We start from the raw sequence: 144,179 nt of genomic DNA on the forward strand, positions 1-144,179 counted from the left end.
AGGCTTTCCCCACTTGAGGTGAGTACCCCCCGGGGGAACTTTTTTTAGTTACAGGCTTTCTTTAAGACTATAACTATTAGGAACATCCGTTTGTCAGCTCCACTGAGGGACACAGTGGCATGTATAATTCAGTTTATTGTGCATTATGTGCTTCAGTAGCTTAGCTTAGGAGCTCTGGGCCCCAGTGCGAGTTTTACCTTGGGCCCCCTCAAGCGCTCTATACATGACGATTGATATGGAGTCTAAAACCTACCATTGATTGACAGCTGCAGTGTCAGAGACAAGACATAGCAATGGAAGATGCAGAGGCTCAGACCGTACCCAGGCCCTTGGGCCAGTGAGACCTTCCTTCAACAGCAGTATGAGCTCCTTCAAACACATTGGTCCTTTTTATCATCAGTATTTTTCCTTTATATTAAAAATTTAAAATAAGAAATAAATTACTTTCAAGTGATTTCTGTAAAGGGAGGGAGCAGGCATGTACAGGCAGCAGTCCTCATGCTCACTGCTTCCCCCGTTGCTTCAAAATTGCCCCTGTACATCATGCACTACTGTGCAAGCTCTGGCTCCGCAGTGCGCACCTTAGATCACGCTCCAATTGCTGTGAGTGCTCTGCGCACTACTAGTCGTTACATAGTGCACATGTGCAGAGCATTCCTGGCTACGGAAGCATGATCAAGGGTGCACAATGCGTGGCCAGCACTTGCACAGTAGTGTGGGACCTTGCCAACCTGACAGTACGTACGGGCAGGGCCGGTTCTCTCATGAAGCAAGGTGAAACATTTGCATCAGGCGCAGAGATTATGGGGCAGCATGTTTGTATTGTGTTTACACTAATAACATGCAGCCATGGTAGGAGGAGAAGCGAGAGGAGAGTGAGGCGAAGAGGTCATTATCAGGGAAAAGCAGCTTGTTGTGCTTTGGGAGGAGTCTCACAGTGAGTGAGGAGGGGGAGGCAGGAGAGCAGCAGTGTTTCATTTGACTTGCACAGCAGAAGGGAGGAGGTGGCACCGCTGTCCTGACTGAGGAGGAATCGAGTGGTTGAGAGTGAGCAGCTTGTTTGTCACAGACTCACAGCCAACCAGTGTGCTACCGTATTGTGTTGAGCTGCAGCATGTCATGTGAGTAAGTCTTCTTGCGCACTACATGCGATTCCAATTTTTTTATACGATACGATTTTTGATTCCGATTAAAAAACATAGCAGCATGCAGTACTTTTTTTAATCTGAATAAAAAATTGGATAGTATAAAAAATTGGAATCACATATAGTGTGCAAGAGGCCTAAATTGTCGGCTGCTGTGTGATCGTTCCAAATCGGGAGGCACATCCTCACAAGTTTGCCTCAGGCAGCAAAGCCGACCCTGTGTACGGGGGTATTTATGAAGCAACAGAGGGGTACGGTGAAGGGGGAGGGGGGCACGGTGGGCTTGAGAAATGGGATGACTGAGAGGGCCTTGAAGAACCGCATCCTTGAGCATATGTGCAATATTGTGAATGGGGATATGGATACAACTTTGGGCAGACACTATGCCATAAAACATGGTAGTAGACTGCAAGGCACACTGTTTAAAGGTATTTATAAATTGAACATGTCAAGGCGGCGAGGGGATGTGACCAATGAATTATTGTGTAAAGAGGGGATGTGGAGCTTTCGACTTCAAACTCTGAATCCTTATGGGTTGAACAGTGATTTTAATTTGAAGTCATATTTGAAAAAGCAAATCTATACTAGAAGGTAATAGAGATATAATTGAATGTGTCTAATTGTAGTTAGTGACAGGTGGGTGACTGTAGAAGCCCCTGAACGAATGATGTTAATGGCAATTGTGATGTATATGTCCTGTTCAAAGTGGAGTTGATATACATATCTCAGACACCTCATCTATGAAAGTTTGTCTCCCCTTGTCCTGTCCCCAGACACTATAGTGTAATATATTGTGGTGTGCGATGATGTCAGTATGCCAAAATATATAAAAAACCAGATGGCCTGACTGAAAAGAACTATAGTGTTACAAAGTCGTTATTATGAAGTGAAGTTGACTATTGCTTAGCTTAGAGCACATAAGTACAATGGAGAAGCATTGAGACATTCTGGTAGTCCGCATTATCGTCATGGAACTGTTTGTATACTAGTAACAGTTGCTGGGTAGGAGGCGGAGAGAGGAAAGGAACGCCGTATAAAAGAATGAAAGAGTACGCCCAGTTTCACATCCTGACGAATCGCCTGTGAGGGGCGGGAAACGCGTCGATGGGCAAAGTCTAGTGTGCCACGTATACGTCACATCCATGCTAACGGATGACACCGTCTCTGGAGCCCTAGACGCACTACTCCGGCGTGCCGCCATTACAGACTGCGGCCTAGAGTCGCGGAAGTATAGCCGGGACTGCCTTCCAGGCATAGCACCAAGACACCGCTCTGGCGAGGTATCTATAACCTCTGCCGTCTGATGAGTAGAGCGGGGATTGTCTGAGCACGCGTTTATCACCGCTTGGACGGCTGCACTGTCTTCTTACCATATGGGACACTGCCTAGTACAATCATCAAGTGGGTACCCACACAGCATGCTGCAACGGAGGTGGTAAGAGTGACTTTTTTGATCAGAAGCACTTGTCTATCCCTGTGGAGATCACTGTGTATCCAAAGCTAGTGAACATTGCTGCCGTGCAGGTGGACTAATTGCCCCCTATGGGGAGTATATTTCCAAGCATCAATACTCTGCATTAGAATTGAGCAACGCTTTGGAGTGTGTGGGCGCCATTGTATGGATGTGCGGATGGACGCATGATGCCGGCTTAGATTAGATAGGTTGCTATCAAGACCAGAGCATCTTTCTGTGGCACTTAGACACACCGCAAGTTTTTACTGGTTATTTTATGAGGCTGATTTTTGCATGCAATCAAGCTATGGATTTAGTCAATTGTGTATTTGTATAATAAACTACTACTATCTGATTTATACATCTTGAACCCTAGCCAACCTTCTTTTTATGTGTACACTATTTAAAGGGTGATGTATAGCAGTACAATGCTTATTCAGGAGTAGTGTGGTAGGCATATTATGCTCATCTGCGTAGCCACCATGTTCTGGGGATAGCATTTTTTATTTTTGGCTTGAGAACTGCTGCCTGTACATGCCTGATCCTTCTATTTGTAGAAATTACCTTGCCTCGGGTATCCTTTAACCACTAGCCACGTTTGCGGCAGTATATCTACGCACCCAGGAAGATTGTTCCCGTCACAGGAGAGTAAATATATACAATACAATAACATTTCTATAGCGCTTTTCTCCCATAGGACTCAAAGCCGCTTGGGCCACTTGCTTCCACACGTGTTCTTGCCGTTAGATCGTTAGTGGGGAGATTAATGAATGGAACGCAGTTCCCATTCATTGATCTAAGTCCCTGTGTCAATGATCGCCGGCATCAATAAGATGCCTGCGTTCATTGTAACAACCTGAATTACCCAGGCACACATTACTTCCTGTTTGCGTACTATTACGTGGCAGGAAGAAAATGTGTGAGGACATCTTATGGCCAAATAGTAAAATTACACCTACGTACTGTACAATTGTTTCAATAAAAAGACCTACTTATAATTTAAAATTAACTCCTAAGCTCCCACTGTCCAATAAACACCCAAATAAAAGTTTTGCATAAAAAAAAAAAAATGCAATAAAAAAATATATAACTAATTACCTTAGGGACTGAACTTTTTAATATATGTTTGTCAAGAGAGTATATTACTGTTATTTTTGAAAATATGGGCTTGTAAATAGTGATGGACTCAAAACTGAAAAAACGCACCCTAATTTTCAAATAAAATATTGGCGCCATACATTGTGATAGGGACATCATTTAAATGGTGTAATAACCAGGACAAATGGGCAAATAAAATATGCACGTTTTAATTATGGTAGCATGTATTATTTTAAAACTATAATGGCTGAAAACTGAGAAATAATTGATTTTTTTCAATTTTTTTTTAATTATTTCTGTAAAATGCATTTAGGCTCGGTTCACATCTGCGTTTTTTTGCGGATGCGGCCATCTGGATCCTGGAAAACGGTCCGTTTTTATAGCCAGTGTGCTGTAAAACGCCTGTTTTCCATAGGTTCCTATTGTGCTGCAAAACCTTCCGTTCCGCTGAGCGAAATGGTCCGGAAAATTGGGTACTGCTGCATTTTTTTGTCCATTCAGCGGAATGGACTACGGAACCATTCGTGGTCCGTTGTGTTGAATGGACCATGGAACGGACCACGAATGGTTCCTTTTTTTTCGCCCGTGTGCGGGTTTTAAATATGCCCGCCGACCGCTTGGACAATTAATGTCTATGAGAAGGTTCATATCAGCACGCTGTCCGTTCAGTAAAGCGGTACGTGAACCATTTCTGAGGTGATTTCACCTCAATGGAAAGTAAAGGAGCAACGCAAAACGCTCACAAAATCGCTTTGTGTAGCGACCGCGTTCGCATTTTTAAGAATAAATACATTGTATTTATTATTTTACGGGTCAAAGAGTTCACTTCCTGACTTGCGTCGGGGAGTGAATTACAAATCCACTCGGAAAAAAACGCTTAGAAAACCGCTAAGCAGGGGCGTAGCAATGGGGTTGCATAGCTCCCAACTGTCCCTCTTTTGGAGGGAAAGTCCCTCTTTGGGAGCCCTGTCCCTCTTTCCTCCTCATTTGTCCTTCTTTCCTGACTTTGTCCCTCTTTCTATGTGTATATATATATATATATATATATATATATATATATATATATATATATATATATATATGTATGTATATATTTCTATACTAAAAAAATGTGTTAGATTGACGCTAAACTTTATTCCCAACCTTTAAATTGATATAATACTACTTTTAAAATGTTAATATGAAGGAAAATTAACCAGCATAGAAAGGACCAGTGTGGTTTGAATTATAAAACAACATATTTTTCTTATGACATCTTTATGGTATGCGTGACTAGGGTGGTGATGGGGGTGTGGCCAGGGGTGTGGCAGGAATGTGGATTAAATGTCCCTTGTTGTTGCAGAGGTTGCGACCTCATCGGGGCCCTTGGGCCAGAGGGGCCCTCCCTCAACTACAGTATTTGCTCTCTATTGGTCTTGTGCTCATAATAATAACTTCTATAGATACTTTGAATAGTGGTAATCATTAACAAACCGTCCCCCATCCCCTTCTTGACACTGTAGTTGCCATTGGCAGGCTTTGGTGCTCCGTATCAATTATTATGTATGGAGTGCTTGGGGGGCCCCATTATAAAACTTGCATCGGGGCCCACAGCTCCTTAGCTACGCCACTGCCGCTAAGCACAAAAAACGAATCGCCCACCCAAGCGCCGGGAATCGGAAAAAAAGACGCCTCAAAAACAGCCCAACGCGGACGGACACGCGAGCCAAACGCAATGTGAACAAGGCCTCTAAGAAAGCCTAATTGTGGCGAAATAAACGAGACACAGATCATTGTGCTGTGATAAATAGTGATAAAGTTAATGGTGAATGAATTGGAGGAGCGCTGAAAGGTGAAAATTGCGCTGGGTCAGAAGGGGAAAAAAACCTCAGTGGTGAAGTGGTTAAAAGATGCAAATAAAGTTTGGAGTCACTGTCAATGAAATTCATTCAGATGCAAATAAAGTTTGGAGTCACTGTCAATGAAATTCATTCAGATGCAAATAAAGTTTGGAGTCACTGTCAATGAAATTCATTCAGATGCAAATAAAGTTTGGAGTCACTGTCAATGAAATTCAATTTTTCAGTAGTTTTTTTCTACCAAGCTCCGTAAAATACACATATTTATATAGATCTTTAAATCAGACCTGAAAGAGGAATACATGAGGAGGAAAGAGGGACAGAGTGATTGGGTTCCAAATGATGTACAATTGGGAGCTATGTTTATATATACGAAATTATTTATTTGATTACATAGATTACAGTATATGGATACGACATGCAGGCTAGTTGCTAGGAGACGGCCGCCGTGGACGGTGCGCGATGATGTAAACAGGTTGTACGCAGTGACATACTGAGCTGTACGCGGTGACGCGGCACGCAGCGGGAGGGCCCGGTAGTGTGTGGGAAGTGGATAGATAGAGGCTGCCGCTGTGTCTCCTCCCGCCAGTCCCGACACTCGCCGCCATGTCCGACAAGGAGCTTATGTGGGCCCTGAAGTGTGGAGACCTGGATGCCGTGAAGGAGCTTATCTCCGCGGTGAGAATTACCGAGAGACCGCATGAGTGGGAGGGAAGGGCTGTCACTGTGCCTGGAGGAGGGGAGGCTGAGCTGTCACCAAGCCTGAACTGGGGGGGGGGGGGGAATTATGTGCATGTAGGAGGGGAGGCTGTGCTGTCACTGTGCATGTAGGAGGGGAGGCTGTGCTGTCACTGTGCCTGAAGGAGGGGAGGCTGTGCTGTCACTGTGCCTGAAGGAGGGGAGGCTGTGCTGTCACTGTGCCTGAAGGAGGGGAGGCTGTGCTGTCACTGTGCCTGAAGGAGGGGAGGCTGTGCTGTCACTGTGCCTGAAGGAGGGGAGGCTGTGCTGTCACTGTGCCTGAAGGAGGGGAGGCTGTGCTGTCACTGTGCCTAAACTAGGGGGGGATTCTGTGCCTGGAGGAGGGGAGGCTGAGCTGTCACTGTGCCTAAACTAGGGGGGATTCTGTGCCTGGAGGAGGGGAGGCTGAGCTGTCCCTGTGCCTGGAGGAGGGGAGGCTGAGCTGTCCCTGTGTCTGAACTGGGGGGGGGGGGGGGATTCAGAGGCTAGAGGAGGGGAGGCTGAGCTGTCCCTGGAGGAGGGGAGGCTGAGCAGTCATTGACCCCAAGGGGAAAACTGCAGTTGACACTGTGTCTGGAGGAGGAGGGGGTACTGTTTGGGGGACTGCTGTCGAGTCTGGTGGAGAAGAAGCAGGGATGAGGAGGGACTGCTGTCACTGTGCTTGGGAGGAAGGGGGGGGGGTATTTCTGTCACTGCCTGGAGGAGGGATGAGTGACTGCTGCCACTGTATGAAGGGTGAGGGACTACTGTCACTGTGTCTGGACAAGGCATCAGAGACTGTTGTCAATGTGCCTCAGGGGGCAAATGTCACTGTGCATGAAGGAGGAGGGATAAGGGACTGCTGTCGCTGCAACTGAGAGGACTGCTGTCACAACCAGGAGGAGGGATAAGAAACTGCTTTTATTTGGGTGGGGGGGGGGGACTGCTGTCACTGTATCTGGATGGGCAGGACTACCGTTACTGTGGCTTAGGAGAAGACCACTGTGTGAGGGGCGGAGGTGTTGCTACTGTCACTGTGCCTAGAGGAGTAGGGATGAGGGACTGCTGTATCTACCTGGAGGAGTAGGGATGAGGGACTGCTGTCACTGTGCCTGGAGGAGTAGGGATGAGGGACTGCTGTCACTGTGCCTGGAGGAGTAGGGATGAGGGACTGCTGTCACTGTGCCTAGAGGAGTAGGGATGAGGGACTGCTGTATCCTCCTGGAGGAGTAGGGATCAGGGACTGCTGTCACTGTGCCTGGAGGAGTAGGGATGAGGGACTGCTGTCACTGTGCCTGGAGGAGTAGGGCTGAGGGACTGCTGTCACTGTGCCTAGAGGAGTAGGGATGAGGGACTGCTGTATCCTCCTGGAGGAGTAGGGATCAGGGACTGCTGTCACTGTGCCTGGAGGAGTAGGGATGAGGGACTGCTGTCACTGTGCCTGGAGGAGTAGGGCTGAGGGACTGCTGTCACTGTGCCTGGAGGAGTAGGGCTGAGGGACTGCTGTCACTGTGCCTGGAGGAGTAGGGATGAGGGACTGCTGTCACTGTGCCTGGAGGAGTAGGGATGAGGGACTGCTGTCACTGTGCCTGGAGGAGTAGGGATGAGGGACTGCTGTCACTGTGCCTGGAGGAGTAGGGATGAGGGACTGCTGTCACTGTGCCTGGAGGAGTAGGGCTGAGGGACTGCTCTCACTGTGCCTAGAGGAGTAGGGATGAGGGACTGCTTTCACTGTGCCTAGAGGAGTAGGGATGAGGGACTGCTTTCACTGTGCCTAGAGGAGTAGGGCTGAGGGACTGCTGTCACTGTGCCTGGAGGAGTAGGTGGGACTGCTGTCACGGCCTGTAGGTGTATGGGATTAGGGACTATGGTCATTGTAACTGGAGGAGTAGGGAGGAGGGACTGTCATCACTGTTCCTGAAGGAAGAGGAATGAGGCACTGCTTCCACTGTGTCCAGTGACGGTTGGGTGGAGGTGACTACTGCCTCTGTGCCTGGAGGAGGAGGGATGAGGGCCTGCCTGTAACTGCCCATTTGTATGTTGCAATACAATGAGGAACCCCATAATGTTTCTGTTGGGGCTCCAATCTCTATACTGCTGCTTCTCCCCTGCAGTAGACCAGACAGGTGGCAGTAGATCGGATGCCTAAGGCCCAGTGCACACCAAAACCGCTAGCAGATCGTCAAAACGCTAGCGGTTTTGGGAGCAGGGAGCCGATATTTGCCGGGTGCACACCGAGCGGATTTTGTATGCGATCCGCCGGCCGCATCCGCGTGGCTAATGTATCTCTATGGGCTGGTGCACACCGGCGGTTTGAGGTTTTAAGCAAACCGCAAACGTGCAGCAAGAGGCATGTTTGCAGCTTGCTAAAAACCTCAAACCGCCGGTGTGCACCAGCCCATAGAGATATATTAGCCACGCGGATTTTCAAGCGGATGCGGCCGACGGATCCGCCCAGTGTGCACTGGGCCTCAGAGTGCATATGTAAGTGAGGTGAGGGTCTGCACCATATCCTGAGCGTATACACTGTGAATGCTCCTTGTGAACCCAGCCTAACAGAAAAGGAGAGATAGGCATGTCAGAGCTTGTTTCCAGTCTTTAGATTATTGCAGGTGTTGAAATGATGTATCAGTGTCTCCTGCACCATGCAGCAAGGTAGAAGTTTCTGGATAGTGTCATAGCAACAGTACTCCAAAAATTTGAGAGCACAGTTGCCAAGGTGGTAAGGAGTAGCAATTTGAACGTGTCACTTTTAGAAATTGTTAGCTTGCTATAATGTACATTTTAAGTTGTTCAACACCCATCTTTGTTCATGGCGGTTTTGTAACAAATAAAAAAAAAAAAAAAAAAAAAAAAAACCTTTAAGAGCTTGTGGAGATTTTTTTATTTTTTTTTATTTTTTTAAGGCCCCTAAAATTTGTTTTTTGGGTTTTTTACTCATCGTTGCACCAGATCAGGCATGAGATTTGTATAGACAGAATTGCTGGGGTTTGATGTTCGTGACACAATTTTTGGTAGTATATATTTATAGTTTGCGGTGGGTGTGCTGTACAGCTTAATAAAAGAATTGCCACCTTAGATAATTATATACTTAAAAAACAAAGCAGAACTTGTCAGTAGCCTACTCGTAATGTCATTCTTATTTATGACGTTAAGTCATTTCCCTCTGCTCATATAAGTTAGCCAAGTGCAGAGCAGGTGAACTGCCAAAAGGTGCTTCCTATTTAAATTGTACCCAAGGCGAAGCTCGGGTACAAAATCAAATACTTGCCTAATAAGATGGAACCTTCTAGATCCTAAATAAGCTTCCCATGGGGTCCCCTGGTCCCTCATTGCTGTTCGTGGGCCCTCCAAAGATTACCGATAAGGGATTGTCCGTAATCTTATCCGGGTTGCGCATGGTCGTGGCTAAGCTTGCGCAGTAAGCCGGACACCTTGTGCAAGAGTCACTCCATGCTTCTGCAAAGGTGCAGCGATCAGGGCTGTGGAATCAAGGAGTCAGAGTTGGAGCAATTTTGGTACTTGGAGGTGGTGGTTTCATAAACTAAGGAATCGGTGTTGGAGTCAGATGATTTTTGTACCGACTCCACAGCCCTGGCGTCTGAGCCAAACTCGTGCATGTGTTGTAGGAATACACTCATTCTTGGAAGCACATGAGTAGGTCTGAAGAGCTGTTTGACTGAGCAGGTCAGACAGCTCTTCCAAAGCAGGCTCCATTCAGGCTTTGATCCTCCTCTTTCTAGGGCAGGTCCTTTTTCCCCTACCCTGTTGGCACAGCATTGAAGTACCAGCTTCCAACATGGATTCCATTCCCACCACTTCCAGAACTGCAGTATAGTAACATTTGGCAGTGGCTTTGATTGACAGGCCACCACCCACTTTTTAATACAGTGACGGAAAAAATGGGACAGATGTCACGCACTACCGGATGGGGACTCTTGTCTTGCTGGGGAACAAGGGACCTCCATCAGATGCAGAGGAAATGAACATCTCCTTCCGCCCAATTGTTTTTGTTCCAAAATAGACCTTTTTTTTAACCTGAGCTTTCTGGACTGATATTTGGCATTAAGGCTAGTTACACACCGGGACGTTGCGTTATAGTGGACGTTATGGTCGCATAACGTCCCCTAACGCAACGCCTGCCGGTGTTGGTAGGGGACGTTGAGAGAGCCGCGTTAAGCGCCTCTTTCCGCATTAGGGCAGTGATATTGACGCTGATTGGCCGGCGGGACCATGTGATGCGGAAAGTGAAACACTCCGCATCACGTGGTACCGCCAGCCAATCAGCGGCCACCAATGCAGTGCATATTGAGTAGCCATGTGCGCGGCTACGTAGCGGCCTCTCCCCGCCTCCTTTCCGCCCCAACACTGAGCATGTGCAAACAGTCTAACGCGGCTTAAGCCGCTGGAACGCTATAGTATGCTGCACGTTCTGAACGTGCAGCGTTACATGTAACGCAACGTGGGCAGTGTGAACAGCCCCATTGACTTTGTATTGCTGTGTGTTGGGGAGCGTTACAGGCTGCACTAATGTGCGCCTGTAACGTCCCTGTGTGGAAGCAGCCTAAAGGAATACTATCAATACCCGAGTTTTCTAAAATGACAATGTACAAATAATGTCTAAGTAGCTGTGTAAACATTTTCCTACTTTTCATGTTAAATATCAGAGGCAAAAGCTGTAATTTATTGAGGGTGGGATTTAGCTATATTGGGACAAATCAATTGCAGAAGGGGTGTCTGCTTCAATGCACAGCCAGAGTTGCATATCAGACCACAGAAAGCAAATATCAAACATATCTAACTCTGAAAGCAAAAACAGTATGAAAAGCTGTGACAGTTACATTTCCTCTGCTCTCTTCAGACACTTCAGTCAGAAACACAGGACACATGAGCTGCAGCTGTTGGTAGCTCTCTCTCTGTCACACACAGAGGTACACATAGGCCTCAATTCACTAAGCTTATCTCCTGTCTTTAATAACTCTTCTAGAGTTGTTACCATGGTGATAAGGCATGTAGTATTCAGGAAACATTTTACCTCAGGCAAACCTAAAGTGAACTCTTCTGTCTTTAAGTTAACTCTTCAATCCTTAAAATAACTCCAGAGTTAAAGACAGGCTGTTTATTAACTACAGAGGAGGTAAATTAACTACAGAGGAGGTAAAATAACTACAGAGGAGGTAACTTAAGGAATGAAGAGATAAGATAACTCTCTCTTATGTGGAGGTAATTTTTTTTTTCTCTTGCCTTATTATCTCCATCATGATCTTAGTGAATTGAGGCCATTGAGTTAACTGATCAAGTGTGAGGGGAATTTCTCCTCTCCTCATGGCTCAGTCTGCCATCAGACTCCAACTCCGACTCCAGGTACCCAAAATTGCTCCGACTCCTTAGTCTAATACTTACCAGGGATATGGATTTGGTATAAAACTCATCCGACTCCTCAGATTATAAAACAACCGACTCCGACTCCAGGTACCCAACATTGCCCCGACTCCAACTCCCACTCCACAGCCCTGCCAGAACCATTCAGATCACAATCTGTGATTTATACTTTTTAACATGTACCTGAAGGGACATATGACATGAGATAAACATAGATACATATAATACTGGCCCTAGTAAAGCTAGACGATTTTTAACCACCTATACGGCAGATTCGGTCATTGTGAATCTGACAGAAATCTGTAACAAATGCTGCCTGGTCAATTTCCATCTGAAATCGATGTTGATTGCGCAGGACAGACATTTTTTTTGCTTGCTTAGTAACGGCTTAGGAAAACGTCCCTGATGGCGTTCCATATGGCGATGACTGACGCAGAGTGCTGTTCTCACCTGTCCCACTGGCAGCTATCCTCCCGTGTCCGGTGGTTTACTTCATGCCACGGAACTCCTCCTCCCTGTGTTATCTTCCTGGGCATGTGACACCAGCTGAAGTTCAAACACTAGAGATCTGTCACAGAGTGCAGACCCTCCAAAGATTACTGACTGTAATCTGATTGGGGCCCCACTCCACATCAAGCACGTGCGCAGGAAACCAGACGAGTGGCTCCATGCTACTTTGCAGGTTCGGCCATGTTCACGTGGCTGCAGAGCGGAGGAACAACTGGAGGGTCTACAAGCAGCATCGGGGGATTGGAGGGATGTGAGGAAAGCCTCATTAGGAACCAGAAGTTTCCCTTTCCTTAAGTGACTGTGTTTTTGAACCTGACCTTTGCCTTGGGTTCTCTTTAGAGGGAGCCTGAGGTGAAAGACATTTGGAGGCTTGCATAGTTATTTCCTTTTATACAATGCACATTGCCTGACTGTCCTGCTGCGCCACTGCCTCTTACTTTTAGCCATAGACACTGAACAAGCATGCAGATCTGAGTTTTTTTTGACTGAAGTCTGACTGGATTAGCTGCATGCTGGCCTCAGATGTGTGATTCAGATTCTACTGAAGCCAGAAAGAACAGCAGGACTGCCAGGCTGCTGGTATTGTTTAAAAGGAAGTAAATATGGCAGCGTCCATTTGTCTCTCAATTTGAGTTATTTTTAAGTGGCGTTGAAACATCTCTGTGAAATGAGAATGTGATTAAATTAGGAATGAAGAGTTGGGACTTAGGCTGCATTTCCACTTGTGCGGTGCGAATCACCGCGGTAAAAATTTGCATTCGGATGCGAATTTCGCATGCGGGTCTATGCGAATTTTCATGCGAATTCGCATGGATGACGATGTATGCGAATTTAACCATGGCAGTGCTGGTGTGCTTTTCCATTGTTTCAATGCGAATTCACATGAAAATTCGCATGAAAATTTGCATTCCCAAACCTTATACGAATTTCCTATTAAATACATTGTATGCGATTCGCAGAGCGGTATGCGAATTCTGATGGCTCTGCCATGCAAATTTTTTCTGCACAGAAAAACGCAAAGGAATCCTGACAAGTGGAAACAGTCCCATTCACTTGTATTGCTATGCGAATTTGCATGCGAAAAAACGCATGCAAATTCGCGATAGTGGAAATGGGCCCTAAGCCGAACCTCAGTAGGCAAGACTGGAAAGTTAGGTTTGTAGAGCAAGCTTCATGGGATAAGGAGGTTTCAGAGAGTGGGGACTGCCCTAGAGAAGTCTTGGAGCCATGTATGGAACAAGCAAAGATTTTGCCAACTTGAGGCTAATTTGATTTATCGAGCAGGCAGAGGTTTTGACTAGTCAATGAATAATTTGCACATTTTAAATGGTGAAAACGGATCAGCTTCAGAAACTTTGATTTATGTATACCAGCTTCTGCCCCACGGATGGGGCTAATGCACATAATATAATTTTATTGTGTTCTTTGTTGGTTATGAGTGAGAGAAGCCATTAGTAAGTCATTGGTGACTTGACTAATATAACTAGTCAAATGAAGCAGAAATGTAAATATCGCTTGTTCCTTTTTCCACTTCTTGTTTGAGAGATGTCATCAAAGATTCATTAGTCCTGGTGTTAGTTTGTTTTCAGCCACCTGCTGAGCACGTATGGTAATATTCAGGAAGGCATCTTTGCATCCCATTAGATGTGTGTGACTGCTGGATTCTGCATGCTTCTAGCTGCCTGTGGTCATCTGCATTTTTACAGCCAGAAGGATCTAGGAACACGTTTGTGCTGTAATGCACATGAATTGTTGGATACATTGAAGGCTTGCTTCCTAGTAGAAGTTTTAGCTAAGCAAGACTTTATTTTTTTTTTTTTTGTAATTGACCAAGAGTTTATTGAAGTATTGACAATACAGAATCCAACAAATATTGACAATCCAAAATAGTTTAACGGGGAGGCTAGAATACAATACTGGAGCATCATGTGAGGAGTCCTACACAAAAGTGCAGAAGAAAAAGGGCAACTGAAGATAGTCAAACTAATCAGCTCTGACGGAGTACCGATATATCTATATATTAGGGTTATCTAGCCTTATGTGCCAAATTTTGTTAAATTTCAAGAAAAAACATGTCTTTGTTACAGCTGATACAAATCCTGCGATAAATCTGCAGTGTCTACTTCCTGCTTTCATGGAAGCAGACATAGGGATAACATCCTGTGTTTAAAAAATAGCTGCTTTGCTGTGGCAGAGGAGATTCCTGAGCTGACACAGCTAAGAGATCAAATTAGAGTGGCGATTAGTCACAGATGAGGTGGGAATGAAAGTCCCTTCAGAGTGGGGTGTGAAAAGATAAAAGCCTTTGGACTATCTAGAGCAGGCAGGGGCAAACTTGGCCCTCCAGCTGTTGAGGAACTACAAGTCCCACTAAGCATTGCAGGAGTCTGACAGCCACAGTCATGACTCATAAAGGCAAATGCATTGTGGGATTTGTAGTTCCTTAACAGCTGGAGGGCCATGTTTGCCCATGCCTGATCTAGAGGCTTCCCACTACAGAGGCAAGTATCTAATCTTTATTTCTAAAAATCGATTGATTAAACTTTAAGGACACTTGAGTTAAAAATAGTGTCCTCTTTTACTTACCTGGGGCTTCCTCCAGCCCCTGTAGTTTTGTAGGTCTCTTGCTGTCCTCCTGGTCCTCTTCCTTTAGGACCGATGTGCTGCCCAATAAAGTGTGCAACTTAGTTAAGTGACACTACTGTGTATGCGCTGGACTGGAAGCGCCTCCTTCTGTGGCTGGGAGTATTTTGCGCATGTGCGGTTACAAGTCTTAATGCATGCGCAGAACGCTCCCGGCAATGGGCGTGTGATCAAGGAGGCATGCCGTCATGCCAGCGCTTGCACAGTGTTGGGTCCACACCTGGTCGCACAGTGAATCAAGGAAGAGGCACTGGAATGCGCCCCAGGTAAGTAAAAGGGGACACTTAATTTTCATCTCAGGAATCCTCTGAGCTTTGTGTACACCTGCAGTACAGGCCAGGTATTGTCAGCAGACACATCTGCTGTCATCTGATCACATTTACGAACAACAATGCAGGAGTATCGTAGAGGCACTCTAAGACTGTCATTTGATCTCTAAAACCCATATAAAGGCTTAACTTTTATCGGATGTTTTAAGAGACCAAGGCACCAATGACAGTTTATGTGCAATGCGTTGCAATGAAATATCTGGCATATGTGTTGGATTTCTACAAATACTGGGGACAGCAGCAAACCACTATCATCTGACATTCTGATGTCTCTTGACTTTCTAGTCATTTGTCGTTCTCTTGGACAGTCTTTGGGCATGGACTTTCCTAAATGACTAACTTTGGTGAGATTGTTTGCATCAGATTAGTTTTATGGAAAGGGAGTGTCTGTCAGCGTCTGAACTAGCGAACTCGTAGAGAAGCATCAATCAGATGAGTTTGCAAGGCTCTTACTGGCTTAAATCACTACTTTGCTTTAGCCTATACAGCAGACAGAAATGACCCATGACCAGCAAAGCAGAGTCTTATAAATTTGATCAGACTACTGCTTATCCATGCAATCTTCTACGCATGAGGAACTCTATTCAGAACTTCCTGTGCTGTTGGTGCTTTCCAGGAAAAAGCTGGTTCTTCAGAGGTTGCAACTCTAGTGCTTGTCTCCAATCCTATTGAAGAGGTTTATGACCTTAGCATATCATAGGAAACCTAGCTAAAGGGCTAGTGATAGGGCAGTTCTTCAGATGTGGTCGCTAACTGGTTGTATTATAAAAAATTCTCAAGGGTGCTGCACACAACTACAATTTTACTAACCTTTTCGAAAACCTCACTGGTATGACCCTGGCAAGAATTAAAACATCTACTGTTAAGACAACTGTAGTGAGAGGTCCATATTTATTTCATTTTAAGCAATACCAGCTTCTTGGCTATCCTGCTGATTATCTGCCTCTAATGCTAGGTACACACTGAGATTTTCTGGCAGAATTACTGTCAGATCGATTGTTTCCAACATGTCCAATCGGATTTCTGATCGATTTCCAATAGAAGTTAACGGGAAACAGTCGGAAAAATGATCGGAAATCGATCGGAAATCAGATCGGATGTTTAAAATAATAGATCTGACAGTAAATAACGGGTAACTATACAGGAAAGGGGGGGGGGGGGAGATAGGAGACCGTGTCATGCTGCTTGCTGGGGGCACTAGAGGGGGTAATGGCACGGTCACACTTATTGTTGGGTGGGAAGCATGCTCATGCTTGTGGTGGGGAGGAGCATGGTTATGCTTGTTTTTGTGGGTTTCTGATTGTCCATCTATGCTGTTGGGAAAGGTGGCTGGTTGTGGTGGTAGTGTCTTGGCATGGCCATGCTTGTTATTGTGAGGAACACGTATGACCATGCCTGTTGTCCCTGTTTGTTATGAGGATCACAGGGCCATACTTGTGGTGTGTGTGTGGGAGGGGGGGGGGGGGGGAAACCCATCATTGTTTCCTTTCCAACCTACAATGGGCAATCTTTATTTCAATTATTCAGTTGGCAAGCCCCAGCTAAGTTTGCTAGATTACTTGGTTATTACACTGTTCTTCTGCCTTGGAGAACTTCAGTTGATAAGGTCTTATGGCAACTTTTTGGAACTCAGTGCATTGGCCAAGTTTTTTTTATGAACAAGGTATGCAAGTGATAACCTCATAGTGGAGCTGAACTGATGTGATGGTTACGGAAGCAGAACTTTACTCTCACTTGGACATCGATCATCCGGTTAGAATGCTGGAAAATCACTGTGCAAATGCCATCTTCCAGTGCTGCTAAGTGCTTGTAACCTTAAAGAGTAGCTCCGGTAAAAATAACAGAGCCCCAGGCGTAGGCTTAAATACTTACCTGATCCATTGTCATTGGGTCACAGGTGATGCTCCTCCCCCCCCCCCCTTCCCCTTAGGAAACCAGTCGTGGCCATGTTTCCATAGTCTACCGAATTTCTTTGGGATCCTCTGCCTACATTGCCATGGCCTGTCTCTAGCTTGGTAGCCACCAATAAGGCAGCGGCTGCTGAGCTGGCGCGGTGCCACGGCAATGCAGATGGGGAGGGCTACATCTCCGATGTGGGAGGAGCCATCATCTGCTTGGAGGGATGATGCCAGAACAGGTAAGTATTTAGTGAACGTGGAAGGCGGCCACCGGGAGATTTCGGCACAAGGGAATGCCGATAAATGGCTTACCCTGCTCCTGCACAGCTGCACAAGTCCCGGAGACGTTAAATACCATTTCCCCTCCAGACCGCCATGTATAGTGGGGGAAAGACTTAATTCTGCTTCCAGCTATTGCTGGCGGCCGAATTAATGTTCTTGTAGTTATTTGTGCTCCATCATCTGGCAGCGCCCAATTCAGTCACTGAGCGCTGCTATAGCTGTAATTCCTATTATGGTCTATGGTGGCGCCCAAATCTCCTGCGCTATTTTTACACCACTGTAGTATTTTACCCTAAAACCCCTGCCCAAACCTACCTTAAGACAGCCTGTTATGACAGGCTCTGTCTTTTTTTTTTTTTTTTTTTTTTTTTTACCTGAGGTCATCTAGTTAACCCTTTCCTTGCTTCAGTCAGTCACACAGTCTGAGCTTCAGCTAAAGTAGCAATTCCATTTTTCTAGTCCTCCTTCCTCACAGCTGTGCGCTGCAGTGAACAGGAGAGTGGTTGCCATAGGCAACACATACAGATCTTTCGTCAGACAGGATAGGGCGTCATTGACCACTGTGGCCAGTTTTGCAATGGTTACATTCATGATGGTTTCTAGGAAAGCATTTTGGCGCGAGCATGAGAAGAACTCGTTTGCTCTGCCTCCTTATACACGAATGTGGCTTCTGTATGAAATGTTCCCTATTCCTTGCTCTTGATGGTGTTCTATAACCGATTGCTCCGGTGACTCTCCACATAATGCTTAAATCTGTATACTCAGAGTACCCGGGGCATCGCCATGCTTTATTTAGCTAATCTCATTCATTTATGGATGACAGCCTGCGTGTGATGCTGGGTGCGTTCGGTGGCTGCGCTTCAGGCAGCTGTAAAATTACCTCTGATGGAGAGATCGGCCCAGCAGAGCGATAATCAGCTACTAGTACAAGTAGTACAAGTACAGGGAACAGCTAGTTTCTATCAGGTACTGTGTGTGCTGTAACTATATATTGTATGCTGCAGAAAAATGGGGTACAGACTCTACATCACCAGTATATGTAAAGCCCCCACTCCAGCCAGTAGTGCTGTCCTATCCTCTCCTGCACTCAGTTGCAGAGCCTGGTTTTGATTGTAGAAGCTGTTGATTATTTGATGTAACACTTTGAGTACTTAGTCAATAGTGTAGACATAGGCCACTTCTGCACAACAGAAAATTCAGTCTGTATAGCAGGATAATGCAATCCAAGCAGCAGCAGCCCTCCCATGATACTAAATCCTTGTTTCTAGTTATGTGCTTCAAGACAGGATTTCTACCTGTGAAAGCCTAAGGGCCCGTTTCCACTAGCACGAATTTGCATGCATGTTCGGCATGCAGATTCGCATAACCAATACAAGTCAATGGGCCTGTTTGCACTAGCAAAAAAATCTGCACAGCAGAGGCATCAGAATTCGCACACCGCAAGCATAGTGTGCGATTCGCATGTTATGTAAATAGGAAAATTGCATGCGTTTTCGCCACGCAAATTTTCCATGCAAATTCACATACGCTGGAAGGAGAGCAAGATTCTCTCTCAGCGTGCAGGGAGTCGGGAGAGTGGCCAGGGGGAGACAGCTGCCCAATGGCAGCTGTGGAAAGTCTGCAGGGAACGCCCCCTAGTGGGCGTTTTGAGCAGGAAATCCCTCTCCTTTTCCCTCTATTTATTCTCGCAAATTTTGGTGGGTGATAGGGAGTGGTGGGGGGACAGATCACAAAGTGTGGGGGACACAGAGGCATGTCATGAGGCAGAAAACGTGCCTCTGTGCGTGTTCTCTTTAAAGTGAACCTGAGGTGAAAATAAACTGATGAGATAAATAAATGTAGTTATCCTCCTACTCCTTTTTTTAATTTTTTTTAAGATATCCCATGGTGTTGATTTATATTCAAACATTTACAACGTAAATTGAATGTTTTCTGGTCACTGCTCAGTGGCAGCCTATTAAGTTTTCCTGAGTGAAAATACTTGAAATACAGGCTTTTTTTTTTTTTTTTTAAATCTCTCACTGCACTAAGAAGTTGAATTCTGCTAGGAAAACTTTTATGGTTGTAATTAGCTCATCAGTGAGGTTTACTATATTTCATGGTACCAGCAAGACAGAAGCAGTCACTTCCATGTCTGAATATTAACTCTTTCAGGCAGCCAAATAAAATAAGTAAAGTGTGTGTGTGTGTGTGTGTGTGTGTGTGTGTGTGTGTGTGTGTGTGTGTGTGTGTGTGTGTGTGTGTGTGTGTGTGTGTGTGTGTGTGTGTGTGTGTGTGTGTGTGTGTGTGTGTGTGTGTGTGTGTGTGTGTGTGTGTGTGTGTGTGTGTGTGTGTGTGTGTGTGGCGCGCGGCCACAAAACATCTCTTAACCACCTTGTCTGTAATGACGAGCTCAGTTCGTCCATTACTGCCGCGGTGGATTTCTCAGGCCCTGCTGGGCCGATTTTCACAATCCTCCCCCCCCCCTTTTTTTTTTTTTTTTTTTTTTTTTTTTAAACACGCAGGTAGCACTTTGCTAGCTGCGTGTTGGACGCGATCGCTGCCGATCCGCCACTACCCGACACGTAACAGGTTAGCATCAGGCTCCAAACTGTCACACAAAGGATTGTTTCTTGAACCCTGCCAGGTGACAGTAATCACGTGTGTACAAAGCTTTAGGCCGGTTTCACACTGTAAATTGGCGTTAGTGGTGCAGCACGCCCACCACACTGCCAAAAAACAGGCCTATGGGGGAACACTGCGTTATTCCCCATCTGGCCGAGCAGGAAGTGACTCATGCTTGCGGTCACTTCCTGCTTTGGGGTATGCAGAAGTGCACGTAAGCGTATTTCAAAACTACCCTTCCACGCATGTGCGCCGCGACGTTGCATCGTCAACTGTTTTAAAATCCCCAGTACGGCAATGTGCCGCACCACGCCAGTGTGAAAGGGCCCTTAGGCCTCGTTCACACTATACTCCCTGCCGTGCGTATTTCAGGAGCGCGTATGGTGTGTGATATCACATCAGAAGTGCATAGAGAGCACTTCTGACATTCAGACTATGCGCAGCAGTGCGATGCGCTATCGCACACATTTCTTCTAAAGCGCATCGCTGATCCCATTCACTGTGATGAATAGGATCAGAAGCGCAACGCGGATGGCGTGCGATCGAGTGCGCTTGCGTCCCGACAACACAGCCATACGCGTTGCCTAATGTGAGCTGTTTTTGCTCCCTTGGACTAACAGGAGGAGCCCTTGGAGACCTGTTTTCTGTGATTTGTCACATTTCAACTCCCCTTCTCTTTTTTTCTGCAGCAGGCTTGTAATCATCCCTAATCTATCTGTGATCAGCTATCTGCATGTTCAGGCTAATCTAGTCATCAATAGGAAGGAAAAGGATTAGAGAAGTCAGTCATGCTGATCTGCAGACAACAGTTCAGATACAAGATCCAGGCTACAGTGTTCTCCTCAGAAGCTTGTTTAGCAGAGTTGGGTGAAGCTCTAGCTTGGTGCTTGATTAACAGGGGCTGCAGATTGGAGTCATGCACGATTGATGGCTGGGTTTTTGTTCTGCATTGAGCAGCAGGTGCCCAATCATTATTGGTTCAGATTTTTACTGAGCTGTGATCAATTATCGAGTGGCGCAATGCAGTAGGTCAGCAATTGTATATAGTATATGGTTAGCTTTAACCACACCTGACCCAAAGCTACCTGAGGTAAGCACAGAGGTATGGTTCATGTTGGATCCACATACCGCTGGTTGTTTTCCCTTCCTCTTCTCATCACTGCCGGCCCTCAACAGGAAGTCTTTACAATGATATTTTTAGGGCGCCTTCAGTGTATTGAGTTCTCTTGTATAGGTTATCTTTTCCTCTTCCCACCAACATTGTGGTTCTTTTCACTACAGAATTGTGCAGTACAGCTTGTCAAAATCCTGGTCTCTTTCTTCTATTCTTCCACCCTTTTCCACAAAGTATAGTGTTTCCTTACCAGTTCAGTTCTTGTGGACTGTGCATAAAATGTAATTTAAGCAGAGGAAAGTATTGTAAACAGGAAGTAGCTATATCCCCTGATAAGCGGATTTACTTTCTGCACAGGTGTTTTAGCAGTGGTAAAGGATTCCTTAGCCTAGTGATCTGCAAACTTGGCTCTCGAGCTGTTAAAGGGGAACTTCAGCCTAAACAAACATACTGTTATTAAGTTACATTAGTTATGTTAATTAGAATAGATAGGTAATATAAACTTTTACCCACCCTGTTTTAAAAGAACAGGCAAATGTTTGTGATTTCATGAGGGCTGCCATCTTTGTCATGGGGCAACCATATTTTTGGTTGAAAGGAGGTGACAAGGAGCAGGAGACACAGTTCCAACTGTCCTGTGTCCTGATAACCCCTCCCAGCTGCACACGCTAGGCTTCAAATGTCAAATTCAAAATGTAAAAAAAAAAAAAAAAAAAAAAAAAAAATTGCACCAAAACAGCAGAACGAGAATATCAGAAATCCCATTCATGCTTTGCACAGGATAAGGGGAAAACTGCCCGGGCAGTTTTCTTCTGTGCAGCTAAAAAATGAGGCTTGTATAAGAGAAACAAAGTTTTGATGCTGTGAAACTGTTAAAGAAACACCAAGCCTTTTCAGTGCTGCTGAGTCGATTTTTAGTCTGGAGGTTCACTTTAAGGAACTACAAGTCCCACAATGCATTTGCCTTTCTGAATCATGACTGTGGCTGTCAGACTCCTGCAATGCATTGTGGGACTTGTAGTTCCTTAAGGGCCCATTCACACTTAAAAGCGCAAAACGCCAGCGATTTTTGCCGGCGTTTTCCATGAGTGATTTTTCCGCGATTTCATGGGTGATTTGCAGCGATTTGCGCAAATCGCCCAAGTAAGAACGGGCCCATAGAGTTTTATTACACTAGCACTTTCAAAACTGCTAGCATTTGAGCGTTTTGCCAAAATCGGCGGCAAAACGCTCAAGTGTGAATGGGGCCTTACAGCTGGAGAGCCAAGTTTGCAGATCGCTGCCTTAGCCCAAGAGAAATTTTAAAAACGGGGAGCAGGCATGTGGTGGGCTCTCCTCATGCCCCACCCCCCCCTTCTCCGTTACTCTGTACCGACCCTCTGAAGCTACTTTCTGGTTGGGAGGGTCTGCAAAGGCTGCACAGGCGCTGCCCGGCAATGCACGTCTTTGATTATACGCCCCTGGCTGGGAGCATTCTGCGCATCAGTTACGTAGTGTGCTTGCAGACTCTCCATCAAGGCCGTGCGTGTCCAGGCAGCAGGGTCTTCACTGACCCTCCTGACCAGGAAGTAGCTTCGGAGGGGCAGTACAGAGGAACTAGGGGAGGGGTGGGCATGAGGAGAGCCCACCACACGTGCCTTCTTCCCTGTTTTAAAATTTCCTTTTGGGCTACGGTATCCGTTTAAGCTGGACATCTGTGTAATTAGACCTGAAGTGAAAGGTATAGTTCAAAGTCCTTCCTTGAGAAATCTTTCACCACAGTGACTGAGCAGCAGCAGCTACTCTTTCCCCTCAGCTGCTGGAGCGCTCGCCGCTCTGTGAAGCAACATTTTCCAAGAATAGATGTAATAATCCTTCTTACGCTCTCATGTGAGTGCATGCAACCAGCTCTCCTCGCATGAATAATGATCTTTATGTTCTAACGTTGCACAGGCGTTACACTTTCAAATCCAAGTTAGAGCAGGATTCATTCATTCATTTATTTATTTTTGTTCTTTTCAAAAGTAATTGTAAGGATAAAGTAGCGTTAATGTGGCAGTCCTCTCGTTTGCTTGTACTTCAGTATTGTGCCCTGGAAGAATGCCAGGATGTTGAGGTTGTTGGCAAGGCTGCTGTTGACACTAATCCTCTGGATGGTTCTAAAGTGGGATTCTGGAATGTTTTTCTGATCTGATACCTTCACTCATTAGGCAGAGTGTAGTCCTTCATTATTAAGCATTATTGTAAATGCCACATTTTGTAATGAAGGTTTCACAGTCCGATGACCCCAAGTGGGCTGCAGTGTCTTGTTTAGTCGAGTTGCTCTGGAAGCCTAGCAAAAACTTCTGTTGGGCCTTAAAAGCACCAGGGACATCCATAATACATAATGTGTTTTACTGTCCACATTTTGATTTCAGGGAATTTTATATAGTAAATAGAAAACGGTTTCAGGCATTTTCCATCTTACTGCCTCTGACTGAAGCCAATCCTGATATAATTTTCTCCTTTTACTTATTTTTTCCCACTCTTAGAAACTGCACTGTCATATCTAGTTTGCTTTGTAAAGACGTGAGCACAGCGTAGATCATATTTCAGCAGCTTCACACTACACTGCCCTCAGTCAATCAGTGAGGAGCAGGAATGTCGGAATGGACATGACAAGCTTCCTTCTCATTGGCAGTGTACCAAATAGAGCCAGGTTGACTTAGATGAGATTTATTACAGCAGAAACATTTGGATTGGAGCGCTTGCAATGCAGTGTCAGGTTGCAGGCTGCATAATAAACACAGAGCAGTGGGTACATGAAATTTGATTTTGTGGCTGATAATCCCCCTTTAAGGTTCACACACTCACACACACACACGCATCAATATTTTTCTTATTAGATTCCCTGCAGATTCAGTAACTGTGATACAATCAGATGGGAATAGATTCCTTTATATGTTCAGTTCGATCAACTTTTTTTTTTTTTTTTTTTTGACTAAAAATCCAAAGTATCGCTCGGACAGGATGGAAACTACGTCGATTGGGGGGGCGGTGCAGGAGTGGTGATCAATTAAGGCCGTGTGCACCATTGATTGTGTGTGTGTGTATCAATTCCTTTGTGTTGGGGAATCAGAGTTGAGGAGTAGGCCACGAGGTCCCTTATGCGTCCTCCTGGCTCCTCTCCTGCTCCCGCTGGTGGCTCGGTTAATCGGCAGCTTCATCCTAAAGTCATCTGTGCGAGTCCCCACCGGCCGACTATGCATCATCATGCCCGCCGGAGTGAGAGTTCTGCGAATGTGCGGTTCTCTAAGACTGAACCATGCATGTACTGGACTCTCACGTCGGCCGGCGTGATGACGCGTAGCATGCGCGGTGGGGACTCGCACTGCTGACATCAGGCTTAAGTCGCCGATTAACGAAGCTGCTAGCGGGATCAAGAGCTTTGCCGAGGGACTTCGTGGCCTACTGGAGGGCTGGAGGAAGCCCAGGGTAAGTGCAAATTTTGTTTTAAAAGGAGCTCAGGGCCCCTTTAATTTGAGAGCTCTAAAAACTGTACATGAAATAAACCAGAAACATTTCAATAATGAAGTCAATGAATGCTGTGTGAATGAAGCTGAGAACTTTTGACCTCCTTTATAAAAATCTTTAGTATCTTAAACAATAACAGAACGGTGATTTTTGCAGCACAAACGTACTGTAGCACTAACCAAACATGAAGGGTGTCAACTCTGTGCCCTAGACTGGTCTTCCTCAGTGTTTGTGAGAATGACTTTTGTCTCCCCTAAAATGTTTGTCTCCTGTTTGTCGCAGTTCTGCTTGTTATGTTCTATGGAGGACGGGTCAAGACTGAAAGGTTATTTTTGTTGGTCATCTTGTTATCAATCATTACCTATTGCTAAATGACATTGTTGGACATCTGTACGGACATTAGATATTCAACCAAGATCATCACAAACGATGGTGTGAGTCAAGTCGAGAGATTGTGTGTACATTGCTTAAAGGGAACCTTAACTGAACGGGGGGTAAAGAGTTTCACTTACCTGCCCCCTGCAGCAGTCCTTGCAGTAGGGAATGCGACCAATAATACACATGGCGGCAGGCCGACTGGTGAGTCGTTAAAAACGAAACTAAGTGACAGCGGGGGACCAGAGGATTCCAGAGCGGCGCCGAGGGCACAGGACTGCTGCAGGGGGCTGGTAATAGCCACAGGTAAGTGAAACTCTTTACCCCCCCCCCCCCCCCCGTTCTGTTAAGGTTCCCTTTAACAGTCCTGTTTTGTGAGCATTAAGTCACCTTTATAGCGTGATGATACTGATACAAGCAGCTACATAGCTGTGGATACACACCCCAAGAGACCCTGAGGCACCCTGACTCTAACTGCAGACCTGTGGTATGCCCCTGCTTTTATCTGTCAGTAAAATGCACCACACCCCTGTTACCGATGTAGTATGTGTGTGTGGTACGGTCACCAAATTAAGCATAGATAAGAGATTAAGTTGTGTTCACTTATCCGAATGGTTATGTGTGCTAGAAGCGCGTCAGAATATAATACTTCAAGCAAAACAGTAAATTGCTTAAAGGGATACTGTAGGGGGGTCGGGGGAAAATGAGCTGAACATACCCGGGGCTTCTAATGGTCCTCCACAGACATCCTGTGCCTGCGCAGCCACTCACCGATGCTCCGGCCCCGCCTCCAGTTCACTTCTGGAATTTCTGACTTTAAAGTCAGAAAACCCCTGCGCCTGCGTTGCCGTGTCCTCGCTCCCGCTGATGTCACCAGGAGTGTACTGCGCAGACACAGACCATACTGGGCCTGCGCTGTGCGCTCTTGATGACATCAGCGGGATCGAGGACACAGCAACGCAGGCGCAGTGGTTTTCTGACTTTAAAGTCAGAAATTCCAGAAGTGAACTGGAGGCGGGGCCGGAGCATCAGTGAGTGGCTGCGCGGGCACAGGATGTCTGTGGGGGACCATTAGAAACCCCGGGTAAGTTCAACTCATTTTCCCCCGACCCCCCCCCCCCTACAGTATTCCTTTAAAGGGAACCAGAGATGAAGCACCCTCATGTATTTTACCATATAGATCAGTGGGAACATTAGAGAAAACACGTAACATGCTTTCTGTTTCATTCTGCACTGCACAGCTTGTTTCTTATCAGACCTGATACAATCCCCGACTGAGCATTGTCTGGCTTTGCTCAGGAATATTTATAGCTCAGTCTGTGTTCTCTCATGTCTTTTCAAGTCCAAGTGGAGATTTTCCCATACTGTGCCTGCGCAGATCGTTCCTGGCTACAGGAAAGTGTACTAGGATACGCTTGGCCAGGGCACAATGGAGAACGACTTACAAGTCAACCTACATTACAGGGAAAAAAGTGAGTCGCAGGGGGCTGGCAGAAGCACCAGGTAAGTTAGACTTTATTTTTTTTTTTTATTTGTAGCAATTTACAGTTCCGCTTTAATACATTTGCTCTGGTTTCTGCATTCTTGAGGAATTTTAATTCATGCCAGATGAGCATGATGGTAGCATTCTTTACCTCCTCCTCCAGAATTCCCGGATTCCTGTAAAGCTGAATGCTCACCTGGGGCCCCTGGAAGATGGATCGGAAACCTCACAACGGCGCCTCCCAACGGGCAAGGATTCCCCGATCACTCATTGGGCAAAAAAAAAATCGACAGTCAGATAAATCATGCAGAAAGTCACCTTTTTGCATGATTTTTGTTTTTTTTGGGTTAAAAGGAGGTGACGGAGCATGAGGCACAGTTCCAACTGTCCTGTGACCTGATCAGTGTGAAATCCATTGAAATGCAGCGTTGCACTATTTGATCCAATGCAACGCTATGGTCCATCGATCTGCTGGCTGCAGCCGATCGACCTAGATTTTCCGTCAGGACCGATCGAGTAAATCAATAAAATTCGGCCAGAAAAAGATTGATTGTTCAAGCGATCATGGTGTCTGCTGCATCAATTTCTAGTCCATCAGAGTGGTAGAATCAGCTGTATATTGATGGCAGAAATTGATGTGTAGTTAAAGAGGAACTCCAGTGAAAATGTAATAATAAAAGTGCTTCATTTTTACAATAATTATGTATAAATTATTTAGTCAGGGTTTGCCCATTGTAAAATCTTTTCTCTCCCAGATTTACATTCCGAAATTTATCACATGGTGACCTTTTTACTGCTGGCAGGTGATGTCAGTGGAAGGACATGCTGCTTGCTTTTTTGGCAGTTAGAAACAGCTGTAAACAGTAAAACAGCTGTTATTTCCCACAATGCAATGAGGTTTGCAGACAGGAAACTGCCAGGACCATGGTCCTCACAGTTTCCTGTGGGAGTGGTTTCACCACAATATCAGCCATACAGAGCCCCCTGATGATCTGTTTGTGAAAAGGAATAGATTTCTCATGTAATAGGGGTTATCAACTACTGATTGGGATGAAGTTCAATTCTTGGTCACGGTTTCTCTTTAAGGGTGATGTGCAGGTACTCTGAAGGATAATGCGAGGATTCTTTCTCTATTACATTACTTCATGCACAATCTGAACCAGGTTTACAGGTGATGGACAACTCTGCGATCAGTGTGCACAACATTATCAGTGGATTCACAACAGCTGTTACTGCTATTACTGTATATATACCAGTAAGTTACTTATGACTATTATCTGCGAAATAGAACATTTTATCATATTCTATTTTATAGTAATTACAGTTTAAATTCATTAGGAGTCTGACTCGGTGCATTTTCTCCGACTCAGGTACCTAGAAAATTGCTCCCACTCTGTGGAGTTCGTGCAGGAGCAAGGTGAGCTATTTTTCAGCTTCACCCTGTGCCGAAATGGCCTGCACTGATAATATATGGACTCGCCTGCAAGTGGGTATCATAAATTATGTGCAACTCTTTCTACACTTTTTTTACTTTTTTTACTTTTTTTTATTTAAAAAGCCTGCAGGAATGAACCCAATAATTATTTGTTCTCACCATAAGGAGTCACGAGAGAAAGACACACAAAAGTGAATCTTCTAAGCAGGAAAGAAAGTTACACTAGAGGGTAGAAAATGAGGAACAAGAAGTGTTAGAGGCAGGAAGAGTTTATGAAGGTCCCTTAAACACATCGCTGGTGAAATGCCAGGAAATGTCCATTGTAACCAGATGAGAGAATGTGGTTTTTAGTTGTTGTGTGTGGTTTAGGCTGGGAGGAGGCGAGAGGAAGGATGTCTCAGAGCAACTACTGCACAAAGGCACAGAGGACTAGTGATCACTAGTCCTCAGTAGATCACAGAGGCACAGTGATCTACTGAGCGTGCACAGACTGGTGCTGCTGCTTCGGACATTACATCTCATTTCTGCTCATTTAAACTGCTTTTGCAGAAATACATTTTTTTGTTGTTGTGTGAATACTTCATCCTGCTACCAGCTACTGAATCTGAGATAAGTGCTTTGAATCCTATGGGAGAAGAGCGCAATAGAAATGTTATTGTTATTGTTAGGACTCTACTGCCTAGCAGCATGGGACAGCTGTCAAGAAGTATAGTTTAGTGAAAGCAAACTGTGTATGAAGTTATAGGTAAATGGCTTGTGCTCTCCTCTTGCATAGGCCTACTTGTGTTCTTAGTGTGGGTTTGCACTGATCCAGTTGCCTACTGTTTAGTTTGGTTTAACTGCAGAAAGTCAGGCAGCAAGACCACTCATACCTCCTATGGCTGGATAGTGTACTGGTTAAGGGCTCTGCGTCTGACATAGGAGACCCGGGTTCAAATCTCAGCTCTACCTGTTCATTAAAGGGAACCTTAACTGAGAGGGATATTGATGTTTCCTTTTAAACAATACCAATTGCTTGTCAGTCCTGCTGATCTCTTTGGCTGCTGTAGTGGCTGAATCACACACCTGGAACAAACATAGATAATCCAGTCTCACTTCAGTCAGTGCACCTGATTTGCATGCTTGTTCAGGGGCTGTTGCTGAAAGTATTAGAGACACAGGTCAGCAGGAGAGTCAGGCAACTAGTATTATTTTAAAAGGAAAAATCCATATCCTTCTCAGTTTAGGTTCCCTTTAAGCCAGCACCTATTCAGTAGGAGACCTCGGGCAATGCTCCCTAACACTGCTACTGCCTATAGAGTGTGTCCTAGTGGCTGCAGCTCTGGCGCTTTGTGTCCACCAGGAGAAAAGGGCAATCTAAATGTATAAATTTATCTTGTCGTTTATTCTACGATGGTGCCTGGCCATCCCTCCAAAAGGCAGCAGCACAAGGTATGTACAAGAGCCTGAAGCACAAGGTATGTACAAGAGCCTGCAGCACACTGCAGATGGGTTAAAATATCCAGAATTCTTGTTTATAGTCATAGCTAATGACCATGGACCTTGCGTCTGAAACGCATCAGCTGCTATATCTGTTTTCTTGGATGTGTCAATGAAAATATTCTGGATAATTTTATCTACCTACGTTGGGCTGCAACTAGCCTATCTTTCAGAGGGACACTGGAGGGGACCAGGAGGACTTCAATGGTCCTGATAGACTGCGGGAGGCTTGAAGAAGCCCCAGGTAAGTACATCTTCACGTTTTCTTTCTCCCATACCTCGGATATCCTTTAAAAACATAACTGTATACAAAGTAAAAGGGGGCGTGCTCATAGACCTAGTGACTGCACTGCTGTAATATTGTGCCCAGCCTCTAGTGGGCACTTTTCCTTCTCGCATTCATTTTTCCATTACATAGACATGCATTGTTTGTTCGTTGGATGTCTCCACTGACTTTTGTGTAGCGTTTGTACAGGTTTTTTTTTTTTTTTTTTTAAGTATTGAAAGTTAAAGTTTTAAACTGTTCCTTTTGATTTGAGTACTTCTTGAACCTTAAAGGTAGACATTAACAAATCTCTTGCCAATTAAAAAACGCTGTCATGTTTAACAGGCTGAATCTGCCACTATGGAGCTTATTTAGTAAACTCTTATCAGCATGGATTGCAATCAGTCACCTGTATGCTTTATCAGGTAGCAGGGAAGATAAAGTCACGGCTGACACAACTTTGAACCCTTCTGTACAGGTAGAGAGTCCATAAAATTCCATTCCTCATATAGGAAATTAGTCTTTACCTTGCTGACACTATGCTAATGAGTAGCGCTAGGAATAATTGTGACTATATAAGGAAGTGACAGGTTTTCACAGATACTGTAACCAATTTTTTTTTTATTTATTTTTTTTTTTTTCCTTACCAAAACCTTTAGTTGTGGATGAAGTAGGAAAAGGATTCAGAGATGTTCTAGAGTTTGATAGTTTCGTTTTAGTCATTAGATTGTAAGCATGAATGGGTAGGGCTCTATCTCCTAGTGTACACCATAATGCCTATGTAAAGGTAGGTGCACACATTGTGCCGATTGCCGGGGTCAAGCGCTATCCTGCAGGCAGCACTTCAGAAAACCAGCACTGTGCAGATGTCGCTGTGGCATACAGAGCTCGTATGGTTGCTATGGCGGTGGGAGGGAGGACGGCGTCTTGGTGCACAATGGAATAGTTTTCGGTGGGCACGGTGAAGAGGGGGACAATGAGGTCCCTTGGGATGATCGGGCACTGATCATCATGTTTGACACATCACTAATAAGAGATGTCACCTCAGTTCCTGTGACGATTGTGAATGGGACAGTTTCATAGTGCCTGTATGGCAACATGGTATCGGAGGCAAAATTACCCCCAGTCCTAGGCATAGTTGAGTAGGAATTACCAACAACTATCCCCTTAGCAGAAAAACACCCCAAAACCTGATGTGTCCACCTCCATGTTTGATGGTTGGGGTGGTGTTCATTGGGTCATGGGCAGCATTTCTTCTCCAAACGCGGCGAGTTAAGTTGATGCCAAAGAGCTCAATTTTGGTCTTCTCTAACCACAACACTTTCACCCAGTTCTCATGTGGATCATTCAGATGTACATTGGCAAACTGCAGACAGGCTTGTACATGGTGCATTGAGCAAGAGGACATTGTTGGCCCTGCATGATAGGAGTCCTTCATTGTGTAACATTACCAATTGTTTTTCTGGGAACTATGGTCCCAGCTGCCCTGAGATTGACCAGTCGTCCCCCCCCCCCCCCCCCCCCAATATGTAGTACTGGGCTGCTTCATCACCGTTCTCATAATTGCTACTTCACGAGGTGAGCCTTTGCATTGAGCCCCAGACTGAGGGAGATTTGGAGTTTCATCCAATTGCAAATTATTGCACCAACTATTGTCAACTTATTACTAAGCTGCTTGGCGATAGTCTTGCAAACAAAGTGAATCCAGCGCAGGAGACTTGGGCGCACAGGGAGTAACTTCAGCGCCGGCAGAAGACGGAGCTGAAGTTACTTTTAAAATACAATAGCTGAATTATTTCATTCCCCACCATCCATGGCGGCCTGGAGGGGGAATAGTATTTAACACGGCCGGGACTTGTGCAGCAGCAGGATTAGCCATACCGGCTGTATCCTGCGCCCAAGTCTCCCACGCCGATTCCTCTCGTACGCATAGTCTTGTAGTCAGCCCACTCCAGCCTTGTGTAGATCTGCATTCTTGTCCCCGACATCCTTGTGCAGCTCTTTGTTTGATGCCATGGTGGTCAGATTTAAATCTGATTTGCTTCTGCGAACAGATATCTTTTTATACAGGTCATGTAACAAGCTGGAATTAGAAGCACTCTCTTACAGAGGAAGTGCTGCCTACCATTACAGTTAAAGACTGGTAATTTCTTGGTCAAACAAGCAAAGTCTGCGGGGTTCAAATTCGTCTCTCCCCCTCGCTGTAATTAGCAGGGAAAGGGGTTAGATCCACAAGAAGTTATGTGAACTTTTCACTGCTGTAGGAGGGCTTAAGAGTCCTTCATGCTGATGATAGTGTGAATGTAATGTGATGATTCACTGGTCAATGTCTGTCTACCTTGCTGACAAAGCAGAGACTAGGAGAGGAGTATCATGTCACGGTACTGAAGCAGATTCCTTGTCACATAGAACATGATGACCTCATCCTGCTTGGAGTGTGAGAGCAGGAAATCCTGACACCAGCTGAATATACGACAGTGGTGTCAGTTTGGAGGTGTGAATCTGGCAACAGTTGAGATACTGGGGAAAACTTTGATGAAAATATTTTGAGTTCTTTCTGCCTGGACATGGTCTGCAATTGCTGATGAATGACGCCGGCAAACCATAGCAAATCATTTTGTCAATAAAACTGCCAAGTGGCTGTTGTATGACAGGAGGAGAGGCGGCTATGTTGCTGCAAGAAGCTGCTGAGTGGCTGCTTCCACTTACAATGCTTGCACTGGTGTGAAGAACTCATATTCTTTAGGACAACCAGCAAGTCACATGACTGTGGGCTAATGCTGTGATGATGTAGTGGCTTCTGGAAAGGAGGATGGCCTTGTCTGCCCCCTCCCCCCAAACCTTGCCAGTATGTCTGGAGAGGGAGTTGTAACCAGGCAGTAACCCCTCCTACCTCCAGCTTTGATCAATTGAGGGAGTTTTGGCCCCAACAGTCGGAGCATCAGAGAGTAGCGGGAGGGAGCCTGGCTGCCAATCGTGAGGGGCTTAAAAAGAAAAAAAAAATTGCAAGTAGTACTAGTTCTATGGTATAGCAGATTATTGAAAATTCCTGAAGAGTGACTTTGTAAGCAGGAAATGCTTTAAAATGTTTCTGAGGCGATATGTGATATGAGGAGATAAATGTGTATGTACAGTACCAACCATATCACTAACCAGGCTGTTTTGATTGTTTTATTTTGCTGTCTGAAAGAGTTAATTTCTAGGCATGGAAGTGACAGCTTCTGTCTTGTCTGTAGCTTGTTGGGAATATAGTACACATCACTGTTAAAGAACAAGCGACACCCATGCTAACCTAGAAATAAAAACCACATATATAAGTAGATAAATACTAGTTCTATTTACATAACAGATGTATTGTGCTATCCACATAATGATTCCTGTGAATTTTACAAAGCAAAAGCAGAGAATCCTACTCTAGGCAGTGGCCATTTTGCCAAGCTAATGCTGACATCACATCCTCCCTGACTCTTGCCCCCCCCCCCCCCCCTCCCTTCTCTTGCCCATTGTGTATTCATTAGCTGCCCTCCTCCCAGAGTCTTTTTTTTTTTTTTTTTATGTATACATCCAATCACTGAGTCACCTCAGCCTTGCTTGTAAACAGAAGTGATCAGCTAGGCAGGGAAATAAATGGAAGAGGAGGAATATGTTCTAGATAAAAAGAACTCCCAGCATTCAACTTTTTGGCACTGTTTGGCACTAGGGCCAGTGCTCCTAAAGTATGTGATAACTCCAAACCATAACAGCAGAATGCAGGATTAGCATCTTTATCACTTAATACACTCAGACCAGTTGCTGTTGAAATTTGATTTTTATGGTGACAATGCCGCTGTAAGCAAATTAGCCATAAAAGTTTTCCTGGCAGAATACAACATCTGAGGGCAGGGAGAGATAAAATACCTTAACTATTGGCCTTTATCGAACACTGGGACACATCAGTTTCATTCTGTGCTTTTGTTTATTATCAACCACGAGCTTCCTTGTTAACCCCCTTTCAGATCCATCCCTTCCCCACCCCCCCCCCCCCCCCACCTTTGATTTCTGTCCCTTTATCATGACTGCTTCCGTTGTCGGATCAGTGTAGATAAACACCTGCGAGCATTGATATGAGCACAGTGCAGCATCAGCAGTGTGCAGCTTGTTTCCTGGGGTCTGTATAGAGCCTCACAGGCCCTGTAGCTGGACCCGGTTATATGCTGAAGCAGCAGCTGAATGAGCAGCTAGCTATATTTCCCACTGTTTAGCATAGGCTGTTTCTGGAATTGTGCTTCCCCCCCCCCCCCTATGAGTGTTGTGCTGAGCTGTGCCTCATTATGCACAGTGCGTTTGTGGTTAGTGACCTAACATTACTTCACTGTGTTGTGTAAAGTAGGATTTTGCTTGTTCGTTAGGATTCTGTAATTAATGGTTACAGACAGAGCCCCTCCTCCCCCCCCCCCTCAAACAAATAAAGAAAACAAAAAAAACCCACCTGTTTCACAGAGTGCATCACAAAATAAACTCTACCACCTGGCCTCTGTGGCCTGCTGTCACTCCTGTCCATATAGTCAAGTTGTTCATATAAAATAGTAATGCCATCTCCTGTCTACCTAAAAGTGGAAAAGTGGCCATTTATAGTACTTTTTAGTGAATGATCGTATTTTTTATCAAATCAGACATAATGTATGAAAATTTGGTGGGACCAGTCGATCCTGAATAATCACATTCGCTATTGTTTCCTTAAAGGGAAGGTTCAAGCAAAAAAAAAAATGAGTTTTACTTACCTGGGGCTTCTACCAGCCCCATGTAGCCATCCTGTGCCCTTGTAGTCACTCACTGCTGCTCCAGTCCCCCGCTGGCAGCTTTCTGACCTCGGAGGTCAGGGCCACATTGCATACATTTTTACGCATTCCAGCTAGTGCAGGAACAAAAATTTACGCGTTGCACCACTAACGCGTAAAAATGTATGCGTTAATGTTCCTGCACGAGCGGGAATGTGTAAAAATGTACGCAATTCGGCCCTGACCTCCGAGGTCAGAAAGCTCCCAGCGGGGGACTGGAGCAGCAGTGAGTGACTACGAGGGCACAGGATGGCTGCATGGGGCTGGTAGAAGCCCCAGGTAAGTGAAACTCATTTTTTTTTTTTGCTTGGACCTTCCCTTTAATCGCTTCCAGACCAAAGCTATAGACTGCAATTGACCTGCCCTTTGACTTGTAGAGGTCCTACCTCATGTAGGGCTCCTAGCTTCTTTGAGTAGGCAGGAAATTACATCATTGTCTAGAAAGGCCAGTATGGATTGGAGGAGACCTGGTCTGCAGCATCCCTATCTCTGTATCCATAAATTCTAGGAGGAAGGTTGTTTACTCTTTGACATTCTTTGGAGGGAAAACTATTACTGTACATTGTGTGTATGTACAGTTTTTCTGTTTTTGGGAACAGCTGCTTCCTGTGTCAATGAGCATTTTCAGTTTTGTCTGATGTTTGAAAAAGGATCATGTGATACACTTTTTTTGTCAGCCTCAGCTGGATGTGACATCATCATACCATATGAGAGTTGCAATAGTTATTGCATTGAGACAGTTCAGTTGAGTTCCTCTGTTTTACTGAGCCTGCATATAAAGTTCCAATCAGGTGCAAAAAGCACAAAGTAGGATTCCCTTCAATTCAGGTGATAAGCGGCTATTTGTGTTGGAGTCCAAGTTGCACAGCGTAATAAGCCTGCAATAGGCAAGCCAGTCCCAGCCTTGATACATATAGCATACAATATCATCATGCCATATCTCAGAGGTTTCAGCATGTCTAGAGGGTATGTGGTGAGCAGTTATGGGCTTACTCTATGCCAGCGATGCTGCTTCCAATCTTGTATATCTGTAGATGTCTTCACACCTGTACGTGGCTCACAGGATCTGACCGAAGATCAGATCGCTTTTTTCTTGCTATAACCTGCGCGACTTTGATTTGCATATTAAATTCCAAGAGCTGTTGTCCACAGGAGAAATATCGCTGAGCTTATTTATATGAATTCAGTTTATTGGATTCATGTTGATGCAGCGGATGAAAAGGTCATATAGAACTTTTCTTCTGGCTATAATAATATATGCATTATATGCATTAGCCTCTGGGATTGCCGGGACTAGCCTGTGATGGCAATTTAATCCAGAACAGCATATGGTTCTACCTGTTGCTGTTGTGTACTAAACTGTGTTTTTGTTTAGCTACTACATATTGTTGCTTTTCTTTATTCATTACTGTTAAACACATTTTACGATCATTACAGGTGGCCCCCTACTTACAAACAGGTTCTGTTCTAAGCGCTTGTAAGTTTAATTAAGCGCTTGTAAGTTTAATTAGTTTGTAAGTCAAGTCCTGTGTTAAATGGATCCTGACCAGACAGGTGACTGTACAATTAAAGCGATAGTCGGGTAGTCTCATATAGGAGGGAAGGTTCTGGATCTCTTACCCCTCACTGTTCCCCTGTCTGTGTCCTTATAGTGCTGTCCCCCATTCAAACTTGCCACCTCCGGCAGCCCTTGCACATGCGCAGTACAGAGCTGCCTGTTCACAGAGGCACTTGGGGACATGAGTGCTTCCAAAGCCTTCTATAAGATCAGGGCCTTCCCTCCTGTAGGCACGTATCTCCCTTTTTAAAGGGAACCCAAGACGAGTGATGTGGATTATTTCCTTTTAACCACTTCAGGACCACAGGCTTACACCCCCCCTAGTGGCCAGAACATTTTTCACAATACAGGTTTGTGCAGCTCTGTCAGCGTGCTGCACAGCCCTACAACTAAGCACACAAATTATTTTTTTCCTCCTTTTCTTGTCCTTAATATGGTACTCTTTAGGAGGTTTCTGATCGCTGCTGCAATCTTTTTTTTTTTTTTTTTTTATTTATTAAGCAAAAAGAGAGGCTTTTCCCTCTGAGAGGGCTTCATTGAGAGGGCTTCATTCCCCAGCTGCTCTGAGGGACAGCTGAGTGTCCCCGTGCTGCGCTGCAGGAGATCGCAGCGCTGTACAAACGTAAACAAAGGTGATTTCCCTTTCCCCAATCGCGGCTAGTAGGCTGAACACACTGAGCGGAGCTCTGTGAATCGGCAGAGAACGATTGCGCTTGCAATTGGCGTTAGGCGGTCCTGGGGCTGCTGCCGCGTTCACGCCCATTGGCATGACTCAGTCCTTAGGTAGTTAAACAATATCAGTTGCCTGGCAGTCCTGCTGATCCCCGGCCTCTCATACTTGTAGCCATAGACCCTGAACAAGGGTGCAGCAGATCATGTACTGTAACTCAGCTGACTCAGGTTTTATTGGATTAGCCCTATGCTGGTTTCAGGGTTTTAAATCAAACGCTAAGTTTGCCAGAAGATCAATTGTATTACCAGGCAACTGGCATTGTTTATAAAGGGAACCTGAGGTGAGAGGGATATGGAGGCTGCCATATTTATTCAATAACAGTTGCCTGGCTGTCCTGATCATGTGTCTCTAATACTTCAAGCCACAAACCCTGAACAAGCATGAAGATCAGGTACTCTGACTCAGGTTTACTGGAAGCCATATGCTTGTTCCAGGCTTTTGACTCAGACGCTACTTATGCCAGAAGATCAACAGAACTGCCAGGCAACTTGCATTGCATTACAAGGAAATAAATATGGCCGCCTCTATATAAACTCTCACCTGAAGTCACTTCAGTATCCCTTTAATCAGTGAGCATTATGTTTGTTGTTGTTGTGTTTTTTTGTTTTGTTTTTTTGTTTGGGACCAGGCAGACCTTCATAGATATACCAGCTTTAATATCATTTTTCACAGAAAGTGTATCAACGTGTCATTCCCTCCAAAGCACACCCTGTAACTATTAGGCATAGTGGTCCTTTATGTGCTTTTGTATACCAGTCAGACTTGGACACTCTGTGCCCAATAGATAGAACAAGCAGCTACATGCAGCATTGTAATGTTAGATGTTCCTGACATCTGAGCTCCGGGTTTAGCATGCTTACATGTCCTCTCACACAACAGGCAATTGCACAGCATTGGATGGTGTCATTAGATCCCGGCCTTTCATAGAAGCATGACTCAGAGGCCTTACTATGCTTCTGTATGCACAATGCACGTAAAACTTTTGTCATTGTTGCGTAATGTTTTCCACCTTCAATCATTGTTTCATTTTTATTCATACATAACCATGTTATTTACTGATGTAGTACCTACTGTCATTTTTCCTTTTGCTGCCAGTTCTAGGTTTTTTTGTTTTTTTTTACTGCTGCTTGTGATTGGCCATTTATCAGCGTTGCCTCTGATTATTGCTTATAACAGACGCGACTGTTATACGTGCTGGGGAGGGCAAGTCCGGAGAGAGAAAAGAGTACGCTCCCACACATCCGCATGTTGTTGTCAATAGATCACCTTTTAACTACTTTAGTATTATTATTTAGTATTTATATAGCGCCGACATAACGCAGCGCTGTACAGTGTATATATATATGTTACGGCCAGAACCCGAAGTTTGGCCACTTCTACTTCTGGCTGGCCACTTCGGGTTCTGGCCGGCCAATGCGCTGCGGCCAATGTTAGAAATGGATTGATTCCTCTGAGGTTAATGTATCTTCTGGCCGCAGCGCAGCGGCCAAACGTATAACAACTTAGTGAATTTATTGCAATTCAGCCGGCGGCAATGTAACAATTCAAGCCGCCGGCTTTTTCTCTGCCTCTCTCTCCTCAAACCCCCCCCCGCCTCTCTCGCTCTCCTATGGGCCGCCGGCGGGGACACGCGTGTCCCCCCGGAGTCGTTCATCGCGGCAGGGGGATCCTGCTGTTCTTGCAGAGCGTGTGCTGGCAGAAGCAATGTCTGCAGCCTCCCCGCTCTGCTGCCCTGGCGCCACGAACGACACGCATGTCCCCGCCGGCTGCCCATAAGAGGAGAGAGAGAGAGGCAGAAAAAAAAAGCCGGCGGCTTGAATTGTTACATTGCCGCCGGCTGAATTGCAATAAATTCACTAAGTTGTTATACGTTTGGCCGCTGCGCTGCGGCCAGAAGATACATTAACCTCAGAGGAATCAATCCATTTCTAACATTGGCCGCAGCGCAGCGGCCACTTCGCGCATTGGCCGGCCAGAACCCGAAGTGGCCGGCCAGAACTAGAAGTGGCCAAACTTCGGGTTCTGGCCGTAACATATACATATATATATACATATATTTTGTCTTGTCACTAACTGTCCCTCAAAGGAGCTCACAATCTAATACCAAGCTAATTTAAATATACGCCCTGTTTTGGTGGTCACCTGGCTGGCAGGGCATAGATTTCAATCAGCCTCCGCTGCGCGCATTTGCCGTTTCCGTCTCTCTCGCCGCAGCTCAGTTGCTCTGTTTCTATGACGGCAGAGCCTTGTGAACGGGTCAGGAGCCGATTTCATTGGCTCCTGGCCCTGTCTTTCAATGTAAGCAACTCCTATTGGCTTACATTGAAAGACAGGGTCAGGAACCAATGAAAGCAGGTCCTGACCAGCTCACATGAACCCTGTCGTCTCTGACTGGTGGTTCATGTTCCCGACGTGCGGCGGTGACGGCGATTGCAGCGATTCGTCGTTCTCCAACGGTGTTCCTCCATTTCTGGTACCAGCTGACGCTGGTCCTTAACTATTTGACATTCCTGGACGTGAAACTCACGTCCAGGAAGCCATGTGCGCTCCTGCGCGTTCCCGCAGCCAATCGCGTGCACGCGCGCTCCCGGCCCGCAGTTTGTTAGCCAGCGAATCAGTGAATCGGGCAATGGTGCCCGATCACTGATTCCTCTCCCCCGCAGAAAAAGCGACAGCTTCTCTCGGAAGCCTAGCTTTTTCTGCTTCCTATGTTCCCCTACGTCGCTCTAAGCGTACATGTTACGCTTAGAGTGACGTCTCTAAACACTCATGGCTGCCATCTTGTGGCCAAAAAAGTAAACTACATCTAAATGTTAAATAAAAATAAAAATACACATTTACAAAAAAAAAATACAATTTCAATCCCACCCTCCCAAAAATACCCAAATAAAATGTTTAATTAAAAAAAAAAAAAAAAAAAAAAAAAAAAATTTCAATAAAGAAAACCACAAATATTTACCTAAGGGTCTAAACTTTTTAAATATCTATGTAGAGATTAAATATTTTTTTTTTTTTTTTTTTTTTTTTTATTATAAGCTTGTAAATAGTGAATGCAAAGCGGAAAAAATGCACTTTTATTTCCAAATAAAATATTGTCTCCATACATTATGATAGGGACATAATTTAAACGGTGTAATAACCGGGACAAATGGGCATATACAATATGTGGGTTTTTCTTATGGAGGCATGTATTATTTTAAAACTATAATTGCCGAAAAGTGAGAAATAATAATTTTTTTTCCTTTTTTGTTTTTTCTTATTCTTCCTTTTAAAATGCATTTACAGTAAAGTGGCTCTTAGTAAAATGTACCCCCCAAAGAAAGCCTAATTGGTGGCAGAAAAAACAAGATATAGATCAGTTCATTGTGATAAGTAGTAATAAAGTTATAGGCTAATGAATGGGAGGTGAACATAGCTCGGATGCATAAAGTGAAAAAGACTGAATGCAAACTGGTTAAAGAGGCACTGAAGCGAATAAATTTTGCCCTTTTTACCTTATTATTCGCTTCAGTAGTCTCAGCACATGTAAACCGCCGCAAAACGAGGGCTGCAGAGCCCCCAAATGCCTGTGCAAACATCCACGACCAACTTGGTCGTGGATTTTGCTGCGCTGAGAGGCAGAGCTTTCTGCTGTAGCTCTGCCTCTCCTGCCGTCAATCGCTGTGCGGATCGCCGCCTCTCCCCGCCCCTCTCTGTGAAGGAAGAGTGAGAGGGGCGTGGAGAGGCGGCGATCCGCTGCGATTGACATCAGGAGAGGCAGAGCTAAAGCTGAAAGCTCTGCCTCTTTGTGGAAATGCCGGCCAGATTGCCCCCTGGGGATTTGGGGGCTCTGCAGCTCTCGTTTTGCGGCGGGGATAGGGCAGTTTACTTGTGCTGAGAGCACTGAAGCGAATTAGAAGGTAAAAAGGGCAAAATTAATTTGCTTCAGTGTCTCTTTAAGGGGGCAGAGACCACTGGTACTTAAGTGGTTAAACAATAACCAGTTGCATGGCAGCCCTGCTGATTTGGCTGCAGTAGTTTCTGAATCACACCAGAAACAAGCATGCAGCTAATCTTGTCAGATCTAACAATGTCATAAATACCTGATATGCTGCCTGCTTGTTCAGGGTCTATGGCTAAAAGTATTAGAGGCAGAGGATCAGCAGGACAGCCAGTCAACTGGTATTGTTTAAAAGGAAATATGGCAGCCTCCATATCCCTCTCATTACAGTTGTCCTTTAAGGCAATAGACTTTCGTGAAAGAGCATTGCGTTTCCTTACGGCTTCATCTATTCACCAGGGCTTGGCAAATGACAATGCCAGATCACCCAATCTACAGAGACTTAACTGCAGCAGTCACAACAAAACATTCTTGTCAGCTTTTCCAGAGTGAATAAAGTTTGTCTTGCTAGCGCAGTTATGGGTCATTTAATGAAGGACAGCCTAAGACAGTAATTGTGTTCATCACCAGTCTAGTTCAAAAGTTCTCTCAAGCTTTGAAAAATTCATTGATGTATTTAATAAGTAAAAGGAGACATATGTAACCTTCACAAGCAACTCTTGGCACCTGTCATTTGCTCAGATTGCTGCTGAAGTAACTTTGTATTAATTTGAAACTTCAGGGGATTGAAGAGCAGCTTCTTTATTCATATTTGCTTAAAGTGGTAGACCTACATCAAGCACAAAGGCACCACTGCTAACAGATTTCCTATACACCTGTAACCTTCTAAAAGCAGCCTGAAGAGACTCTGTAACCTCAAAAACATCCCCTGGGGGTACTCACCTCGGGTGGGGGAAGCCTCCGGATCCTAATGAGGCTTCCCACGCCGTCCTCTGTCCCACGCTGCAGCCCTCCGAACAGCCGGCGACAGACCCGACTGTAAAATCAATATTTACCTTTGCTGGCTCCAGCGGGGGCGCTGTGGCTGCTTTCCGCTCCGAACTACACGGAAATACCCGATCTTAGTCGGGTCCGCTCTACTGCACAGGCGCAGGAAACTTGCGCCTGCGCAGTAGAGCAGACCCGACGGCGATCAGGTATTTCCGTGTAGTTCGGAGCCGACAGCCACGCAGGAGCCGGGAAGGTAAATGACGTCATCTTGTACGGAGGGCTGCAGCGAGACCCCCGTGGGACAGAGGACGGCGTGGGAACCCTCATTAGGATCCGGAGGCTTCCCCCACCCGAGGTGAGTACCGCCCAGGGGATCTTTTGATGTTACAGATCCTCTTTAAAGGAATACTGCAGGAGGGTTGGGGGAAAATGAATTGAACTTACCCGGGGCTTCTAATGGTCCCCCGAAGACATCCTGTGCCCACGCAGCCACTCACTGATACTCCGGCCCCGCATCCTGTTCACTTCTGGAATTTCAGACTTGAAAATCTTAAAACCACTGCGCCTGCATTGCCCTGTCCTCGCTCCCGCTGACGTCACCAGGAGTGTATAGCACAAGCCCAGTATAGTCTGTGTCACAGGACCCCTCGTGGCCGGAACGCAAATTGCCTTCCAATCGGTTTCAGCACACAGACCATGCAAGCTGTGGTCGCATTCGATGCGCAGAAACCGCTGGAACTTGGGCAGCAGTCCGACTAGAAGGGAGCCTGTGAGATACGGTAATTACAAATTACACACTATATTTCAGGGTATAACTGCCACCCCCTCTGTTTCCCGAGACAGAGGAACTCACTTACTGTCTGAGCCTAGATCTACAAATAAAAATGGTTAAACGCACTCTATTCTGTCTAGCTAGCAACAATACAATAGTAGTGTCTCTTCAGAGACTCTGGTTCAGTTTCTGTGTATGGCTGAATAATAGGGTAGCGGAATAAACAAACTGACGTTGGCGTCGGTTTATTGAAAAGCAATATATAAATAATTAATATATACAGAAAATCATTAAAATCAACAATTATGGAAACCTTAATAGCCAGTATGAAAAAAAAAAAGGGGGAAAATACTTAGTTCGTGGAAAGATGTCCGTTCTGGGAAAACTTGTAAAGTTCCTTTGTTTCAGTTCAAAGTCCAAACAAACCAGGTGCCAGCATGTCCTCAAGCTGGCAAGGATATAATCAGGATAATGTTCAAAGTGGAGGACACTGAGTTTGGCTCCTCTGCCATTCCTTTGCCCCTGATCCAGGATGAGGGAGTGAGGGCGGGAGCCACACACCCCCTTAGAATATGAGAGGAGTCCTCCCCTTGTCCTGGAGACCAGAAATCATATCTAACCATATATGGGCTCTATCTCACAGAACCGTACAGGTCAGGGCAGATTTACTAACCTTTTCAGATTCGTCCTGATTTACCCAGCGCCCTGATACCAGACATGACGGGTGGGACTCCTGTGGTATCAGGGCACTTTCGAACTGCCTAACTGGCAGTCTTTTCCTCAGAATGTTCTGAAAAGTTTCCAGTACCAGCGCCAGACCAGGCCCAGCATGCTCTGTTAGTTTGGAGGGTGTGCCAGCCTGGCAATACAGGAAATATGACACATATAGCAGGTGATGGAATATTATATACATCTGGGATTTACAGCAGGTCATTCCCAGGCGAAGGCTCTTTTGAAGCTTGGGGGCAGCAGGCTACGTGTCGGCTTCCCTGCTGGGATTTGAGTCTGACTTTTTCCCAAATAAATTGGTTCTGCCATGCTGCTTATCAACTTCATCTGATGGATGGGCCATTAGCACAGCTAGGTGCCGGGACACTCTGCAGCAGGCTCCTGCCTTCTGGTGGAAGGAAGGAGAGGAAAAAAAAAACCAGTATTTTAAACTAAGAAATGTCAGTCTCTGATCACTTCAATGACTGGCAAATCTAACCACAAAACGATCAGGGAATCGATTTTGCAGATCCTTCCGATTCGCCTGCGTTTCTCACGGCTGTTCCGTGACAGTCTGTGCCTGCGCAGTACACTCCTGGTGACATCAGCGGGACTGAGGACACGGCAACGCAGGCGCTGTGGTTTTCAGACTTTAAAGTCTGAAATTCCAGAAGTGAACCGGAAGCAGAGAATAAAGCATCAGTGAGTGGCTGCGTGGGTACAGGATGTCTGCGGGGGACCATTAGAAGTCCCGGGTAAGTTCAACTCATTTCCCCTGACACCCCCCCCCCCCCCCCTCCCCACAGTATTCCTTTAGGTAGCTGAATTGAGAATTGAAAATAGTGGTAACATAATCAATACTTCCTGTTCATCACTTTCATTATCTCAATTCAAATAATCTTTATTGGCATGACCAAAATATTTACAGGAAAAGTAGAATCTTGTTATAGTAAACTCCTGATCTAGTAAACCTTTGGCCATAGTGAACGCACAGTCCTCAGATCCCGGCAAATGCCTCCATATAAATATACAATGTATGACCAACTCTGATATTGTAAACTTCTTTTATAGTAAACTATTTTTCGTGGTCTCTTGGAGTTTACTATAAAGGCATTCTACTGTATTGCCAAAGCAAAGAAAAGACTAGGGGGATATGGGGGGCTGGAGGGGGTTGTCTAAGGGGGTGGGATCAAGATGCAATGGGTAGATAGTCTGTGGACATTTTCATATTTAGAGTTCATTTTATGCCCCTCTGTCTGTGGCATGCAATGATGTACTGCAACGATTTTCACTGTGGTTTTTGTGGTTTTCTCTTCTTCCTGTAGAATGTAGAGTTTCCTATTAGCCTCCATGGAGCTAAAATCTGTGATGAGGACCAGCAATTCCTTGAAGTGGGTTTCCCTGGTTGCAGTATATTTGGGACAATGCAGCAAGAAGTGTGCCTCACCCTCCAGTGCCCCCTTGTCACAGTGCTGGCGCGGTCTAGATCACCCTTTGTGTGCCTAACCTTCCATTTACTCCCCCCCCCCTCCCCCCCCCCACACACACACACGTGATAGACTGCTCTCCACCAAGGGGGTGTTTTGGCCAAGAATCTAGTGGGTGTCCCCCAAGGTCTGCTGGGATTGCTTAATAATCTTGTATGCCAGATGTTTTGTTTAACAATTGTCAGCTGAGTACATTGTTCCCCTCCTTAGAGGCCCTTAAGCTTGAAAAAAAGTCAGTTTTACTCACCTGGGGCTTCTACCAGCCCCCTGCAGCCATCCCGTGCCCTCGCAGTCACTCTCGGATCATCCTGTCCCCGGACGCCAGCTACTTTTGTCTCGCCGACAGGCCTGGCCATGCGTGGTATTCTTCACGTTCCCGTCCGCACTAGCGTCCTGTGCAGCACAGTATTGCGGACGGGAATGCGAAGAAAGAGATGCGTGGCCAGGCCTGCACAGGCGCAGTGAGCCAGTCGGCTAAAAAGGAGACTAGCTGGTGGCGGGAGACCGAGGGTTGCTGCGAGGGCACAGGACGGCTGCAGGGGGCTGGTAGAAGCCCCAGGTGAGTAAAACGTTTTTTGTTTTTTTTTCAGTCTTGAGGATCCCTTTTAAAGGACCACTATCGCGAAATATGGTAAAATTTTTAAATGCATGTAAACACGTATACAGATGAAATACGTTCCTTCCAGATTAAAATGAGGTATAAATTTACTTTTTTCCAATAACCCTCCAGAACAGGTGTTACATATGTGATTTGGGCTCCCCCCAGAACAGGAAACACAAAGAACTAACTCTCTAAGTTCCACCCCTCAGTGTCCACCTGCCAGTTCTTTGTGTTTCCTGTCCCGGGAAACCTCTAGCTCTCTATAGCTAGTTTTGGTCAGCAGCTAGGTAGTGCTGAGGTCATGGAACTGTGGAGGTAGCCCTGTCCTGGAGGAGATAGATGGGGGTACCTTGTTTTAATCCCCGGTTGTGGATTCCCCGAGCATTCCGGCAGGTCGTTTGTAAATGTAAGGAGGCGGCGTTGGAGGCAGCCCTGGTGCTATCTTGTTGTCACAGTAGGTAGTACAAAACTGACAGAACCGATTTTGGTCTAGTCCATCTGGCCTACTGGCCCGTAGTACCATAAATTTGGCTCACAAGTGGTTTCCCCACTCTGCATTATATTTGACCTGCAGGCACCTAAGCGCAAAGACTTTATGGTTAAGTGCTGAAACTATGCAGCCACATGCGGAGAGGGGCCACTAGACACCAGGGAACTGCATAGGGGAGGGAGGGGGACACCAGGGAATTGTATAGGGGAGGGAGGGGATCACTAGACATTAGGGAATTGTATAGGGGAGGGAGAGAGCCACTAGACCACTAGACACCAGGGAACTGTGTAGGGGAGGGCTAGACATCAAGGTTGGCTTGCGACTTGGTCTCAGTTTTCAATTTGACCACTGTGTATATTAAGGCCTGCTGTAGTAGTCAAGGGTAGGTTGAGGGAGATTGTTAAATTCTTCCCTACAGTCTGTGCTTTCTGGGTTAGCTAAAGCAGCTGCTCTATATCAATATCATTCTTTCTCATCCTTGCTTGAGAGAATATCAATGGTTTCTGCTCATTAGCATAAGTGTGCACATATTTATGCTGCACAAACCTTGCCTCAGGTGTGGCTGCATGACTCCCCGGGCATATGCTTGATGATGAGGTCTGCAGTCTGTTCATATATTTATTACCTCTGTTGTCTTTTTTGTGTCTAGGGTGCGGATGTGAACCGAATGCTTGAAGGTGGTCGGAAGCCTCTACACTACGCAGCGGACTGTGGGCAAGACGAAATACTGGAGTATCTCCTTTCCAAGGGCGCCGATATTAATGTAAGTCATTTGTGAGGCCATTCTGCAAGAGAATTTAACGATTTAAATGTTGTTGTTACTGAGTTAAAGAGACACTGAAGCGAAAAAAAATATATGATATAATGAATTGGTTGTGTACTATGAATAATTACTAGAAGATTAGCAGCAAAGAAAATATTCTCATATTTTTATTTTCAGGTATATAGTGTTTTTTTTTCTAACATTGCATCACTCTATAATATGTGCAGATTACACAACACTCAGCATTCAAAATGAGTCTTTCAGAGCAGTCTGTGAAGTAATGAACTCTCCTCTAGCAGAGGAAAAGTAAACAGTTCAATTACAGTTGAGATAATAAAAGTCAGATAAAAGCCCTCTCCACGACTAATGCTGGGAATACACGTTTCGTTTTTGCCTTCGTTTTAGCCTTCGATTCGTTCAGTAAACGAATCGAGTGTTGAAAACGTATGTGAAAATAGTCATAATCTCATTATAGTTTCGATTAATAGACTCCAAAAACGAACGACTAGTGATCGAACATGTTTGATATTATCTCACTTTATCCATCTAATCGAGTCATTGGTAGTCTTGATGACTGTTCAGATCGATTATATGTTCGTTTATGTTAGTCCGTCCCTGTAAAAAGGGATTTTCGTTTCGTTTCTTTGCAGCCTTCGATTATTGGAAAAACGAAACCATCAGAATCGAAAAAAAACCCGAAACCGTGGGTGGTGATATTAACCGTACGTTTGATTATTTCGGGAACGAAAAGGACAAAAGGCACAATCGAAACGAAGGCTAAAACGAAGGCAAAAACGAAACGTGTATTCCCAGCATAAGTTAGTCGGAGAGCTTAATAGCTTTTTTGTATAGAGATAACAACTGGAGTTTCTCAACTCTTCCTGTACTGGAAACAATTAGACTAATGTATCTGATCTTAATGTTTTTTTTCTTAGCTGTACTACACATACAAATCATCATAATATCATTTTTTTTTCGCTTCAGTGTCTCTTTAAACGCCCCTGTGCACTTACAAATTATTCTCAACAGCTAAAGCCTACCTCTGAACTTTTTGAGATCAGAAACAGGAGCACCTTTAACCTCCTTGGCGGTAATCCCGAGCTGAGCTCGGGGTATGCCGCCGGAGGTCGCCGCTCAGGCCCTGCTGGGCCGATTCCAATTCTGTAAAAAGCAGCACACGCAGCCGGCACTTTGCCAGCCGCGTGTGCTGCCCGATCGCCGCCGCTCCGCGGCGATCCGCCGCGTGCAGCGGCGAAAGAGGGTCCCCCCAGCCGCCCGAGCCCAGCGCAGCCGGAACAAACAGTTCCGGCCGGCGCTAGGGGCTGGATCGGGCGGCTCTGACGTCAGGACGTCGACTGACGTCCATGACGTCACTCCGCTCGTCGCCATGGCGACGAGGAAAGCGAAACAAGATAGGCCGCTCATTGCGGCCTATCTTGTTACTTTCGATTGCCGGAGGCGATCGAAAGTACGCTTCCGGAGCGCCCTCTAGTGGGCTTTCATGCAGCCAACTTTCAGTTGGCTGCATGAAATATTTTTTTTTTAATTAAAAAAAATCCCTCCCGCAGCCTCCCTGGCAAAATAAATAAACCGCCAGGGAGGTTAAGACACACCTCTGCCACGCCTCTGTCATGCCTCTGCCACACCCCCTAGTCACAAAGGGTTAATAAGAAAAATGCTTAAATCTACAGTATAATCAAACCACACTGGTCCTTTCTATCTACATTAGTTTTCCTTCAAGTAAAAGTGGGGAAAAACAAGTTCCCCAAAGGGGTACTTACCTCAGTAGAGGGAACAGTCTGGATAACCCAGGTGCCTTCACTGATCCAGCGCTGGGACCCCCAGAACCTCATCGTCAAGGGTTTTGTTGAGCAGTGCGTGTGGCTGTAGTGACACACTGCGCAGGATGCCTTGCGTCTGCACAGTGTCATGGAGCCTTTTGGGCTTGGATTTTTCCACCAAGCCTTAGCGACTCTGTGCTAAGGCGCAAGGCATTCGTTCACAGAAGGACAAATGGGGGAAAGAGGCGCCCTGGGTGTGATAAAACCGTCTAAAAACAGCTTAAAAACAATAAATAACATGAGGTAGCTTACCTCAATGATGAAATCTCTGTAAATATACAAAAGATTTTTTTCTTTATTTAGCACAGGCAACGTGTTTCGCGGGTGTGAGCCTGCTTCCTCAGGCCGATAACAATGCCAAATGAGTAGAATCATATGGCGAAGGGAGCCTCCCTTCATGCACTGTTATTGGCCTGAGGAAGCAGGCTCAGACTCGCGAAACGTGTTGCCTGTGCTAAATAAAAACTTTTGTATGTACAGAGATTTCGTCAGAGGTAAGCTACCTTATGTTATTGTTTTTAAGCTGTTTTTAGACACTTTTATCACACCCACTGCGCCTCTTTCCCCCATTTGCGCTTAGTATACCCCCGTATTCCTGTTGATCCGAGGGGTAGAAACAGACCACCGGTGGTTCCCACCACAGTGGACCTTTGCTTCTCCTTTCTAGGAGAGCGACCACATCCAGGTCCTTGTTAGGACCACCCCGAGTGGAGTCGGGTTCATTGTCTCCACCTGCTTCCTGTGGTCGGTTGCCCCTTACATCCCTCCTTTGTGAGTAGCATTTTTACTATTTACAGTGGGTTGCAAAAGTATTCGGACCCCTTGAAGTTTTCCACATTTTGTCACATTACTGCCACAAACCTGCATCAATTTTATTGGCATTCCACATGAAAGACCAATACAAAGTGGTGTACATGTGAGAAGTGGATCGAAAATCATACATCATTCCAAACATTTTTTACAAATAACTGCAAAGTGGCGTGTGCGTAATTATTTGGCCCCCTGAGTCAATACTTTGTAGAACCACCTTTTGCTGTAATTGCAGCTGCCAGTCTTTTAGGGTATGTCTCTACCAGCTTTGCACATCTAGAGACTGAAATCCTTGCCCATTCTTCTTTGCAAAACAGCTCCAGCTAAGTCAGATTAGATGGACAGCGTTTGTGAACAGCAGTTTTCAGATCTTGCCACAGATTCTCGATTGGATTTAGATCTGGACTTTGACTGGGCCATTCTAACACATAGATATGTTTTGTTTTAAACCATTCCATTGTTGCCCTGGCTTTATGTTTAGGGTCATTGTCCTTCCCATTCCATTGTTGCCCTGGCTTTATGTTTAGGGTCACTGTCCTGCTGGAAGGTGAACCTCCGCCCCAGTCTCAAGTCTTTTTGCAGTCTCCAAGAGGTTTTCTTCCAAGTTTGCCCTGCATTTGGCTCCATCCATCCTCCCATCAACTCTGACCAGCTTCCCTGTCCCTGCTGAAGAGATACACCCCCCGAGCATGATGCTGCCACCACCATATTCGACAGTGGGGATGGTGTGTTCAGAGTGATGTGCACCTCTGTGCCATTCGTGCTACTGACGAGCTACTGTTTGTCCCCTATCTTATTGTCTGATGAAGCGGGCTGTGCCTGCGAAACGCGTTGCATCTTTTGGAGTACCAATAATAAATTTATTTGTTTAATTCAGACAGTATTTTGAGTCTGCTTTCCGGAGGTAAGTCCACCACTGCCTCCCAGCAAATTTTTAAAATTTTTATTACCTTTTATCCTGCTGGCGCCTCTGTTCTCTTACGATAATACTGTGTCCACCCCTGGTGGAGGGGTGACCTACCCCTACTTTCCTGATCTACAGAGAGCGACATCTTAATCCTGAGTGAGGACAGGTCTAATCTCCTCACCTGCATCTACAGTGGTTGCCTAAGAGGTAACCCATGTTTGTGAGTATATTCATCTCACACTTACGTTTATCCACGATTTCCAATACGTACTACACTATATTGGGCTCTCGGTGTCCCCTATTTAAATTTATTATTGCTCAGTTTGAGAAACCCAAGCTCTCGTTTGTAGCAGATTTGTATATCCTTGGTGATGACCACGTTGGACAGATGTAGGTGCCAGGCATGGACTGTCTGTCTTCTGGGCAATGACAGTATTGCGGTCGGCACATCCTTGCTGATGCAGCCCTCATTCTTTGCTGACTTATTTTTAACAGAAGTGGCGGTACACTTCCTTTGACACATTATGCAGTCACACCTTTTCGTCACATCACATTTCTGAACAGTGAGGAACAAACCTGTGAACAAGAAGCAATGGCTAAGCAGCTTGTCTGACCATGTGGTGTTACTTGACAAAATTCTGAGTATGACCGTACCACACCTATGGGTATGAGCTGAGATGTGGGTTGGGCGCTCGGACAGTACGATGTACAACACAGCAAAAAGTAAATCAAATGAAAATCCAATGTTGGCACACCAAATGGCTAATTGGGTGATTTATTGTAATGCAGAATTGTTAAACCAACGTTTCAGGACGTCGGAGCTTCAATTTGTCAAGGAGATACCAGAATCTAAGGCTACGTTTCCACTGTAGTGTGAAATTTTCGCATGCAAACAATCTTCCAATAGAGTGTTGAAAATGTGCATGTTAATTTGTATGCGTTTTTATGCAAATTTTTGTACGCAAAAATTTGCAATGGTCAAATAGAACATACTCTGCCTAGTAACAGCTTAGTCATGACTGCTGACCACTTCCTGTAACCATGAATCTAATGCGAAATTGCACAAATAATGCAAAAATTTGCGTTGCCTATGCAAACGTACGCAAATCGTGAATCACAGGCTGCAGCTATTTGTGTTCAGAATCTTTCTTAGGGCCTGTTCAGACTATGCACGTTCCTAGACGTTTTCAGGGAACACGTACGGGTACCAAAAACGCATAGGAACGGCTGCTAATGCTTTTGAATGGGCTAGTTCACATGTATGCGTATGAGACTCATACGTTTCTCATCCGCATTGCTGCACGCAGTTCTGTGCGTCACGCATAGAAGCGGACGCAATGAAAGTCTATGGACGCGTATCAAAAACGCGTACTATTGCGTTTTTTGCGTCCGTTTTCCTCTGCGGTTCCCATAATTCTTTTTTTTCCCCTGGGTCACGTGTGTGTGTGCAAAACGCAATAGAATACGCATTAGAACGCATGAAAAACGCATGCGTTTTTCAACTTGCATTTCTTTGATTTTAAACGCATTCTTCATACGCAGATAGTCTGAACAGTTACACTTGTTTTTTTTTTTTTTTTTTTTTTTTAAAAAGAGAAGTAACATGAAAGCTGCTTTTGTTTTCTGGGGAAAATGTGTGTTTGACCTCAGATGACCTGCCTGCTCCATGGGCAGGAGGAAGAGGGGGCGATTGTGCTTAGCTTTCAGTAGACTAGCTATAAGGTCCTTATAACCACTGCACAAGATACTGGTGACTTTTCCATAAGGGTTGTTTTTTTTTTTTTTTTTTTTTTTGTGGACTGTTCACAAGCCAATTTGTACTTCGGCTTTCCTACCTCCTCCCTGCACATGGTATATGATGCGTAAATTAACACCCGTTTCTGTTTACCAGATATTAGGCTTTGAGACCTGTAGCCAGCTTTTTAAGACCAGTGTGTATGTGTACACTGATTACAGTGTACACATACACACTGGTCTTAAACTGGCTACAGGTCTCAAAGCCTAACACACCTAGTCTAGTACACTGCAGGGTATCTATTGTGTGGTATACATCCCTCCCCCAGCTGTAGTGTAAAGGTACGTGCACCCCCTTTAAAGAGAATCTGAAGCGAGATTACCTTTTCACCTTGCTAAAACGCCGCTATCCCGCGGCAGAACGTCGGTCTATACCCCCCAAATACCCTCCGTAGTGTCCGGGGATCGCTTCCTGTTGAGGCAGGGCTAATGGCTGCAGCCCTGCCTCTCAGCGCTGATCGCCGCCTCTCCCCGCCCCTCTGTCTTCCTTCACTGAGAGGGGTGGGGAGAGGCGTAGATCCGCCGCTGATAGACGCGCATGGAGGCAGGGCTACAGCCATTAGCTCTGCCTCCATGAGCAGCAAAATCTCCGACCAAGTTGGTCGTGGATTTTGCAAGGGGGGATTTGGGGGGGAAAAGACCCCTCGTTCTGCCGCGGGATAGTGGCTTTTTAGCAGGGGCAAACATGCCGCTGTTAAATATAAGGTAAAAAGCGAGTTTTAATCTCGCTTCAGAGTCTCTATAAGGAACTCTGCTCAGGCAGCAGATCAGGGCTTCCTAGTTGAGAATCTGAGTATGTACAGGTGTCCCCTATTATTTATATTGGTATGAGGCTGATGATATTTGAACTTTCTCAGCCATTCTAGCTGAACTTGTGAACTAAGAATTTACGATACCTCTGGGTCAATCCTAATCCCAGGTCTGTGAGCATGCAGTAAACAAGGATCCTTATCTCAGCTAACAACCTCTAACCCCATTTAGATGGTCTGTTTGAATTAAGGCATCTTAATGACATGTATTTATGCTTAAAAAAAGCTTGCTTATTTTTATTCATTTTTAGTTAGCCAATAAATGGTATCATCCTGATTTATAACTTCTTGCATTTACTGATGGCTAACACGGTACAATACCCTACTGCTACTATTACCATAAGTCCGTTCCATAAGCACCACACCAGTATGTAGGGCTGCACCACTAATGCCTATAGTGCTGCTGTGTAGGTACCTTTTAACTAGATGGCTGTGTGGTGTATAAATGAAAAACCTCAGCTCACATCCAGGTGTTTTGTTAAAATAAACCGCTGACTCTTGAATCCAAGTCTTTATAGGTCCATTTCCACATCAAGCGGGCTACACTTTTTCCAATAGCCGGCAGTCACCCAGTGTAAGGGCTTGTACCCACGGGGGGTGATTAAGAGCGATTTCACCCCACATGATTTTCGGTGAATCCCCTATTCACAGCCTACTGATATCAGCAGGCTGCCTCTGAATTGGCGAGCAGAGAAAAAATGGACGGTTTGTTGCATTTTTCCGACGATGCATGCAAATCCAGGGATTCAGATAGATGCTCACTTCAACAGAAGTGCCACGCCTCAGAGACTCACTCTGGCACAACTGGAAACAGCCCCTAATTGTGTGGCCACCAGCAAGCTTTGTGTAGTCTGATGCTGTACAGATGCGTTGCTAGCCTGTGGACTATGGACATGTCTATTGCTATGGAGAGGGGTGGAGGAATGGCTTAACGCAGGGGTGTCAAACTCAAATAGACGGAGGGAATTGAAATGAAAAACTTAGACCAGGTCGAGGGCCAACAGTCATATTTACCCCCCCCCCCCCCCATTTGGAATGATCGCACAGCACCTGACAATTTGTACCGCATGCTACATGTATAGATTAGCTAGGTAGGTTTCCCCAGTATAGATTAGATAGGCAGCTGTCCCCAGTATAGATTAGATAGGCAGCTGTCCCCAGAATAGATTAGATAGGCAGCTGTCCCCAGAATAGATTATATGGGCTGCTGTCCTTCAGGATAGATTAGCTGGGCAGCTGTCCCCCAGGATAGATTAGATAGGCAGCCTTGCCCCAGGATAGATTAGATAGGCAGCCTTGCCCCAGGATAGATTAGATAGGCAGCTGTCCCCCAGGATAGATTAGATGGGCGGCTGTCCCCTGGATAGATTAGATAGGCAGCTGTCCCCTGGATAGATTAGATAGGCAGCTGTCCCCAGGATAGATTAGATAGGCAGGTGCCCCCAGGATAGATTAGCTAGGTAGGTGCCTCCACTAGGTAGCCAGCCTGCTGCCCCTTTCTCCCTGGCCACCGGTCCGTTACCTCCTGGAGTCGGCGGCCCATCCTGCACGGAAGTTCGCTCCCCTGATCCTCATCGCATGCCCGGCTCCATGACATGCGTCATGCAGCAGTGACGGGAAGACAGCAGAGCGGCTCCCTCGGTAACATCGCGTATACAGGAAGTACTTCCTGTTACGCGCCTACTAGGTCGGAGCCGCTCTATTTCCTCGTCACTGCTGCATGTCATGGCGCCGGGCATGCGAAGAGGATCAGCGGAGCGGACTTCCGTGCAAGACGGGCCGCCGACTCCAGGAGGTAGTGGAGCGGCGGCCAGGGAGTAAAAGACCCCTCAACTCGTTAGGCGGAGCATGGGAGTGATAGAGCGTAATCACGCTCTATCACTCATACAAGGAGGGAGGGCAGACTTACAGTGGGAGGGGCGGGGCCGGGAGCATGGCCGCGGGCCAAAGTCAATGTTAATTAAAAAAGCACTTGTGGGCCAACTTTTCTGGCGCTGCGGGCCAAATTTGGCCCGCGGGCCAGAGTTTGACACATGTGGATTAACGGCTTTCCGCAGGAGGATAGAGTGGGAACATAGCTCAAGGGTTGCTCAGTTGTCGGGGATCGCTAGATATTTGGCATGTGGGATCTTTTGGAGAGGTCAGGAGCCACTCTACACATACTGAATTAAATTTTTTCAAATAACACTCCAGGACAGGTGCTACATATGAGATCTAGGCCTGCCCCCAACAGGAAACACAAAGAACTAGCTCTCTATAAGTTCCACCTCTAACCTCTACCTGCCAGTTCTTTGTGTTTCCTGTTCCGGGGAACACCTAGCTCTCTGGCTAGGAAAGGTGGTCAGCAGCCAGGCAGTGCTGAGGCCATCTAGAACTAGAGTGGGGTAGCCCTGTCCTGATGGGTTAAGGGGGTTACCTTTATCCACTGGCTGGTGGATTCCCTTGGGGAAGGTCGACAGGTGCGCGGCAGCCAGGGGAGCGGCATCGGAGGCAGCTGAGGCGGAGCCAGTCTTTATTGGCCACAGCTGCCGAGTTTTTAATCTAGCTTAAAGGACAGCTGAAGTGAGAGGGATATGGAGGCTGCCATATTTATTTCCTTTTAAACAATACCAGTTGCCTGTCAGTACTGCTGCTCTTTTTGGCAGCATCTGTCTCTGAAACACACACCTGAAACAAGCATGCAGCTATTCCAGTCACAGTTCAGTCAGAAACACCTGTTCAGTGCATTTGAGAATGATCTAGGAGTATTCTACTACTTTGGTTAAGTATCAAATCTTACCCTAAGCTGTCCTGCTGATTCCCTGCCTCTAATACTTTCAGCCATAGACCCTGAACAAGCATGCAGCAGATCAGATGTTTCTGACATTCCTGTCAAATCTGACAAGATTAGCTGCATGCTTGTTTCTGGTGCGATTCAGACACTACTGCAGCCAAATAGACCAGCAGGGCTGCCAGGCAACTGGTATTGTTTAAAAGGAAATAAATATGGCAGCCTTCTTATCCTTCTCGCTTCAGTTGTCCTTTAAAATAGGGGTAGTTGAGATGTATGTTTTCTGTAAACAGTTTCTCGTTTGATCACTCTTTGGGCTTTAGAGGACTGGTGTATAAAAAGCACATATGTAAGACTGAAAGGCCATGCCTGAGGAGCTGCTTTGGAGCTTTCATGCAATACTTTGCACAGCCCAGCCTTCCCCATGGACTTTGCCAGGCTTCAAAGGCTAGTCCAGCTGACAGGCCTGATTGCAGGCACGCTCCTGAAGAGGCTGGCTCTTTATTGCTTCTGTCCATCAGCAGGTCAGCCGTCTCCCAGGGTAGACCCTATCAGGTGGGTACGTTTCAAGTCCTGTCAAGCCTGGTGTGAGGCCTGTTCCAGCTCCAGGCAAGTTCCTGGCCTTGCTTTCTGGCGGGATCTGCTGATCATACATTTTCTTGCAGCTCCTTGGTAACATCTGAACTGTCAGGTAAAATAAGTCGTGGTTGGAATTCAGTGCAGCTAAACATTTAAGGCTTTTTGATCTCTGGTTATGATAGGTCAGCAATATACAGGGAGCTTTCTCACAGCTGCTGTCTGAATGATCCATTTTTCAAACCTCACAAATAACATGAGTGCAAAATATAATTCACTTCTAGGACCTTTTCAAATATTTATTCTTTCTTTTTTTTTTCTTCAGTCCTCACCGCCTTTTAACACATGGAGATGTCGTTTAAATGTCCGAACACTATTTTAAGTATTAAAATGTATAACAAAAACATAAAAACAATGACAGAGGTTTCAAAGGAGTTGTGTATATTTAAAGTACCACGGAAGGTGCTGATGCTATATTAATTAATAATAATAAAAACCCAATGTTGTTTTAAAAGTCTGGATACTAAAAATTATTTAAAACTGAATATTATAAGTCACGGATCGAATATTTAATATCCACACGTTCTGATCAAATCTGCTAGAGATTAATGCCACAATGACGACTAAAATCGATCAAACTTTCGATCTGGCATACCGGAAAGATCTCATTTGAAGGGTAGCGATCAAGTGTGCCGTGTTCGATTTCTGGACCCTGGCTGGTCATCCGCCATGTGTAACGTGCACCCCTTGAGCCTGTGGTGAGTGTTGCAGCGGTGTTAAGCTCACCTGTCCACTAACATGCTCCTCCTGTATCCCATGTTTTCTCTCCATTGCTGCCGGCTCCTTTGCCACGTGACCTGACAGCATGTAGGTGGCCACGCACATGCCACCAGGTCACGGAGTACAGGCAGTTCTGACAGCAATGGTATGAAGATGTACAGAGGCGCCAAAAGGATAAAATATGCTAAAAAGTTTAAAACATTCAGGTGGCGGCGGTGGACCAGCGACACCAAAACAGACACGATGATATCGCTTGAGGTTGAGATAATTTATTCATACTCCTAGATAAAACTGCAACGCGTTTCACGGGCACAATCCCGCTTCATCAGGCAATAAACAACCGGAGTATTACACAGCTATAGGTCCAATAGCAGCCTGGCACCTCATAGTTTTATCTAGGAGTATGTGAATAAATTATCTCAACCTCAAGCGACAGCATCGTGTCTGTTTTGGTGTGGCTGGTCCACCGCCACCACCTGAATGGTTTAAACTTTAGCATATTTTATCCTTTTGGCACCTATGTACATCTTGATATCAAGTTTTCCACCCCTGGTGGAAGGGTGGTACACCCTTTTTCTTCTATCTACAGAGAGTGACATCTTAGTCCTGAGTGGGGACAGGCTTGTGCTCCCCACCTGCCTATACAGTGGTTGCGTAAGAGGTAACCCTTGTATGTAGGTATAATATTTACGTATCATTTTTCCTCCCTGTTCCAATACATACTACACTATATTGGGCTCTCTGTTTCTGTCTTATCTGTCAGCAATGGAGAGAAGACACATGAGGAAGCGCACCAGCGGACATATGAGCTTGAAGTGGTGCTGAACGCTTTCACAGGAGAGAAGGAAACTGAGAAATCCACCCTGTGTTTGTTTGTAGAACAGCCTATCGTCATTACTTGTTGAAAAGTGACAATTCCACAGACTGTTCTCTATAAACACACACATCGTGGATTTCTCGGTTTCCTTCTCTCCCGTGCAAGAGTTCAAGTCCACTTTAAGCTCATCTTGTCTGCTGGTGCGCTCCAGGCAACCTTGCTGTGCCCTTTCCTTATTCCAGACAGCCTTGCTTTTCTCTTCAGTTTGATTCATTATTTGGTCTACACTGTGGGCTCTTGCTGAATGAAGCTAGGACAGCCACTGATGTTTCTTTATTAGTGACAGATTTAATGCGTCCACATTTTGGCAAATCCAACACTGAACCAGTTTCACGAACCTTAGCAAGCAGTTTGCTAACTGTAGCATGAGAGATGGGTGGTCTCGTTGGGTGCCTTGCATTGAAATCTGCTGCGTTGACTCGGTTACTGCATTCCCCAGACATCAACACAATTTCTATCTGCTCCTCACGTGTTAATCTCGGCGACATATCAATGGCTGTAAACAAAGATAAACTTGTAAATAACTCATTAAAGAATAAAGTTACCTTAAAACCAAGCACACCATTGTTTTTTTGTGTGAAATTCCTAATAAGTTTAATGTCACATGATGCTCTTCCTTTTGAAGAAAACAAAAGTTGGATTCAAAATGTCCAACTTCAAAATGGCCGCCATGGTCACCACCCATCTTGAAAAGTTTCCCCCCTCACATATACTAATGTGCCACAGACAGGAAGTTAATATCACTAACCATTCCCATTTTATTAAGGCGTAGCCGTATAAATGGCCCACCCTGTACACATGGACGTAGCAAAGGGGGTTGCAGAGGTTGCGAGTGCATCTGGGCCCTTGGGCCAGAGAGGCCCCGATGGGCCCTCCCTCAACTACAGTATTCGCTCTCAATAGGTCCTGTGCTCATAATCACTTCTATAGATACTTTATAGTGATAATCATTAACAAACTGTTCCCCATTCCCTTCTTGCACCTCTGACACTGTAGTTGCCATTGGCAGGCTTTGGTGTGCCGTATCAATTGCTATGTATAGAGTGCTTCAGGGGCCACATTATAGAACTTGCATCTGGGCCCATAACTCCTTAGCTACGCCACTGCCTGTACAGTGTATAGTTTAATACACTACTGGGATGTTTGGTGGGCGTGGGGCAGGTCTATATCTGACAGCATCTGAGCAGTGCACTGAACATACAGAAAGCGTCAGTAGTGGCTTTGAAAGGAGCAGTAGGTGCAAGGTGTAGTCAGCAAACAGTCGCTCATTTAAAGTGGACCCGAACTCTTGCACCGGACAGAAGGAAAACCTAGAGACATGCACCCTGTACAGTATGTATTCAGAGAGTATAGGCTGTTTAATAATTCCCCCCTCATTTGTGTCTAATCTCCATTTGTAATTTGATCCTATCGTGTCACATGACTGCCTATGGCAGATAAGCCCATTTGAAAGCACAGGCTGTATACAATATGTCTGCTTCCATGGATCAGGAAGTAGAAACTGCAGATTTTTTTTTTAGAATTTGTATGAGCTGTAACAAATGTTTTTTGTTTTAAAGGTTATTATGCTGCTGTATATCTTTTAGAGCAGACGACAGTAGACAGTAGACATTCTAAGTTCAGGTCCGCTTTAACACTGGTCAGCCATCCCTCTGCCCCAGAGTGTCATTACCCTGGATCAGGGGTCCCCAAACTTTTTCGGTCAAGAGCCGGGTCAACATAATTCAAACTGCTGGGGGGCAGGAGCATACATGAAATGTTGAAAGCATTACATTGTGCCTAGGTAGTGTAAACTATTACCTGTTAACATGTGCAGTCCTTATGTCTCCCATTTGATCAAATCCGATCGTATGCCCCCAACACAGCATGTGCAGATAGTATGTCCTGCAACAAAGAGTAGAAGCAATCTATACGTTTATATTCACTGGAGGTGCGCTGGATATATATAGGTATAAGTTATCCCCATTCAATGCAGGTCATTTAATTACAATTATTGCACACTGGAGTTTCCAAATAAAAAGGGTGTTTTATTTAACAATATTGCTATTTCAATTGTAAAGCCACTACATACACGTAAAAATCTCCTCATACACTCACACACTCGTACTAGGCATGTTGGTTCCCCTTTAAAAATATCTTGTTATAAAAATCTCCTTAAAAAAAGAAAAATTGTTGATGTTATTCCTCTATAAACGATAAAAATAATGTTAGAAATTGCACCTATATAATAACTCTTCACAGCATAAATCTTGATGTAAAGAGAGTTCCACGGATATACAGAGTCACTATGTTCATATCCACGTAAGACCAGAGTGATCACTCTTACCACTTCCGAGCACTATTTCTCCCAGGGTTTCCTCCAAATTGCGGCTTGGTGTGTTGTTCAGCTCAGGTGTCAGGTGTCAGGAGTCAGGTGTAACACTACCTGCCCATATAAAGATGGCGACCGGCCGGCATTAAGTAAGAGATTCTGATGAAGACGGCCGCTAGCCGTTGAAACATGTTAATCTGAAGCTAACCTGTAGTTATAGAGGGGCGCCCCATTTAACATACACAGGAGCTGGCTATTTCCACACCATCGGACACCTCGTCACTGCCATACAATATCACGGACGGCAGAGGAAAGATAGTGGTGGAGCGCAAGGAAGTAATAGCCACATGTACGGTGAGACGCACTAAGGGTAGTGACGTCATCACCTAGAGCTGGAAGGCCGGAAGCTTGAGTTACGGCTGGAGAGGACTGGTGAGGTTGCCATCTCGAGAATCACGGCTGATGTGACCGTGAGGAAGGTAACTAAGAGCTGAACAACACACCAAGCCGCAATTTGGAGGAAACCCTGGGAGAAATAGTGCTCGGAAGTGGTAAGAGTGATCACTCTGGTCTTACGTGGATATGAACATAGTGACTCTGTATATCCGTGGAACTCTCTTTACATCAAGATTTATGCTGTGAAGAGTTATTATATAGGTGCAATTTCTAACATTATTTTTATCGTTTATAGAGGAATAACATCAACAATTTTTCTTTTTTTAAGGAGATTTTTATAACAAGATATTTTTAAAGGGGAACCAACATGCCTAGTACGAGTGTGTGAGTGTATGAGGAGATTTTTACGTGTATGTAGTGGCTTTACAATTGAAATAGCAATATTGTTAAATAAAACACCCTTTTTATTTGGAAACTCCAGTGTGCAATAATTGTAATTAAATGACCTGCATTGAATGGGGATAACTTATACCTATATATATCCAGCGCACCTCCAGTGAATATAAACGTATAGATTGCCTTGTGTAAGGGTGGGGAAGAGGGAGAACCCCACCTTGGAGGGGAGCAGCAGGAAGCATTAGGCTATTATTTAGCAGCACATGGTACTGCTAGTTTCTTAGAATAAAATAACATAACATCAAATATCTCAAGCAGCGCCCCTCATAAAGTATATATCTGAAAGAGTAGAAGCAGCCATTCATGTGCTCGAAGAACACCTTTGCTACAGACAGTGTGGCATACCCAGGTGACAACCTGCAGACCAATTGGCACCCAGCACTGCTATTCTATATGTAGGTTGCAAATATTTAAAGATGCAATGGACCACATCTGTAAGTAATAGATTTTGAGAGTGGGGGGCCTGTGAAAAAGCCTCAGTGATGTCTCTAAAGCTCTGTAGAAAAACTTTCAGGGGACTCGGAGCTGAAAAAAATTGTTTTCACATACCTGGGGCTTCCTCTAGCCCCATCCGCCTGGATCACTCCCACGCCGCCATCTTCCGCTGCCCGCAGCTTCGGGAACCGGGTCCCGTCACTTACGTCAATGTGGCCAGTCTACACAGGAGAAGTGCGCTCTCTATCTCTCCAGCGGCTGCTGGAGAGATATGCAAACAGCACATTTCTCTTACGCAAGACTGACTCCGACTGAAGGAAGTGTCAGGACCCGGTTCCCGTAGCTGTGGGCAGCGGAGGACGGTGGCGTGGGAGCGAACCAGGCGGATGGGGCTAGAGGAAGCATGTATAAAATTATTTTATTTTTCAGCTCTGGTACACTTTAAAGTGGACCTGAATTTGGAACTTCCTCTCTGCTCTAAAAGATAAGCAACAGCATAATCTTTTTTTTTTTTTTTTTTTTTTTTTTTTTTTTAAATTACTCTTACAGCTGAGACAAATAATGCAATAAATCTGCAGTGTGACTACTTCCTACTTTCATGTAAGCAGCTATAGACAGTGGCGTAGCTAAGGAGCTGTGGGCCCCGATGCAAGTTTTACAATGGGGGCCCTCAAGCACTTTATACATAACAATTAATACGGCGCACCCAATTTTGCCAATGGCAACTACAGTGTCAGAGGTGCAAGAAGGGGATGGGGAGCAGTTTAATTATTACCACTATTCAAAGTATCTATAAAAGTGATTATTATGAGCACAGGACCAAAAGAGAGCCAATACTGTAGTTGAGGGTGGGCCCTTCGGGGCCCCTCTGGCCCAAGGGCCCCGATGTGGTTGCTACCTCTGCACCCCCTATTGCTACGCCCCTGGATATAGGGTTATCAGCCTGTGTTCACAAATTAGCTGCCTTGCCAAGAACCACTAAGATTCCTGTGCTGACACAGCTCAAATTACAGTTGTGATTGGTCACAGATGAGGGGGAATTAGACAGGCTAAACTCTCTAAATACATACAGGGTGCATTTCTCTCTGCTTTTCTTTCTTCTGACCTGTGCAAGAATCCAGGTCCACTTTAATCAATGTATGCTATATCTAGCCATTATTTTACAGAGCTAAACCGATATCTCTTAGGGCCTGTGTATGTGAGCCCAGTATACATGCACCACATATGCATGCCGTTACATTAGTATTGCAGTTTTCCAGATACAGCAAGATCAGAACGTTTTTGGGAAAAAAACACAAAGCAACTGTGCATCAAATATAGCTGAATCCAGCTGCTGCCGTCGTGTTGCTGCAGGGCTCACCTGTTGTGCGGTTTGTCACTTAAATATGTGTTTTGTCTTTTCTCCAGGCTGAAGATAAACATGGCATCACTCCTCTCCTGTCTGCCTGCTATGAAGGACATCAAAAAACGGTCAAGCTGCTTCTGGACAGGGTGAGAAAGCAATGCCTCTCTCCTGCGTCTTGCATGTACATTTTGGTTACAATTGTAAAATGAAGGTGCATGCGGTTTTATTTATTAATGATCTCTGAGTAGGAGGAGCCGAGCATATGTTGGCCTGGAGTAGCCAGAGTCTCTGTGGCCACTTTAGAAATCCGGCTCTGACTACAAATAACGCCACAACTTCTCTCCTGCTTGTATTTCTGACTTTACACCTGAAACTGCCCTCTCTGCCGGTAGTGGCTGGGTAGTGTACTGGTTAAGGGCTCCGCTTCTGACATAGAAGGCTAGGGTGGGAATCGCGGCTCTTCCTATTCAGTAAGCCAGACCTTATTTCAGTGAGGAGTCATTGGGCAAGACTCCCTAAAACTACTACTGCCGATAGAGCGTACCCTAGTGGCTGCAGCTCTCAGGTACTTTAAAGAGGAACTTTAACCAAGGACTGAACTTCATCCCATTCAGTAGCTAATACCCCCTTTCCCACGAGAAATCTTTACCTTTTACTTGAATAGATCATCAAGGGGGGGGGGGTCTCTATGGCTGATATTGTGGTGAAACCCCTCCCACAGCGGGATATCATGACTATGGCTCTGACTATTTGCTCTCTCTGAACCCGGTTGCATTGTGGCAAAAAACAGCTTTTTCCAACTGCCAAGCAAGAATTATGTCCCTTTGTGCATAGAACTCTCAGCACCAAACATTCTGTACAGATCATCTGGCAGAACTAAATGTCTCACCAGTGATGAATTTCAAAATGTAAATCGGGGAAAGGAAAGGTTTTTACAATGGGCAAACACTGACTAAATCTATGTGCATTGAAAAAAAAAAAGCAATTTTATTCATTGTTCATTTCACTACAGTTCCTATTTAAAGTGTACCTGAGATTTAAAAAAATATATACATACCTGGGGCTTCCTCCAGCCCCCTCCAGACTGATCGCTCCTGTGCCACTTGAATCCTCCGCAAATTTGCCTCTGGTCTGGGACGCACTGTGCATGCACAGCCCGGCTGCTGCGTGCCCCCGTTGCACTGCCGTGGCCGGGAGCGTTCTGCGGCACGGAACGTTGTGATCCAGGCGGCGCAGGAGGATGGTGCGATCGCCTAGTGTACACTTTAAGGCCTCATTCACATCTCCAACGCAGATGGCCGTGCGATCGGAATGCAACGCGTGCGATCGCACGCTATCTGCGCATCTACTCCTTGCGCTGCTGATCCCATCCATTGACAATGATAGGATCAGCTCTGCGCTTGCAGGCAAAATGCAGGCAGCAGTACGCAAGCGCATCATAGCGCATCGTACTGCTGCGCAGCGCAGTCGATGTGAACGGCAGAAGGGCTGTCTTTGCCTTTCTGCCGTTCTTGCATTTCACCACATCATAAGCGCCTCCAAATGCGCACGGAAGCACGTATGATGTGAACGAGGCCTAAGTCTGAATGGAGAAAAGGGCAATACAAATGTTGGAATTATTATTATTATTATTATTATTTGTGTAATAGCATTTAAATGGTCACTGTCATCCATTCCACTACCCTGCACTCCACTACAATATGTAGTCCTCCCCATGAAAGAAAAAAGATTCAAAAATGTATAGCTGCCGGTGACAGATTGTAAAGCAGAGCTATAGTCATAAACCATATATATATATATATATATATATATACATATATCTATATCTATCTATATCTATCTATCTATCTATCTATCTATCTATCTATCTATCTATCTATCTATCTATCTATCTATCTATACACACGTATGCACATGCACATACATATACACACATATATACACACACATATACACACACATATACACACACATATACACACACATATATACACACATATATATACACACACATATATACACACACATATATACACACACATATATACACACACATATATACACACACATATATACACATACACACACACACACATACACACATACACACATACACACATACACACATACACACATACACACATACACACATACACACATACACACATATATACACACACACACACACACACACACATATACACATACACACATACACACATATATACACACACACACACACACACACACACATATATACACACACACACACACACACACATATATATACACACACACATATATATACACACACACATATATACACACACACATATATACACACACACATATATACACACACACATACACACACACACACTGTACAGCGCTGCGTAATATGTCGGCGCTATATAAATACTAAATAATAATATATGCAATTAGCTGAGGATGGTGGCTCAAACGCTAAATATCCGTAAGAGTGTTTTTAAAAGCTGTAAGTGGCTGTATTGAAGTTTCTGCTGCTTAATGACATCGGCAAGCAGCTCTTTTCCTCCTCCTACTAAATCATTGGGACTGCTGCCAGCTGCTCAGAGTGATAAAATAATAGGGAGCTCTCCCACCCACCCATAGGAGGCAGCTGTGACTGCGTCCAGTAACTACGCAACTGCACAGTGGTGCCACTTCTCCCCTCAGCTCTACAGTGCACAGCACGGAGCAGGGCTTGCTGGATCACATCATCAGCCCAAGTTTCAGTGCAGGTGTCTGTGCAGGAAATGGGAGCCTTAAGCACGTAATTACTGTATATAGCTGATGGTTAAGTATACGGGACTGGAGATAATAGCGTTAGAGATCACAATAAATTAATAGTGCGCTGAACATGTTAAGCCCCATATTATTATTATTATTATTATTATTATTATTATTATTATTGCTTAGTATTTAGATAGAACAGAGCTTTACAAAGTATATAGTCATATGCGCAATACACTAAAGCCAGCGGCGCGTACGGCGCAACTAGAAGACGAAGAAACGAAAGGCGGTGATGGGCACCGGCCGGTGGGCGACACAGGATAGGTGATGTATAAATGCATGCATGGGGTGAACATTTATACCATGGGGGGGGGGGGGGGCAGTGGCAGACTTGGGCAATTCCCAAGAGATTTAATGCTGAAATTGCTCGGGAATCAGCCTGCGGTTCTATGGGCAGCAGACAGATCCTCTCTGTAATCAGATTTGGTCTGAGAGAGATTTGTCTCTGTTGAATCTGCCGTTATCGCTAGATGTCTGGACACCTTAAAGTGAACCTTAAACCTGGGGTTAAAAAAAATGCACTTACCTGGGGCTTCCCCAAGCCCTCTTCAGCAGTCCTGTGCCCTCACAGCTCCTCAAGTGTCCTCCGATCCCATGCCGCGGCTTTTTCACCTTCCCCGCCGTCATGCGCAGACACAGTATGCTTGCGCCCGCACTTGACGGCGTGGAAGGCGAAGAAGAGGAGGCATTTTCGGGGGCCGACTATTAGTCGGCCGAAAATTAAACTAAGCCGCGGCATGGGATCGGAGGACACTTGAGGAGCTGTGAGGGCACAGGACAGCTGCAGAGGGCTTGGGGAAGCCCCAGGTAAGTATTTTTTTTTTTTTTATCCTCAGGGTTAAGGTTCACTTTAAGATCTTCATACGTTAGCATATTTAAACAGTGCTTTAGGAATGTACCCTTTTAAAATCTTTCATCCCCTTCAGCTAGCCAGCGTATCTTGACTCCACCCCCTACTTCCCCTCCACACCATGTGTAGTGCTCACCCACCATTTGGATTTGGAGCATGGTATTCCATGAAAGGTTTTCATTTCCACCTCTTATTGGTGTACTGCACAGAGCTGCAGATTATGTTGGTCTGAGGATCTGAAGATTGACCAGGGGGGAGAATCTGAGGACCTATAAGCTGGCACAATAAGTGCTAAACTGTTTGTATCTTGCGTTTGATAAGTGCACTGCTCCTCAGTCAGCAGAATTCGTTGTGCTGTAAATTCTTAGAATGCTTTGATCTCACTCTACTTGCAGAAAATCCAGAAACTGAAAGCAGTTGTACGGTTTACTGCCTCACACTGCCACCTAGTGACAAGTGGCCATACACATTACAGCAGTACTCATTTGAAGGAGAGAAATTTCCGTAAGGGCACAATTCCACCAGAGCGGCGCGCGTCTGCGAGACGCGAGCCGGGTCTGCGGGGAAAGCACACGAATCCCATCAGCCGTGCCATGCACGGCTATGGGATCCGCAGCCTCCCGCGCCGATTCGGATGGAAAAGCCGGCCGAATCGCAAGCGGTAGCGATTCGGCCGCCGTTACCATTGCACCCTATGGCAGAGTTTCCCCGCACTATCCGCCTGCGGGGAAACTCTGCGGATTCGCAGCGGTTTCCGCTCAAGTGGAAACGCGCCCTAAAATCCTAAGTAACAAAAAATGTTCTAAAATAAATTGGCCTGGAGCACTTGCAAGCCTCTAAAGAGAACCCGAGGTGGGTTTTAAGAATCCTATTAGCACACAGAGGCTGGGTCTGCATATAATTCCCAGCCTCTGTTGCTATACTGTCTCCCCACAGACACCCCCTTGGGCTCTGCTGTCCCCCATAAATCAAACTGCCATGCTGCAGGATTTGTATCACCTGTAACAAAGAAATGTTTTTCTTCAACCTCCTTGCCTATTTTCCCGACCTGAGCTCGGGGTAGAAAAAAGGCGCTGTTAGCGGTGATCCCGAGCTCAGGTTGGGGTAGGGAGTGCAGCGCTTTACCTGAAGCTGTGGAGCCCCGCGCGTGATCGCGCTGCGCAGCGGGACTCCAGCCTCTCTCCCCAGCAGTGTGGGGTCTTTCCCTGGCCGCCGGGATCCCCATGTCCCCGCTATTCTTCCGGGGACCCAGGCAGCCAATCGGAGCAGCGGAGCGGCGTGATGTCATCGGGGGCGAGGCTAATATTTAAAACGAACTTCTCTATATTAGAGAAATATAGAGAAGTTCGTTTATATGTATATTGGCGCCATCTTGTGGTCAAAGTGAAAACTGCAGCCCAGGAAGGTAATTTTTTTTTTTATTCTGCTGCAGATCTCCCTGCCAGAATGATTTTTTTTTTCCAGGTTTTAGGGTCTGAAAGAGTGGAAAAAATTGCACCTCTTTTAGATCCTAAAATCTGGAAAGAATCAGAACGGCAAGGAGGTTAAAGGTTAATATGATGTTGCTTATCTTTTAGAGCAGAGAGGAAGTTCTGAGTTTAGGTTTGCTTTAAAAGTGTGTGTACACAACCTTGTGGGGAAATTCTAAGCAGTGTTCCGTCCATCTGAAATGAGTATATTGCTGAATTTCTTTCACAGAAAAGCGTTTACTCTCAGGTGTAAAGGCAGAGCATTCATTTATTTGGCAATTTAATGGGACTTTTTTTATCCTGCTGATTTGAGTTTAATAGATTAAATTGAAAGGTTTCAATGGCTGCCTCTGCTAAATTTACAGTAAATGGGATTGAACGGCTCTGTGCTTGGAATTCTTGGCGTTCGTAAACGGCGCCTGGAACTTCTTCTCATGATCTGTCATACATGAAGAACGAGCATTTAAAGAATAATAAACTAATTCCTTAAAGAGAACCCGAGGCGGGGTTCTGGGAATAAAATCCCCATACAGAGGCTGGGTCTGTCTATAGAGCCCAGCCTCTGTTGCTATATAGATCGCCCCTAATTGCCCCCTGCACTCTATAATATCCCATAAATCACAGCCGCGCTATGCGCGCTGTTTACCTCGCTCCTGTCACTCTCGCCGCTCCCCCCGCCTCCTGCATCACTCCGGTCCCGCCTGCGTCCTTTCCCTCCAATCAGCGGGGAGGGAAGGGACGCGGGCGGGGACTGGAGCGATGCAGGAGGCGGGGAGCGGCGAGACTGACAGAGGAAAACACAGCGTGCTCTGACAAGCTGCGTGTCAGCAGTGCGGTTGTGTTTTAGGGGGGGGTATTGCAGAGTGCAGGGGGACTTAGGGGCGAACTATATAGCAACAGAGGCTGGGCTCTATAGACAGACCCAGCCTCAGTATGGGGATTTTATTCTCAGAACCCCGCCTCGGGTTCTCTTTAAAGTGTAAGCGCACTAATGACACTTGGGCACTAAATCCTCTTCGCACTGCCCTGTGAATAATCAGGTCAGTTTACTGCCTCTCCAAAGTGTTCTGAGAGCTCATTGACTGAGTATTGCCAACAAACCATCCCCTTTAAAATGAAATTCTATAAAATGCTTAAAGGGAACTTAAACTGAGAATGAGATGAATTTTTCCTTGTAAAATAATACCAGTTGCCTGACTTTCCTGCTGATCCTGTGTCTCTAATACTTTTAGCCACAGCCCCTGAACAAGCATGCAGATCAGGTGCTCTGACTGAAGTCAGACTAGATTGGCTGCATTTTTCAGGTGTGTGATTCAGCCAAAGAGTTCAGTAGGACTGCCAAGCAACTGGTATTGTTTAAAAGGAAACATCCATATCCCGCTCAGTTTAGGTTCCCTTTAATTGCTTGATATGAAGTATGTGGAAAGTTTATTTTCTTCCTCTGCTTCCCTTGCACACTCAGAGCAGAATTATCCACCAGGCAACCTAGGCAAGTGCTTGGGGCATAGTGGGAGTCAAGTGGCCCACCTGCCACCTTCTCTGACCTCTCTCCACTTCAGCTTACCAAAAGGACCACAAGGAGGCCCCAAATCTACTACTTTGCCAAAAGCCCCATTACTTATTAATCCATTTGTGTGCACTGCAAAACAAGAGTTTGCTTTCTTAAAACAGAAAGGAATTTGCGATAATTCAGGTTGGAGTGAGCTTGAGATGTCTCCCAGGGCATCACTGCTGAATATATGCAAATTAACCATTGTACTCTTAGAAGCTAAACATACTTCCAGAACCGCTGGAATGCAATTATGTGTCAGCTTGTTAATTTGTACAGAGCCATAATAATCCAACATGCATCCAGACTGTTTCGGATTGGTTGATCCTTATCAGTGCATGGCATGGATTAATTTGTCTCTATGGAGTAGGGCTTGTAACACCGAGAGGTACAGACTAACCAGCAAGCTCATGGTGACCCAGAACTCATTGGAGTGTGTGAGGGGCTACAATGGTCCTAAAAGCCCCCTTACTGAAATGCTATGGAAAACAAAAGTTTGCACTGCAAAAGAAAAACAAAATTTAGATATGTTCATTTTCATTTTTAGTAAATATACTCCAGGTTTCCCCCCAGAATTACGATTGCATAGTCTCAGAGTTCAGAAAGCATTTATGTGGAAATGTACTCTTCCTTTACCACAACTCCCAACCAACCACAGCTTGTTTCTTCATTCACGTACGCTCAAATAACACATCTCACTCCCGCATCCAGGAGTTCTCACTACTGTCACCTCTCCTTTGGAACTCTCACAGCTATAAATTGCTATAACTATAATTTAAAGCTCCCTGCCTCATCTGCTAACCCCTTCGTCCACCTCCCAGCGTCTCCACTCCACTACCCTCTAGATCAGGGGTGCTCACACTTTTTCGGCTCGCGAGCTACTTCAAAATTCGCCGAGGCCAGGAGATCTACCAACCTTTCAAATGCTAAGCTTAGTGTCCCCCCACCGGTATAGGTTAGCTAGGTATATGTGCCTGCAGTATAGGTTGGCCAGGTATATGTGCCTGCAGTATAGGTTGGCCAGGTATATGTGCCTGCAGTATAGGTTGGCCAGGTATATGTGCCTGCAGTATAGGTTGGCCAGGTATATGTGCCTGCAGTATAGGTTGGCCAGGTATATGTGCCTGCAGTATAGGTTGGCCAGGTATATGTGCCTGCAGTATAGGTTAGCTAGGTATAGGTTGGCCAGGTATATGTACCTGCAGTATAGGGTAGCCAGGTATATGTGCAGTATAGGTTAGCCAGGTATATGTGCCTGCAGTATAGGTTAGCTAGGTATAGGTTGGCCAGGTATATGTACCTGCAGTATAGGTTAGCCAGGTATATGTGCCTGCAGTATAGGTTAGCCAGGTATATGTGCCTGCAGTATAGGTTAGCCAAGTGTATGTGCCTGCAGTATAAGAGGTAGTACCTCAATCCGGCGGCTGAGGGTCCAGGGTAGCATGCGAGTAAAGTGCCCTCCGGCGACTGTGGGTCCAGTAGCGCTCTGATGGGCTAAGGGGCAGCGTGCGAGTAACATGCCCTCCAGCGGCTGTGGGTCCAGTAGCGCTCTGATGGGCTAAGGGGCAGCGTGCGGGTAACATGCCCTCCAGCGGCTGTGGGTCCAGTAGTGCTCTGATGGGCTAAGGGGCGGCAGGCAGCGTGCGACAAACGTACTTGTCTTGAAACGTGCCGGGCGCCGCCCCCAGCCATGACGTCGCGCCGTTCTATAGCTGCCGGCCGCAACATTTCTACCGAGAAGGCGCTTGCGATCTACCAGTAGATCGTGATCGACCTATTGGGCAGCCCTTCTCTAGATTGTAAGCTCAAAGGGGGGCATGGAACTCTCCCTTGTTTCCTCTGTTTATATGCATTTTATCGAATGAACATCCGTATTGGTGATGGTTTTTCAAACTGTGCATCAATATGTTTCTGTACGTAGTCACTAGTTTTGATCTAGCTCAGGCACCGTGCTCACTTGCTGGAACATTGAAAAGAAAAAAATGACTCCCATTTATTGGCTGAATTAAAATCCAATACTATAGTATACTTACAGTAATATGCTTGAGTATGACCATTTCTGATAAAGTAAACATCTGAGTTAACCACTTAGCCTGGTTTTGTTAGTGGGTGTGGTATAGACAATGCCAGTTGGCTGGGTGTCTTTTTTTTAGTAGTAAAGATGATTATCCACAGACTCCTTGTGGATTAGACAACATGAACGAGCTACTTGGCGAAAACTGTAATCGCTGTGTAGTGAGCTTGACCAGTTGCTCGATCATTGCAGTATCGGCAGAAGCAGGGGAGAATGTTGTAGGTTTATTATGTTATAGATCTGAGACTCATGGTATATTATTTGAAGCACACCTAGTTATTATACAGTTAGTACTGAAATGCTTTAAGACTTTTTTGTGGACCTGAACTCTTGCACAGGACAGAAGAAAAATATAGAGAAATGCACCCTGTATGCATTTAGAGAGTTAAGCCTGTCTAATTCCCCCTCCTCTGTGACTAATTACAAGTGTAATTTGATTTCTCAGCTGTGTCAGCTCAGTAATCTCAGCAGTCCTCAACATAGTAGATAATTTGTAAACACAGGATGTTCACCCTATGTCTGCTTCCATGACAGCAGGAAGTAGACACACTGCAGACTTATTGCAGGATTTGTATCCACGGTAACAAAGACATTTTTTCCTTGAAAGGTTATTATGCTGTTGCATATCTTTTACAGCAGAGAGGAAGTTCTGAGTTCAGGTCAGCTTTTGCAATAGCACTTATCCAAAGTTTTCTGTTGGCCATGATGTATCCTTTGTGTTCCTTATAACATTTCCCCCTTTTTCTGTATTCTTCATACACCATATGCTTCTAAAATCTAATTAAATGTTTACTTGGCACGTGGCTGTCACGCCGCAGCCTTGTTTCACGCACCGTTTCAGAACACACATCGGTTATGTCGTTTTAATATGTTCCTGTTCTAACTGGGCCAGTCAAGCACAACACAACCCTCTTTATAATTCGCTCTGCTTCTTTGTAACCAACAATTGGCGACTCACAGAGGGTGCCAGAGCCCTCCGCCAGTTATCTCCTCTCTGCTTTTCACGTTCAAAGCCTCCACCAGGCAAAGTCTTTAATTTTCCAGATGGTTCTGCTGGAATTATTGGTCTTGCGCCTTCCAAAAAAGAAAAATAATCTGACTTTTTACATACAGTCACTTGACAAACTTTCAGTCCTCCGTTATGAAAACGGTGGGTAGGACAGCCTCTGGGACAGTTTTTTTTTTTTTTTTTTTTTTTTTTTTTTTTTTAATTCAAGACAAAAAACTAGTTATTTACGCACATAAAAAATGCACTAAGATGCACACTTTTTGGTTTTTCGGTAGTACGCTGGAGGTGTCTAGGCAATGCGCCACGTCCTATTTCTGTTAACACTGTAAGTGTAAGGACCTTCATAGGTAGACCTTCATGCCTTGTGCATGGCTGCATCTTCCCACATCCCAGCTTCCCCAACACAGCTGCATAACTTGCATTATTTTAAAGAATTCGCACATTTTATTTCACGCTTATGCCGATTAAACACTTGTAAATTTGTCTCCCTCAGGTCTCCCTCAGGTTGGTTCTTAGATTTTTGTCTGACATGCCACTATTCAGCCATGCCACACAGCTGTAAGGCCCCGTTCACACTTGGGAACTTTTCACTATTCCACAATTTTTTGGTGATTGCGTAATCCAGTGAATCTTATTCCAGTGAATCGAGATAATGCTGCATGATTGATGCAATGAGAGTAATCCCATAGGATTACTTGTGCAGCAGCACTTTACTGCTAACAAACTACGCAAAACATGAGACACACACACACACACACACACACACACGGGTCTTGCTGCAGCCCTCCGAGCAGCGGCCCGACAAATCCGTCAGCTTATTCAATATTTACCTTTCCAGGCTCCAGCGGGGGGCGCTGTTGCGGCTTTCGGCTCCAAAGTAGATGGAAATACCCGATCTCATAATATACCCGATATATATAATGTATAGGCCGAGGTACCCACTTAACCTGCTCCACCATCCGTTCTGTTCCATTGACTCACATATAAGCCGAGGGACTAACTTTTCAGCACATTTTTAGTGCTGAAAATTTAGGCTTATACACGAGTGTATACAGTAACATTTGTTCCTTAGAAGGTAATCTAATCCTTCACCATTCAATAATTTGGGCAGCTTTTTCCTTATTATTGACAACATTTTCCTAGTTTTAGGAACCCACCTGCTCTCTATTGAAGCATTTCTCTACCCTTTGAGTGGAATCTTCTGGCTGGTGGAAAGGAAATCGACCAAATTTGGGTGTGCCTACCAAATAAGTTTGGAGCAGGCAACCAAAGTGAGTAAAAACTATTAACTACTTTATCCACCAGTACAGTATATCTACGTCCTCTGTGTCTTCATCTAAGCCACGAGGACATAGATATACGTCTTGTAGCTGAAGCACAGCTGTGAACACTTCCAGCACTATCTGCTGCAGCACTAATTGGTGAAAGCCAATAAGATTGATTTTCACCATTAAAATGTTTTAATTTTTCAGTTCATAGTGAAATGTACACGCACTATAGTATTATTTCAGAATCCAGTATCCTCACCATAAATTGTGATAATAACACAATCTAAGTTTTGTGATAAAGATAGATATAATCGATATAGTCAAACAATTTTTTTTTTATTTTTTTTTTCTACAGAAGCGTTTTTATATTTAACCTGGAATTGGTAAACCTGAGAAATGTTTTGTGGTGTTTTTTTTTTTTTTTTTTTTTTTTCTTCCATTGTTTTCCCTCTCTTTTTCCCATTAAGAAGCATAGAAAAGAAAATTGTTCTAGGAAAAAATGCCATACAATAAGTCTAGTTTGTCTTGAAAAAAAGATAAATATTTCATTTAGGTGTCATAAGTAGGGATAAAGTTATTGTTGATTAAGGCTGCTTTCACAGTAAGACGTTACAGGCGCACGTTAGTGCAGGCTGTAGCGCAGCCCCACCGCACAGTAATGAAAAATCAATCAGCCCGTTCACAGTGCCCACGTTGCGTTACATTGTAACGCAGCACATCCGTTGAGAGTGCTGCATGCTGTGCGTTATGCACGGCTAAGCTGCGTTAGACTGTGCGCACATGCTCAGTAGTGTTGGGGAGGAGTGGAGAGCGGCCAGGCACATGGCTAATTAATATTCACTGCACGGTGTGACGTGCAGTGTTTACTTCCTGGAGCGGCCGCTCGGTGCGGCGATTGGCCGGGCGGGACCACGTGATGCCGCATGCATCCAAGAGTACGCATCACGGACGCCAGAGTAAGCTGGCCAACGCGGCTCACTCTGACGTCCACATAGGAGAGCACCAGGTTAGGGGCACGTTATATGCCCTATAACGTCCCCTAAACGCAACGTCCTGGTGTGTAAGTAGCCTAAATAAAGACATAGCTAAAACGTCAAAACTGCTCTGGTCCATAAAGGGGGATCCAGGTCTGGATGTGAAGTGGTTAATCTACTCTGATCCATCTCTGAGAGTATTACATAAAGTCCGGCTTCCCCAGATTTTGTTTGTTTGTCACACAGCAAGTTTGGGGCATCTAAACAGAGTGTGCCCAACCATTCCCTTTTTTACCCATGTATACGGTTTTTGCCTTATAACTGCTTGTTAGGAGCCCCTTGTAAAAAAAAAATATTGATAGGTTCCTATTCCTTTTGATTTATTGTGGTAATTACTGTATTGCAGCTGTCCTTTTTTTTTTTTTTTTTTTTTTTTTTTTTTTTTAATATATCTATTCAAATGGAAACTAGTAAAAAGTATTTCCAGAAAGTATAGTAACTTTTTTTTAACTCTTTGAAAAAACAAGTCTCCGCGAATAAAGGTTTAATCATCTGGATGTCGGGAGGCTTTGTTGCCGAGTGACACAGTATAGTCCGCTCCCCAGCTAACTGTGAATCCATTTACATTCATTTATTTCAGAATTAATGCATATTCTCCCCATCTCATCTCTGCTCTTTTGCATGCATATGTAATCCTCGTCTGTGCATTGAATTTGTCTCCATTGCTCTTTAGCCAGACACTTGTGATGTTGTGATATCTGGGAGTATTTTATGATTAATAGAACCCTGAATATATATAGAAAGGCTGAGTTGAGGCAACAATTATGTTCTGAAGGCCTGCTGAGAAGTTTAATCACACGGGGGGGGGGGGGGGGGGGTGTATTGTGTGACTTTTGCCTTGCAACATGGGGTCATCAGTTGGAATCTGGGCCAGGATGCTATCTGCATGGAGTTTGCTTGTTCTGCCATGTTTGCATGGGTTTCCCCAGGCCTCCCATATCCCAAGTACAAAAAGATGCGTTAAAGGATCCAGATTGCATTTTACCCCCACTGTGGGGCGCCTTGGAGGGGTAAAAGTAATTAAAGTGGACATGAACTCAGAACTTCCTCTCTTCTCTAAAGGATACTCAACAGCTTAATAACATTTAAAGAAATACAATTCTTTGTTACAGCTGATGCAAATCCTACAATAAATCTGCAGTGTGACCACTTCCTGCTTTCCTGGAAGCAGACCTCAGAATAATTTTGCCAAGTACAAATGGGGGGTTGTACACATAATTGGTTTTGGCTCATACAGGTTCTGGAAGGATTGGGGGGGGGGGGGGGGGATATAGCTCGAATGCCAAGAGCCGAGGCTGCCATACTAGAGCGCCACCTGTCACACCTGTCACACTTGGCAATCATCTGTCATCCCTAAAAAATACATATTAGGGGAGGGGGTCAGAGGGAGACAAAAAGGGAAGAAAAACAAGAGAATCCGGAATCCTGTGGCTATTGCTGCCAATTAAAGCACCATTATTATTATTTAGTATTTATATGGCGCCAACATCTTCCGCAGCGCTGTACAGAGTATATTGTCTTGTCACTTAGCTGTCCCTCTGAGGGGCTCACAATCTAATAATTCCCTGCCATAGTCCTGTGTCTATGTCTGTACTGTGTATCGTAGTCTAGGGCCAATTTTAGGGGGAAGCCAATTAACTTATCTGTATGTTTTTGGGATGTGGGAGGAAACCCGAAGTGTCCAGAGGAAACCCACGCAGACACGGGGAGAACATACAAACTCCTTGTAGATGTTGGCCTGGCTGGAATTTAAACCGGGGACCGAGCGCTGCAAGGCAAGAGCGCTACCCACTATGCCACCGTGCTGCCATCTATCATATTGTTAACATCCAGTGTTATCTCTCTGCCTAGGCAGCCAGCTGAGGGATCAAATCACAACTTTTTGATTGGTCACAGATGAGGGAGAATTACACAAGCTAATCTCTAAACACATACAGGGTGGGTTTCTCTGTTTTCCTTCTGTCCTGTGCAAGAGTTTAGGTCCACTTTAACACCCCAAAGAAATTTGCTACAGCAGGGTGAGGCGCACCCAAATTTCCTGGCACCCTTTTTACACGTATGCTCTTCCAAACATTGCCGACGAGCTTGTCTGATATGTTCCCGTTAGAGATTTTTGCTGAACTGAACGTTTTATGTATTAGATTTTATATTTGCCTTAGAATAGATAGAAGTTTTGGGATGGGCTAGAGTTGCTCTTTAATGTATAAATCTAGTCTAGTCCGCTGCCACATTTTATGATGTCTGATCCTTCCTTGGCACAGCATGATTGAAAAAACGGATGCACCTTTATGCGTTGCCAAGCTGCCCACGCAGAACACAGGCCGATCTGTTTACACAAACTCATTTCAGCACCTCGCCTCTCAATCTGCTTCGCGGCGGAATTCAAGGCTGCGCCGCAGCGTTTCTCTGGCAAAACAGTCTTGGCTCCCGGGGGAACCGTGCCGCTCGCATTGTTGTACGCGGATTATATTTTATCATCTTTCCTGGCGGCACGTGAGCGTCCTGTAAAAGCTTCCGTAACCTAGATGAGTTTTATTGAAGAGAAACAAAAGCTTAGACGTATGGCACGCCGTGTATTTCACCTGCTTCTCCTAAACGCTGGCACAGGCAGTACAGCATCTGCGAGCTATTGCTGTGCCAGTAATAATGGCTTCTGATCTTGGGAATCACAAAGCAGTCTTGGCTTCTGCTAAAGAGGATAGAGTTGCATGAACTTTAGTGAATAGTGAAAATAACAAATTTGCACTTTTTTTTTACAATATTTATAGAATATTTACCATATTTTTCAGACCGTAAGACGTACTTTCTCCCCCAAACATGGGGGGAAATGTGCCTGTGTCTTTTATGGTCCGAATGCTACAAAAATGCTGTTCAACGCCAGGTGTCCCCCCGCCCCCTCCCATAGGGATCCCCACACTAATGCGCCCCCTGTGTCTCCACAGCAGTTATATTACCTATTCCTCTGTCCCGTTCCCCCTGTACTCCTCTGACCCATCCCCCTCTGTCACCTGTCTTCTTCTGTCCCCTTCTCTGTATGGCATCTGTGAGGAGTGTACAGGCTGTGGCTTACCGCTTAAATGTTCCTGCACCAGCGGGAATGGGTAAAAATGTACGCAATGCGGCCTGCCGACCCCGAGGTCGGCAAAAACGAAACTAGCTGGCGGCGGGGGACTGGAGCAGCAGTGAGTGGCTACAAGAGCTACATGGGGCTGGTAGAAGCCCCAAGTAAGTGAAACTCATTTCCTTTAAGGACGCCACAGTGCAGAGATGAACAGTGGTACTTCCATATAATAGCCACTGTGGGGGTCAGTGCTCACAGCCAAAGTCTCCCACTTTCACATATGTCACCAATGTGGAAGTGAAGGGAGACACAAGCACAAAACATAATCGCATCTAAGAGGACTGGATATTGTTGTACAAACCCCTTGCAAAATGCTGATTGAGCTTCATCCGTCAGTAGCTGACTCCGCCTTTCCCATGAGAAATGTTTACCTTTTCTCAAATACTGTAGATCATCAGGGGTGTCTGTGTGGCTGATATTGTGGTGACCGCTTACTATCTGTGAACCTTGTGGGAAATAACAGCTTTTTCCAACTGCCAAGCAAGCAGCAATTTCTCCCTCTGTGCATAGAACTCTCAGTAACGAACATTCCGTACAGATCACCTGGCAGAACTAAAGATGTCCCCACCAGTGATACATTTTAGAATGTAAATCAGGGACAGGAAAGATTTTACAATGCGCAAATACTGACTAAATACCGTACTCTATAAATGACTATTGAAAAAATAAGCAATTTTATTCATTGTCTTTTTCACTACAGTTCCTCTTTTGGTTCACTTTCTACATCCTTACCAGCAAAACCAAAACTTTAAACAATGAAGGCTTGAATATCATTTCATCCCAGTTGTATAACCAGAAGCCTTCCTCAGCAGTTTGTATCTGTAATTCTCTGTGTTACTCCGAGGTGACAGCCGAGCTGTGGAATGTCAGAAGCAGGCAATGCATCAGTGGCAGATTCCCTGCCAGTATATCTTCTGATGGAAAGCAGCTGGCTGGCCGCTGGTCTCCTGCCAGAATACCTTTTAATTTCTGCTAACTGAGGCAGCTACCGCTGAATAGTAAAAATATCATTACAGCAGGCTCTCCAAGAGCCTGCGCCCATCTATTAATGAGGATTACAAACCTGTGTTAATCGTGGCTTGCGGTTTGGGGTTTCTTACCTAGACTGCTCTGTGTGCTGCATGCTTGGAATACTTTTCAAATCGTCCTTAAAGTGAACCTCCGGACTAAAAATCTACTCAGCAGAACTGAAAAGGCTTGGTGTTTAACAGTTTCACAGCATCAGAACTTTGTTTTTCTTACCAAAGCATCATTTTTAGCTGCATATTTAGCTAGGCTCCACCCATGAAAGAAAAAAAGCCCAGGCTTTTTTTCCCTGATGCTGTGCAGAGCATGATGGGATTTCCTATGTTGTTCACGTTGCCTAGCAACTGGGAGAGGTGCTCAGGACACAGGACAGTTGGAACTGTGTCTCATGCTCTCTGTCACCTCCTTTCAACCAAAAAGATAGCTGCCATCATGAAATCAAACATTTGCCTGTTCTTTTAAAACAGGGTGGGTAAGAGATTATATTACTTATCTGTTTTAATTAACATAACTAATGTAACTTAATGACAGTATGTTTGTTTAGGCTGAAGTTCCTCTTTAAAGAGGAACTCTATTCTTTACACAAATGTACACATATCGAAGACAGTACTATACTGTAAAAGCCCCGTACACGTGGTAGATTAAAGTTGGCTGAGGCAGCCATTTACACATAGCAAGAGCTGTGTTTAGCTGACTCTGCTTCTGTACAGCCTCAGCCCAGCGATTGCGCCCAATCATCGACAGGCGACATCAATCAAGCATGTGTATGCGCCTTATAGAGGACCTGAACTATTGCACAGCAGAGATGGAAAACACAGAGAAATCTGCTCTGTGTGTTTATAGAGAACAGCCTGTCTGATTCTCCCTTCTCAGCAAGTAATGAGCAAGTGTAATTTGAGCTGTTGGCTGTCTCCAAATTCTGAGCTAATATTGTAAACATAGGAGGGTAACCTTTTCTGTGCTCCCAGCAAACCAAGACGTAACTACAGTGTTTCCCCGAATAAGACATTTATATTCTTTTGGGAGGAAAAATGTGCTAGGGTTCATTTTCCCGGGAGGGGGAGGTCATACTCTCAGGGGAGGATTAGACGATATGTTAATGTATGGGAAGGTGTGAAGTCTCCTGTCGCACCTCCCTTGTGGCTGCATCCCCTTCCGATCCAGGTAATTGCTGCGGTATCCTGTTCAAGATGTTCAGTGCCCTTTGACTCTCATGCGCTGTATGCTGTGCCGACTCCGAGACCTTGCTGAAGTGTCCCCTGCACATATCGATTATGAAGAGGGGAGCGCAGTTGCAGAGGCGACCCAGCGTACAGCCCACTGGTGGTGTCTAAACCTAAGCCCCCCCCCCCCTTCCTGGAGCTTAAACCCAAGCAATTCCTTCCCCCCCCCCCCCCCCACCCGTAACCCTTAAACCCCCCTCCTGGTGCAGCTTAAACCTAAGACCACCCCCCCTTCCCCACTGGTGCCTTACCCTAAGACCCCACAGGTGATACCTAACCTCACCCCCTGATGGAATCAATTTAACCTGCAAACCCACTGATGGAATCGCGAGCAAAGGGGGTTTGTGGAAATGCAAATTGCAGCATTGCATAACAGGCGGCATTGAATACCTGTATTATAAAAGTTGCGATTTGCAGCAAAAACTGTAAAAAAAAAAAAAAAAAACTGTAAATTGTAGTGGCCACTGCCATGCGCCCAAATTTCCATTATTTTCCACTTATTGCGATTTTTATAATGGGTGCCTATGGCGGCGCCATTTTTTTCCATAAGGGTTCGTACACCCTTTTTACCTGATTCGTTATTAGATACCTGTAGTCTCCTTATGAACTCGACATGTGACATTACCATCCCGTGTCCAGGTCTCCGGGACAAATTGTAAGCTATGTGTGCACTGGAGTTGAACAGAAATGGTGCGCAGTCTGCAATGCCTAGATTTGTAATATAAAGGCTCAGTTTTATAGTTTTGAGGCACCGTGATGACCATGTTCCGTCTAGCTAAAGCTCCTTCAGCCAGAGCCGTGTGGAGGTCGGCGCTGCAGTCCCCCATTAGTTTCGGCTGCGCGTAACAAAAGATTGTGTCTGGCCACCCAGTGATAACATCACGCCATACAGGAAACCGTTCATCTTTCCAGAAAAGGACCGCCGACAGCTGAATGGGATGAGCGTGGCGTGAAGCGCCCTAAGTTACCTGTCCTGAAAGCTTGTGAATGTCAGATCTCCCTTTCTGCTGCCGTATCGGCCAGGCAGGTGAGGCTCCGATAGCTGCAGCCAGACAAATAAGTGGAAATACGTGCGTCCAAGACAGCATAAAACGTGAGGAAACTCGCAATGCCCTTTACCAGAAATTTACGGGCCCAAGAGCGGGAGAAGTGGGCCTGGGCAGGAACAGATTTCAGGGCCAGAGAAGAAACCTATTCTCTCCTCGTGTATCACAGGAGGTAATGGGGGTTGTTTTCTACTCGTTCATGTGAAAGTTGTTTTATCCAAAATCAAAGTGAAGTAGCTTCAGTGTGACGCTGTTTTTGTTTATTTTTGTGGTCTGTTTCTCAACATTTTATTGGCATGTACCCCTTTTAAAACCCTGTACTCACCAAGTACCTCTTGGCATAGTAAACATTTACAAGTACCCCTTGACAACTATATATTTAATCGTAGTACATAATTGGTTCTAAACCATTTCCAAGCATTTACTATTGCTTTTAATTAGCTAAAATACTAAATTGGCAGTCAAAAATCACCCATTCTGACAAGGAGGGGGGAGAGATCACATGCCTGGGTGGATGACGTCAGGACAGGTGAGTATTTCACCCTGCATCCTCCCCAATCCTCCATCATGCAAAGCCCGTCATTACAGACTCTATTTTCACTGCAAGTACTCTTTTAATTGGTCTCTTACAATTAACAAGCTGACACATATTTACATTCCAGTGGTTCTGTAGGTGTGGCTTGCTAGCTTACAAGAACTAATATTTGCGTATTCAGCAGTGATGCATCGTGGGAGACATCATATGCTCACTCCAATTTGAATAATCGCAAATGCCTTCTGTCTAAGAAGGCAAAAAAAAATTTGCGTAAGAGGGATTTTTGATTATTTGCACACCCCTTGAAGTTCTGGTTCACCATGAGCTTGCTGGTAATCAAGAACAAAGAAAAACTGAAAGAATGCAAGACTGTGAAGCCAAATTACAAATAGATTTAGACTTGGCAGAGAGGATGAAAATAGACTTAAATTTTAGTTGGCTCTACTAGAACCCCTATGTTCAGAGATACTGCTGTAAAGCTAGCTACAAGATGGTGTAGAACAGGGCTTCCCAACCATGTCCTCAAGTACCACCAACAGTGCATGCGTTGTGGAAATGCACAGAGGTAGTTAATGAGCTCTGCTGAGACACTAATTACCTCACCTGTTTCAACAAAACATGCACTGTTGGTGGTACTGTACTTGAGGACTGAGTTGAGAAACCCGGGTTAGAGAAACATCCCCTGGAACTCCACAAGATCTTTCACAATGTTTCTACTCTTTGCATCAGAGGTTGCCATGCAGATGGCTTATCCACCATATGTTTTGGAATTGCCCAGTGGTACATGCAATATGAGAGGTGAAAAACAAACGCACTATAAGCACGACATGCATGGTTTGTGGCCAATCCCAGTATCACAAGGAAATAGAGACGTGTATCACTTTGGGCAATAGCCCGTAACCGGAAACAAATAGGGGTCCCTACTGAGCTTGGGAAGGATGGTCGCAAACTAGTGTCTTTTCTATGCAACAATCTTGATTGGCCTGGGTAGCAATAGAATTATGTTACGGGCATTAAAGAGACTCTGTACAGAAAAAAATGCCCCTGGGGGGTACTCCGGGAGGGGGAAGCCTCTGGATCCAATCGTGGCTTCCCCCATTCTCCTCTGTCCCACGGCGGTCTCGCAGGGCCCCTCTGAATACACAGCCGACAATTTGTCAGGCTGTGCAATATTTACCTTTCCCTGTTCCAGCGGGGGCGCTGTTGCAGCTCCCCTCTCGGAAATATGCGGAAATAGCTGATCGTAGTCTGGTCCGCTCTACTGCGCAGGTGCAGGAGACTTGCGCTTATTTCCGCCAGTTTTGGAGCAGAGAGCCGCTACTGCGCCTGCGCTGGAGCCAGGAAGATAAATATTAACATCCCCGCCGTTCGGGAAGCTCTATCGCTGCCGCGGTGGGATGGAGGAGGACAAGGAAAGCCTCAAAAGGATCCAGAGGCTTCCACCACCCGAGGTGAGTACCCCCCAGGGGCATTTTTGTTCTTTACAGATCCTCTTTAAGTAGAGCTAGGTAGAGTGTTAATATGTTGGCACTTTAATAGCAATTCTTTGTAATAGGACGAGACTGTTTCACCTGGATTGACTTGTTTGTTTTTATGTCTTTTTGGATAATATTAATGGTCAATTTTGCAGACTATTTTGCTGTACTAGATACTAAACAATCGTCGTTATAACTGAAAGTAACAAATGTATGTTTTATTATTGCAATAAAGACCTAGTGAAATAATTTGTGATCAATACAGCAGTAGTAGCAACAGAGTATAGCACCGTGTTAGCCATCGGTAAAAGCAGCAAGATTTGAATCCGGATGATACCATTTATTGGCCACTTTAAAACGAAAAGAGCAAGCTTTTTTTTTTTTTTTTAAATTGAACCTAAAGCCCCCCTAAAACTGTTCAACTTACCTGGGGCTTCCACCAGCCCCCTGCAGCCGCCGTGTGCCGTCACTGCACAATACTCCAGTCCCCTGCAACGTCCCTCTTTCAGGCACGCCCACTGAGCTCTGCCACTGCCTGGGACCCCTGAATTCCCATGAAACACCAATAGGGGGCGTGCAGGTGCGCTTCGGTGCTGCCACCACCAGGGGATTCAACCACACTGCCTCTATATAATGCTGAATGCAAAACACATGAGAAGCAAATGCTCATTCCCAGTCAGCAATCTGACAGCATCGGGCTCACCTGCACTCCCCCTGTTTCATGAGGATTCGGGGGTCCTGGGCAGTGGCAGAGCTCGGGGCCCCTGCCACGGGCACCAGTGTTTGTTTTTTTTAACTACTTGCCGACCACGTAGCGCCGATTGGTGTGAACACAAAGGCAGGACCACTCCACACCAATTGGCGTGAAGTTCTGGGGCGGGGTTTTGCAGGAGATCGCGTGCGCGGGCATCTCCGCTTGGATGACTGAGCTCCACTTCGTCACCAGTCTCCCAGCAGTGATCGAATCCTGATTGGACATGTCGGATTTAATTGATCAAACTGAATTCGATCCAACCGAATTTGATCGCGTGTGAAATTGTATGGTGTAGATGGGGCTTAACTATGAGCAGAATATCTCTTAACATGATTTTCCACTGACATGAGTGAATTACATTTAGCCTACAAATATTTATTTCTTTTATTAAATATATTTTGCAATTATTATTATTATTATTTTTTTACACTACATTCCCTCCCTCCCTCCCAGCCAATCACTGTGATCGGCTGTCATAGGCATCAGCCTGCCAGGGGGACAGCCGTGACCCCAGTGCAGCGCTGCCTTAGATCTCAGCGCTGTACGGAGTAAACAGACGGCCGTCTAACAGTCTCCTAGCGGGGATCGCCGCTGGGAGATTGATGTCGGCGCTCCGTCATTCAAGCAGAGAGGCATGCGTGATCTCCGCCAAAACGCCCCTCAGGACTGCACGCCAATTGGCGTTAGGTGGTCCTGGGGCTGCCACCGCATCCATGTTAATTGGTGTGGAGCGGTCGTTAGGTTGTTAATAGATCAGGGGGGTCTGTATGGCTGATATTGTGGCGAAACTCCTCCCACAGTGTGATGTCAGGACCATGGTCCTGACAGTTTCTGTGAACCTCATTGCATTGTGGGAAATAACTGCATTTTCCAACTGCCAAGCAAGCAGTATCTCCCTCTGTGCATAGAACTCTCAGTAATGAACATTCCGTACAGATCACCTGGCAGGACTAAAGATGTCATCACCTGTGATAAATTTCGGCTTGTTAATTATGGACAATCATCACAATGGGCAAACGCTGACTAAATAATCTCTAAATTGATATTGTATAAAATAGGCAATTTTAGTCATTAGTTTCAGTATAGTTCCTCTTTAAAGCTCCTTTCCAGGCTACGTTTTGTATAAAGACAAAAATGTAATCCTTTAATGTCAAATGCTCAAAAAAGTGTTGAAGTACCTTTTCGTTTTAGCATCTATTGCATAGTTGTGTGACCGCCACAGTCCTCCTTGAAGTTGAGTGACAGAGCAATGCCTCTGGGACTGCAGGCGTGGACAAACAGCAACTCCCTCCTCCTTTTTGTTTGGGGCAATAGGTGGATTGGGGGGGGGGCGTGGTTTGGATGCCAGGCTCCTGGGAATCCGTGAAGGGGAGCCTGTCAGTGGAACAAAACCAAATCCACAGCATCAATCTTTGTTTTCGCGCAGGAAGCGACAGGTTTACTTTAATTTTTTCCCTCTTCCGCACAGGATTGACCACTTTACATATATATTTGCCTTTTCTTATAAGCGAGGCGTTCTATAGAAAGTCATTTTTATTTCCTTCCCTCTGTTGTGGTTTAATCCTTCCTTTATTGCTATGCAAGATAGCAATGAGATTATGTTCCAGGAAAGATAGTCGTCGACAGTTTCCTAAACCGGTATTACTCACGGCAGAGACGTGTGAGTGACATCTTTGTATCCAGCGAGCGCCCTCCGTATAAACAAAATGCAGAAAATAATTAATGTCTTTCATCACCGCTTTTCGATTTTTGAGATTAATCTTGTCGTCTTCAGAACTTGTCGCTGTCACTGTTTTTCTGAAGGCCGACTGTAGTTTTATCAGCAACGTCCTTCAAATGTATTGCAATCTCCTTCGGCTTGTTGCTTTTACTTCTGCTTTCAAAGCTGCCGTCTCCCGTTTGATTTGTAATTAGTCGCCGGTCTGTTAATTACAAACTTGTAAAGCTGGTGGTGCCCCGAGGGTCAATCCCCTTGAAATTATCGAGCTCAGGGGCTTAATGCAGCCTGTCTGTGATCTTGTAGAAATCCCTGTGTTTTTTTCCGTTTACTCATTGTACAGATTTGTTTATTAAAGCCCATCTAAGCCCCTAACTCAACAAGGCAAATTCTCCAAGCAATCGTGTCAATTAGTGTAAAAATTGTAAGCGCTACCTTCAGAACGGAACTTTTTTTTTTTTTAGACTGCCTGAAGCTGTGCACTTATTCATGCAGCCTTTAAAACCTCTTTTGCGCGGCTGGTTTCCTGTTAGCGGACTGGGGTCTTACAATTTTCCCAAACCTTCTTCCTGTGAACTACAAGTCCCACCTGCTAACAATAAACCAATGTGCTTGGCTCACAGTGATCAAGGGGTCAGGAGTCAATGAAATAGCTTCTGACCAGCTCAGGGAGCTCTGCCGGTGAGGGGACTGCAGCGGCGAGCGTGTGGCGGGGAGGATTGAAATCTACGCCCTGCAAGAGATAACCAGTACCACACAGGGCATAGATTTCAATCGGCTCGGTTCCGAAATGGTTAAAATTTAAGAAAAAAACTTTTTGTTACAGCTGTTACAAATTCTGCAATACATCCAACGCTGTGGAGTCGGTACAAAAATCATCCAACTCTGATTCTTCAGTTTATGAAACCACCGACTCCAGGTACCCAAAATTGTTCCGACTCCTTAGTCTTATTTTTACACAGGCTATATGGATTTGGTTCAAAAATCATCCGACTTCTCCGTTTATTGGAACCACAGACTCCAGGTACCCAGAATTACTCTGACTCCACATCCCTGAATACATTACGCAGTGTCTACTTCCTGCTTTCATGAAAGCATGCATAGTGTTAACATCCTGTGTTTACAAATTAGCTGCGCTGCAATGGCAGAGGATATTCACAGCTGAGAGATCAAATTACAATCGCAGAGGAGGGGAATTTAGACAGGCTATCCTCTCTAAATACATACAGTGGTTTGCAAATTTATTCGGCCCTCTTTGAAGTTTTCCACATTTTGTCATATTACTGCCACAAACATGAATACATTTTATTGGAATTCCACGTGAAGTGGAACGAAAATCATACATGATTCCAAACATTTAAAAAGAAAATAACTGCAAAGTGGGGTGTGCGTAATTATACGGCCCCCTGAGTCAATACTTTTTAGAACCACCTTTTGCTGCAATTACAGCTGCCAGTCTTTTAGGGTATGTCTCTACCAGCTTTGCACATCTAGAGACTGAAATCCTTGCCCATTCTTCTTTGCAAAACAGCTCCAGCTCAGTCAGATTAGATGGACAGCATTTGTGAACAGTAGTTTTCAGATCTTGCCACAGATTCTCGATTGGATTTAGATCTGAACTTTGACTGGGCCATTCTAACACATAGATATGTTTTGTTTTAAACCATTCCATGTTGCCCTGGCTTTGTGTTTAGGGTTGTTGTCCTGCTGGAAGGTGAACCTCCGCCCCAGTCTCAAGTCTTTTGCAGACTCCGAGGTTTTCTTCTAAGATTGCCCTGTATTTGGCTCTATCCATCTTCCCATCAACTCTGACCAGCTTCCCTGTCCCTGCTGAAGAGAAGCACCCCCAGAGCATGATGCTGCCACCGCCATGTTTGACAGTGGGGATGGTGTGTTCAGAGTGATATGCAGTGTTAGTTTTCCACCACACATAGCGTTTTGCATTTTGACCAAAAAGTTCCATTTTGGTCTCATCTGACCATAGCACCTTCTTCCACATGTTTGCTGGGTCCTCCACATGGCTTGTGGCAAACTGCAAATGGGATTTCTTATGCTTTTCTGTTAATGGCTCTCTTCTTGCCACTCTTCCATACAGGCCAACTTTGTGCAGTGCACAACTGATAGTTGTCCTATGGACAGATTCCCCCAAATGAGCTGTAGATCTCTGCAGCTCGTCCTGAGTCACCATGGGCCTCTTTACTGCATTTCTGATCAGCGCTCTCCTTGTTCGGCCTGTGAGTTTAGGTGGACGGCCTTGTCTTGGTAGGTTTACAGTTGTTCCATCTGCCTTCCATTTCTAAATGATCGCTTGAACAGTGCTCCGTGGGATGTTCAAGGCTTTGGAAATCTTTTTGTAGCCTTATGGTGGCCACACATGGTACAATATTTCATACAATCTTACCATTTCTATGTAGTATAAGGGTAAATTAAGTGAATATACTGAAAGGATTATTTAGGCAGTTCCCTTACATTACATAGAAATGGTAATATTGTATGAAAAAATTGTACCATGTATGGCCACCATAAGCCTGCTTTAAATTTCTCAATAACTTTATCCCTGACCTGTCTGGTGTGTTCTTTGGACTTCACGGTGTTGTTGCTCCCAATATTTTCTTACAGAACCTCTGAGGCCATCACAGAGCAGCTGTATTTGTACTGACATTAGATTACACACAGGTGCACTCTATTTAGTCATTAGCACTCATCAGGCAATGTCTATGGGCAACTGACTGCACTCAGACCAAAGGGGGCTGAATAATTACACACACCCCACTTTGCAGTTATTTATTTGTAAAAAAATGTTTGGAATCATGTATGATTTTCGTTCCACTTCTCACGTGTACACCACTTTGTATTGGTCTTTCACATGGAATTCCAATAAAATTGACTCATGTTTGTGGCAGTAATGTGACAAAATGTGGAAAACTTAGAGGGAGCCGAATACTTTTGCAAACCACTAGAGTTCAGGTCCACTTTAAGTCCATGGTCATTAAGCCCCAAATGAGCAGTAACCTCTTGTCTGTTCACCCACAATGTACATATTACGGTTTTTGTAGTAGTTTCTATCGCGTATCCCTTGAAGGAATTGTAACGCACGCATGGCAACCAGCGCTCGCGCATTCACACGCTTATTACATCCAGCCTAGCATTACACCCTCCAGCATTATCAAAGCCCTTTTGGGTTGCATGATCTTATAACCGGTCGGCGGCAGCCCCCAATATGTATTTCTCATCACAGGAAAGAGAAATTCCTCAAACTAATTACTCTGTGTTTTCATCAATAAAGCCCAGGAATTCTCCGCACAATACCTCCTGTATTAGCCTGCTGTATTTTTATTTAATTTTTTTTTTTTTGTTAGGCTCAAAGGTATTTCCTGTAACTCATATAAAGCAAATCTGTAGCTTAATTCGGATGCCGTATACAGCAAGGAGAACATTTAATGAATCCCAGTTCAAACGGCTAGTTTTCCCCTGGTGTTTTATTTGCTCATAAAAGTAAAAAAATATATATATCAGATATATTACTGTTTCCTACCGGCTGTCACATATCAGCGCAGCTAGAATCTAATAATAACTAGCTATATGGGAATGGATTCAGGTTGGAAGTATTGATATACGAGATGAGATATGCTCTGTTTTTTCCAACTTCAGAAGGCAATAAAAATACCGTAACGCCCAGGTTTTGATAAGAGGCGCCGCCCCCCTTCTGGACAGCTATGTACATGGCAAGGGGTTTAAAAAGTTCAAAATGTAGTTTTTTTCTACTGTTCTTTAAACCTTGAGTCATGATTTCTAAGCCGGAGATTCTGTTAAAGCGGTATAGTCACCATAAAAATCAAATTTCAACAGCAACTGGTCTGAGTGTATTAAGTGATAAAGATGCTAATCCTGCATTCAAAACTTTCAAAACTTTTTCTGCTGTTATGTTTTGGAGTTATCACATACTTCAGGAACACTGGCCCTTTAGTAGTCGTGCCAAAGAATTGCATGCTGGGGGTTCTTTTTATCTATAATCTATTCCTCCTCTTCCCTTTATTTCCCTGCCAGCTGCTTATCTGAAACCTAATCCCCTACTCACTTGTGTTTACAAGCAAGGCTGAGGTGACTCAGCGATTGGAGGAGACAAGAAAAAAAGTAAAGGGCAGAAATGACATCACGAGTTAGCCTTAACTGTGGGCAAAAGACATGGCCCCCACCAGGAACAGAATTCTCGTCATTTACTATATAGCATTCACTGAAATCAAAACGTAGACAGTATAATACATGTGTTATGTAAGTATATCAAGTATTTATCTACTTATATATGTTTTTTTTTTCCCTGGCATAGTATGGCTGATCCTACCGCTTTAAGTGAAACTTTTATTTTTCTGAAAATTACTATAGATCTATGTTGAGGCTCCCCACAAGATTTTCTGAAATTTAATGTTGAAGTGAAATTTTATTCTTGTTTAAAATTGTGCTCTAAACTTTATCGGTGCTGCGCAAGCACGTTTACATTCTGATATTATTAACCACTTCCGGATTATCGGTGCGTATATGTACGCCCCTGAATCCTGAAGTGTATTCCATGGAAACGGCCGCTCGTATGAGCGGCCGTTCCATGTCAGTTCATGGAGGGTGTCTCCGTGAACACCCTGCGAGCCGATCGGTGGCTCGCAGGGTAAATGTAAACACACGGGGAAGATCTTCCCCGGTGTTTACATGTATACGGCGCTGCTGCGCAGCAGCGCCGTAGAGGAGATCGGCGATCCCCAGCCTCTGATTGGCCGGGGATCGCCGGCATCTGATAGGCTAAAGCCTATCCCATCAGGCGCAGGACGGAAATCCGTCCTGCGCGGCTCACAGGGGGAGGGAGAGGGAGGGAAGGGGAAGGAGGCCAGGAAGCGCTGCAGAGGGGGGCTTTGAAGAGCCCCCCTCCGCAAGCGCAAGCAGCCGGCGGCGATCAGACCCCCCCAGCAGGACATCCCCCTAGTGGGGAAAAAAGGGGGGGGGGGAAGTCTGATCGGCCTGGCTGCTATCTGATCGGTGCTGCGGGCTGGAGAGCCCACGCAGCACCGATCAGCAAAACATAGCGTGGTACAGAAGTGGTTAAAAACTAGCTAAATATCTGTGCTCCACTTTGTTGTTTAAAAAAAAAAATAGAATGTTATTTGAGAAGTTTTAAGCACACTTTAAAGTGAACCAGAGACAAAGCACTCTCAAGTATTTTACCATATAGATCAGTGGGAACATTAGAGAAAACGCATACCATGCTTTCCGTTTCATTCTGCACTGCACAGCTTGCTTCTTATCAACCCTGATAAAATCCCCGACTGAGCATTCAGTCTGCCTTTGCTATAATGATTCCTGAGCAGAGCCAGCAGGGGGAAGGCTTGGACTTGAAAAGACATGAGAGAACACAGACTGAGCTATAAATATTCCTGAGCAAAGCCAGACTGAATGCTCAGTCTGGGATTTTATCAGGTCTGATAAGAAACAAGCTGTGCAGTGCAGAATGAAACGGAGCAGGGTATGTGTTTTCTCTAATGTTCCCACTGATCTATATGGTAAAATACATGAGGGTGCTTCATCTCTGGTTCCCTTTTAAGCATTTTAAATTAGGTTTATTTATTTATTTTTTATGTGAAGTGTATCAAATTGAACAAACCTGAACCTGTAGTGAGAGGGATATGGAGGCTGACCTATTTATTTCCTGCAGGAGGCCTGCAGAAAATTCAGCAGGACTCCAAGGCAACTGTTATTGTTGAAAAGGAAATGAATATACAGCCTTCATATATATCCCTCTCACCTCAGGTTCCCTTTTACCACAGTATAAAGGCATGTTGTCAGACTCCACTGCCTCTTCCTGTGTTTTGCCCCCACTCAGATTTTTAGTCATTTGGTCTCTATTCCTTGAGCTTATTTTCTATGTCTGTGTTCGGTTTCTATTTTCACTCTGTCATTGGATCTTTCACTTTAACCTCCTTAGCGGTAACCCCATGCTGGACACTGGGTAAGCCGCGCAGGAGGATTTCCCAGTCCCCGCTGGGCTGATCTGCATAATTTTTTTTTTTTTTTTTTTATACACGCACTTTGCTAGCTGGGTGTTACTCACGATCGCCGCCGCCCCGCGCCGATTCGCTGCTACCCGCCGCATCAGAGGGTGCCCCCCCCCACCCCGAGACCCGTGCGCTGCCTGGCCAATCAGTGCCAGGCAGCGCTGAGGGGTGGATCAGGACTCCCTCTGACGTCACGTCATCGCGGGCCGTCGCCATGGCGACGGGGGAAGCCCTCATGGAAATCCCGTTCAGAACGGGATTTCCGGATGGGCATATGTGCCGGCGGCGATCGGCGCATACTGGGGGACGCCACAGGAAGGGGGGGAAGCATGTAGCTAGCGCTAGGCTAGCTACATGCTAAAAAAAAAGTTGAAAAACCCTCCTGCACCCGCAAGGCCGCGGGAATCATACCGCCAGGGAGGTTAATTTCCAAATTGTATTGGCGGTACTTGCGTGTTATCCCGTCGACCAAGTTTGGCAACCTACTATTTGAAATTTGATTGACTCTCCTGGTAACGGCAAAGCATCATCAGAATGCCAAGAGTATTACCTTTTGTTTATATCAGGTTTTAGGTCATTGTGATACTGTACCTGATTTAGGGACATGTTGAATAAGAGTCCTGGCTTTCCGTTGCACTCGGTCCTGAGTCTGTGCAATGCTCCGTTCCCAAGTTAGGGTGGTTTTAAGTGGTGGGTTGGCTGCAGAGAGTGCAATTAGAGCTGTATTGGATGAACCAAACATGATCATCCCGACAGGAAGCCGACATGATGATCAGCAGTGCACTTGGCAGGTCTTCCTCCTTCTTAGCATGAACCTGTGTCTGAGTGCCCAGGATCGCTCATTGCAGCAGAAGAAGCAGCCCAGCTATGCATCTTCATCTCCTCTCTGTGTGTCTTACTGGCCACTGAGGGAGTTTCAATTCCACAAAACGTGCTCTCTGCAGCCAAGTGCAGGGGACACCCTTCCTTCAAACCCCTCTAACTTGGGAATGAAGCATCACTCTGACTCGGGACCAATTGCAACAGAAAGCCAATTCTGTCAGCTTTCCAGAATTTTTTAGGAGCGCTATTACAAGGAGATGAACGCAAGAACAGGAAGAATTAAGCCAGTACAGCGTGCAGGACCCGCCGCGGCTGCGTCCTCCCCTGGCGCTCTCTACTGCGGGCACCTATCCCTGGCTACAGCTATCCCTGGCTACACCTATCCTGTGGCCACCTAATACTGGCTACACCTATTCCTGGCTACCAATGCTGCGCCCACCTATTACTGCAGTTGGCTGATGGTGTAATGGTTAAGGGCTCTGCCTCTGACACAGGAGACCAGGGTTCGAATCTCTGCTCTGCCTGTTCAGTAAGCCAGCACTATTTCAGTAGGAGACCTTTGGCAAGTCTCCCTTACACTGCTACTGCCAATAGAGCGCGCCCTAGTGGCTGCTGCTCTGCTCTGGCGCTTTGAGTCCGCAAGGAGAAAAGCGCAATATAAATGTTATTTGTCTTGTCTACTGGCTACACCTATCCCTGGCTACCTATGCTGTGGCCACCTACTACTGGCTACACCTATCCCTGGCTACCTATGCTGTGGCCACCTACTACTGGCTACACCTATCCCTGGCTACCTATGCTGTGGCCACCTACTACTGGCTACACCTATCCCTGGCTACCTATGCTGTGGCCACCTATTACTGGCTACACCTATCCCTGGCTACCTATGCTGTGGCCACCTATTACTGGCTACACCTATCCATGGCTTAACTATGCTGTGGCCACCTATGATTGGCTACACCTATCTCTAACACCACCAGGAGCAGGGTGAAGCTTTTTTACAGTTGTACCCGGTGCCACAAATCTCTAGGCTGATTAATCATATGTATGCCGAGGGAGTGGGGTACCCCACACTGGGGTGGGCTGAGGTCCAAATTATTTAATAATCTCATCATACCGTGGTATTTTTGTTTTTTAGAAGGTCATCATACTGTGGAATTTCATACTGTTGCAACCCTACTACCGGTAATTAATAGAATATTAGTAGCAAAGAAAAGTGTCTTTTTTTTATTTTCAGGTATATAGCTTATTTTTTTATAGCATTACATCATTGTGTTAATTTCCAATTTACAAACCACACTGCATTTTAAACTATGAAATAGAGCAGAGCTAATGACCCTGTAAACTTCCCTGCAGTAAAAATCTTATCGGAAGCTGCCAGTCACTGTTTCTTTGAAGTATAAGTGCCTCAGAAAATAACAAGTGAAGTTTCCTAACGCTTTCTGTACTGGAAGCAATACGATACTCATATCTGATTATTAGTATTTATATAGCGCCGACATCTTCCGTAGCGCTGTACAGAGTATATATTATGTCACTAACTGTCCCTCAGAGGAGCTCACAATCTAGTCCCTACCATAGTCATATGTCTATGTATGTATCGTGTAGTGCATGTATCAGTCTAGGGACAATTTAGGGGGAAGCCACTTATCTGTATGTTTTGGGATGTGGGAAGAAACCCAAACAGACACGGGGAGAACATACAAACTCCTTGCAGACAGTGCCCTGGCTGGGATTTTAACTGGGGACCCAGCGCTGCAAGGCGAGAGTGCTGCCCACTATGCCACCGTGCTGTCCTGATGCTACTAATGTTCTATTTCTTAGCTGTACCACACATACATTCATTATCTCATAAGTTTATTTTCACGTCCCTTTCCCTTTAAATGGAAATAAACATGGCAACTTCCATATCCCTCTCACTTCATGTTCCCGTTTAAAGGGGTATCCTGAATAATTTACTGCATTTAACTATGTTACGGTTCCTCTATATAGAGGAACTCAAGTGGAAATAATGTAATAACAAAGTGCTTTATTTTTACAAGAATTATGTATAAATGATTTAGTCAGTGTTTGCCCATTGTAAAATCTTTCCTCTCCCTGATATATTCTGACATTTATCACACGGTGACGTTTTTACTGCTGGCAGGTGATGTCCGTGGAAGTAGCTGCTGCTTGCTTTTTTGGCAGTTGTAAACAGCTATTTCCCATAATGCAACAAGGTTCACAGACAGGAAACTGCCAGGACCACGGTCCTCACAGTTTCCTGTGGGAGGGGTTTCACCACAAAATCAGCCATACAGAGCCCCCTGATGATCCGTTTGTGAAAAGGAATAGATTTCTCATGGGAAAGGGGGTATCAGCTACTCTTTGGGATGAAGTTCAATTCTTGGTCATGGTTTCTCGAAAACTAAAGTTTGCAAAATTCCTTGTATTGATCTGAACTGAAGTGATTGTTTCTGTGACAAGAAAAGTGCAATGTCATTTTAACCATGTGAGAAAACCCTCTTTTGGGGTCTTTCTGCTTTGCCCCTGTCCAGGGTTGCTGAATCACTTGGGCTCTGCACCCTTAGTTAATCTGGGCCTCAGAGCGAATCTCCTAGCGCGGCAACCATGACAACATCACCTGTGCAACAGTTTAGTCTGGAATGTGACCTCCAACTCTATACAGCCTTCCAGGAGAAGCAGTGAACTAATTACAAAAGCAAGCGGGGATAAGGATTCGGGACAATCTTGCCTGCAGGGTGAATACTGTTGCCATGGTTACAGGGAGTTAAAATTTTGATGTATTTATTTTTGTTGGAGTTAGAGGATGACGGCTGGCTGCGGTTCGAAACAACTTGTGTCAGCACTATGAAAATGCATGATAATAAGATGAAAAATCCAATCTGATCTCTATTTTCCACAAATAGGTAGGTGAGGAGAATAATCATAATGTGACTTGAAACCGTTAATACAGTATATACAGGTAGTCCCGGGGAATGAGATAGGGACTGTAGGTTCGTTCTTAACTTGAATCCGTTCTTGAAGTGATACTTAACCATTCCTGCCGCCTAGACGTGATTGTCAAGTCCAGGCGGCTGCTGCCTTGCTATTGCGCCCGTGCTGCCTCCCGGTTGTCTGGAGATCAATGAATGGGAACAAAGTTCTCTCTCATTGATCTAAGTCCCCGGCAGAAAAAAAGACTGCTTCTTATCAGAGGCCGCAGTCTTTCTGACAAAAAGAAAAAAAAACATTCCCGTCCTCTATATGCTTCTTAGAAGCGAGCACTTCGCTTTCAGGGCTTAAAAAAAAAATCTCACTGTGGCCAAATAGTAAAACTAAAGCTACATAAATTTTTTAATAAAACAAATCCACATTATTACATTTAAAATTGACTGTTTACCTCCCACATCAAAAATTACCCAATAAAATTTTTAATGATAGGGACATAGTTTAAATGGTGTAATAACCGGGACAAATGGGCAAATAAAATACATAGGTTTTAATTGTGGTAGCATGTATTATTTTAAAGATATAATGACCGAAAACTGAGAAATAATGCATTTTAACAGGAATATTAAGAAAAAATGGAAAAATTTTTTAGAAAAAAATAATTCTTAGCAAAATATACCACCCAAAAAAAGTCTAAATGGTGGTGGAAAAAACAAGATCTGGATCAATACATTGTGATAATTAGTAATAAAGTTATTGGCGAATAAATGGAAGATGAAAATTGCTCTGATGCATAAAGTGAAAAATACCCGCTGGCTGAAATGGTTAAAGGATCACTATCGCGTAAAAATGTAAAATACCCGTAAACCTATACAAATAAGAAGTATTTTTCTTCCAGAGTAAAATGAGCCATTATTTACTTTTCTCCTATGTTGCTGTCACTTACGGTAGTTAGTATAAAACTGACAGAACCGACAAGTTGGTCCATCTCTTCATGTGGGATTCTCAGCAAGGCTCTTATTCTTTATAAAGACATTCCCTGAAAAACATGTATACAATGATCATGTAAAATACAATAGCGCGACACATTCTTATTTGCAGGGAGACCCGCTCCCCTGTAATGCAGTCCAACAATGGATATGCAGTCCATCGATGGATATGCTTATCTTCACAAGGTTACACCTTCACCAACACCCGATAAGAAAGGGACTCGCCTCCTCCTAAGACCGCCAAGCTGGTCCTAGTAGCGCTTTGGGGTTATTCACCGGTTTCCCCCGACCATCTCAAACTATTTTCCTTGTGTCAGGATTCCTTATCACATCCAGCTTCTTATCCTCTTCTCTAATATAATGCAATTATCTCCAAATAAAAACTACTAGCATAATACTGTATGGTAAACTTCACTTATAAAATGTATTGCACTTACAATTTTCCGCATTAAAAACAGGCATGAGTTTTTCCACGGGCTCTCCACCATATCGGTGGCCTCTGGAGGGCTCTCACGATGTTGCCAAAACAGGTAACCGCACAGCCGTTCCGCCCCAATCCTCATGTTCCCGTCTTCCCCTCACTCTGCCGCCACTTCCTGGGTACTGCCCAAGGAACACGGCCTAGTTATTTGTGTGCTAGGCACTGTACATACACATGCCTATCTCATCATGTCACATTTTACCTCTGATATCCTTTAAGCACAATCCTGCAGCGTCAAAGGGAGGAGAAGCATTGTCTCATTTGTGAGGATCTGACGCACGTATACATTCTCTGCTTGTATATCAAGACATTGCTTGCTTATCAAGTCGAAATGTCAATGTTTTGCTTGTCTTGCTAAGTGCTCTTAACCACTTGAGGACCTAGGGCTTTCTACCCCTTAAGGACCGGCCACTTTTTTTCCATTCAGACCACTGCAGCTTTCACGGTTTATTGCATTTTTCAAATAAAGTAAAATTTCTGTATACATGCAGCGCGAAAAATGTGGACAAACATGTTTTTGATCAATAAATATACACTGAATGGGTTTTTTTTTGTTTGGGTAAAAGTTATAGCGTTTACAAACTATGGTGCAAAAAGTGAATTTTCCCATTTTCAAGCATCTCTGACTTTTCTGACCCCCTGTCATGTTTCATGAGGGCTAGAATTCCAGGATAGTATAAATACCCCCCAAATGACCCCATTTTGGAAAGAAGACATCCCAAAGTATTCACTGAGAGGCATAGTGAGTTCATAGAAGATATTATTTTTTGTCACAAGTAAGCGGAAAATGACACTTTGTGAGGAAAAAAAAAAAAAAAAAAAGTTTCCATTTCTTCTAACTTGCGACAAAAAAAAATTGAAATCTGCCACGGACTCACCATGCCCCTCTCTGAATACCTTGAAGGGTCTACTTTCCAAAATGGGGTCATTTGTGGGGTGTGTTTACTGTCCTGGCATTTTGGGGGGTGCTAAATTGTAAGCACCCCTGTAAAGCCTAAAGGTGCTCATTGGACTTTGGACCCCTTAGCGCAGTTAGGCTGCAAAAAAGTGCCACACATGTGGTATTGACGTACTCAGGAGAAGTAGTATAATGTGTTTTGGGGTGTATTTTTACACATACCCATGCTGGGTGGGAGAAATATCTCTGTAAATGACAATTTGTTAATTTTTTTTACACACAATTGTCCATTTACAGAGATATTTCTCCCACTCAGCATGGGTATGTGTAAAAATACACCACAAAACACATTATACTACTTCTCCTGAGTACGGCGATACCACATGTGTGGCACTTTTTTGCACCCTAACTGCGCTAAAGGGCCCAAAGTCCAATGAGTACCTTTAGGATTTCACAGGTCATTTTGAGAAATTTCGTTTCAAGACTACTCCTCACGGTTTAGGGCCCCTAAAATGCCAGGGCAGTATAGGAACCCCACAAATGACCCCATTTTAGAAAGAAGACACCCCAAGGAATTCCGTTAGGAGTATGGTGAGTTCATAGAAGATTTTATTTTTTGTCAAAAGTTAGCGGAAAATGACACTTTGTGAAAAAACACAACTAAAATCAATTTCCGCTAACTTTTGACAAAAAATAAAATCTTCTATGAACTCACCATACTCCTAACGGAATACCTTGGGGTGTCTTCTTTCTAAAATGGGGTCATTTGTGGGGTTCCTATACTGCCCTGGCATTTTAGGGGCCCTAAACCGTGAGGAGTAGTCTTGAAACGAAATTTCTCAAAATTACCTGTGAAATCCTAAAGGTACTCATTGGACTTTGGGCCCTTTAGCGCAGTTAGGGTGCAAAAAAGTGCCACACATGTGGTATCGCCATACTCGGGAGAAGTAGTACAATGTGTTTTGGGGTGTATTTTTACACATACCCATGCTGGGTGGGAGAAATACCTCTGTAAATGGACAATTGTGTGTAAAAAAATCAAGATTGTCATTTACAGAGGTATTTCTCCCACCCAGCATGGGTATGTGTAAAAATACACCCCAAAACACATTGTACTACTTCTCCCGAGTACGGCGATACCACGTGTGGCACTTTTTTGCACCCTAACTGCACTAAGGGGCCCAAAGTCCAATGAGTACTTTTAGGATTTCACAGGTCATTTTTGTTTCAAGACTACTCCTCACGGTTTAGGGCCCCTAAAATGCCAGGGCAGTATAGGAACCCCACTAATGACCCCATTTTAGAAAGAAGACACCCCAAGGTATTCCGTTAGGAGTATGGTGAGTTCATAGAAGATTTTATTTTTTGTCAAAAGTTAGCGGAAATTGATTTTAGTTGTGTTTTTTCACAAAGTGTCATTTTCCGCTAACTTTTGACAAAAAATAAAATCTTCTATGAACTCACCATACTCCTAACGGAATTCCTTGGGGTGTCTTCTTTCTAAAATGGGGTCATTTGTGGGGTTCCTATACTGCCCTGGCATTTTAGGGGCCCTAAACCGTGAGGAGTAGTCTTGAAACCAAATGTCGCAAAATGACCTGTGAAATCCTAAAGGTACTCATTGGACTTTGGGCCCCTTAGCGTACTTAGGGTGTAAAAAAGTGCCACACATGTGGTACCGCCGTACTCAGGAGAAGTAGTATAATGCGTTTTGGGGTGTATTTTTACACATACCCATGCTAAGTGGGAGAAATATCTCTGTAAATGACAATTGTTTGATTTTTTTACACACAATTGTCTATTTACATAGAAATTTCTCCCACCCAGCATGGGTATGTGTAAAAATACACCCCAAAACACATTATACTACTTTTCCTGAGTACGGCGGTACCACATGTGTGACACTTTTTTGCAGCCTAGGTGCGCTAAGGGGCCCAACGTCCTATTCACAGGTCATTTTGAAGCATTTGTTTTCTAGACTACTCCTCGCGGTTTAGGGCCCCTAAAATGCCAGGGCAGTATAGGAACCTCACAAGTGACCCCATTTTAGAAAGAAGACACCCCAAGGTATTCCGTTAGGTGTATGGCGAGTTCATAGATTTTATTTTTTGTCACAAGTTAGTGAAAAATGACACTTTGTGAAAAAAAACCAATAAAAATTAATTTCCGCTAACTTTTGACAAAAAATAAAATCTTCTATGAACTCGTCATACACCTAACAGAATACCTTGGGGTGTCTTTTTTTCTAAAATGGGGTCACTTGTGGGGTTCCTATACCGCCCTGGCATTTTACAGGCCCAAAACCGTGAGTAGTCTGGAAACCAAATGTCTCAAAATGACTGTTCAGGGGTATAAGCATCTGCAAATTTTGATGACAGGTGGTCTATGAGGGGCCGAATTTTGTGGAACCGGTCATAAGCAGGGTGGCCTTTTAGATGACAGGTTGTATTGGGCCTGATCTGATGGATAGGAGTGCTAGGGGGATGACAGGAGGTGATTGATGGGTGTCTCAGGGGGTGGTTAGAGGGGAAAATAGATGCAATCAATGCACTGGGGAGGTGATCGGAAGGGGGTCTGAGGGGGATCTGAGGGTTTGGCCGAGTGATCAGGAGCCCACACGGGGCAAATTGGGGCCTGATCTGATGGGTAGGTGTGCTAGTGGGTGACAGGAGGTGTTTGATGGGTGTCTCAAGGTGTGATTAGAGGGGGGAATAGATGCAAGCAATGCACTGGCGAGGTGATCAGGGCTGGGGTCTGAGGGCATTCTGAGGGTGTGGGCGGGTGATTGAGTGCCCTAGGGGCAGATAGGGGTCTAATCTGATAGGTAGCAGTGACAGGGGGTGATTGATGGGTAATTAGTGGGTGTTTAGGGTAGAGAATAGATGGAAACACTGCGCTTGGGTGGTGATCTGATGTCGGATCTGCGGGCGATCTATTGGTGTGGGTGGGTGATCAGTTTGCCCGCAAGGGGCAGGTTAGGGGCTGATTGATGGGTGGCAGTGACAGCGGGTGATTGATGGGTGGCAGTGACAGGGGGTGATTGATGGGTGGCAGTGACAGGGGGTGATTGATGGGTGATTGATAGGTGATTGACAGGTAATCAGTGGGTTATTACAGGGGAGAACAGATGTAAATATTGCACTGGCGAATTGATAAGGGGGGGTCTGAGAGCAATCTGAGCGTGTAGGCGGGCGATTGGGTGCCCGCAAGGGGCAGATTAGGATCTGATCTGATGGGTAACAGTGACAGGTGGTGATAGGGGGTGATTGATGGGTGATTGATGGGTAATTAGTGGGTGTTTAGAGGAGAGAATAGATGGAAACACTGCGCTTGGGTGGTGATCTGATGTCGGATCTGCGGGCGATCTATTGGTGTGGGTGGGTGATCAGATTGCCCGCAAGGGGCAGGTTAGGGGCTGATTGTTGGGTGGCAGTGACAGGGGGTGATTGATGGGTGATAGGTGATTGGCAGGTGATTGACAGGTGATCAGTGGGTTATTACAGGGAAGAACAGATGTAATTAATGCACTGGTGAATTGATAAGGGGGGGTCAGAGGGCAATCTGAGCGTGTGGGCGGGTGATTGGGTGCCCGCAAGGGGCAGATTAGGGTCTGATCTGATAGGTAAAAGTGACAGGTGGTGATAGGGGGTGATTGATGGGTGATTAGTGGGTGTTTAGAGGAGAGAATAGATGTAAACAATGGATTTGGGAGGTGATCTGATGTCGGATCTGCGGGCGATCTATTGGTGTGGGGGGGGTGATCAGATTGCCCGCAAGGGGCAGGTTAGGGGCTGATTGATGGGTGGCAGTGACAGGGGGTGATTGACGGGTGATTGACGGGTGATCAGGGGGGATAGATGCATACAGTACATGGGGGGGGGGTCTGGGGAGAATCTGAGGGGTGGGGGGGTGATCAGGAGGGAGCGGGGGGCAGGGGGGGGGGAATAAAAAAAAAATAGCGTTGACAGATAGTGACAGGGAGTGATTGATGGGTGCAAACAGGGGTCTGGGGGGTGGGCAGGGGGGGTCCTGATGGGTGCTGTGGGCGATCTGGGGCAGGGGGGGGGGAAATCAGTGTGCTTGGTGCAGACTAGGGTTGCTGCAGCCTGCCCTGGTGGTCCCTCGGACATTGGGACCACCAGGGCAGGAGGCAGCCTGTATAATACACTTTGTAAACATTACAAAGTGTATTATACACTTTGTATGCGGCGATCGTCGGGTTAACATCCCGCCGGCGCTTCCGTATGGCCGGCGGGATGTTGCGGCGAGTGAGCGGCGACAGGCGGAGGCGGAGGATCGCGTCACGGATGACGCGATCGCTCCGCCCATGCCCATACAAGGACCGCCGCCAATTGTCAATACGGCGGTCCTTGCGGCGTCCACTTCCCGGCCGCCAATTGTATATACGGCGGTCGGGAAGTGGTTAAAGTTAATCTTAGCTGATAAAGTGTAACTTACCTGGGACTTCTACTGCCCCCTGCAGACGTCCTGTACCCGCGCCACACCTATCCTCCGGTACCCCCCGCAGCAAGCCTTTCAAAGATGTTAGTCTTATTCAGGTCTCCCTCCTCAGAGGTGCAGACTAGCCTTCTGATACTCATCAACGTGGTCTTTTTTTTGAGTCCTAAACCATAACATTTCTGGTTCCTAATATGAAGGTCATCCAGAAAGTTTGCCTTTATCTGCAGTGCAAAGTATTCTTTCTGTGTAATGTAACATTTGTCAGGTTAACTTCTTCTGCAATCGTGTGACAAGTATGAAAGGAAAAAAATGATGGTAACTGTTTGTTCAGCAGCATTAACATGAAGCCCTCCATACCTAATCTCCCCCCCCCCCCCCCCCCCGGTCCCATTGGTGAGGTGTGATGCTTAAAGGAGATGATTATGTGGAGAAATCAGAAAGATGATCCAGTGGCCCCTATATAATTCACTTTGCCTCCTAAGTTTTTCCTAGATTGTTTTTGATCCTCTGTTTAAAACAACCTTTTTAGCATTCTGCAATTGAAAAAGTAGCAGCAAATGTGCTGCCAAAACTATTCTGAGCATTTTCCCTGCTCGTTTATAGGTGTGATAATATCACCTAGGAGAAAATTTGAGAGAGTCAGTTGAATAAAGGGCCAGTGTGTCTAAAATAAAATATTTCCTTAATTGACTAAAAACATCTGTCGCTTCCAGATGACTTGCTGGTTTGGTATTTTTAGCGTATAGATCTTCTATGTCATATTGTAGCGCAGGCTTTCTCAACCAGGGATCCCTGGAACCTCAGGACTTCTTGAGTACTCTGCAGGGGTTCCTTGGCATTTTTTCGCCATCGTGGGGTTGGGGAAGTATGATAGAGAGCACACTATAATAGGGGGTACTGTAAAAAGCAGCATTAAATTCAGAATGAGCACATTAACAAAAGCAGTAGACTAAGGAGACATTATAATGAAGGGAACTGTAATGGGGGTGGAGAAAAAACAGCCACAATAGCTTTTATAGTCTGGCGTATAAGACTTTTTAACCCTTGAAAATCATCAGAAAAGTCAGGGGTCGTCTTATACGCCGGGTGTCATTGATGCCAGGTGGAATGTCTTATCCTGTTACCGCCTCTCAGATCTCGCTGCTGAGGACTGTAGTGAAGTGGAGCAGGCGCACATGTGCGAGATCTGAGAGGCAGAGAAGAAGGTAAATAGGATACAAGGGGGGGGCCAGACGCGTGAAAGAGGCGTGTTTTATGGGCACAGCACAATCTATTCTTCCATACCACTCTGATAAACTGGTAGATAAGGAGAGATGACCAATCCAAGTAGTCAATCCCCTATATACTGTTGTATACTGGGTACCACATACAGTACAACACCAGTATCTGTTCATACATAGCACCAGTATATGATTTTTTTAAATTATTTGGTGTTCGTTGGAAGAGGGGTAGTCTTATACGGCGAGTATATCCCAAACTCTATATTATAACTGGAAAAGTTGAGAGGTCATCTTATACGCCTGAATATACGGTATTTGCAGGGTTCCTCCATTGTAAAAAGGTTGAAAAAGGCTGTTCTAGTGTAACAATGTGCCGCAATGCTAAATGAGCCTTCAGCCACAGTTATTTCTTCAGTTGCATTAAAGTAAGTCTGAAGCGAGTTTAAAAAAAAAAAAAAAAATACTCCTCTGAGAGGGAAGACTGTAGGTCCTATAGAGCCTCCCTGCTCCTCCTACCTCTCCCGCGTTCCAGTGCTGGATCCACTCGCAGTCTCCAACCAATGGATCAGAGACTGCTCACTTCCGCCGCTGTGGGAGGCGGTGGCAATTTCAGGAGCACTCTACTTCCGAAGATTGCTGAAGCCTCCCCACAGTGGGAGAAGTGAGTAGTCTCCGATCCATTGGTTGGAGACTGCGAAAGCAGGATCCAGTGCTGAAACGCAGGCACCGTTGGAGGAACGGAAGGCTCTATAGGACCTAGAGTAGGCATGGGCAAACTTGGCCCTCCAGCTGTTACCGAACTACAAGTCCCACAATGCATTGCAGGAGTCTGACAGCCACAGTCATGACTCATAAAGGCAAATGCATTGTGGGACTTTTAGTTCTGTAACAGATGGAGGGCCAAGTTTGCCCATGCCTGACCTAGAGCCTTCCTCTCCTTAGGTAAAAAATCTGTTTTGTTTTGTTTTGAACTAGCTTCAGATTTACTTTAGAGGAGTATCAGCGATTCTATACTCTTCCCCCCCCCCCCCCCCCCCCACCACCCCCGATCTACTTCCATGAGGCCTTCCTCCAGCCCCTTGCAGCTGACATGTCCCACACAGTAGCTCCGCTCCCAGCCCGGGGTCCCCGACGGTGTCTCGCCAGGCCGTCCTCTACTGCGCAAGCGCCGCTGTCAATCAAGTCTCGTTGTCCAGACTTTACTGCACCTGCGCAGTAGAGGATTACCTCAAGGTCTCCCTCTGCACCAACGGGGACCCCAAGGCCTGGCGGCTGCGAGCGGAGCTGCGGTGTGGGACATGTCAGCTGCAAGGGGCTGAAGGAAGCCCCAGGTAAGTAGATCAGTGGGTAGCATAGATTCACTGATGACTCCTTTTTAAAGCAGTAATTTTTCTAATAATAAATTGCGACCTCTTATACACTAGAATACGTTTCCGGTCACTTACCGCTCTTTTTATGTTTCCACAGGGAGCAGACAAGAATGTGAAGGGACCTGACGGACTAAGTGCCTTTGAATCCACAGACAACCAGTGTATTAAAGAACTGCTGCTTTGATGTGGACTAAAGATTGTCAGCACCGTTTGCCTCTTCTTTCTGTCTTATTTTTTTTTTTTTTCCTGCCAATTCATTCATTCTTCACATGGTGATTTTGAGGATGCACAGTAACCAGCAAGCGAGGGGATCAGCTGCCGTTAGATCAGCCTTTCAGTTAGAGGGACTCTGGGCTCCTAGAATATCCCCCATGCACATGACGTACCCTCAAGAGTAGGCTCACTTTGTCTTGCAGACACTTAAAATGGCTTTCAATTACCCTGTTAATGTCCTTTTAAGAGCTTGGCCACTGCAGGGATTGATGCAGCCGCCTGCACTAGTTGCCTGTTGGGAAATAGGACTACATTTCCCATGTTGCTTAGCGGTAACTGGTGGCCACTAACCTGAGGTTTGAGAGGCATGTCTGTGGCATATTGATTTTTTTTTTTTGTTTTGCTTTTAATAACTGGTAGAGAAAAGTACAAGAGATAGATGAGCAAAGGCACAACAATATCTTCATCTAACTTTACACAAACAAATATCATTTTGTCCATAGTTACTCTAACGCTTCCAAAGTTTGGAAGATACCATTGACTGCAGCAGCCTCAGGGGGGTTTTTCTGTGAATTGCAGAGGTATTACAGTGGGACCTATCATGTTTACAGAGCTAATGTAACAACTGCCTCTCATTTGTTAGATTTGTGTGACATCAAATTAAAGTAAGAATTTTTAGTTTTCTTCTTTTAGTACATTGAATGGAAACTAACTTGGCTTCTGACCATGTTCTAAATCTTAACTGTTTTAATAAAAACCCTTCACCTCCTGCGATGTATGGCGTCCATTTCAAGGCCTCGTAGATTCAATTCAAACAAGTAACGCTGGGAATACACGGGTCGATTGTGGCGGTCGATTCTGCGGCCGATCGTTTTGCCCGCTCTTATCTCTTTTTTTCAATTCACTTCAATGACAAATCGAGCGGAAAACGATCAAATGGTGATCGGACATGTCGGAAATTATCTATCTAACCATCTTATCTTTTTACCAACTAATGCTGACTGTGGGGAACGCACCTTAAAGGGGCACTATGGTGAAAATGATGCTGTTCCATTATCCCCACCATCAGTTATTTAATATGGACAGCATACATTTTCACCATAGAGCTTGTGTTTAAAAAAAAAAAAAAGCTCCTTACACCAGTTCTACTCTCCTACACACCTGAGCTGCGTCATTACATCAGCTGTTCCTGATAAGAATTGCAAGGGCTGGTCTATTTCCTGCACTCTAACTGCTAGCAACCCTCTGTCTTTCTCTGCCACAGCTGATTTATAACGCAGCTCACACACTACAGAGCCGTGCTATTGCTTTTCACATGTAGCTACAAAGTAAAGCTATGACGTGGGAGTCAAATTGGAACTGTTTATGGCTAAGTGTGCTCTTAAAACATTTCATGAATAGGGATGGTCAAGGAGATGCAAATCAGGATTATGCAAATTTATGCAGCAGGAAAATAGACCAATCAGATCCCAAGGTAGAATTCAATTGGTCCATTTTAAGCTGCATAAATGTACAAAATCAAAATTTGCATCTCATTTACCGTCGTCCTTCCTGAATATCTTCTGCTCCCAGCAATGCTGAGTGTCTAGACGGCCATCACAAAGCACAACAGAGAGTAGCGGAATAGAACCCTCCGTGGGCGAGTGCTGCCCGACTGCACAGGTGACACTGCTTATGTCTACGCAACAGCATGAAGCTGCTCAAACATGGAGAAAAGAGGAGGCCACCTGCAAGCAGTATTCGGGTTGTCAGGATAACACAAGGGATAACCTGTGTGTGTTTACGGCGGAAGTGAGGCATACTTTCATTGTACTGTATGCCTCACTGCATGGGTGCATAGCACAGGAGCTTTTCAGGAACGTTGCAATGCAATTGAAGAAATGTAGTCTGGCCTGTCTTGTTCATCTTGTTTGGATATCGCATTGTCAGTATATATTGACTCACCCACTGACAGAATCCGAGTGGGGTGGGGGGGGTCAGGAAGGAAGAAAGGCTAGGGCCCCTGATCTATAGATATCTATTTATATGTATATAAGTTCAGTTATCTTGTTGCCACCAAAGTGTATGGAAACATTTGGACCTCCTCTTTAAGATATCTGGATACAGGAATCTGGCCTTTATGGCCTCACGCCTTCCTCTCCTCCTTGTCTTCTGGGTATTTGAGGTGGGTGGTTGACAAAAGTGAGGGCTCTTGCTGGCTGGCAGAAGTGGCTCCTGGCGCAGGGCTTTCAGCAATGGGGGTGTGGCTTTTGCCTACCAGTGAAGTTGCGCCGCCAGAAGCCACCTTTGTTACGTCTTTCAGCAAATAGGAGAGAACATCCTTTGGAGCTTACATACAAGTGAGCATTTTAAATTGCTGCTCTCATATGTATAAATATGTGATATGGAACATTCTCTCACTTTTTTCTCTAGTCTACTTAGGCACCTATAACTTGCATTATGTGATCAATACCAACCAATTTAAGAGGGGGTGATGTCATCTGTAATTGCCACTACAAAAGACGTTGGCTTATTTGTTTTTTTTGCGGGAGTTGCAGTGAGGGTTAAGTGGCTTTGAGGGACAAAACGGCAGTCTACAGCACTAGACCACAGTGGCCTGTGTATAGACTGTGCTTACCCCAGAGTGTGGGCAGAGGTTTGGTATCACTGCAGATCAGGTCTAACGGGGACACAGCAGCACCATCTTGACCACCCGTTTGCAGTTTTCATGTATTTGATAGTTGTCTTCTCAGCTAGTTATACAGGACATACCATAAATTAAGATTTTTTGGGAACTGAAGTTGAGTTTTTTTTTTTTTTTTTTTTTAATGCTTCATTGCAAAAAGTAAAAAAATCATTTTCATAACCATTCCATTCATACTTGGGCCCCTTTCCTTCCCAATGTACAGGACTTCCACCACAGTGATAACTTTACTGTATAGCTGTTTTTGTTTTTAGTTTTTTTTTGCTTTCTGATGCGGGTGATGCTTAGTGCTGCTCTGTTTCTAACTACTTTGCTTGAGGCGATGAATGTATTTTGCGCATGGGACCCCAATGAATGCCTGTGAGGGTCTGACCATACATTTACAATTGGTGGTCTCGCTAACACTTTGTATATTATAAGGCCTTAAGCGGAATATAACCCTGCATTTCAACTTTGCTCTAAAACATTATTTACAGTATATTATATGCAACCAGCATTTTTTTTTTTTTTTTTACTAGACCAGCATTGGAAGGTTACACAGGGCTTTAAAGTTCCTGGAGATTTCTGCAGATGCATCCGAAGCTGAAATAGATACATTTTGTTTACATAAATGTATCTAAGTGTTGAATGTAACTCACTCTCTCTGACTGAGAAGGAGCTTGGAGGACAGCCAAAGAGTGTGTAACATTTATCAATAGATACATATAACTAAATAGAATGTAACAATCTGAACTTCTGCATATCTCTCCACTGAACGTACCCTTCCTTCCAATGCTGGTCTAGTAAAAAAAATGCCTTTTGCATATAATATGCTGTAAATAATATTTTAGAGCAAAGTTGAAATGCAGGGTTATATTCCGCTTTAAAATCCAGGCTTCAAAAATTGAAAAAAAAATACCCCAGTAAAAAAATGCTGCAAAAAGAATTTCATAACTTGTCACAGTTTAGAGACCAAGTTAAAATTGGAGATTGTACCTTTAACAACCTTATGTATATTTTCTTTACTCGCTGCTAATAGCTTTTGCTTGCTTGTAGCTTTTTGTTTTACATCATTTTTTTTTTTTTTTTTTTTTTTCTTCTTCTTTCTGGATTAAATGACATTAGTTTCAGCCGGTGCTTTAATTCCTTTTAATCTGTTTGTATACCTTTATTAACATGTCTGGAAGTACACTCCAAAGAAATGACAATAAATCTTGATGATGAATGGTTTCTTACTGGTAAAATGGCAGCTAACCTGCAGTTTTTAATCTGGTTGATAGAAATGGGATTTGAGCCATATGTAGACATTCAGATCACTGTACAATCATGCAGGCGGTCCACTTGTCTTAATGTGGGATTGTCGGCCATAAAATCAAAATCCATTTATTGACTGCTCTGTGTTTATTATGCAGTCTGCAACTTGACCCTGCATTGCAAGCATTCCAATATAATCATAAATATTTTTTTCTGTAATAAATAGTCTCAGCAGGCCTGGCTCCGTTTAGTACATTGCCGAGGAGAGGGAAGCTTGTTATCTCCCTTTCTAAATCCCTGCTTCTCACTGATTGGCTGGGGGTAGTTCAGTGTGAAACAATAGACCTCGCCCCTTGGCAGAAGTTGCTGAAATACAAACTATGCTGGGCTCAAACATGTTTACTACGCAAGCTAATAGGACAGTGCAGTTTATAGGAGGGAGAAAAAGGGTAAGGGAGGAAATGTCAGGATTGGCTTCAGTCAGAGGTAGTAAAGATTGAAAATGCCTGAAATATTTTTTCTCTTTATTTACTACTTCACTGAAATCAAAATGTGGATAGTACAAAACACTCACTCTCTCTGTTTTTTTCTGGGCTAGTATGGCTGGCTCTGCTGCTTTAAAGGACAACTGAAGTGACAAGTATATGGAGGTTGCTATATTTAACAATACCAGCTGCCTGGCAGCCCTGCTGATCTATTTGGCTGCAGTAGTGTATGAATTACACCAGAAACAAGCATGCAGCTACTCTTGGCAGATCTGACAATGTTAGAAACACCTGATGTGCTGCATGCTTGTTCAGGGTCTATGGTTAACGTATTAGAGGCAGAGGATCAGCAGGGCTGCCAGGCAACTGGTGTTTAAAAGGAAATAAATGTCAGCCTCCATATCCCTCTCGCTTCAGTTGTCCTTTAAGACCCATACACACACTAAAGTTAGCTGAGGCAGCGGATAACGAGTGCCTTTACCAATAATCCGGTGTATGTCCAGTAGCCTCCAACAACTGCCCGGCCAGTGACCTGCCAGGTGGATCAACTCAGCGAGAGCCAATAGCTTTGTTCTACCTGCTTGGCCAGCCCACCGCGTGATGTCACATCTGTGCTTCTTCATTGGCCCTCCGCCCCACCACATTGCAACAGAATGCCTTGTTAACCTGTATAACCTCAGCGTAGTGATGTCGCCTGAGATAGGGTCCCAATCCCCATCAGGCCTGATGAAACTGAGGACAGACTTGGATAAAACGTTTATCTTCTTAAAAAGTCTATCTTTAACTTCCCTGCGTGGCTGCAGTATTTGCCAGCTTGGCAATCAATCGCTCAGCTTAATAGCGACAATGTGGCTCTTCAACACGACAGCATCCACCTCCCTCGTGCCTGTGCTCCCTTCTGTGCCGGGAGAGTGTGTGGGCACTGAGGGGAGCACACGGCTGTGCTCCCTTCTATAGCAGAAGAGCGTGTGGCCACTGAGGGGAGCACACGGTTGTGCTCTCTTCTGTAGTGGGAGTGTGTGTGGCCACGGAGGGGAGCACACGGCTGTGCTCTGTTCTGTAGCAGGAGTGTGTGTGGCCACGGAGGGGAGCATAAGGCTGTGCTCCCTTCTGTAGCGGGAGTGTGTGTGGCCATGGAGGTTAGCATACGGCTGTGCTCCCTTCTGTAGCGGGAGTGTGTGTGGGCACTGAGGGGAGCACATGGCTGTGCTCCGTTGTGTAGCGAGAGTGTGTGTGGGCACTAAGGGGAGCACACAGCTGTGCTCCCTTCTGTAGCGGGAGTGTGTGTGGGCACTGAGGGGAGCACACAGCTGTGCTCTGTTCTGTAGCTGGAGAGTGTGTGGGCACTGAGGGGAGCACACGGCTGTGCTCCCTTCTATAGCAGAAGAGCGTGTGGCCACTGAGGGGAGCACACGGTTGTGCTCTCTTCTGTAGCGGGGGTGTGTGTGGGCACTGAGGTGAGCACACGGCTGTGCTCCGTTGTGTAGCGGGAGTGTGTGTGGGCACTGAGGGGAGCACACAGCTGTGCTCTGTTCTGTAGCTGGAGAGTGTGTGGGCACTGAGGGGAGCACACAGCTGTGCTCCCTTCTGTAGCGGGAGAGTGTGTGGGCACTGAGGGGAGCACACGGCTGTGCTCCCTTCTATAGCAGAAGAGCGTGTGGCCACTGAGGGGAGCACACGGTTGTGCTCTCTTCTGTAGCGGGGGTGTGTGTGGGCACTGAGGTGAGCACACGGCTGTGCTCTGTTGTGTAGCGGGAGTGTGTGTGGCCACGGAAGGGAGCACACGGCTGTGCTCTGTTCTGTAGCGGGAGTGTGTGTGGGCACTGAGGGGAGCACACGGCTGTGCTCTGTTCTGTAGCGGGAGAGTGTGGGCACTGAGGGGAACATACAGCTGCTGCCACTTCGGAAATCGCTGAATGTCCTGGAGATACCACCTGGGAAGCCTCAGCACTCCATTCCTGATCGTAAGCCTGGTCCCTGGCCATTAAAAAGGACACAATTATCTACTGGCTGGTCTTTAAGCACAGCCACACTACACGAGGTGAGATCTGTCCTGGATAGGGATGTTTTTCTCTACTTTTACATACCCTGAAAGCGTGGTTTTTTTTTTTGGTTTTTTTTTTTGGTTTTTTTTTTTTTGCAATCCCCATCTGGCGACATCCATCTACTTTGTGAACAGGCCTTAAAGGACAACTGTACTGAGAAGAATATGGAGGCTGCCATATGTATTTCCTTTTAAACAATACCAGTTGCCTGGCAGCCCTGCTGATGTATTTGGCTGCAGTAGTATCCGAATCACACCAGAAACAAGCATGCAGCTACCCTTGTCAGATCTGACAATGTCAGAAAGACCTGATCTGCTGCATGCTTGTTCAGGGTCTATGGCTAAAAGTATAAGAGAGATGGTCAGTAGGGCAGCCAGGCAACTGATATAATATAAAATATGGCAGCCTCCATACCCCTCTTGCTACTTTAATTAGTATCCCAAATGGTAATGGTTGCTATGGAAATGCCATATCAACCTACACATGTGTACAATGACTGTTTTTTCTACATAACTTCCCAAAAGCCCATCGTGTTCTCAGATTGGATAAATCGTTCACACGTATACAATACAAGTACTTAACATGTAACCGAAGACCAAGTTATCTGTTGCTTCTGATTAGTCGGCTGAAGAATTCCTATTCCATTCCAGCACAATCTGATCACATTTGATACCCAAGTAACTGCACACCCAAAAACATGTCTGACTTCACCCTGGCTTGTGGATTGCACCTTCACTCCATTTAGTTGGGTGTAAAGAAAGTAAAGTCAGCTCACTACAGAACAGAGATGTGAAATCTTGTTCAACAGAAATGGGTGTCAGCAAAAATCCAATGTTACCGCCACTTTAGCAGCTCCTAATTACCCAGCTGTATGGTGGACTTGTAAAGAAGAACAAAGATGGGCAGGAGCCTTCCGTAGTGAAGTAATGCTTTAGTATATGAAAGATACTTACTGTATGACATTACACATGCAGGGATTGGCTTTAGAGTAATTCAGAGTAGAAAGCTACTTGGAATTGAAATGGTAATGAGGCGCTGATTAAGCAGGTGTGATGGGGGGTTAAATTACCCAGAAGTCTGTAGGATAGTGTGCACTCCATTCTGCATCATAGCTGAAGTGTTAGCCCGGAAAGAGGAAACCCGGTAGTGAGTCGTGGAACGTGGCTCTCAGGACGGCTATGATGCGGAAGGGAGCACAGGCTATCCTGGAGACTTCTGGGTAATATAACCCGCATCATCCGCGATCACACCCGTTTAATCAGCGCCTTATTACCATTTCAATTCCGAGTAGCTTGTTACTCAGAATTACTCGAAAGCCCATCTATGAACACATGTACAGTAATTGGGCAAAGATGCTCAATGGGATGTTGTAGGCGCAAGCTAACCTCTCCAGCAGACTTCCGTGTGCCAGTGATGTCACTACGCATTTCGGCCTCTCCACGCCTTTGTCTTCTAAGGTCTGGTTCACACACAAATCTGCACATGTCTGGTCCAGTACTGTCTTGTCCTTTTAGTCTTTCATCAGTTTTACCTCACTGGACCGGAAATGTACTCCCTTTAGGTGTGAATACAACCATAAAAACACATACAAAACTGACAGGATCGGAAATGTACAGATTTATGTGAGAGCCCAGCCACAGAAATGCATACAAAACTGATGCCAACTCACAAACTGACAGGACATCTTTTTGTGTGAAACCAGCCTCAAAGTTTGCCTTGTTTAATTTCTGGTTTAATAAGGCTAGGTAAACATTGCACCAGATGAAGGAAGCAGGAAATTTAGGTGCATGAGGCAGGTGGACAAAAAGGGCACCGCCATTCACTCCTATAATAAATATCGTTTAATGGGTGCCCAACAGGAAAAAAGCGCGCCGGAGAAAAATAACGTTTTACAAGCGGCGCCCGGAGGCTTTTAATGTTTTATAACTGCTTCTCATGATTACACATTATTTAATGATTTATAATTTTTAAAACATTATTTTTAAATGAAAAACAGTGCAATATTTTTTTTTAAAAAAAATTGCAAACGTTATTAATGCTTATCACAGGGGGGTCTTAGGTTTAGGCACCACCACGGGGGTCTTAGGTTTAGGCACCACCACGGGGGTCTTAGGTTTAGGCACCACCAGGGGGTCTTAGGTTTAGGCACCACCAGGGGGACTTAGGTTTAGGCACCTCCAGGGGGGTCTTAGGTTTAGGCACCTCCAGGGGGGTCTTAGGTTTAGGCACCACCAGGGGGGTCTTAGGTTTAGGCACCACCACGGGGGTCTTAGGTTTAGGCACCACCAGGGGGGTCTTAGGTTTAGGCACCACCAGGGGGGTCTTAGGTTTAGGCACCACCAGGGGGGTCTTAGGTTTAGGCACCACCAGGGGGTCTTAGGTTTAGGCACCACCAGGGGGGTCTTAGGTTTAGGCACCACCACGGGGGTCTTAGGTTTAGGCACCACCACGGGGGTCTTAGGTTTAGGCACCACCAGGGGGGTCTTAGGTTTAGGCACCACCAGGGGGGTTAGGGGTAGGTACAGGGAGGGTTCTGTGTGAGAGTAAGGTTGAGTATAGTTTTAGTAACATTCTTATTAATCTTTTATAAAACGTTATTATACATTTCACTTTTTAAACAGGGAAGATTAACGTTTTTACAATTCCCGATTTCATACACATTTAATGATTTATAACTTTATAAAACATTATTTTTAAACGAAATATAGCACAATTTTTTTTTTAACGTTATTCATGCTTATCGTTTAAAACCCTGCAACCTTTTTTCCCGGCGCCCTTTTTTTTAACGTACGCCCAGATGAAAAATTGATCCTATAAACACAGGTGTTTTCCATTTGAATGGATCAGTTTGTCACATTGGGTATCCGTTTTTTCTCTCTATTCGCTACCTGTAACTGAGGTTCTCCGTTTCCCCCACTGTACACTCGGGTTCCTGCACCCTTAAGCTGGCCACTAACAGTCCAATTTCTAGCAAAAAATCGTTCGAGCGATCAGAAATTCTGATCGGACGAAAAATCGTTCACTACACCATCAACTAACCAATCATTGCTTCCTATCTATCACGACCACCAAGGAAATCCAAATTTTCGTTCGACGAAAATTCATTCGGGCGACATTTTTTTCACTCGTTCATAGTCGATTGTGTCCACCAATGGAGATTATTTACAACCAATCCGATCAGAATTTCTGATCGCTCTAAAGCTGGCCACTAACTGTCCAATTTCTAGCGAAAAATCGTTCGAGCGATCAGAAATTCTGATCGGACTGGTTGTAAATAATCTCCATTGGTGGACACAATCGATTATGAACGAGTGAAAAAAATGTCGCCCGAATGAATTTTCGTCGAACGAAAATTTGGATTTTCTTGGTGGTCGTGATAGATAGGAAGCAATGATTGGTTAGTTGATGGTGTAGTGAACGATTTTTCGTCCGATCAGAATTTCTGATCGCTATAACGTTTTTTCGCTAGAAATTGGACCGTTAGTGGCCAGCTTAACGATTTTTTGCTAGAAATTGGACCGTTAGTGGCCAGCTGATATACCCATCTCAGAGCCCCACCAGAAGCATCAAGGCTTGCAGTAGACCAATGAGAATCCTCCCTGAGGACCAGGGAGGAATTTCAGTGGTCTTCTACTTAGTGAACCAGTGGGGAGTCCTCCCTGGGGAGGGAGGATTCCCATTGGTCTAGTGCAAAGCAATTGGATGCCTAATGCTTTTAATGGGTCTCTGGAATCAGTATACCAGCATTTTTAGAGTGCAGGGATCAGTATTTAGCAAAATATATGTGGCAGCGTCTATACTCATAGGCTAGCATTGATTCAGTCGCCATCCCCTTTGTCTGGCCAGTGGCCAATCTGGAAAAGTCGTATGAGACACAAACTTGTGTTCAGCTCGTCAGAACGGACTGCTGTGAGCGGATCCTGTTGTTTTGCAAAAGGTTTGTTCAGTTCCAATAAATGGAATGTAAGGGGCCTAAGCTATTAAAACCTCTTGCCGACCGCGTCACGCCAGTAGGCGTGGCCGCGGCGGCAGCCCCAGGACCGCCTAACGCCAATTGGCGTAAAGTCCTGGGGCTCTGTTTTGCAGGAGATCGCGCGCAGGCTGCGCGCGCATCTCCTGCTTGGGGGGCGGAGCTCCGCCCGGCCTTCAGTCTCCGAGCGGCTATTGCCGCTCGGGAGACTGTTAGACGGCGTGATCGCCGTCTATTTACTCTGTGCAGCGCTGTGATCAGCAGCAGCGCTGCACTGGGGACAGCCGTGTGACACGGCTGTCCCCCTGGGGGACAAGAGAGCGATCGGCTCTCATAGGCAGAAGCCTATGACAGCCGATCGCCGTAATTGGCCGGCTGTGGGGAGGGAGGGAGGGAAGGGATTTAAAGGAAGAGGGTTTTTTTTTCAAAATACGGCAACAATAATATTTATTAAACAAAATATAAACATGGGCGGAGCGATCAGACCCCACCAACAGAGAGCTCTGTTGGTGGGGAGAAAAGGGGGGCAGGGGATCACTCGTGTGCTATGTTGTGCGGCCCTGCAGCTTGGCCTTAAAGCTGCAGTGGCCTTTTAAACTAAAAATTGCCTGGTCACTAGGGGGGTTTAGCCCTGCAGTCCTCAAGAGGTTAAAGTGGACCTGAACTCTTTTACGAGATAAAAGGAAAGCATAGAAAAATTCACCCTGGATGTATTTAGAGAGTTTAGCCTGTATAATTCCCCCCCCCCTCCTCAATCTGTGACTAATCACAAGTGTAATATGATCCCTCAGCTTAGGTAGCTGGCTGGCAGAGCAGCGAATTGGTAAACAGGATATTAACAAAATGTCTGCTTCCATAAAAAGCAGGAAGTAGACACTGCAGATGTATTGCAGGATTTGTATCAGCTGAAACCAAAAAAAATTCTTTAAAGGTTATTGTGCTGTTAATTATCTTTCAGAGCAGAGAGGAAGCTCTAAGTTCAGATCTGCTTTAAGTCTTAAAGGATACCCGAAGTGACATGTGACCTGAGATAGACATGGGTATGTACTGTGCCTAGCACACAAATAACTATGCTGTGTTCCTTTTTTTCTTTCTCTGCCTGAAAGAGGTAAATATCAGGTATGTAAGTGGCTAACTCAGTCCTGACTCAGACAGGAAGTGACAACAGTGTGACCCTCACTGATAAGAAATTCCCCATGTTTACCTTTTTTTCTTGCTCTCAGAAGCCATTTTCTTCTAGGAAAGTGGTTTATGATTGGAATTTCATATCAGTGAGGGTCACACTGTAGTCACTTCCTGTCTGAGTCAGGCCTGAGTCAGCCACTTACATACCTGATCTTTAACTCTTTCAGGCAGAGAAAGAAAAAAACATACACGTCTATCTCATCATGTCACATGTCCCTTCGGGTATCCTTTAACCTCCCTGGCGGTATGATTCCGTTATTTTTAACCTTTTTTTTTTTTTAAGCATGTAGCTAGCCTAGTGCTAGCTACATTCTTCCCCCCTCCCTGCGGCATCCCCCCGTACGCGCCGATGGCCGCCGGCACGTATGCCCATCCGGAAATCCTGTTCTGAACGGGATTTCCATGAGGGCTTCCCCCGTCGCCATGGCGACACGCGCGATGACGTCACCGGGAATCCCGATCCTCCCCTCAGCGCTGCCTGGCACTGATTGGCCAGACAGCGCACGGGTCTAGGGGGGGGGGGGCACCCTCTGATGCTGCAGGTAGCGGCGAAATGGCACGGGGCGGCGGTTACCGCTAAGGAGGTTAATAGCTCTCCTGAGTCACAAATCTATCAGGAACGGTGGTTTTGCCACACCCTTCAGTGGTCAAACAGCAGGTGCTGCTGGATTCTGTTTGTTGGTTGGAATTGGATTCTCAATACAAGAGCCTTTGATAGGTTGCCTATCTATGTCTCTGTGGCATTTGCTATTTGCACCTGTGACGTCCATAGCTTTCGCTTTATCTGTCATTCTGCCAGCCCAGAACAAATGACACTTCAATCCCATTTGCACAAAAACAAAGGAATGGCATTTTCTCAACCTGACATCCTATGGAAAAAGGAAATGGACTGATTGAGATCTCTCCTCCTATACAGATAGAAATATAATTACCGCATCCTTTTACATGTCAGCTCTCGGGATGTATTGACATGTCACAGGATAGAAGCCATTACAGCTGTACATTACAGCACACGTTCAGGGAGACTGGGGAAATCGAGGGGCTGTTACCAGCACTGGTGTTGTGGGTGACCACGCCTATATGCAATTTCCAGAACCCGGATAAGGATTTATAGTCGTGACCTACAGGGAAAGGGTGAGCTGCAAATTTAAAGGGATGATTATTTCTTTTTAAACAAGACCAGTTTCCTGGCAGCCCTGCTGATCGGTGTGAGAAGTGTCGTTATAGTAAAATGATATATTAACATTCAGGCATAGTAAACTAAGTGTCCAGATCCCGGCCGAGCCCCATTATAAGTATATGGAGGTAACGCCTGGTATAGTAAACTCTGACATAATGGAACATCTGTTATAGTCAGCCTGCTTTCTGGCTCCTTTGGGTATTCTGTATCCAGCTATAGTGAAAAGGCACCTGGGTGATGTGATGACCCATGGCCAGTGGGTGGGCTGGCAGACACTTGCAGCACTGTACACAGGGCCGGTTATCGACTTTTTGCCACCTGAGGCAAACTTATGAGGATGCCGCCCACCCCCCGATAGGTAGTATAATTGCCCCCAGGTAACCTGGAGAGGGTAGCAGCCAGGGAGGGGGGCAGCAGGCACAGCGGTGGTGGGGAGGGGGGGTCAGATCTCCCCCCTCAGCTCTCCTTCTCAGCTATGTGCGCATTGTCAGCAGCGGGTGGGGAAGTAATTACTCACCACCTCCTTCCGCGTTCCAAGCAATGTGTACCACCGCTCGTCACTTCCTGCAATGCCAGCCACTGTACACTGGTTGGCATTGCAGGAAGTGACAATCGGTGGTACCCAGGTGAGGGAGGGGTCTGCCCCCCCTTCCCACCGCTGTGCCCACTGCCCCCCTTCCTGGCTGCTACCCCTCCAGCTGGATGGGCCCACACACCTAACCCCACCTCATGGGCGGCTCGGGGCTGACTGCACGCTACTCTGGGCCTGCTTGCATTACCTCAAAAGCACCGGCCGGTGAGACCTATGCTTCCTGTGTAAGCTGCTGCCTGACTACTGAGGGAACTTCCTGTCATCTGTGACTTGCTTGTGCATGGCTGCAACGTTACAGTATCATCCAGGCTACACAGAAATGTGTACAGAGAATACACTATCAGTACTGTACCTGCATAACAGCTGAGACCTATGTTTCCTGTGTTAGCTGCTGCCTGATTACTGAGGGAGCTGCCTGTCATCTGTGACTTGCTTGTGCATGGCTGCAACGTTACAGTATCATCCAGGCTACACAGAAATGTGTACAGAGAATACACTATCAGTACTGTACCTGCATAACAGCTGAGACCTATGTTTCCTGTGTTAGCTGCTGCCTGATTACTGAGGGAGCTGCCTGTCATCTGTGATTTGCTTGTGCATGGCTGCAATGCTACAGCATCATCCAGGCTACACAGAACTGTGGACAGAGAATACACTATCAGTACTGCATTGTGCAGTGGCTGGATAGTGTAATGGTTAAGGGCTCTGCCTTTGACACAGGAGACCTGGGTTCAAATATTGGCTCTGCCTGTTCAGTAGGCCAGCACCTATTTCAGTAAGGAGTTTCTTGGGCAAGTCTCCTTAACACTGCTACTGCCTACTGAGTGCGCTCTAGTGGCTGAGTCTGACAGGAGAAAGGCGCTATACAAATACTGCAATTATTATTATTATAAGCTGGTGAGATCTATGCTTCCTGTGCAAGCTGTTGCATGATTATTGGTTTCCTAAACCTTACCTCCCCAACGCCACAGACAGTCTTCACACTATGCAATTTTGCAGCTTTGCATAAGGGAAGACTCGGTGCCCACTATTTTATCAGGCGCCTTCGCTTGCATTCAACTTTACTGTCATTGCTGCAGATCACAGCTTTTGATGCCTTTTTTCCAAGGCGCCTTTTTTCCTGTTCCGCTGCCCCTTATTTACTGTAACCAGGCCCGGATTTACCTTACAGGAGCCTATAGGCACAGATGTCCTTGCACCTTAGACTTCGCCCTCCAGAACCCCACAAACCCCCGCTGAACCGCACTGCAAGTATGTTGGCTGGCCCAGCTGTCACTTCTCCCTTACTTCCCTTGCCCATCAAGGTAGCTATAGGTGCCCATTAGTGTTAGGTAGCTAGAGGTACCCTCAATATTAAGTAGGTAGAGGTGCCGCCAAGTATTAGGTAGCCAGAGGTACCCTCAGTATTAAGTAGCTAGAGGTGCCCCTGACTGAAGGGAGATCTTGTCAGTGGAATGCCGAGAGCTGGGTGGGTAACCTCTCATTTACACTCTCAACAGGACTCTGCCTAGGGAAGCAAGGAGGGAGGCACTCAGGGAGAGGAGTGAGACGCCTTTCCATCATCAGGCGCCTGTAGGCACGTGCCTACAGTGCCTTATGGTAAATCCGGCTCTGACTGTAATCATTTTATCATGGAAGGTTCCCCTGTACAGTGTTACGCTGGCCATACACTCATAGATGATGGCCACCAAATTCAACCATTTGATCTGACCGGGATCTATCTGGTCTGTGCCACACACTAAGCACAGATTTTTAATAGATTTCAGTATGAAATCTATTAAAAATACATCGAACCACAGCGTTGCACTGATTGATCCATTGCAATGCTATGGGCCATCGATCGATATAGACTAGATATATCAATATATAGATATCAATTTATTTAACCGGTTTCAGGCAAAAATCGATCAGGCTGCCAGCTGCATAGATTTTGGCCAGATAGATAGATGGAAAAAAACAATAAGTGTATGGTCACCTTCACTCTTAGCATTACCTCTACTGAGGGGAGTTCTTAAAGGGCAACTGAAGCAAGAGGGATATGGAGGCTGCCATATTTATTTTATTTTAAGTAATACCAGTTGCCTGGCTATCCTGCTAATCCTCTACCTTTTAATACTTTTAGCCATAAACCCTGAACTAGCATGCAGCAGCTCAGGTGTTTCTGACATTATTGTCAGATCTGAAAGATTAGCTTCATGCTTGTTTCTGGCATAATTCGGACACTACTGCATCCTAATAGACCAGCAGGACTGCCAGGCAACTGGTATTGTATAAAAGGAAATAAATATGGCAGCCTCCATATATTTCTCACTTCAGTTGTCCTTTAAAGGGAACCTAAACTGAGAGGGATATGGATGTTTCCTTTTAAACAATACCAGTTGCCTGGCAGTCCAGCTGATCTCTGTGACTGCAATAGTGGTTGAATCACACACCTGAAACAAGCATGCAGCTAATCCAGTCTGACGTCAGTCAGAGCACCTGATCTGCATGATTGTTCAGGGGCTGTGAATGAAAGTATTAGAAACACGGGATCAGCAGGAGAGTCAGGCAACTGGCATTATTTTAAAATGAAAAATCCATATCCTTCTCAGTTTAGGTTCCCTTTAAAGGACTTACGAGGCCAAATTAGTCAAAAAAGTTAATTACCTGTATAATCTTTTACGGCACGGAGGACGCCGGGTCCCCCAGCTCATTAGCCCCCCGGGCCGGCTCCCGACCCCACGGCCCGGGTCGGGCTCCCCTGCCTCTCCCAAAATGGCCGCTTCCTCTGACCGCGGCTGCGCAGTCTGCATAGCCGCGAGTGCGGCTGCGCAGCTCTAGGGCCAACCTCCCCGATCCACGCTACGTAGGGAGCTGGCCCGGGGGGCTAATGAGCGGGGGGACCCGGCGGATTGGCACGGAGGGCGCGGACAGCGACCTCTGTGCAGTTAAAGATTATACAGGTAATTAACTTTTTTTTGACTAATTTGGCCTCGCAGGTCCTTTAAAGAGATACTGAAGTTGCCTAAACATTCCGTTCTCTTCTACAGCATGACCTGCAAATCTGGAGCTCTAAAAAGCTTCCAGTAAGAGCAGCAGAAGAAAGCTGAAAACATGAAAGGGCCAGCTTGAGATGAGGCTGTCTGATTCTTAGTTTTGCACCTTCTGAAATGATCAATGTTTTATTACATGAGGCTAGGGTTGCCAGGTCGGCTGATGGAGAAAACCGGACAGGGGGTGGAGTTAGGGGTGGAGTTAGGGGCGGAGTCAGAAGCGCACTTTTATGTAGAGTGGGGCTAAGCAATGGGCTTTTTTAAAAAAAAATTTATAGTATTTATATCGCACTGACATCTTCTGCAGCACATTACAGAGTACATAGCCATGTCACTAACTGTCCTCACCAGTAGTACTGGTCCAGTGCACATAAGAGACAGTTTTTCACCAGTAACTGCACATAAGAGACAGCTTTTCACCAGTAAATGCACATTATAAGAGACACCTTTTCGCCAGTAAATGCACATAATAAGAGACAGCTTTTCCCCAGTAAATGCACAAGAGACAGCTTTTCACCAGTAAATGCACATAATAAGACACAGCTTTTCACCAGTAAATGCACATATTAAGAGACAGCTTTTCACCAGTAAATGCACAAAAGAGACAGCTTTTCACCACTAAATGCACATAATGACAAACAGCCAGTGTTCCCAGTATATGTAGCCAGGGATATATGTGCCCAGTATATGTAGCCAGGGGGTATATATGTCCCAGTATATGTAGGCAGGGGTGTAAATGTCCCAGTATACGTAGGCAGGGTATATATGTCCCAGTATATGTAGCCAGGGAGTATATGTGCCCAGAATAGGTAGCCAGGGGGTATATGTGCCCAGAATAGGTAGCCAGGGGCTATATGTGCCCAGAATAGGTAGCCAGGGGCTATATGTGCCCAGAATAGGTAGCCAGGGGCTATATGTGCCCAGAATAGGTAGCCAGGGGCTATATGTGCCCGGAATAGGTAGCCAGGGGGTATATGTGCCCGGAATAGGTAGCCAGGGGGTATATGTGCCCGGAATAGGTAGCCAGGGGGTACATGTGCCCGGAATAGGTAGCCAGGGGGTATATGTGCCTGGAATAGGTAGCCAGGGGCTATATGTGCCCAGAATAGGTAGCCAGGGGCTATATGTGCCCAGAATAGGTAGCCAGGGGGTATATGTGCCCGGAATAGGTAGCCAGGGGCTATATGTGCCCAGAATAGGTAGCCAGGGGCGGGGGGAAGGGGGGCAATCTCCCCCCCCCCCTTCTTCCCTCACCTTAGGGTGCTGTCTCTCTCCCCCGCTGTCTCCTCCAATATTGATGTGCACAGTGCAGGCTGGCGGGTGGCTGCGGGCGGAACTTACCTCTGTGTCGCAGGCGCCGGAAGTTCGGGTCCCGCAGCCGCTGAGTTTCGACTCAAAAAAGATCCGGATCAAAGATCCGAATCATTCATGAGCCGGACAACACTATTCAGACTGATAGTGTTGTCCGGCTCATGAATGAGATTCTCAGCGGCTGCGGGACCCGAACTTCCGGCGCTGGAGCGACACAGAGGTAAGTTCCGCCTGCAGCCACTCGCCAGCCCTGCACATCATATTGGAGGAGACAGCGGGGGAGAGAGAGCACCCTAAGGTGAGGGAAGGGGGGGGGAGATTGCCCCCCTTCTCCACCGCTGCTCCCAGCTCTCTCTCTGCTGCGCTGTTCTCCTCCTGCGCTGCGGGGGGGGGGGGGCTCTAAAACCGGACAACTTAATTGTCCGGTTTAGCATGTTTTTTTACACTGGACACAGCGCACAAAAACCGGACTGTCCGGTGTAAAACCGGACACCTGGCAACCCTACATGAGGCAGAGAAGTGGAGGTAGAAAAATAATCCACCACCAGGGCCAGTTCTCCACTATTAGGCTTGAAAGGGGTGACATCTGCCCGCCGGTGTCCCCTTGCAGAGCTGGTGCAGTGGTGCGTTTTTGTAAATCTCTTACCTGTCCATGCTTCTCAGCAGCTGGTTTGTCTCTACTTCCTGCTTCCCTGCATGATGCGTAGGGAAACAGGAAGTAGAGAGGAGCTGGTTGCCAAGATAAATGGACACGTCACACAGACAGGTGATAGATTTACAAAAACCCACCGCTGCTCCTGCTCTGCAAGAAGACACAGGAGGGAGGCCCAGGAGAGGAAATGAGGAATGATGTCGGCCCACCTTCCCACTTCTGCCAAGTGGGTGTCACCCCCTTCCAAGCCCACGCCCTCGCTCACAACGTCACTGTCCTGGCACCGCCCTGAGATAAGCAAGAGCTTCAGGCTGCGTCATGTTAGGTCCACCCCTGTTCCTAAATATGCAAATCACCTCTTTCTGCCCCTAAAAGCAAGGCAGGCTGCACATCCAGAATGGCTGACGTATAGTGAGTATGTAGCTAATACATTTTACAGATCCCCACTAATCCAATATACATACAGCCTGTTTTTGACTGTTAGGTCCTCATCAGTGCATGGTATGGATTGATTTGGCTTTATTGAACTTTCCCTGGCCCTTTTGCTGATCTTCTGCCTCCAATACTATGAAGCACTACAGAGCGCAGATCAGGTGTTCTGACAAAAGCATACCTATGTAACTGCCGCCAGGAGATTTGGGCGCAGGGAAAAGCCGTTAAAAGGCTTATCTTGCTGCTGCACAAGTCCCAGCGGCATTGCTATTTCCCCTCCTGGCCGCCATGGATAGTGGGGCGATTACAGTGTTTTTAGAGTAATTTGTGCTCCGTCTTTTGACAACACGCCAAAACTGGGCGCCGCTAGAGTAATTTCTATTACAGCCTATGGTGGTGCCGGCTCTGCCCAAATCTCCTGCGTTGTTTTTACAGCGCTCCCTGACAAAAGGCTTCCATTTTTCTTCGATAGTGCAGTGCATCTCCCCCTCCTCCTGTTTATTTATGGATTAATTTTCCAGTGAGGCCTAGGGCATCCTTCTGGTTTTCCCTTTTGCATACCAATATTGCTTTCATCCTCTTTTTTGCATTCTTTTACTCTTGCTATTGTTCTTTATTGTGAATTGAGCGAGGCTGAGATCTCAGAAAGCCCACCAGGGTAGGAAATTAAAATCCGGGCTATAACCACACCAGCCGAGTGCACATTGCAGTAATAGAGATAAACTTGTGATGCTATCGGCCGTCCGCAAGGCTGGGAAAGAATAGTCTCCGGTGTCCGCCACACAGCAACCAATCACCCCCCTTCCTATTAAACAAGATGGAAGATAGGTCCAGCCAAGGCTCCTATTGGGACGCTTCTGTGTAAGGGCATTGTTTTCTGTGTCAGTGATATATAGAGGCAATATTCTTCGACCCTCCTCATTTTCCTTACTTTACACCATAACGTGTGCCTTATCCTTCATCTCTTTCTTTCTCCCACGCCAAAGGAATGAACCAAGAAATGAATTTGAAAATGAAAACCAGCCCTTGAGAATCTGATCAGCTACGTCCCAGAAGCCTTTGCTGCGTTTACCGCTTCATAACTGTATAATCACCTTATTTTCCTTTCCTTTTTTTGTATTCTCTACAGATAAACCTCACTTCCTTAATGTTGCCTATTTAGCCTATTTCCTCCCATCTTATCATTATCGTTGTTTATTACGGTCGATAAATAGGTTTTAATATGCCCTGAAGCAGCGATGAAGATGAAAATGTCAGGAGCGCTGGAAATGTGATGTTAAATCGTCTCCCCTTTTATCAACTTGCAAATGACTTCTTTTTCTGCCCGTCACGTCGCTCTGCCTCATTATTAAAATTCCACCCAGGACGAGATGGATTCACGTCTTTCTCAGGGGCCTATTTTCTCTGCCGCGCGGACGTGGGGGTCTGATGACAAGAACGTATTAAGAGAAAGGAAAAATTGTCCTTTGGAAATAATTCAGCAAGGCATAATAAGGAGGCCTAATAGTATTCAGGTTGGAGCAGAGGGGGCTTGTAAAGATGAATGTGTTTTCATTTTCCTCCTAAAAAGAGAAAATTTATTTTTCACACTCGGAGACTCGCGATCCAATAGCTGCTTAATGGTCAGAAAATTATGTTGTGTTCTTTTTTTTTCCCTCCCTCCTAAATAGGGATGGTCGGAAATGCCAATTTCCGATTCCGTGGTAAATCCGCATTCTGCCATTGCCAATTACCGCTACTGCTACCGATTCCGCTTTGCGCTACCAATTTCCGCATTCCGATGCGGATTTCCACCGGAAATTGCGGAAATTTCACCTGACTTTAACATCGATTTTCTCAAGAACTATAAGGTCTTTTTGAAAACTTTTTTTGCATCTTGTTTACAAGACTGTTTAATAAACCCTGAAAAGTTGGTGTCTCTAGGACTTACAGGAGCTTTGCTATTAACCTCTAAAATTGGCAGATTTTTACTGTAATGTAAAATGCAGAAAATCTGCATTATCCGATATGCGGTAATTTTAAGCCAATCAGAAGACGCAGAATGAATAAGCCAATCAGAGAATGCGGAAATGTCCGCCTAAATCCCCATTCTCTGATTGGTTTATTCATTCTGAGTCTTCTGGGGGGATGCCGCGCTAGCTACATGATTTAACTGTGATTCAAATCGGCTCTAATTGCCGCAGCTGAGCAGCTAGATGCGGCAGGGTTAATCACCGTGGTTACTCGTAATTTATCCGTGAAGACACTGCAACAAAGCTGGCAAGAGGTGAGTAACTGCTGCAGCATTCACCACTTGTGGCAACTTGGCAGGGGAAGGGGGGAGACAGGTGCACCCTCAGGGCTCTGTGTCCAAAGTCTGGTGCCTCCAGAACCTCTGCCTTGGTTCAGCCCTGTGCCCTAATACTGGGCAGTTTCCAGACCTGTGCCTGGAGCGCCACTTTAGTAAGGGGTGCGCTGCTGTACATGTCAGTACTGAGCCCCCTGTCTCCCATGGTGTTTCGAGATGGTAGCTCAGAAAACAAGCCAGCCCAGCATAGCCTCTTATGAGCCTCCCCACCTCCCCGCGATTGGTCACTCCCTTCCTGCTGCATGATTGGTCAGCAGCAGGGAGGAGGATGTGACACTGTCTGGCCTGCCCCACCCCCCCTGTTTTCTCCAACCTATAATTCCTGTTGCTCTGTTGAACACCAACAGTGGCACCTTTATCACCCACGTGGCACCTTGAGTATCCACAGAGGCACCCTTAGTACCCACATGGCACCCTGAGCAGCCACAGTGGCACCCTTAGCACTCACAGTGGCACCCTTAGCACCCACACAGCATCCTGTGCACCAGCATTACACATTAGCACCCACATGGCACCCTGAATAACCACAGTTGCAGCCTGAGCTCCTAAATGGCACCCTTGACACCCACATGGAACCCTTAGCACAAGCATGACATCTTTAGAACCCACAATGGCACCCTTTGCACTACATGGCACCCTGAGCATCCACAGTGGCACAAACATGGCACCATGAGAAGCTACAGTGGCTCTCTTAGCATTAGCACTCACAGTGGCAATCTTAGCACCTTCACAGCAACCTGAGCACCAGCATGGCACCCATAGTACTCTTGAGGCACCCTTAGCACCCGCGGATGCTGGATGGTGCAATGGTTAAGGGCTTTTCCTCTGACACAGAAGACCTGGGTTCGAATCTCGGCTCTGCCTGTTCAGTAAGCCAGCAGCTATTCAGTAGGAGACCTTAGGCAAGTCTCCCTAACACTGCTACTGCCTATAGAGCACGTCCTAGTGGCTACAGCTCTGGCGCTTTGAGTCCGCCAGGAGAAAAGCGCGATATAAATGTTCTGTGTTTGTTTGTTTGTTGTTTGTTAGCACCCACAGTGGCACCCTTAGCATTAGCATTTACTGTGGCACCCTTAGTACCCATACAGCAACCTGAGGACCAGCATGGTAACCACATGACATCCTGATCACCCAACCCACAGTTAAACCCTGAGCTCCTAAATTACACCCCTAGCACCTACAGTGGCACTAGATTGATTGCGCAGGTGCAGTGGCTATAGACTGGCTGAGTCGCCGAAAACAAGACTCAGCCGCGGTGGAGGACCAGAGGATCAGTTTGGCACAGTGCAGGCACGGGATGGCTGCAGGGGGCCGGTAGAAGCCCCAGGTAAGTTAATCTGGCTTTTTTTTATTGACCTAAGTATCCCTTTAAACATTATAAAGAGTCCACTGGATTGCAGTGACCTCCACAGTCACCAGATCGCAAGCCAATAGAGCACCTTTAGGATGTGGTGGAACCAGCGTTGCTCGAATGTACCAAAATTTGATTCGAGTACATTTGAATCTGGGTCCGGGTCAAATCCGGATTTGGCTGTGATCACAACCATAGAATTCAATTCGAATTTGAGCCGTGATCACTAATTGAATACGGATAACGAGTCGTGATCACGAATTCGAATGGCCTTAAAGCATCTTGGGTTTTTTAAAAGGGAAACCACATATATGTGGAGGTGTAATTAAAATAAAAATAAAAAAAAGGAAAACTTTTTTTTTCTGTATTTGTTTGTTTATTCTTCTTCACTGCCTTCACCTTCTTTTTCTTCTCTCCATCTTTTTCTTCACCGTCTTCTTTTTCTTTTTTCCCATCTTCTTTCTCATCAACCATCATCTTCATCGTCTTCTTCACTGGCACCTGGTTCTTCTTCTTCTTCTTCTTCTTCTCTTCCTCCTCCTCCTCCTCCTCCTCCTCCTCCTCTTCACAAATGTTAGTCTGTCCACGGACTCTGGGGACAGGCGAGAGCGCTTCTCGGTGACCATGCCACCGGTTGCACTGAAGCACCTCTTGGACAGCACACTGGAAGGGGGGCAAGACAGGACTTCCAGGGCGTACTGCGCCAGCTCACTCCAGATCTGCAAGCGCTCGACCCAGTACTGCAAGGGTCCACAGGCTCCTCGCCGGTGTCAGTTGCTGGCTGTGACTTTGAGAGGAGGATGCTGCTGCACGCACCTCTTCTCTCGGCTGCTCTATATAGAGTGCCTTAGTCAATGACAGCAGGCTGGCTGCAGGCACTGGCTGCAGGCACTGGCTGCTGTGCTGGCTGGACAGAAGGGGTGGAAGGCTGGGGGAAGGCTTCCTCCAATCGCCGAACAAGGATCTGCTGCAACTCCCTTGTTTGCTGCTCAGTGTCTCCAGCAGGCAGGAACTGACCCACCTTCCCCTTCAGCCGTGGATCCAGGATCATGCTGATGCATGCATCCTCCTGAGCTTGCATCTGCTTAACCCTGGGGTCTTTGTGCAGGCACCGCAGCATTTGCGCTGCCATGGGGAACAGGTTGGACCGTCCAGCAGAGACATCAGGGTCAGTGGCCACAACGCTGTCCTCCTCCTCTGGCCCCTGAGCCTCTTCCTCCTCTCTCTACCCTCGCATCACTGCAGCTGCGCTCCGCTGTTCCCCCTCAACAGCAGTGTCCAGGACCTCCAACTCCTCCTTCCCCTCCAACAACTCAAAATCCTGCGCAGAAGTGGACTGCGCAGGCAGCTGCTGTTCCAGCTGGATCAGGGCCTCCTCTCCCACATCCATCAGATCACACAGTACCCTGTCCAGCAGACAAACAATGGGCATCCACTGGCAGAGGGATGCCTGTTCCTCGCTCACCAGGTTGGTTCCCTGCAGGAAGGGAGCCAACACCAAGCAGACCTGCTGCATTTGCCCCCACTGTGAGTTGGAGATGAACTGGAGTTTGATAGTAATGTAATTGATAGTAATGTAATTGCGCTCTTGGCATAACAGTTCTTGCATCCACCTCTCCCCCCTTCATGGACTCACTCACCAGATGTTGCGGTCTCGATAAGACCAATCTGTGCCTTCAGGGTGTATGGCCCCCCGTCGCCTTATGAGCTCACTGCCGCTCTTCCTCGTTAGGTGCAATAATGATCCATGCCTGGTTAGGTCCTTGAAGTTGTAAAGCATGCGGGGAGAAAAACACAGGAAGACCAGCCTCCTATAGTGTAATTCTGTTTTATTGGTTAAAAAAAGTTTTCAGAATAAAACCGATAAAAAATGAGTCAGCACTGGTTGGTACACATATGGTTCAAGTGGAGTCAAATCCTATGTGGTCACCAATGACCCACGTATCCCCTCAGTGAAAACCGGCATATGCTGCTCAGTAACGCTGAAACGCCAGACCGGCTGCCAGCGCTCACTCTGCTCTACGTATTACGTCACTCCGTGGCTCCGCCCTACGCATTTCGTTGCCTAGCAACTCATCAGGGGCTACACGGAGTGACGTGTGCGCCCTCAATTTAAAGCTTGTACGGCCGCCAGCCAGGATATGACTCCTCCTTCACAGTGGCTCATAAATGAGCAATACATTTATACAGTTAAAACGATCCTATCATATTCCGTGTTACCCTCCCATACCCCAGCAGATATCGCCATCTCATGTCATACATACTCAGATCGATATTTATTGGATAGTTTACAACCTCATCCCATATCATACATATTCAAATGCATTATTCATTAGATGAATTCAAAATTGATCCTGCACATAGTAATCCACACTGACAATGTGCAATAAGCCCGTAATTACAGGCAACAGCAGACCTATCATAAGCACACCAGAGTTCGAAGGCCTAAAATAGTGCATAAACACAAGCTCAGGACCTAGTATCCCAGCCAGGAACTGGAGTTTGGTGGTGCCGGCGAGAGTGGCCTCAACAATGTGGCGTTGACAGCCCTCCTCTGCTCAAGCAGCCGCTCCAACATCGCACCAGGGTGGAGTTCCAGCGAAACCCAAAGCTTCACATAAAAATATATGCAACCACCAGTAGGAACAACACTGGCCAATTAACCTAGTACAAAACACCACACACTACCAGTATATGTCGTTCAACTGCCAGTAATTTATTCGGTTACAGAAAAAAAGTCAAGCATAGGTTGCATAGATATAATATGATGGCAAAACCATTACATTTACCAATAGCTGCATATATCTCTTCTGTGCAGCAAGAACTATTCAGGTCAAAAATAAACAATTGTTCCCAAATGGCATGGATCGCCCAACCGTCAACAGGAGACAACATAATCCCCACAAACGATCACCAACGTGACAACCACCAGGCGGAAGTGGCAGGGCAGGACCATTAACACTATGGCCGCAACCGCAGCCTTACACTCTACCCTGATCCACCGCCGCGTGGTGGGGCCACAGCGGTAACCGAACAAACCAGCTGGCAATAGTCAGCACCACTCCCCTCCCTATGCTCCCCCGCAGATCAGCACACACACACCAACAGACACTCCTGGGGTCGTCACCCCAATGTAAACTCAGGAAATAAAAAACCATATAGTTATTATCTTGCGTGTATAGACAAGAGAAGGGGAAGGACTAGTGCATATTCTTTAAGGCAAAAGAGGCAACACTGCATGAAAAATTCCTCAAATGACCAGGTTCCTGGAAGGGAAAAAATAGTTCAAAAAGATGTTGTTTAGTAATTCCACAGTTGCCTTCCTTTTATCCAAGAAGGAGTTATAGCTTGTAAATTGCATATGTGAACACAGTCATTTCCTAAACTTCTCTCCCATAGAGTGTGTCAATCAAACCACATCACTTGGTCATCGATTTCAAACTGCTGCAATTGACCATCAATCCTGAGTTTAAATTTTCATTGTCCCCAATGGTATATTAGCTTGAATAGCAAAAAACCACAATGCTTCACATTCATGGCATGTATAGTTACCACTCTTTGCTGCGTAGTACACTGTTGGAAGCACGTGGTAGTGCCCGACTAACCGCCTGTCGCTTTGCTAGGCAGGAGTCACCCGTCCATTCACCGGGGACTCGGAGAAGCTTGCCATTGGGGTTATCCGAACTCTTTTTGCATTCCTGGGGTCCGTAAGGTGTGAGAGCGCCGATCCCGGCAGGAGAGCAGAGGGAGGAGAGCGGCCCAGCAGCGCGTGACGCAGGCCTACGTCTACGCGTTTCGCCCCACCCAGGGACTTCCTCAGGACGTTCTGAGTTCCAGCGAGTTGGCCCATCAATGACATGCCGGTGTGGTGGCAGGCCCTCGAGCTTCTGCATGTCGGGCAGGTTTGCTGTGGCAGCGGCTGAGCGGCAGAAAGTGCGCACAATTTTCAGAGCCGCTTTCAACAAATTGTCCATCCACTGGTAGGTGCGCAGGAATTTCTGCACCACCAGGTTTAGGACGTGGGCCAAACAGGGGATGTGGGTCAAGTGTCCCCTGGTGATGGCAGCCAGCAGGTTGGACGCATTGTTGGACACCACCAATCCGACCATGAGACCTCTGGGGGTCAGCCACGTCTTCTCCTGCTCCCTCTGGTAGCGGAGCACGTTGGGTGCAGTCAAGCTGTTTTTTCCCAGGCTGACCATCTCCAGTAGCGCGTGGCAGTGGTGGGACTTCACGCTGCTGCAGAGGCGGGGACTCTTGGTGGTGGGAGCTGCTGCTTCTCCCCTGACCCCATGTGGTGGCACCACATAGTGGACCACTGGTTCTGCTGCTGCTGATGTGCCCGAGGATGGACCTGCTGCTTCCTCGCTGGCGCATTCCACTAGGCTGACCCAGTGAGCCTTGAAGGACAGGTAGCAGTCTGTCCCAAAACGCCTGCTCCAGGAGTCCATTATAATGAGGATCCGCTCACTCGCAGCGTGATCAAGCGAGCGGCCCACGTTCGCCATAGCGAACCGCTGCAGTGCTGGGATTGCCGTGCGGGAGAAGTAGTGGCGGCTTGGAATTTGCCACTCCTCCTGCACAAAGGAGTTGGCAGGAGCTGGGAGCACATGGCCCGAGCAAGCAACCCGTTCAGCACCCGGATGCGCCTGTTGGTGGGAGGCAGAATCTTGGTTACACCGGGAAATGACTCGCTGAGAAGGGTCTGGCGTATGCCTGCACGGGAGGAAGAGGAGGCGACTGTGGAGGGAGCAGATGAGGCCACTGAGGACTGGCTGCCGGGGGGAGGGAGGGGGAGGAGCAATGCCTTTCTGTGCTCCTGCTGCTGATGCTGGATGAGCAGGAGGGTGGGATGCTGCTGCTGCTGAAGGCTGTGCAGTGGCTATTTTCTCAAAGATTCAAGCCCAAAAACTCTCACTGTCTAGTCTAATCCACTGACAGCTGTACCATGTAAGGAATAATCATTTCTGAGGACCAGGATCATCGATCCAAAGACAATCTATCCACATATGAGAGAAAAAGTAGTCCCCATCATATCTACAATAAAGATCATACTCAAAACCACAGTAGTGCAAAATAACAATTCATATTTATTTAAACATAATGATTAAAAACAATTAAAAACAAATGAGGATCCCCTGACCTCTTGCCATCCATGTTTTCCTATGTATTGTTATACAATCTAATTCAAAAAAGTCCGCTCAGTTAGAGTGGGTCTCAGGGTTGTCAGCACGCTGATCACGGTATGGGGGAAAGAAAGGACAACCAATCAATGTATGCCAGTGACTAGGTATCTAAATCAGCGTTGCTGACAAACCAGGAAGCCACAAAAATAAAAAACACTGTAATTGTAAACCTGCTGGTTAGGATATGTGCAAAAACGCAAGTACATAAAGTGCTGTGCAATACATCTCATATGGTAATTCATGAAAAACAACATACAATTGGATCTTTGTGAGTGATAATATGGAATAAAGTGCAAATGCAATATCAAAAAAAGAGAAAAAAAGATTGTAACCATTCAGTGGAAATGGAAACAGAAAATACAACAACCCAGTGTAAACAAGAGATTATAGCAAGCCTGAGTGACCAGAAATGAAGCACCACGTGTAGTTGACCATAGCCAGCATGAGTAGAAGTGTAATGGAAATATATTAGAAGTCACATAAGAATATGCAGCCAATATCCACACATACGCTGAGCAGAGCTTACCCTCGTGAAAGGAGAAGGATGGGGCCGTGGGGATCCGGATCCTACCGGTTACGCCAGAAGCTACCTCAGGGATACTCCTATCTTCCTAATCGCTGTTTAAATACTGAATTTCCGCAATGGACGCGGCCGCGTCATCGGCGTGACCAGGCGCGCCGTCACCATAGCAACGGCGCTGCCGTGTCCGCCCCTGCAACTACGGTGGCTATCAGATTCTAAAATACATCGGAACTCCTGAAATCGCCTAATAGTCTCATCAGAGACATCTAGTGGCACATAAGGATATTGCAACCAAGAAAAAGGAGAAGGAGAAAAGAGAGCCAGAAGAGACCAGCGAGGGCATCTAGTGGTATAATAAAGGATGGCATCCAATGGATAGATAAAGATATTCCTGTATCTAAGAAACATGTTCGCAATATAAGTTAACACATACAGATCACAAGCCCAATATCAACAAATATAGGTTCACAAGCCCAATACAAATATGGATCTTCAAAAAAGATTTGTATATATATAGCATTATAATAGAGATAAAATATATAGGCCAACATCTCTCCTTCAGAGGCATAAATCTGTTAGTGAATGTTGCCATAAGGACACGTAAAGTGTGTCCAAAATCCATGTTTCTCCTGTATCTTCCATTCTTGTGTTTTCAAAAGGATAACCCCACATTCCCGAATTCGAGGAACTCCTCATCTCCTAGCACGGAGTAATCAAGACCTTCCCAATGGCATGAGATATGAAGCCCTCTAGATAGAATAAAAAGAACAAGCATAACGTAAATACTTATCCCCTGGAGGAGCATATCAAAAAACGGCCAGACCTCCCAAGTGTATAAAGTCAGACCGTCTTACCTCACGGTCTTAGATGAAGAAGGGGAAAGGTTTGTGGTTTAAAGATATAATCACAAGACTCAGGAAGGAGTCAAAAAGTCAGACCCTCTCACCTAAGGGTCTTAGGAAGTATGATCACAGAGTTGTATTTAGTCAGATCTCCTCACCTTAAGATCTTAGAGTAAAGAAAATAGTATACAGAGACATATTAGTAATACATAACTATCTTATCCACTTAAACGTGAGAGATAGTAAAGGTTGGAAGAAGAATGTGCCCATATCATAACTACTCAAACGTGACTACCACCCCATATGACATAGATCAAATAACAATCATTATGAGGGTAAAAAGCATCCAAATCCAAATTCTTCATTAAGACCCATGGGACTTCTTGTACCTAATCTATGAATCCACTGTAGTTCCATCTGTAGTAGTCTTGTTGTGTGGTTGCCGCCTCTATTGCTAAGATATAATTTTTTAATTCCATAGACCTTCCATCTGTCCATGTTCCCAGGTGTGCATAATAGAGAATGTGCCGCTACTGTAGTAAGCATCTTTCCCTCCAAGTTGTCTCTAGGGGCCAGTTTTATTGTGGATCGATGCTTCTGTACCCTGATTTTTAAAGCATTTTGGGTTTGTCCTACATATCTCTTCCCACATATGCATTCAAGCATGTAAATCACCCAGGAAGTTTGGCAGTTTATGAAATCCCGTAGATAGATATTTTTGCCATCTCTGTGATCAATTATAAACTTAGTTGGAGGCATTAGATTGCAAATAGAACAGTGTCCACACGGGTGGCTCCCTTTAGTACTCAGAGTGTTTTTAGGTAGCGTATAGTGACTATGACATAACTGGTCACGTAAAGTTGGTGCCCTTTTTGCTGTAATCGATACTTTCTTAGTTACATGTTTTCTAAGGATAGGGTCAGTTTGTAGAATACTCCAATGGGTCTGCATAATCTTGTATATTTCATTCCATTTGTCGTTATATCTCGTTATCAGTCTGACTGTCTGATCCCCCCCTGGGTCCTTCCTCTTGGCTATTGATGGTTGTAGTAAACTCTCCCTATCCGTGAATCTGGCCCTTCTCCATGCCTTTCTAACATATTTATTGGGATAGCCTCGTTCACGGAATCTATTCGCCAGTTTTCCTGCCTCTTCCTCAAAAGCTTGCAGTGTAGAGCAGTTCCGTCTCAACCTCAGGAACTGTCCCACCGGTATGTTTCTTCTTGTTGTGGGCGTATGATAAGAGGAGAAGTGTAATAGACTATTGACGGCGGTTTTCTTTCGGTAGAGAGCTGTATTAAGATGTCCATCATAGTCTTTCATAATACGTAGATCCAGGAAATTGACTGTTGTGGAGGAGATATCGAATGTTAGAAATATATTCAGATCGTTGGTGTTTAATACATTCAAAAACCGTAGCAAGTCCTCTTGAGGGCCCTGCCATAGTATGAGGATGTCGTCTATGAAACGGTGCCACCCCGCAATGGCGGGGTGGAACCGTTCCAGAGACGACACCCACACACATTCTCTCTCCCACCATCCCAAAAATAAATTTGCCACGGACGGGGCACACTTTGCCCCCATGGCTACGCCCCTTATCTGCAAGTAATAAGTATTGTTAAATAAAAAGAAGTTATGTTTCAAAATAAACTCCAGTAGTTGTAATAACCAGAGGTTTCTTTTTTTGTTCTCTATGGTCTCCATATCAAGAAAGTATTTTTTTTTTTTTTTTTATTTAACAATACTTATTACTTGCAGATAAGGGGCGTAGCCATGGGGGCAAAGTGTGCCCCGTCCGTGGCAAATTTATTTTTGGGATGGTGGGAGAGAGAATGTGTGTGGGTGTCGTCTCTGGAACGGTTCCACCCCGCCATTGCGGGGTGGCACCGTTTCATAGACGACATCCTCATACTATGGCAGGGCCCTCAAGAGGACTTGCTACGGTTTTTGAATGTATTAAACACCAACGATCTGAATATATTTCTAACATTCGATATCTCCTCCACAACAGTCAATTTCCTGGATCTACGTATTATGAAAGACTATGATGGACATCTTAATACAGCTCTCTACCGAAAGAAAACCGCCGTCAATAGTCTATTACACTTCTCCTCTTATCATACGCCCACAACAAGAAGAAACATACCGGTGGGACAGTTCCTGAGGTTGAGACGGAACTGCTCTACACTGCAAGCTTTTGAGGAAGAGGCAGGAAAACTGGCGAATAGATTCCGTGAACGAGGCTATCCCAATAAATATGTTAGAAAGGCATGGAGAAGGGCCAGATTCACGGATAGGGAGAGTTTACTACAACCATCAATAGCCAAGAGGAAGGACCCAGGGGGGGGATCAGACAGTCAGACTGATAACGAGATATAACGACAAATGGAATGAAATATACAAGATTATGCAGACCCATTGGAGTATTCTACAAACTGACCCTATCCTTAGAAAACATGTAACTAAGAAAGCATCGATTACAGCAAAAAGGGCACCAACTTTACGTGACCAGTTATGTCATAGTCACTATACGCTACCTAAAAACACTCTGAGTACTAAAGGGAGCCACCCGTGTGGACACTGTTCTATTTGCAATCTAATGCCTCCAACTAAGTTTATAATTGATCACAGAGATGGCAAAAATATCTATCTACGGGATTTCATAAACTGCCAAACTTCCTGGGTGATTTACATGCTTGAATGCATATGTGGGAAGAGATATGTAGGACAAACCCAAAATGCTTTAAAAATCAGGGTACAGAAGCATCGATCCACAATAAAACTGGCCCCTAGAGACAACTTGGAGGGAAAGATGCTTACTACAGTAGCGGCACATTCTCTATTATGCACACCTGGGAACATGGACAGATGGAAGGTCTATGGAATTAAAAAATTATATCTTAGCAATAGAGGCGGCAACCACACAACAAGACTACTACAGATGGAACTACAGTGGATTCATAGATTAGGTACAAGAAGTCCCATGGGTCTTAATGAAGAATTTGGATTTGGATGCTTTTTACCCTCATAATGATTGTTATTTGATCTATGTCATATGGGGTGGTAGTCACGTTTGAGTAGTTATGATATGGGCACATTCTTCTTCCAACCTTTACTATCTCTCACGTTTAAGTGGATAAGATGGTTATGTATTACTAATATGTCTCTGTATACTATTTTCTTTACTCTAAGATCTTAAGGTGAGGAGATCTGACTAAATACAACTCTGTGATCATACTTCCTAAGACCCTTAGGTGAGAGGGTCTGACTTTTTGACTCCTTCCTGAGTCTTGTGATTATATCTTTAAACCCCAAACCTTTCCCCTTCTTCATCTAAGACCGTGAGGTAAGACGGTCTGACTTTATACACTTGGGAGGTCTGGCCGTTTTTTGATATGCTCCTCCAGGGGATAAGTATTTACGTTATGCTTGTTCTTTTTATTCTATCTAGAGGGCTTCATATCTCATGCCATTGGGAAGGTCTTGATTACTCCGTGCTAGGAGATGAGGAGTTCCTCGAATTCGGGAATGTGGGGTTATCCTTTTGAAAACACAAGAATGGAAGATACAGGAGAAACATGGATTTTGGACACACTTTACGTGTCCTTATGGCAACATTCACTAACAGATTTATGCCTCTGAAGGAGAGATGTTGGCCTATATATTTTATCTCTATTATAATGCTATATATATACAAATCTTTTTTGAAGATCCATATTTGTATTGGGCTTGTGAACCTATATTTGTTGATATTGGGCTTGTGATCTGTATGTGTTAACTTATATTGCGAACATGTTTCTTAGATACAGGAATATCTTTATCTATCCATTGGATGCCATCCTTTATTATACCACTAGATGCCCTCGCTGGTCTCTTCTGGCTCTCTTTTCTCCTTCTCCTTTTTCTTGGTTGCAATATCCTTATGTGCCACTAGATGTCTCTGATGAGACTATTAGGCGATTTCAGGAGTTCCGATGTATTTTAGAATCTGATAGCCACCGTAGTTGCAGGGGCGGACACGGCAGCGCCGTTGCTATGGTGACGGCGCGCCTGGTCACGCCGATGACGCGGCCGCGTCCATTGCGGAAATTCAGTATTTAAACAGCGATTAGGAAGATAGGAGTATCCCTGAGGTAGCTTCTGGCGTAACCGGTAGGATCCGGATCCCCACGGCCCCATCCTTCTCCTTTCACGAGGGTAAGCTCTGCTCAGCGTATGTGTGGATATTGGCTGCATATTCTTATGTGACTTCTAATATATTTCCATTACACTTCTACTCATGCTGGCTATGGTCAACTACACGTGGTGCTTCATTTCTGGTCACTCAGGCTTGCTATAATCTCTTGTTTACACTGGGTTGTTGTATTTTCTGTTTCCATTTCCACTGAATGGTTACAATCTTTTTTTCTCTTTTTTTGATATTGCATTTGCACTTTATTCCATATTATCACTCACAAAGATCCAATTGTATGTTGTTTTTCATGAATTACCATATGAGATGTATTGCACAGCACTTTATGTACTTGCGTTTTTGCACATATCCTAACCAGCAGGTTTACAATTACAGTGTTTTTTATTTTTGTGGCTTCCTGGTTTGTCAGCAACGCTGATTTAGATACCTAGTCACTGGCATACATTGATTGGTTGTCCTTTCTTTCCCCCATACCGTGATCAGCGTGCTGACAACCCTGAGACCCACTCTAACTGAGCGGACTTTTTTGAATTAGATTGTATAACAATACATAGGAAAACATGGATGGCAAGAGGTCAGGGGATCCTCATTTGTTTTTAATTGTTTTTAATCATTATGTTTAAATAAATATGAATTGTTATTTTGCACTACTGTGGTTTTGAGTATGATCTTTATTGTAGATATGATGGGGACTACTTTTTCTCTCATATGTGGATAGATTGTCTTTGGATCGATGATCCTGGTCCTCAGAAATGATTATTCCTTACATGGTACAGCTGTCAGTGGATTAGACTAGACAGTGAGAGTTTTTGGGCTTGAATCTTTGAGAAAATAACATGTTGATATTGAGGCTGTCTTTTGTCTCGTTTCAGAGCCTGATTTATTGGTTTGTTGCCATTATGGCGTATAATTTTATAGATACATTGGAACAAAATTGGAATGAGAAATGAAATGAAGTGTTTCAGAAGGAGGAGGAGATAAGGAGTGAGACATTACCAGAGGATTTCACCAGTTTATGTGGTCAAATCAAGGACACACACATACACTATGTTAAAGTGTGGTGGAACATCAATAGCCTAGAGCGGTATGACAAAGAGGGTATCTACCCAAGAGGCATTAGAGTTCAAATCTTCCCTTCGTGGCAATTGGAAGACAGACATAAAAAGGTTTGGGAACATGGGCTCAATCGATGTGCTAAAATCATAGTACAGATGTTGATTAATCTGGATAGAGAGCTTCTAACAAAATTGAAACTGAAAAGTTTGGATCTGTTACAACAAATTTCTAAGTATGATCAAAAGACTCTGGTGGAACCGTTTTTGGAGCGCCTAAGAAATGACATCAAATATATAGAAACTGATGTGATTGAAATTAAAAAGAAAAAACTTATAAGGGACAGACGTGATTACGCGGAGTCCAAAGCATATATATGGAAACATAAAAACAACAGGAGAGGTCAAAATTTCCCGAAACCTCCATATAAACCAAAAAGGAAACCTAAAAAACCTGTTCAAAATCCACAAGGGCCATCCGGACAAGGTGGTGCAGGAAGGCTACCCAGGGACTATATCTCTGACTCCAGTGATTTCAATGAGTCAGATGTTGAGAATAGTGCGCTGAGCCACTTGGGAAGGCTGGAGGAGTTGAGACAAATAGGAAAAAAGCACAAGAGTAGCAGCAACGATTCTGGACAGCTAAATGACCAGGTATTGTCAATTATTAACCTATCTGATATACAGCTTACTGAAACAGAGGAAAGTCTGTTGAGAAGAGGATTGTCCTTTTCACCTACCAATAAATTTGATCCATTCGAGATCATTAAAGATCTCTATTTCTTTTGCAGGAGGTTGATGCTTAAGAAACTGTACCATACTTCTGATGATCTGGTCCCCCCCTTGGACCAATTAGGATTGGACGAACAGGATAAAAACATTTTTTCTGACCTAATCTCACTGTTGGAAGAACAAAGCACACAAAGTGGGGTAAGTCAATCCCCCTTTAGACCTGCATCAAAATATTTGCCCTCGTTTAACACTTGTCCACAGGTTCAGGTTTTCTTTGATATGGTCTCTTCAGAAATTCAACAGATCTCAAGTAACAATGAGAGAAATCTTGACAATTTGACATACCAGGAACGAAGAGCTTTGGGAGATCTTTCCAGGAGAACTGACATAATTATTAGGGAGGCGGACAAGGGAGGCAACGTGGTGGTCTGGCCAAGAGAGCAGTACGAAAGGGAGGTATATAGACAGCTAAACAACACAGATTTCTATAAGAAGCTTTCAGGAAATCCCACGGAGTGCTTCCAGAGGGAGTTGAAGCTCCTTCTGGAGGAAGGTTTATCTGAACAACTTATCACCAACAAAGAATTTAAATACCTGTGGGTGGAGACACCCGTAACTCCCACTTTTTATGTACTTCCTAAAGTACACAAGGATAAATACAATCCCCCGGGGCGACCAATCGTCTCGGGTATTGGAAGCCTTAGTGAAAAGTGTTGTTCATTTTTGGACTTCTTTCTTCAGCCCCACGTTGTCTCCCTTGATTCATATGTCCGTGACTCTATGGACATCTTGACCAAAATCCAGGATGTGCAGATGGGTCCAGATGATATCTTGGCCACATGTGATGTGGAGAGCTTGTACTCCAATATATCACACGATCATGGGGTCCAGGCTGTTAAATACTTTCTTGATATGGAGACCATAGAGAACAAAAAAAGAAACCTCTGGTTATTACAACTACTGGAGTTTATTTTGAAACATAACTTCTTTTTATTTAACAATACTTATTACTTGCAGATAAGGGGCGTAGCCATGGGGGCAAAGTGTGCCCCGTCCGTGGCAAATTTATTTTTGGGATGGTGGGAGAGAGAATGTGTGTGGGTGTCGTCTCTGGAACGGTTCCACCCCACCATTGCGGGGTGGCACCGTTTCATAGACGACATCCTCATACTATGGCAGGGCCCTCAAGAGGACTTGCTACGGTTTTTGAATGTATTAAACACCAACGATCTGAATATATTTCTAACATTCGATATCTCCTCCACAACAGTCAATTTCCTGGATCTACGTATTATGAAAGACTATGATGGACATCTTAATACAGCTCTCTACCGAAAGAAAACCGCCGTCAATAGTCTATTACACTTCTCCTCTTATCATACGCCCACAACAAGAAGAAACATACCGGTGGGACAGTTCCTGAGGTTGAGACGGAACTGCTCTACACTGCAAGCTTTTGAGGAAGAGGCAGGAAAACTGGCGAATAGATTCCGTGAACGAGGCTATCCCAATAAATATGTTAGAAAGGCATGGAGAAGGGCCAGATTCACGGATAGGGAGAGTTTACTACAACCATCAATAGCCAAGAGGAAGGACCCAGGGGGGGATCAGACAGTCAGACTGATAACGAGATATAACGACAAATGGAATGAAATATACAAGATTATGCAGACCCATTGGAGTATTCTACAAACTGACCCTATCCTTAGAAAACATGTAACTAAGAAAGCATCGATTACAGCAAAAAGGGCACCAACTTTACGTGACCAGTTATGTCATAGTCACTATACGCTACCTAAAAACACTCTGAGTACTAAAGGGAGCCACCCGTGTGGACACTGTTCTATTTGCAATCTAATGCCTCCAACTAAGTTTATAATTGATCACAGAGATGGCAAAAATATCTATCTACGGGATTTCATAAACTGCCAAACTTCCTGGGTGATTTACATGCTTGAATGCATATGTGGGAAGAGATATGTAGGACAAACCCAAAATGCTTTAAAAATCAGGGTACAGAAGCATCGATCCACAATAAAACTGGCCCCTAGAGACAACTTGGAGGGAAAGATGCTTACTACAGTAGCGGCACATTCTCTATTATGCACACCTGGGAACATGGACAGATGGAAGGTCTATGGAATTAAAAAATTATATCTTAGCAATAGAGGCGGCAACCACACAACAAGACTACTACAGATGGAACTACAGTGGATTCATAGATTAGGTACAAGAAGTCCCATGGGTCTTAATGAAGAATTTGGATTTGGATGCTTTTTACCCTCATAATGATTGTTATTTGATCTATGTCATATGGGGTGGTAGTCACGTTTGAGTAGTTATGATATGGGCACATTCTTCTTCCAACCTTTACTATCTCTCACGTTTAAGTGGATAAGATAGTTATGTATTACTAATATGTCTCTGTATACTATTTTCTTTACTCTAAGATCTTAAGGTGAGGAGATCTGACTAAATACAACTCTGTGATCATACTTCCTAAGACCCTTAGGTGAGAGGGTCTGACTTTTTGACTCCTTCCTGAGTCTTGTGATTATATCTTTAAACCACAAACCTTTCCCCTTCTTCATCTAAGACCGTGAGGTAAGACGGTCTGACTTTATACACTTGGGAGGTCTGGCCGTTTTTTGATATGCTCCTCCAGGGGATAAGTATTTACGTTATGCTTGTTCTTTTTATTCTATCTAGAGGGCTTCATATCTCATGCCATTGGGAAGGTCTTGATTACTCCGTGCTAGGAGATGAGGAGTTCCTCGAATTCGGGAATGTGGGGTTATCCTTTTGAAAACACAAGAATGGAAGATACAGGAGAAACATGGATTTTGGACACACTTTACGTGTCCTTATGGCAACATTCACTAACAGATTTATGCCTCTGAAGGAGAGATGTTGGCCTATATATTTTATCTCTATTATAATGCTATATATATACAAATCTTTTTTGAAGATCCATATTTGTATTGGGCTTGTGAACCTATATTTGTTGATATTGGGCTTGTGATCTGTATGTGTTAACTTATATTGCGAACATGTTTCTTAGATACAGGAATATCTTTATCTATCCATTGGATGCCATCCTTTATTATACCACTAGATGCCCTCGCTGGTCTCTTCTGGCTCTCTTTTCTCCTTCTCCTTTTTCTTGGTTGCAATATCCTTATGTGCCACTAGATGTCTCTGATGAGACTATTAGGCGATTTCAGGAGTTCCGATGTATTTTAGAATCTGATAGCCACCGTAGTTGCAGGGGCGGACACGGCAGCGCCGTTGCTATGGTGACGGCGCGCCTGGTCACGCCGATGACGCGGCCGCGTCCATTGCGGAAATTCAGTATTTAAACAGCGATTAGGAAGATAGGAGTATCCCTGAGGTAGCTTCTGGCGTAACCGGTAGGATCCGGATCCCCACGGCCCCATCCTTCTCCTTTCACGAGGGTAAGCTCTGCTCAGCGTATGTGTGGATATTGGCTGCATATTCTTATGTGACTTCTAATATATTTCCATTACACTTCTACTCATGCTGGCTATGGTCAACTACACGTGGTGCTTCATTTCTGGTCACTCAGGCTTGCTATAATCTCTTGTTTACACTGGGTTGTTGTATTTTCTGTTTCCATTTCCACTGAATGGTTACAATCTTTTTTTCTCTTTTTTTGATATTGCATTTGCACTTTATTCCATATTATCACTCACAAAGATCCAATTGTATGTTGTTTTTCATGAATTACCATATGAGATGTATTGCACAGCACTTTATGTACTTGCGTTTTTGCACATATCCTAACCAGCAGGTTTACAATTACAGTGTTTTTTATTTTTGTGGCTTCCTGGTTTGTCAGCAACGCTGATTTAGATACCTAGTCACTGGCATACATTGATTGGTTGTCCTTTCTTTCCCCCATACCGTGATCAGCGTGCTGACAACCCTGAGACCCACTCTAACTGAGCGGACTTTTTTGAATTAGATTGTATAACAATACATAGGAAAACATGGATGGCAAGAGGTCAGGGGATCCTCATTTGTTTTTAATTGTTTTTAATCATTATGTTTAAATAAATATGAATTGTTATTTTGCACTACTGTGGTTTTGAGTATGATCTTTATTGTAGATATGATGGGGACTACTTTTTCTCTCATATGTGGATAGATTGTCTTTGGATCGATGATCCTGGTCCTCAGAAATGATTATTCCTTACATGGTACAGCTGTCAGTGGATTAGACTAGACAGTGAGAGTTTTTGGGCTTGAATCTTTGAGAAAATAACATGTTGATATTGAGGCTGTCTTTTGTCTCGTTTCAGAGCCTGATTTATTGGTTTGTTGCCATTATGGCGTATAATTTTATAGATACATTGGAACAA

The 144,179-nt window shown here is 45.2% G+C and overlaps 1 protein-coding gene across 1 annotated transcript; it reads left to right on the forward strand.

The window, feature by feature from the left end:
- The first annotated feature begins 6,040 nt into the window (after positions 1–6,040).
- On the forward strand, positions 6,041–105,541 carry MTPN (myotrophin). The gene is made up of 4 exons (XM_068277894.1): positions 6,041–6,212; positions 46,168–46,281; positions 62,451–62,534; positions 104,657–105,541. The coding sequence occupies exons 1-4, from the start codon at positions 6,141–6,143 to the stop codon at positions 104,741–104,743; spliced, it is 357 nt and encodes a 118-aa protein (XP_068133995.1). The 5' UTR covers positions 6,041–6,140; the 3' UTR covers positions 104,744–105,541.
- Positions 105,542–144,179: the final 38,638 nt, after the last annotated feature.

Source organism: Hyperolius riggenbachi, chromosome 3 (genome assembly GCF_040937935.1).
Source record: "Hyperolius riggenbachi isolate aHypRig1 chromosome 3, aHypRig1.pri, whole genome shotgun sequence".
Lineage (NCBI taxonomy): Eukaryota > Metazoa > Chordata > Amphibia > Anura > Hyperoliidae > Hyperolius > Hyperolius riggenbachi.

Bases quoted from the DNA above. Each gene is read 5' to 3' on its own strand.
- MTPN (XM_068277894.1), top strand. From the start codon at position 6,141: ATGTCCGACAAGGAGCTTATGTGGGCCCTGAAGTGTGGAGACCTGGAT. The intron at 46,282-62,450 runs GTAAGTCATTTG...TCTTTTCTCCAG, and splicing joins CCAAGGGCGCCGATATTAAT to GCTGAAGATAAACATGGCAT. The intron at 62,535-104,656 runs GTGAGAAAGCAA...ATGTTTCCACAG, and splicing joins TCAAGCTGCTTCTGGACAGG to GGAGCAGACAAGAATGTGAA.